At 41.0% G+C, this 144,179-nt stretch overlaps 4 protein-coding genes and 1 pseudogene across 11 annotated transcripts in view; 1 reads left to right on the top strand and 4 right to left on the bottom strand.

Moving 5' to 3' along the window:
* RNF123 (ring finger protein 123) overlaps positions 1-6,491 on the top strand; it is a 92,953-nt gene extending 86,462 nt beyond the window's left edge. For all 3 annotated transcript variants that reach the window (XM_063426545.1, XM_063426546.1, XM_063426544.1), the window contains exons 37-39: positions 579-673; positions 3,167-3,252; positions 5,829-6,491. In XM_063426545.1, the coding sequence (XP_063282615.1) occupies positions 579-673; positions 3,167-3,252; positions 5,829-5,928 (281 nt within the window). In that variant the 3' untranslated portion in view covers positions 5,929-6,491. The remainder of the gene's footprint in view (positions 1-578; positions 674-3,166; positions 3,253-5,828) is intronic.
* Positions 6,492-6,756: 265 nt separating this feature from the next.
* GMPPB (GDP-mannose pyrophosphorylase B) lies at positions 6,757-27,197 on the bottom strand. Of its 3 annotated transcripts, none has more exons than XM_063426550.1 (10): positions 26,958-27,197; positions 18,436-18,566; positions 16,536-16,616; positions 14,546-14,594; positions 13,841-13,983; positions 13,369-13,527; positions 11,197-11,275; positions 8,252-8,379; positions 7,713-7,895; positions 6,757-7,545 (listed from the first exon to the last, which is right to left on the bottom strand). In XM_063426550.1, the coding sequence occupies exons 1-10, from the start codon at positions 27,004-27,006 to the stop codon at positions 7,414-7,416; spliced, it is 1,134 nt and encodes a 377-aa protein (XP_063282620.1). In that variant the 5' UTR covers positions 27,007-27,197; the 3' UTR covers positions 6,757-7,413. The 3 variants fall into 3 exon arrangements, with proteins under 3 accessions (XP_063282620.1, XP_063282621.1, XP_063282622.1); XM_063426551.1 differs by lacking the exon at positions 26,958-27,197 and adding an exon at positions 21,524-21,540 and having other exon boundaries at positions 6,758-7,545; XM_063426552.1 differs by having other exon boundaries at positions 6,759-7,545; positions 18,436-18,570; positions 26,958-27,195.
* Positions 27,198-52,608: 25,411 nt separating this feature from the next.
* IP6K1 (inositol hexakisphosphate kinase 1) lies at positions 52,609-73,247 on the bottom strand. 4 transcript variants are annotated; one of them, XM_063426530.1, is made up of 7 exons: positions 73,052-73,247; positions 61,649-61,738; positions 58,983-59,330; positions 58,185-58,404; positions 55,767-55,948; positions 54,735-54,910; positions 52,609-53,262 (listed from the first exon to the last, which is right to left on the bottom strand). In XM_063426530.1, the coding sequence occupies exons 3-7, from the start codon at positions 59,203-59,205 to the stop codon at positions 52,831-52,833; spliced, it is 1,233 nt and encodes a 410-aa protein (XP_063282600.1). In that variant the 5' UTR covers positions 59,206-59,330; positions 61,649-61,738; positions 73,052-73,247; the 3' UTR covers positions 52,609-52,830. The 4 variants fall into 4 exon arrangements, with proteins under 4 accessions (XP_063282600.1, XP_063282601.1, XP_063282602.1 ...); XM_063426531.1 differs by lacking the exon at positions 61,649-61,738; XM_063426532.1 differs by lacking the exon at positions 61,649-61,738 and having other exon boundaries at positions 73,189-73,227.
* Positions 73,248-79,512: 6,265 nt separating this feature from the next.
* Positions 79,513-138,453, bottom strand: CDHR4 (cadherin related family member 4). The gene is made up of 20 exons (XM_063427458.1): positions 138,368-138,453; positions 133,082-133,223; positions 117,248-117,435; positions 112,888-113,050; positions 111,806-111,897; positions 111,444-111,536; positions 99,879-99,982; positions 98,311-98,441; positions 97,621-97,804; positions 96,280-96,430; positions 93,565-93,667; positions 91,348-91,560; positions 90,899-91,044; positions 90,400-90,544; positions 88,544-88,758; positions 87,614-87,753; positions 84,989-85,045; positions 82,255-82,357; positions 81,390-81,417; positions 79,513-79,754 (listed from the first exon to the last, which is right to left on the bottom strand). Exons 2-20 carry the CDS (start codon positions 133,155-133,157, stop codon positions 79,699-79,701), a joined length of 2,388 nt encoding a protein of 795 aa, XP_063283528.1. The 5' UTR covers positions 133,158-133,223; positions 138,368-138,453; the 3' UTR covers positions 79,513-79,698.
* LOC134568612 (uncharacterized) lies at positions 105,079-108,322 on the bottom strand (annotated as a pseudogene).
* Positions 138,454-144,179: the final 5,726 nt, after the last annotated feature.

Raw genomic sequence — 144,179 nt, 5'->3', positions numbered from 1 at the left:
GGGGCCTCTGGAAGTAGGGGTGATAGGTATGTCCAATTAATGGAGGATCCGCTCTCGAGTTGAAATTTTGCCATCTTTGTGTACCAGTAGTTTGACTGTGTGCCCCAGCGGTATGCCAGATGGTGGTCCCTCAATTGCTTCATAATGACTTGAAAGGCTTTTCTCCTTTTGAGCATTAAGGTGAAACATCCGCAAATAGCTGAAGGGATTTGTATTTTTCATTCAAGTCCTTCTGGTTTGGGTGTGCTTTAAGAATTGCCTCTTTGGTGTGAAGGTAATGCATCCAGAGGCCTGGATTAACCCTCAATAGGTTAAAACTAGGGGGACCTGCCTATAGTGGTCCTTTAAGTATGAATTTGTAGGTGTCCATTGAAATGGTGACTTTCTATATGAAGCCAAAATTCTTATCCAGCACTGCCAACCACCGGATGAGGTTGAATAGAGTCATATTCCACAGAAGCTGTTTAGTACATTGTTGCCTGACTATTTCATTACATTATAGGTTTACTTAAACGAACAACAGGGGCCAATTGCAATAACAAAATGCTAACATGTTTTGTACAATTATCAATACTCAGATACAGAATATATCAACTCTGAAGAACTGAGTAAAGTGGGAAAGATGCTGGGTCATCTGAGTGAAGAATCCAAACAGGCAGCAGCCTCTACACAGGTAAATAAAATTACACAAAACATTCAGTTAATCAGATTCATTATGAAAGAACGTTATTGTTTCACCATTAAAACCATTAAAGGGACACTATATTGTCACCAGAACAACTACAGCTTATTGTATTTGTTCTGGTGAGTAGAATCATTGTCGTCAGGCTTTTTGCAGAAAACAATGTTTGTTTTTTTGAGAGAAAATGCAGTGTTTACATTACAGCCTATGGATACCTCCACTGGCCACTCCTCAGATGACTACTAGAGGTGCTTCCTGGGGAAGTGCTGCACAGTATGCAGCACTGACATTCAGTGTCTCCACCCTCTGCATGAAGACACTGAACATTCCTCACAGAGATGCATTGATTTGATGCATTTCTATGAGGAGATGCTGATTGGCCAGGGCTTGTTCTGGCTCTGCCCCTGATCCGTCTCATTGACAAGCTCAGCCAATCCAATGCTGTCCTATGGCTCAGAACACCACTTCAGATGATGTCAGCAATGCAGGCAGATCAGGGGCAGAGCCATCAGCAGCAGACTGAATAATAAAGATTAGGTTTTGCTATATTTAGGCAGGCAAGATGGTTGCATTAACACTATAGGGTCAGAAATGATGATGACGGTGTCAGTAATATAGATCTGTCGGAGGAGAAAAACACTATGCAGGTGTTATAGTCAGGATATACCCATCATTGTTCGCGTTATGCATGTAGGTTTGGTTTAGTCGTTATGCTTATGATATTCGTGTTAGTTGTGTTTTTTTTTTTGTTTTTTTTTTGCCTGCCCTAAGTATTGTGGTCTGTGTTCTTTGTATGTTCTATTGCCTTCAGAGACAGGTTGACCTTTAGTCCTGATAAAGTGATCAGTTTACTGCAGATCTGCTCAAAAATAGTTTTCTGCACAGAATGTGATCCTCACAGGGGAAGCACAGCTCGGCCAGTGCTCTGCATTATTAATGCTGCCATGTCCTGTTCTTTCCCTGAGCTGAGACACTATCTGGGGCAGAGAAAGGGGGGAGGGGGGTTGGTAAAGTTCAGAAACCAAATGCTGTACTTTGGAGGAAGATCAAATTCTTTACAAATTCTTCTTTAATACTTGGCAGTTGTACGTTTGGCAGTCAAGGGTGTACCAATTTGTCTTGCTCCCAGATGCACATTTGTTAAAAGGGCAGTAAACATATTTAGTTCTCTTCAGCAATGAGTTAAAGGACCACTACAGTGCCAGGAAAACAAACTCGTTTTCCTGGCACTATAGAGTCTTTAGGTCCCCCCAATCCTCAGGGTCCCCCTCCCGCTCGGCTCAAGAGGGGTTAAAGGGTTAAACTCTTAACTTTCTCCAGCGCTGGGGAACTCTCCTCCCTCTTCCAACGTCGGCGGCGAATGCGCATGCGCGTTCAATCAGTCCATAGGAAAGCATTTCTCAATGCTTTCCTATGGACGTCAGCGTCTTCTCACTGTGATTTTCAAAGTGAGAAGCGCGGAATGCTTTCCTATGGATTGATGGAACGCGCATGCACATTCGCCGCTGACTTTGGAAGAGTTTCTAAACTGCTATGTTTACTTTTGGGTTAATCCAACCTCTTGTGGCTGTCTCATTGACAGCCGCTAGAGGCGCTTCCGCGCTTCTCACTGTAATTTTCACAGTGAGAAGACGCCAGCGTCCATAGGAAAGCATTAAAAATGCTTTCCTATGGACTGGCTGAATGCACGCGCGGCTCTTGCCGCGCATGCGCATTGAGCCGATGATGGCCAAAGGAGGAGTAGAGTCCCCAGCGCCGAGGGAGCCCGGCGCTGGAGAAAGGTGAGTTTTTAACCCCCATCCTCTCCATTCAGCCCGGCGGGAGTGGGACCCTCAGGGCACGAGTTTATTTTCCTGGCACTGTAGTGGTCCTTTAAGTAAATCCTAATTTGTTTCACTTCCCAGTTGCTAATGAGAAACTACTATGCCTGATCGGCACTCAGAGTTGTTACTATGTATATCAAGCTACTTGCATTGTTCCATACAGTTACACAGGCCGACTGCTGTCTGGGAACACAGACGCTCACAGTGGAGGGAAGGGTATTAACCAAAGCCCTTTAGTTTTAAAGCTATTCAAGATTTCATACTGGTTATTACAACTCTGCAAAGTAGGATTAATGTATGTTACAACAATTTTAAAGTACATTTTTCATGGTAGCAACATAAAAAAATGACAAATGTTTTTACAGAAACCATGATACTCTCCTGCCCCATGTATGCCCTAGTTCAGCAAATGGGCCCAGTGAGTTTGGAGCCTCCTTGCATGAACAGAGGTATCTCAAGAACATGTGATCACATTAATTATGGTAAATGGGGTTTGCTCTGATGGATAGGTTTCAAAATAGCATTCAACACTTTGATTAAAAAGAAATTGTGTGTTGACTGTAATGCTAAGATATTTTAGAGTATGTATGAAGCTGTGCAACATAAATAATGTTTTATAGAGATTAGATAAGATCAGGTAAGGACACTCTCTATCTTTCAGCCTACAAGCGAGGAGGATCTGTGTCCGATCTGCTATGCTCACCCGATATCTGCAGTCTTCAAACCCTGCTCACACAAGTCCTGCAAGTGAGTAAAAGTGTCTGTTTTATATCACAAATCAAGTTTTTCCTTCTAGCCAGAAGACTGGCATTAATGTACCTTACCAGACACCAGAAAGTCACTTAACCTCTTAGGAGCAAACAATGAATTAATTGTTATTGTTTAGGTCTGTAAATGGTTAGTAAGCAGCAGGGCTGGACTGGGGACACGAAGCAGCCCTGGGAAAAAAAATCTATGCCAGCCCCATAAGTCATTTGCTATGTAGTGTGTGATATATATATATATATATATATATATAATTTTTCTAATTCAAAATATTAGTCCTTTTAGGGTAATTAAATTATACATTAAAGCAGACACAGACAATCACACTGATGCACACAAATGGGCTCAATGACACACACAGACAAGGTTACTGGTACACACATAAATTTAGTACAGACAAACTCTGATACACACACAAGCTTACTACAAACAAGCTCACTGTCACATACACGCTCAATACAGAAAAGCTCACTGATGCGCACACACCCTCCCTACAGACAAGCCCATTGACACACACATGCTCCCTACAGAAGAGCTCACTAACACACAGATTCACTACAGACAAGTTCACTGACACACACATGCTTATTACAGACAAGCTCACTGACACACATATGGTCACTACAGACAAGCTCATGATCACACACATGCTTACTTCAGACAAGCTCACTGTACACACCTGCTCACCACAGACAGGCTCAGACACACCCAGCTCCCTACAGACAAGCTCACTGTACACACACACACACGATCCCTACAGACAAGCTCACTCACTAACAGGCACACACACAGAAGCTCACTCACTAGTAGATGCGCGCACACACACACACACACACACACACACACACAAGAGCTCACTCACTCACTCATTAGCAGATGCACACACACGTAGGCAGGCAGGCAGGCAGGCTCTCACACACCTGCTTCTTACCTCCACATCCCTTGGAGCTCCTGGAGACTGGTTGTTGGGGAAGCAGTGACTTCTTCCTGCTTCCCATGCTGCAGTTACCAGGTCCCACGTCGCACGCTAAGATCCACCCCCCGCCGCTATATATCTATATATATATATATATATATATATATATATATATATATATATATATATATATATATATATATATATATATATATATATTTTCTTTTTTTTAATAATCCCGGCCGGCCATGTATGAGCTGTGCCGGACGCCTGGCTCCCCCTGCTCTCATGGGGTCCTGTGCAGCCGCACATCTCACACATGGCTGGCCGGGATTACAGGAGCCTGACCAGTGATGAATAGGGCTGTCAGCCCAGCCCCAGGTGCTGCGGCCCACCGGGAAATTTCCCGGTATCCCGGTGGGCCAGTCTGGTCCTGGTAAGCAGCCCATTGGCTCTTAGGGGGTTAACTTTAGTTATTCAGTACAAACTTTACCACATCATTGTATGCGGCAAATGACACAATATAAAGTACATTACCTAATGTTTGTTACACATATTGTAGAGTATTGTGTTAATATTCTGATCTACAACATCACACATGAACACTGGTCTCGTGATTTTATGCCCAATCACTAAATTTTTGCTGGGGTAAAGTACTGATAAATCAGGTCCAAAATGTGGCTACTGGCTACTTTTCTTGAATTTACAGGTTAGTTGACTTGATACAGATATGAGCCACATATATACATGGAGATAAAAACAGTATAGGCTGATGATGGACAGAAAAATCCACACATGAAATGTGACATATTATTGGTACTGTCACTTGTGCAAGGTGTCTGTCCCTGTATAGGTGGAAATGTGAATGTGCTACTCGAACAGAGATAAAAAAATGACTTCTTAGTAATAATGTATATGGAAGGCACTTCTAGCATTACTTCCCCTCCCACGCTTTGGAAATCTAGATATGGTGTTGAGTATGTGAGGATCTCTCCCTTATCCACCCTACATGTTCTCCTCATTTAACCCCTTAAGGACACATGACGTGTGTGACATGTCATGATTCCCTTTTATTCCAGAAGTTTGGTCCTTAAGGGGTTAAGGAGGGAGCACCAGTGTTCTCTAGCCATATTTAAATAAAGATATAACAAGCCCTGTATAATGTGAACAAAGACATAAAAAGGAAACCTTAAACCCATTAGGGTTTTTTGTACTGAAACTCTAGCATGAAGTGACTTCTAGTACCCACCTTTTAAGTTATGGCATTGAATTAAAATATCTTACAAGGTGTGCTGGTGGAGCAACACCCAAGTCTAATGGGCATGGGCTATCTTGTGTGTCTTAGGTACACCGTGTTATGAAGAGGAATCGTGGGGCCACCTAAAAACAAAGCCATCACTCTATTCAGTAAAATGCAGTTTTGCCATCGTCAGATTTAACTACACTTGAATGTTCGTTCATAGTGCATATTCTTTAGGGATATCAAAGTTCTGAAAGCTGCATGAATAAAACCGAGGCTCTTATGATACCAGTGTATTACTGTTAAATTATTTCATTTGCAACTTGGCAAGCACTAACGTGTAGATAGGATTTAGTCCGTTTTGCCATCACTGTCTCTAATGTGTCTGTCTTTCTCTTACAGAGCCTGCATCAATCAGCATCTCATGAACAACAAAGATTGTTTTTTCTGTAAAGCTACAATCATGGGAGTGGAAGATTACGAAAAACCAGCAGGCAACTAGCTCCTCCAACCACTTGGACCAGACAGTCTTCACACAAAGTCCTCACTTTCCGATGAGATGTAGGCTTTGGGCGTAGCGAATTGAAGGCGATTACAGCTTTAAATGTAAATGTTATTTAACATGCTGGTTTTAAACTCCCAGCCCCTGTGGACTATTGGAAAGAGCCATTTTATTATTGGTTTACAGTTAGTGGATTGGCAGCTGGTAGGGAGGGCAGGTGGTTGTGTATGTTTGTGTGTAATTATTAACCCTCACACTGCTGCACTGTTTTTTGAAAGCACTCACAGAGCTATGCCGGGTAGGTTCTCCAAACTATCCGTAAGACTGTTGTGGTGCCTACTCTTTCACGGTCTTACTGAGAAACGGTCTTACTGTCAGTATCCTGTTCAGGAGCCGGTCACACTGCACTTTGTCAACCTATCGCCTTGTGCAGTGCAGTCAGTTCTAGCACTGGAGGAGAATGCTAAACGGAAGAGCCTTGTTTACAACCGAGCTGCATTTTTATCATTTATACTGTGTTAAGTGAGATGGCACAGAATTAAATTATTTATGCATCTATATAATCATTTGTATTTCTGTTTTGTTGCAAAAGCTATTCCTATACCGAAGGACAATATGTAAGCAAACTTAGGTGCAGACTGAGATTCTTGCCTGTTGCGAGTCTCCCCCCTAGGTTCACTTTGGTTTGTCTACAAATTAAGTACGGTTTTATTTCCCTCTCGTCAAGTCTTGAAAGTCATTAAAACAGATCAGTGTCAGGAAATGAGCAATAAACATAGAGTTGAATAATCTCATTAATTTATAAGAAAATGTCCATTGTAAAACATAAAATAGATTATCAGACAGATTTGCCTGGCTGTAATAAAGTCAGCTGGCTTCCTTACTGCCACCCTAAATTCTAGGGTGTTTCATAGACTGCACCTTGTATTTTACTATTAATCCTTGAGAACTAAACAGTGACCCCAGCTGTTTTACTACAACTCCCTTGATGCTTAGCAAGAAATCTACGAATCTAAAAGGAGCTGTATTATTACAGCAATTAAAGGGCTAACATCATAGTTTTGTTAGATGTGCACAACAAGCCTTTGTGCCAGAGCAGGGTTAAAGCCGATCAAGAGAAGCAAGAACACTTATCATTCCGTCCTTCTTCTAAAAGGAGTTATACAACATCTTCCAATGTACTCTTGCATATTAAAATGACTGTAATAGGGAAGAAGTACAGGGCTCCAATATATTATCCCTCTTCACCCTCGATAAAAGGCACAGCTCTTTTTTTTTTTCTTTCTTACAAGGGTGTACCCTCACATGGCAGTAAATTCCCTGTGACATCTATGAGCAACATTAACTGTGCCTGCAAGAGTAGTCTTAGCCTAGGGAAATACCTCCTGCAGTAGAGGTAAAAAATAAAATCAATGTTCTTGTTAGCAGCACAGAATGGTGTTCACAGGTCCCAGTGTAAGTGCTCTGGGCAGCCAATGTACAAATCTACATGATAATCCTTGGTTCCGGCACAGACTCAGAGATGCATTTGTGTGGCAAAACATTAGCTCCATTTAGATAAAGCTCATCATTGACTATTACATCTTCTCCCAGCACAGTCACATTCTCCATGCGAACCTGCAAAACAAACAGGAAAAATCTGTGAATATTGCTGGCCAAGCCCAAAAGGTGTCTTGCTTCAACATTCTAGAATTCTAAGTTATCTTCATTTTATTATTTCTATCTTAAAGATATATATAAATTTAAATTACATCCACATTACAGTTCCAACTGAATGAACTCACCCACTGTCCAACTGAAGAGCTCCAGCCAACAATGGAAGACTCCAGCCAAGAGTGAGAGTGAAGTCTGGAGCCTTTCATAATTGTACACCGCTTTATACGTACACCATCCTCCACTGTTACGTCAGGACCAATAGTAACGTTTGGACCTATGCTGCAGTTATTGCCAATTTTTGCTGTGGGGTCCTAGGAAGAAATATTGGAAAAAGTTAGAATGCTTGGGCCATTCTGATAGGACAATACCATATGTTAACTGATCCTGATAGGCATCATTACACCCTTTCAGATGGAGAAGTGATTACACAACTCAAACTGTCATCATTTTTTTTATTTATTTTTTGGTAAGTGAAAAGGATAAAACAAACTATGCTTCAACAAATTTTAGAATTAATAAAAAATTGTTAGGGACTGAGGGGAGATCCCTTTAAACAGTATCCATAATTGAGAGTGGCATGTAATCGATTAGGAAGTGGTATGTAAACACAGTACATTACAATATAATTGCAATGACGGCTAAGTAGGTTCTTAAACAAATCACTCACCACAAGAACGTTTCCAACAAAGCCTGGTCCAGAATGGAGACATTCTGGATGTTTGTGTCTCACAGACTGCAGGTACATGCACATGCCGGTCAGGAAATCCTTAGGCTGTCCTATGTCCATCCAAAATCCTTGAAGGATAAAACAAATTCAACTGTTGGACACACTGTAAATCTTTCACATGCTGAATGTTCTACAAATACCATGATCACATGTTCTAGTGCTTTAGTGCAGTCTGAACTTAATCCTGCAGATCTTGCTCTGTGTGGTGTATTATAACCTCATTTTATTTAAACTCTTAACTATGCTCTGACTTATCAAATAGCTTAATCCTGTAAAGGCTGGTTAGTTATGACATTTACATCAGGGCTCAAAATCCCAGGTCGCCATGGCAACTAGGAATTATGAACTAGCGACTGGGTGTTTGTCAGGCGGCTGTGAGCAATGGAGGCAGATGGCAGTGCGCATCGGAGCCGGGTGACTATCTTCTTGCTCTCTCACGTGCGAAGTAGTGATGACGGGAGCAGGAACATGACCTCATTCTAACCTTGGCTCACTAAATGGCCATGCTACGAGCAGAGCAAGTAGATGACATGATCAGAGCAGCCCCCAGGGAAAGGATCCACTCAAGCTCTCCCAAAGGTAGGGAGTCTGTGTGTGTTTAGATAACTTCTCCCTACCCCGATTGCATGTGAAAGGTGCTTCTCAAATTTTCCCCATGCTGTGCCAGGATGGCCCCACCTCCATGGTTTAGATAATCTCATCCAATCCAATGCTTTCCAATGAAAAGGCAGTGTTTACATTGAAAAGCCTGCAGGCACATGCTATACTCACCAGAACTACATTATGCTGTAGTGGTGATCTCTAAAGTGTCACTAAGCACCACAACCACTTCATCTTAGTATAGCGGTAATAGTGTTAAACCTCTGTCCTGGCAGCATTTTTAATAAATATATATTTATTAAAAATAGTTCTAGGGATAACACACACAAAAAAGTTATTCTGTGTGTAGGGCAGCCTCCATGGACTGTCAATCAGCCAGATGATGCATTCGCTTTCTGGCCAGCAATATAAAATAGTGGGCAGGCAGCACAGTTGATCCCTATACCTGTCGCACAGCCAGCAGTAGCTCATTGCTAACACTAGCAGCACATTTAGATGTATGCAGTAGTGGGAGAATGCAAGGATTTTCTTCCCATTCACTGGCAACTTAATAATCTTTCTGGATGAAGTGCAGACCAAAGAGGCAATTTTTAAGTTGCCAAACTTCCTTGTAGCCAGACATCTTCAAGAGGTAGTTGTCAATGCAGAATAGAGACTAATGCATTGTTGCCACAATGTCAGGCAATTTAAGTCTCTGATCTGCTTTTTTTTTTTTAAAGAAAAAATAAATAAAAATTAATAACTCCAGAAACTTTTTTTCAGAGGAAGAAAAAAAAAACACACAAAAAAACAGAAAACTATACAAGCCAGTTTGTTGGGAATTTATATGCCATCAATTTGATGGCAAGAGGCTTGCAAGTTCCTATCATGCGCAGTTAGATTCTGGCTGGGAGTTAACATATACATCTGAGATAAAGACATTGTCAGATAATCACTCACTTGTGGAATAAAACTCAAACTTTATCCAGTGAGTGGCTGTCTGATAAGAATACGTTTACAATAGCTTTATGGAGCAAGTCACCATTTTAATGGACACACAAAAATATCTAAAGGGACACTATAGTCACCAGGACAACTACAGCTTACTGAATTTGTTCTGGTGAGTAGAATCATTCCCTTCAGGCTTTTTGCTGTAAACATGGTCTTTTCAGAGAAAATGCAGTGTTTACATTACAGCCTAGTGATAACTTCACTGGCCACTCCTCAGATGGCTGTTAGAGATCCTTCCTGGGTCATGGCTGCCTAAAATGCATCCAAACATTCAGTATCTCCTCCATCTGCATGTAGACACTGAACTTTTCTCATTGATTCAATTCATCTCTATGAGGAGATGCCGATTGGCCAGGGCTGTGTTTGAATCATGCTGGCTCTGCCCCTGATCTGCCTCCTTGTCAGTCTCAGCCAATCCTATGGGGAAGCACGGTGACTGGATCAGGCTACCACTTCTGATGATGTTAGCAGACTGCTTGTTTTTCTGAGACAAACATGCAGAGTTACAGCTTCAGGCTTGAATACAGTAAGATTTTGCTATATTTATGGAGGCATGAGGGGCCCAGGGGGGCTAGATGGTGGTGTTAACACTATAGGGTTAGGAATACATGTTTGTGTTCCTGACTCTATAGTGATCATTTTATTGTTATGGTCAGTATAAATCAGTCCCTTTTTTTATGTAAACACTGCCTTTTCAGGGCAAAGCAGTGTTTACGTTAGGACCTAGGAACACCTCTAGTAGCAGTCACTCACTAGAGGTGCTTCCTGGGTCAGTTCAGAGTCGACACGCATTGCATGGAGGCGCTGAACGTTCCTCATAGACATGCATTGATCCAAGGCATCTCTATGAAGAGATGCCTTTTGGCACACCGGCCAGTACGTTTTTAGAGCTTAGGAAAGATTTCGGCAAATTGTAGTAAATGCACAGAACAGATACTCCTTTTCAGGCAAAAACATAAACCCCAAGAAGCTATTCTATTAAAAAAGAAAAAGCAAAAATGATCCATACAGACGTGATGGCATGCATCTCAAAAAGTTGGAAAACCAAGATTATTCTTTTAACCTGGGAATGTTGGAGAACGGACCAGGCATTTGCCAAAACATTTCTCCACTATTTCCCCCTGTGTAACAGGTGGAAATGCTTAAAGGGTCAGGCTAAGAGTCAAGCCATGATGGGTGGGATATTCTCTTAAGATTTGGTATTGCTCCCTGGTTAGCTAGAAGATCTAATGTAATAAATCTCATGTGTTTGTCTACGATATGTTGATGTCCCATGTTTCTTCAATCATTCTCACCTTGCAATTCCATAGCAAATAACTGCCCCTCCTGAGCCATGGCTGGAAAAATCTCCTTTTCTATAGAGGTTGGGCGTAGCTAGAATGAAGACAGAGAAAGCTATTTTTAATATTCATTCAATATGAATAGTTCATGAGCTTGTGTAATTTAATGATGGCTGACCTTTGCACAGCAGATTTGTATTTTATTTGTAAACTACATTTCCCATGATGCTCAGCCAGCCCAAATGTATGTCAACAGACATCTGTAGTGCTAAAGTTACCCATCACTGGTCCAACAAATCAGTCTATTTCTTAAAATGTACCAGAGTAAAAACAGGATGGATATTGATGGAAACAGTGGCTCTGCTGGGGTTTGTCAGTTACATTAGCTAACATTATATTGTCATGTCCATCTTTGGAAAATGAAAAACATCTATCATATGACTGCAACTGGCTAAAGCTGTAGGACACCTAAACCCTCAGTAGAGCTAATAGAAGATTCAAAAAAGAAAACATCATGCTTACTGTCGGCTGTAGTGGAGAGAGGTAGCTAGTGGAAGCCAGGTAAATAAGTTAAACCAGGGAACTTGTGAATCAAGAATGGTTCGTGTAGTGTTCCGTCCGTTAATGTTAATAGAGTCAGAATGAACAAGACAAATTAATTGAAAAGCACTAAAATGTAAGAATGTGTTTAAAGGGACACTGTAAGCACCATAACCATATCGGTTCAGTGTAGTGGTTGCAGAGCAATGAGTCTACATGCAGTCCTTGTTATTTGATAGGGAGGTTTAGTCCAGAATTTATAGCCCATCATTAATGACCAAACTTGGACAGATTTGCATGGATAATGCAAAAAGTGAAATCCCATTATCTCTTTGCCAGCATAATGGCTGGAATTTTGGGCTTTAGAGCTTTACCCATATCCTCTTGCACTATAACCCCTACAGTAAGCTGTAGTGGGGTTTGATGTTTAGCATGTTCTTTGAAAGTTTGCCCAATACTTGTAAGGCTTATAAGAGGTACTCCTCAGACCACGAGTGTGTGTTTTTCTGGCATAGAAGGACACTTGAAAACAGAAGCCAGACGTATATTTCAAAAGGTGTATTATTGTACTCTTAGTATGTGGTACTATTAATCCCTTAAACAGAGCGTGAATTACTCGGAATTTAAAGCAAATTTCATATTTTAGACTTAAATAGCAGAACTTTCTCCAAGCTAGATATAGATTTCCAGCCCAGCTACTCTGACTTACAATGTTTCACTTTGAATTCCCGACAATTCTCATTTTATTTAACAACCCTGTAAATGTGTTGATGTATTTTGATATTCACTTTTATAGAGAAGTTTTTTTTAGATAGATATCAATCTGATTATTTTGGTTATGGTAAGGTATTGAACAGTGGTTTTTAACACTTTCTTTAGAGCCACAGTAATGGAGGATTTATTTTTGCTTCTAAAGCAGAACAGAAATAATGATGTTGACGTCCATCAGCGCAAGCAATCTTAGCAGCCAGCTGTTAATATCAGAACACATGCAATTGTGGGAAAAATTACCGTTAAATTCAACAGGAACTGGTGATAAAATGGCCTAGTGAAACACTCAAAAATGCCCTATTTAAATAGCCCATGTGGCCTTCTTTTACAAAAGGTAAGCCACGCTGGGCATAAAGTGAAGTGAAGTTGGGGGCGAGGGTCTTTGCAGCTGCGGGATACACAAGGTCTGGGAATTTCCCCATGAAAATGTGTGACAAAATGGTTAAATTAAAAGTATTAGTGTAATATACTAAGGGGTGAACGTTCAATAACTTGTGACAAAAATAAAACTTTTTAATATATTTTGTTGATATGTAATGAAGTGCTATGAATATATATTCCAGGTATTACAAAATTAAAAAAAAAAAAAAGTGTGTGAGATAAGAGGTGTGTATTTATATATATATATAAAAATTCTAATCAAGAAAACATTCTTGACAAAATGTTTTTATTATTCACACTTAAAGAGAGTAATCGTTTATTAAAGGAATACTATAGGGTCAGGAACCAAACATGTATTCCTGACCCTATATACTATCACCAGAACAACTACATTAAGTTGTTGTGGATAATATAGGGTCATTTAAGCTATATATTATGTACCTCATTTAAATTGAGAAAAAAAAAAAAGTTAACCACTGGTCTAGAGAAAAATACCTGTATACGATCCAGTATAGAGGGACAGAACATGTATAGTCCTGAGTTGATCTTGTTGGACACAAAGACCTGAGGTTTCTCCACAAAGCGCTGAATCTGTCCAGTCTCTGCTTCATATACAACAACCCCATACTTGGATGGTTCCTCCACCTTAGTTACCTGCAGGAAAGATAAAGAAGATAAAGAGACATCAGCTTCTTTGTTCACTTGAAACAAAATTTATATTGTGTCCTGCAAGATTGTCAAATTCTACCGGGAGAATATAATTTATCATGATTATTCGGTAAACTGCGAATTCTTAGGAAATTGAAGTGAATTTCAATTGAGGCCAAAGCAGTTAAACTAAAAATATATCTGACTTGGAGAACTTTTTTTTAGCCTAAAATGTGAAATTTACTTTGAATTCTCAACAACCTTTAGTGAATAACCCTACTTAAGCTGCTACTGTCACTTAGATTGTGCATATACCCACCACAATGGTGCCTTCCTTTCCATGGTGCTTGTGAAAGCGGACCATGTCATCAAATGGAAAGTCGCAGATCACATCGCTGTTGAGCACGAAGAAAGGCTCCATGTTTTCAGTCAGTAGGTCTCGAGCTAAGGCTAGTGGACCAGCTGTGTTCAAAATGCAAAGGTTCACATAGAACTGAATATGAAATCAAGATGTTCAAAAAGAAAACAGCTCAAGACAGAAAGGGGCCATTAAAAAGCTATATCTCCATTGCAGTATTATTGCATCTTTGAATGACAAGAACACACTTTTTGTGGTGTGATGCTAGTTTAAAATATACACTGTCCTGCAAGGTGTGAACATTAAATAGCCAAAACAATTGCCATATTTATACACCTCTGCAATCAATTTTCAACATGTTTATCATTTACATATGGTTTGTGGTTTTTGTATTGAGCATCAGGTGTTGCTAACTCTGTTTTATTTATTTCTTTAAATGTTATTTATTTTTTGAAATGATATTTAATTTTTTGCTAATCCTGGAACTGTACTGAAGAGACAAGGGAATTTGAAGAACAAACCGTCATAAAAGGATGAATATGACTTCTGTGCAATTATGTTGACAATTCTCTATAGGCTCCAAGCTTAGCAAATAAATGCAAATGTGTTTAGGGATATACCACATGAAAAGAAAGCAGAAAAAAAAAAAAAAAAAAATCTACTCACCTGTTCCTAGAGGCTCCTTTTCATGTGACATGGATATGCGGATTCCCAGCTGTGATCAAATAATAGCGGAAGTTAGTTTGCTTCGATCAATATCCTTTACAGTGAGCAGTATCCCCATCTATCCAAGCTATTGTAAGGAGAGCTATAATTGCTACTGAAAGATCTGACAGTCTGCCAGCATGGATTTAGCTGTCCAGGAATTGTGTAATCATTTTTTAAAAACAGTGACAGTTACAAAACTGCCCAAAAACTTTTTTTTGAAATGTTATATAAAAATGCCAATATATTTTAAAGAGTGCATTTGCCATAGAATAATTTCCCTTTAAAGAGCATAACCATTCAATTTGGGGAGATGGTTGTGGGTGTGTCTGGGGGGTCCCATAATGCTTTAGCATTTAGGAATTGAGCCATATGTATTAGGAAATTATGAGAACATGTTTGTACAATCTGGAGTTAATTTAAACATGTTCTCTCTTTGCTGGTACCATGTATCTGTTTTATTATACCATTTACCAATAACAGGTCCACATAAAGATATATTAATTTTCGGTCATTTCGTCATAAACGGTTATCTATTCCTAGCAGGAGAAAACATTTGTTCTCATGGACAAATAAACAGAAACAACACAATGTATTTCCCGTTTCTGCTGCCAGATCACTTGTAGAATGCAGGATCAGGTTCCATGTCAATATGCAATGAGAAAGAATCACATTGACATGTGTTTTACCTGGTAAGGCTTTACCGAGAATCGGCATTTCTGTGTTTGTGCTGTTTAGAACTTGTCTCTCACATATTAAATTCTCCCAATTTTTTGATTATGCATTCCATATGTCATCATATGGAGATGAATAAACCACAGAACATTCTATCCTCTAACAGGAACCCCACAAGAATATCAGTAAGAATGAATAATGTCATCAGGATGATTATTTAAACTATGTGTGTAATTCTATCCACAATTGTTCAGTCTCCTTATAGTACACAATAAAAATGGTGTTATTTACATAACTGGTAACCATCAAGGATATGTACGATTTTAGACGATACAGCAAACTCCCATACGTCTAGCCCCCAAACCATTTAGTAACCAGTTTTAAAGAATATTCTATGTTCTTTAAAGATCTACATGCACACCGTTGCTGAAATGTGTAAGAATTTTCCACTATACACATGTAATTCCCCTTTGGAAGTGTTTTTAACCCCTTAAGGACACGTCATGTGTGACATGTCATGATCCCCTTTTATTCCAGAAGTTTGGTCCTTAAGGGGTTAAAAGAAGATGGAATAAAATGGCGTTTATTAGGGCTACTGGTCAGTGCTACTAAAAATGTATGTTAGGACTAGTGCTGGAGCTTACTTTGCTGTCTATTCCATAGGTTAAACAGAAAAAAAAATATTTGCTCACAAAATTGTGCCTTGAGCGAGACCAGTTTCTTCTCACATACATTAAGTTTATTTAAAAGTTGCCAAGATGGAAATGTATTAAAATCGTAGAATATTTCAAATTTGTTTATTTTAGCCACAAAGTTGAATTTTTTTTTTTTTTTTTTAAATACCTGTTTACCGGATAATAGGAAAGCATTGGAATGCTACGGAGCATGTGTGACAAAACCCCATGCTGCGCCAATCAGCATCTCCTCATAGAGATGCATTAAACTTAATGCAATTCTATATGGAGCATTTAGTGTCTCCATGCAGAGCGTGGAGACGCTGAACATCATTGCAGCGTTGACCAGGAAGTGACTGTTACTAGAGATGTAACTAGCCAGCCTACATAAAAAGGTAGTGTCTATAGCCTGTCCTTCAGGCTTTTCAATATAGACACCAGAAACACTACATTGAGCTGTAGTTGTTTTGGTGACTATAGTGTCCCTTTAAGGCTCAACAGATTCATGTGTAAAGACCTGCAGCGTTAGCGATAGAGAAGCAATAGGTGAAACATGACATAAACATAAATAAATGCATTTATCTTTTTCAGATATTACTTACCCTCTTCTCCTGCTCCTTCATCTCCTTCTCCAACATGTCAGACATGTAGCTAACTGCCAGGATGACATGATTAACACCAGCCTGTCCAAGAAACATAACAGACAGTCGTTGATTAGAATTTGTTATGTAAACGTATTGACAAAATCATACTGAAATACACACAAAAAAGAAAAAACACACACACAGGTATTGGTTTTCCAATTTTCCTTTTTTTTTTGCTATGCACACATTATTTATAGAATATATAAAAGATAAATAATCCAGGCGCACACAAAAAAGATCAGATGACAAAATGCAATCAAGCTACAGAAGGACAAAGATATATAATTACCTTTAATATCCATTCTATTTATAAAAATACCCAATAATATGAATGATATTTAGACTTACAACGAAGAATCAGAGAAAGAAACTGTACACCACAAAGCAAATCTATAAAATTCTGAGACAGATTTGTAGAATCAGCAGGATAAAATTGCTTGGCAGTAAAAAAATTTTTTTTTTTTTTTTAAATAGTCTTCTAGATCACTATATCTTAAGTAGCCTGCTTAAAAATAATAATAATAATACAAAATGATTGTACAATAAAATATATAATATATACACTCACATACATACATACACACACTATTTGACAGGTTTTTAGTATGTAAGTTAAGAATGTTTCTTGGGATACAGAGATTATTACTTAACTGAATAGATTTATTGGCCTTAGAATGATGAAAGGCCAAGCTGAGAATTTGATCTGGGCTTTGAATACATACTGAAATATTTCTGCTGGAGTACGAACCACCAACTAACTCAGACCAACTCACATATTAAAAGATATTAAAACATTGCTTTGTGAGAACAAGACTTGCAAAGTGCTCTATAAATGGGAAGGCAGAGATGGCCTATCTATAACCCCAAGGAATCGTTTTAACTTGGGCTGTTTATTGAATGCACCACTAGGGGGTACTCCAAGGCGGTTTATTGAATAGAGTCCCAAGGGCTAATTACAGGCAGTTTATTGAGTTTATTCCCTAGGGATTCGTTTAATTTTAGTGTTTTACTTTTTTAATTGTTATAATATGAGTCTTCTGTATGCAGGTGCGCATAAAAATAATATTTGGTATGCACACTGAAAATATTCAGTAGAATCACTATTATAGTTTGGATCAAATTAATGTACATAATGTATACATCTATTCTATATACGTATGTTCCGAATAAAGTGTTTTGTAAAGTATAAGCAAAGTATTTTTGCTCTAAATCAAAGAGGATAAATAAGCATGGGTTACATTCAAAATAAAACCATTCTTTTAAAATCAGGTTTCACAATGATTTTCTGTAGCTTTGTGACACGGTTATTTTGCCTTATATGTTTACAATATATTGCGTACCCATCTGTAGGTAAATTAGGTTCATTATAAAAGATAGGTCTTCTAGGTTAGCATCCACAGGAGCCCTGAATGCTAGAGCGTAGCTTCAATTACCAGATTTAATGGGACAGTCCTGTGTGTGATCTCTAGTGTCCCCCAATAAGTGCAATGTGAGTGCATAATTAGATATGTTTACAATGTGCAAACAGAGGTCAGGTCATTCAGCCCATGAGAGCATTTGCCAATGCCCTGGGAATAGACTACCCTGAATGGGACTGGGCCACTATGAACACAGGAAGGACTGAACGCCAGGACATTCCTGGTACCAAAACCACAACATAGCACTGTAGTTGTTATGGTTCTTGGAGTGTTCTGTAAACTGTTTTTTCAGCCATTTTCTTAATGTGTTCTATATATTTTATCACTATAGGATTTATTCAGTGTCTTGTGAAAGAGTTGTTACTTCACAACTGAAATGGCATATATGAAATGCAGTGTGTCACAATTAACCATACATCAATATAGCCATAGAGTCTTACCTTCACGAGAGCCTCCACCTGGTGCAGTAGGATGGGCTTGTTGCAGAAATCCACCAATGGCTTTGGCACACTGAGGGTGAGTGGGCGTAATCTGGTGCCATAGCCACCCACTAAGATTAAAGCCTTCATGTCTATCTGCAGAAAAGCAGAAATTCTTATTGCAGACACACAGCATTATATAGCAAGTACTGATAACGTGATCTAACAAGTGCCATACTCTGAGACTCTCACATGTATGACAGCACATCCAATGCAGAGTAGAGGACAAAATATTGCAGCTATGTATGTTGTGTTTATTTGAAAGCTAATGTTAAATAAGAATATCCTTTCTATTAAATGAATAAATAAATATATGGGTCCTGTTATGTGTTTATCTGACTAACCTTGTATTTTTTTATATTTTTTTTAAATTCTTTATTTATTCCAAGGCAATACACCACATGAAATCAAATATTACAACACAGTTAGAAGCAGAATCCTGAAGATATATCCAAGTTTGCACGAGGTGAACAAACGTGCGTTTTTATAAAATCAAACTTCAAGTGCATTAGACTGTTGTGTGTCAACTGCAGTGATTGTACTTCAGTGGTGCCCCACCAGGTTTTTAGATAAAAGGTAAAACAGTGAGAATCTAACCAACCATCATGTGCAGGACCCTGACATCCAGCGCCCATGTTTGATGACCTATATAGTGCTCAGGTGGGTTTGTAGCACTTGAGAGAACTAGCACAGCTTATGTTGTCTCCAGTACAGTGTTACCAGTTTCCTGTTATTACCTCCTGTGGACCATCATATGAAAGGTAATGCCCTCATAGTCGTTACAGTCGAGATGTAAGTGTCGGTCAGAACAGAGAGGAAAGTAATGTTAGGAATGATAGAAATAGACAAAACAATAAAGAGGTAAAGAGGAGAGAGAGGGAGAAGGGTTAGGAGGGATGGGGAAAGGGAAGCACAGGAGGGAGAGGTACAGGGAGTTACTGGCCATGGCTATTGTAGGTCTATGCGACCTAATTACAAAGGGATTCCATAATTTTTTGCAACAGCGCAGCGTTAGTGTATAGGGCCAACTTGTGAGGGACTGCCCGCGGGTTCCGATTGCCCCCCTGCGGGAGTGCAGGCTGGGTGAGTCAAAAGTTAGAAGCTTGTATTTTTTTATTGCATACTGCAGAGAAGTGACCTAGAGATTTTTTTTTTTTTTTTATAAAATTACCCTGGAAGGGTTGAAAACACAACTAACTTGTAAACACCACAGTTGTAGGTTTTACACAAAACCAAATGTAGATTAAGTCTGGCTTTTCGTGCATACATGAATTATTTAGTGCATTTTATATAAAATGCGTAGTGTATGCATGTGCATTTTATTATTCTAAACTACCACACTGTGTATTAAATACTGCAATAAATAAGAACAGGTGTTCAGTCAATCAGCATAGATGCAATCAATTCATAATATAAAACCACTCTAGTTTTTTTTTTGGTCATTTTGGCCAGTTACAGCGGTGTTCTATAGTAACTGGTTTTCTCAGGTAAATGTGTGATCTGTTACAAAAGAATGCCATTCTTCCATATAAACCTCAAAAAAGTATGTATCAGTGTCTCTAAGTGACAAACTGGATCAGGGAAGAAACAAATGTAGGCATAATAGACATGTAGGCATAATAAAATACCAGCTCATTCAAGCAGCATGGTATATGTATTTATATTCTCACAAACTTATATCACTTTTTCTAATTTATTCATTACATAGCATTTAAAACCTCCCACAATGCTGTGCGTTTCCAAAGGTAATTCTGTATGTATTGCAGTGATGTATGTGGTATTCATGTGCTTTTACTCTATTACTTTAACTTATCATTGTATTACGATAATAAGTACTGTTTGCAGCATCAATAATTCCTCAGTTTAAAACGTGACAAAAAGGGGATTTTTTTTTGCCAAGCCTCAAGACTGACCTGTCATTACCTGTTAAGGATAAATGTTACCAGGTTAGTCTTAAGGCAGAATAAACCTCAAATGTGTAACTTTCTGGACTGAGGATATATGATTATGGTTTAATTTGGGGTTCAAGAGGTGGGTGGGGGTCTTCGAATAGATAATATTGTTGAAATGCCCCTACTGTGTGCTCATATTTTAAAATCACTGTTTGGATTTCAGAATGACATACAGTAAGTTGAAGGCTGTCTGATTAATAGAAATTGTGTGGTCTACTGTTTTTTGTTGTTTTTTTTTTTAATCTAAGTGACAACGTTTCTGTGAAATTCCTTCTTCAGAATCATGCTACAAATGATCATAAAAAAATAAAAATGCTGATTTCAGTGGTTACATGAGGATTAAAGAGATAGAATTGGATTCTACATTTATGCGCAAAATTACATTTAAAAATGTCTAATAAGGGATATTTAAGATTATTCAACAAATGGGGTAATGTGTATAATTTACCAGAGAATTGCAAATATTAGGACAGAATTGCAAAACTGCTCAATATTGGCCTAAATTGTCATTTACCTTGTCATCTCTCCACATTTCCCTGTTAGGATTACTCCAATCATTATAACCAACTAAAGCCCGCTGTAATGCCTATGATGCCAGAAGTAACCTGGCCAGTTCTCCGATAATGGAGCAAGCCATTTAGCCAAGGTTTGCCCCATTACATGGGTCCCTGCTGAAATCCGAGGATCCGTTGTCCGGTGACACACTTCTGGCTTCTGCTGAGCCACAGAAGCTGTGGCTATTCAGCATTCTTTGGCTGAGAGTGTCAGCTGACCACTCTCAACCAATGACATTCTGGTGCATTCAATGACATTCTGGGCTGGCAGATGACAATGCTGGAGGTGGCATTACACTGCTGGCAGAAGAGGGGTTAAACTCCCTATGTGTAGCATTTCATAGCAAATGCTGCACTTACAGACTCCAAACGCCATGATCACTTCACATCACTGAGGTGGTCATGGTGCGTGGAGTCATATTTTATGAATTTCCATAAAAATAGACAACACTCCATAGTGGCATATAGGAACGGGACATGACTAATGGCTATAAATGGAATATATGCACTCAATTCAATAAATGAAACTAGATGACTGTAAACCCATGCAGAGGTGTGGCTGTCCCTCCCAACACTGCTCAAACAGGTTCCCTTCACATTCCTACATAAGATAACAAAAGAAACGCATTTCCTGGTTTTCAAATTGTGCTTCTATGTGAATGAAAGTCAAAAACTGGACAATACCAATGTGACGGAGTGGAGTAAAATTTCCTTTTGCTGTTCATTCAATACATTTTCTGACTAGAGAGGTTGTTTAGCAGGTTTTTGAGACAAAGGAGTTTTATTCCAAGTAGCTATTTTCTTTTTCTGCAGCACAATCGCTTCATATGGGTTGTTTCTATAATACAGTGTAACTGTTTGACTAACAATTAAAATACTGATCTTTTGTGGTAACAGTGAAAACTAGGGATTGACGGATGTTAATTTTTAAGGGCTGATACAGATTGTTTTTGGCCTATGGGCTGAAAACTGGTAGCGATATTCTTCCCCCCTCCCTGCCTCTTACCTGTGGCCAGGAAGGGGGCCCATTTATACTCCTTGATGGTCCAGTGGCTTTGTGCAGGCTGCCAGGGGCTTTCACATTGTGGAGGGGGTGGCTGGAACCCAGCACACGCTATCCTCTGTTTCCGGCAAGTTCTCATTCCAGGTCCCACGAGACGATGCGCAAAGATTTGGCGATGTTCTGTTGTGTCTAAAGTGTTTTTTTATTTTTAAAAACACCTTGGACGCAACTGGGTAATCCCTAAATACTTGACTGTAAGGAGCTACTTGAGGACTGGGTTGAGAACCACTGATTTAAACCGATACTTGCCAAAATGCCGGATATCGGCTGATATTATCGGCCAAACCGATAACCAGTCGATCCATACTGTACTGTAAGGATTACTTAGCTATACATAATGGCACCTGTGCTCACCAACACCCATTAACAAGCCATGCCATTACCATTATGCAGAAGAGAATTCTGTACCCACCAACTGCCTTTCACGGCAGCAAGCCATTACCATCATGCCACAGAGCCTTCTGTGCCAACCAAGAATAAGTTACATCATTAGAAATAGAGGCATACAGTGTCGTTTTCAGCACCGACAACCCAACTATAGGTTGGTTAGTTAGTTAAAATTATATTTTGTATTGTCTTGCAATTTATGGTCTAGACTCTAGACTTATTTGATATAGAGGTTTTAATTGCTGCTGAACTGAACCCTGACTCTTTATCACACACCAAACTAATAAATAGGAACTATTAGACTTGGAGATCAGTTTGGTCTGAATTGCAATTTGCCTGGATTGGTGCATTTTCAAATTTCTGAAATTCCAACCATAATTTATCTAAATTTAGAATAAACTGAGTAGCGCAATAGCCTGTCCGATTCAGCTCATATGGAATTCGGAATTAGTGATTGAATGTTGGTGCTAAGTGGCCACTTTACACCAACATTCAATCACTAATTTAGAGTTTTTATAGGAGAATATGCACATTTTTTCCTTCATTGTAGAGCTTCTCAGACAATTTAAGGTTTTAAAATTAAATTTCAAATCAACATTTTTTTAAACAATTTTTTTGGAAATCCAAAGCAATTCAATTCAGAAGTATCACACATTTTTGCAATGCACACGTCTAGAAACTAGGCAACCTAATCCTACATAAAAATACAGAAATAATCATACCAGAACATTAAGACTTGCATTCTAGTGAACCTTGGAGAATTGAAAATATTATCCAATTTAGTTTGTCATATACATCTACCTTACATACCTGTATCTTGCTCTCTCCTAAAGGGCAGCACTCTACTCTCTCCTCCAGCTCTGACTCACTCCTACCTTATTTAATTGCAAATTCCTGTCCTATTGTGTTTTACACCCCACCTCCTATAGAATGTAAGCTCATTTGAGCAGGGTCCTCTTCAACCTATCATTCCTGTACGTTTTCTGTAATTGTCCTATTTATAGTTAAATCCCCCCTCTCATAATATTGTAAAGCGCTACGGAATCTGTTGGCGCTATATAAATGGCAATAATAATAATAATATATTCTACATTCAGAGATCTAATGTATACAGATTTACTTCCTGGCCAAAAAAATAAAAAGTCTAGTATGATTCTTGCAAATAATACCAATATAAAAGTAGTTTAAAGGACAACTGTCACATCAAAAATAGTTTTTATATAATAATTGTTTCCTCAAGTGTTGAAAGGAAATATATGTCCTTTTAATGTTTGATAGACAGATTTTTAAAGGATCACTATAAGGTCAGGAACACAAACATGTATTCCTGACCCTATAGTGTTAAACCCACCATCTAGCCCCCCCTGGGCACATCATGCCTCCAAGTTCAGTGTCTGCATGCAGAGGGAGGAGATACTGAATGTTTGGATGCATTTTAGGCAGCCATGACCCAGGAAGGATCTCTAACAGCCATCTGAGGAGTGGCCAGTGAAGTTATCAATAGGCTGTAATGTAAACACTGCATTTTCTCTGAAAAGACAGTGTTTACAGCAAAAAGCCTGAAGGTAATGATTCTACTCACCAGAACAAATTCAATAAGCTGTAGTTGTTCTGGTGACTATAGTGTCCTTTTAAATATATTTATATATTTTTGAGCTGTCCTTTAGTTTTGAATATATGTGTGTTATTAACCAGTCATTAATATATATGAAATGTACAATACTTGCACATACAAATACTCGTTGATTTTACTTCCTGCTAGTGAAAGAATTCTCAGTGATCTCCAACACTTACCAGGATACAGTTGGTGGCTGCTCACCTTCTGTTAAGTGATTCAGCTTAGTTTTGTCTGTTTGGAATCCAAGCACTGTATGGCAGGAGTATAATTACTGTGTACACAAAACAGACCTATACAACACCCGTAAAAACTAATTTTCCACACATAATGCTGCCCTGTGGGATGGCTAACATTCCACATGCTTTCCACCAGTAGAAAAAATGAAGACACGGAAAGTAGCCATCTTAGTAGTAAAAGGAATTACTTAAAAGAGAACTGTAACTCGCCAGAATATAATTCAACAAATATTTATTTGTGTGGTGTGAAAAATGAAGTGAAGATAACAAAACAGCTATGTCATCATCAGAATCATCATGTAACAGAGTGCCTCCATCGTTTAAAGGGACACTGTAGGCACCCAGACCACTTCTGCTCAATGGAGTGGTCTGGGTGCCAACTCCCACTACCCTTAACCCTGCAAGTGTAATTATTGCAGTTTTTCATAAACCGCAATATTTACATTGCAGGGTTAACTCCACCTCTAGTGGCTGTCTATTAGACAGCCACTAGAGGTCACTTCCTGAGTTCTAGCACAGGTTTCCTGTGCTAGAGCGTCGCTGGACGTCCTCACGCTGTGTGAGGACCTCCAGCGTCGCTCAAAACCCCATAGGAAAGCATTGAAATGATTTTTCAATGCTTTCCTATGGGGAGACGTAATGCGCATGCGCGGAATTTCCGCGCATGCGCATTAGGTCTCCTCGGCCGGTGAGCGAGATCAGTCTCGCCCACCGGCCGACGTAATCACTAGGAGGAGCGTCGCGGAGGCGGAGACAGCGGCGAGGGACATCGCCGCTGTCCCAGGTAAGTCACTGAAGGGGTTTTCACCCCTTCAGTAACCGGGGATTGGTGGGTGGGAGGGACCCTCCAGTGCCAGAAAAACGGATCGTTTTTCTGGCACTGGAGTTTCCCTTTAACCTCCTGTCAGTTATCCTATATGCTGTGTCCCGTGCACCTTGCAGTCAGCAGACAAAGTATGCAGAAAAAAAAAGATAAATTAAACAATGATTCTTATTCTCATTTGAATTTCAATCCATGCCTCGTCTGTGCCCAGACTGAACTGGATTGTGATGTAATTGGCTAAATCTTTAATATGAATGTAAAAGGAAGCATCACATGAAAAACAAAAAAGAAGGTTAAAAGGACACTAGAGTAACCAGAACAACTACTTAATGTAGTTGTTCTGGTGAGTATAATCATTGCCTTCAGGCATTTTTATGCAAACACTGGCTTTTCAGTGAAAAGGCAGTGTTTACACTGGCCCTAGGGACACCTCCAAGTGGCCACTGGAGGTGCTTCCTGGCTCAGTACTGCACAGTAAGCAGCACTGATGTTCAGTGTCTCCCAGCTCTGCATGGGGACATTGAATTTTCTTCATAGAGATGCATTGATTCAATTCATCCATTTGAGGAGGTGCTGATTGGCCAAAATGGTGTTTCGCCCCACCCCCTTGCCAATCCAATGCTTTACCAATTGGGTAAAAATCGGCAATTCGGGGCCAGCACCGGCTGACTTGCGCGGCGCTGTAAATAAGATACATTTTATTAACTTTTAAAGGGGCTCAAGGGGAGGGGAAGGAACAAGCCACTTTAATGGGGGGAGTTAAACAGTATAGGGTCAGGAATACATGTTTGTGTTCCTGACCCTATAGTGATCCTTTAACTCAAGCTACAAGTAATATTCAATGGTGATATTTACCAACAAGTGATAGTTTCAATAAACAGTTTTGATAAAGTACTTCATCACCCACCAAAAGAAATCCATAGTAATCACATACTGACAACCACTAGAGGCAATTCTGCTGTAACAACCACATTTGACGCCTAACACAATCAAATAAATAGTATTTTATTGGATACGCAGGCTCTGAGCTCCAGGTACTAAGTGCACTTCTCTAAGAAGCACTGGACTGGACCAGTGACAAGGATATGGCACCTTCTCATGGACATTGTGGGAGATGGATTAGACAGCAGCGCTGAGGGAGTATCGGCGCTGGGAAAAGGTAAGTAAAAACCTTTATTTTCTTCATTTTTGTGTGGCACTGAGGTCAATCAATGACACTAGAACATCCCGCTGCAGAAGTTATGTTGGGCCTGGTACCCTCCAGGGGAAAGTATTGAAACCGTATGAGAACGGTCGAGGAAGGCATTCGTTGGCTGAGATTGAGACGTTCACCGCAGGCTTCGCTCAGTGGAGCTAACTGGAGGTCCTTGAAGAAGGTCCTGTCTCCAGAGTGGCAGCGTCCCAGCAGACCTCAGGCAGGTTGTCAAACAGTTTGATTACTTACACCGGGAGAGCGCCAGGACACTCCGGGCACAATAACCACTACAGCCTACTATAGTGGTTATGGTGGTTTGGTTTTTCCTTTAAACAGTAATACTACAAATACAGCAATATCTTCAAACACAGAGCTATTCAATGGAGCTGTGTAAGAGACATTAAGGATATAAGCAGCGCTGTGTTATAACCAATAAAATAAAATGTACATTGTATAGAATTATATATATCTTATAATAATAATAACTAGGTTACCAATAAGCAGACCCCCAGCTGTTGCAGAACTACAACTCCCATGACACCTCAAGGCCTGCAAAGCATCATGGGAATTGTAGTTCTCCACCAGCTGAGGGGTGTTTCCTCCCGACTCCCCCAGTGTCAGTGCAATAATCAGAGCCCCGGTTAGCAGCACTCACCGCCCGGGCTCCCACTTGTCACCAGACGCCTCTTCCAGCTCAGCACCATTCAAACACATGACGTCACCGGGTCACAAGTCACGGGGCGGGGCTTCCCATCCATTTCCGTTTCGGAGTGCAGCTCACACACCGGCTCGGTATTTCCACGAGAAGGCTGCCCTCTTCCCACCTGTCTGGCCGGGGGCACTCCTCCGCTGCGGGTAACCAGCTTACCAGGGCTACTCACACACTTCAGAAAGGTCGAAAAAGCCAATGCGCTTCGCCGTTGCTTGGTAACAATCTCCACCAATCCGCTGGCGCGCCGGCATTTGGCGCGTAGCTATTGGTCTAGAGGGATCTCCTAAGCAACAGTAACACCTCCTTGTTTACGACGCGCACCAATGAGCGTCTGACGCACCCGCCAGTTGGCGAGAGAGCTGATTGGAGAATTTGGCGGCCAATCGGAAGAGGAGGGTGACGTGCGGCGACGGTGACAGCTCCAGCAAGACGGAAATAGATGGGTATGGAAGGGGAGGGCGGGGCGGCCGAACGTGACGTCAGTTCAGGCACGTGATGTAATGATTGCATCTATAAAGCCGCGCCCATAGAGCCGTAGTAAAGGACCCATATTAATTGAATCCACTGCTCAAAACAAAGATGGCTGCCGCAGCTTCGCTATATTTCTCATTCATTGGTTGGTTGCTACTAGTTACCAACCCAAGCATTTCCGGGTTATCTGAAAGAATTGAAAAAAGCAGTTTGGATTGATACATTTGTTTGAAATCCAGGAGCCAGTTTAAAAAAAAAAAAAAAAAAGCTTGCAGCCAGTTTTTTTTTTTTTCTTTCTAGCAAAGCTTTATTTTCAACGACCAAAAAAACAGATCTTAAAGTGACACTACATTCACCAGAAACACTACAGATATGGCTAGGCTGAGATCATCAAGATTGATTACCTCAGCCATTATCCCTGCGCTGAGACCATCACAGCATGAAAAAAAACACACCTTACAGACACACGCTGATACGGACAGACACATTTTCTCACAAATTATCATTTTTTTATTTAAGTCCATGCAGACTCCCTACCTTTTGGGAGAGCTGGAGTGGATCCTTTCCCAGGGATCCAGTGGGGATGCGGTAAACTTCAAGCTTTTCTTGCTCTGCCATGGCGACTAGAAATTTTGCCCTGGTAATTGGGTGTGAGACAGCCGGACAGGGCAGCATGGAGGTGGTGAGGGAGTAGTACTCTTTTTGCAGTTCTTGCTCTGCTCCCTCGCATGCTGTTTAATGATCTGGAATAAGACACTCCAGGCCCAGCGTCACTAAGCAGCACGCGAGCAGAGCAAGAACTGCAAGAGGAGTACTGCTCCCTCGGCCACACGCCTCTACTGAATGGGCTGACTTGTTTCCTCAATTCCAACTTTCTTCTTGACCCCCTTGAGTCTGGCTTCTGCCCCCTCCACTCTACTGAGACTGCTCCTATTAAAGTCACTAACGACCTAATCGCAGCTAAATCCAAAGGGCACTACTCTATACTAATTCTTCTTGGCCTCTCTGCTGCCTTTGACACTGTTGACCATATTCTCCTTCTCCAAACTCTTCAATCACTTGGTCTCTGTGACACTGTCCTCTCTTGGTTTTCCTCCTATCTCTCCCAATGCTCATTCAGTGTCTCCTTTTCTAATGATATCTCCTCCATTCGTCCTGTCTCTGTTGGAGTCCCCCAAGGCTCTGTACTTGGTCCATTTCTATTTTCTCTTTATACTGCCTCTCTTGGCAAACTTATTACCTCATTTGGATTCCAATACCACCTGTACGTTGATGACACTCAGATACCTCTCCGTCCTGCAACGTGTCACTGCTTGCCTTTCTTCCATCTCTGATTAGATGTCCTCCTGTTTTTTGAAACTCAATCTCTCTAAAACTGAACTCCTTGTCTTTCCTCCTCCTGATACTGATCCCCTCTTTAGTCCTCCCTTCAAGTAAGTAGTACCCACATCAGTCCATCCTTGCAAGCACGCTGTCTTAGCGTTCTACTTGATTCTGGCCTCACATCCAGTCGGTTACCAAATCCTGTAGATTCCACCTAAAAAACATAGCCCGCATCTGCCCCTTTCTTAAACAAGATGCTACTAAAGAGCTTGTCCATGCTCTAGTAATCTCTTGCATGGATTATTGTAACTCTCTCCTAATAGGTCTTCCCACAAGTCGTATTGCTCCGCTACAGTCTGTAATCAATGCTGCAGCTAGACTGATTTTCCTCTCCTGTCGCTCCTATCACACCTCACCCCTCTGTCAGTCCTTCATTGGCTTCCTGTATCCTATAGGAGTCAATTCAAGGTACTAATCCACACCTATGAAGTACTGACCAATTCTAGCCCCTCCTATATCTCTTCACTGATCCATAGGTATGCCCCCTTCTCGGTCTCTTCCTGTGACCTTCTCCTGTCTGCTGCTCGCACCCGTACAGCCAACTCATGCTTGCAGGACTTCTTGCGGGTGGCTCCTTTCCTTTGGAATAGCCTAGCTAAATACAGAAATGTCCAGATACACCAGAGCGTGGATAAGAAAAGACACACACTTAGTGGGTAAATAGATAGAGAAAAACTCTAAAAACAATTACCCTTGTACTGAAGTATTGTAGATAAGGACTCCTCACAGTCCTCAGATTAACATGGAAAATAGAAAATCTACAATACAATAACAACAGAAAAACATGCAATAATGCTATAACACTTTAAAATGGTGAGTAAAAGCAAAATGGTCACACTCACAAACAAAAATTGATTGTAGGCGTTATCATAAACCTCAGGACTTGCGAAGCATCATAGCAGATATAGAGGAGAAAAAATATATAAAAATAATAGTGCAGAGTATCTTTGATAAAAATGAACACTTTAATATACAAACACACTTACAAAATTGAAGTGGAAAACAGGCACATCAATAAATCCAATCTCGGAATCCCTGGAATCAGGAACATCAAAATGACCAATGTCCAGAAAAAAGATGTGAAAATAAAATACAAAATAAAACTGTGGTGGAATCTCGGTAAAAATAAATTTAGTAGGCCGAGATTACCACGTGGCATGTGTACGTGCATATGCTGACGTATCGATCAGTTGGTTGCACGAGGTAAGATACGATCAGTAGTGTACGGAGCATGTGCAAGAATACAGGATATAGTATTCCCCTCCTCCATTGTGCTGGACAAGCCATGCGGTCAAGCAGGAAGTTAATTCTTATTTGTATTGATTGGTCAAGAGAATGTGCGGGTGGAGCTTAATATGGGAGGAGTTATGTGCCTATATAAGGAGCCTGCACTATTGTCCGGGGCTCAGAACTTGCTGTATTTTGGTGACATTAGTCCCTCTGAGTCCCGATCGGTGATCCAATAAAGAATCTCTTCCTTCCTGAAGAAACCTGTGTCCATCTCTCTGTGCTTGGCTTCCGTCAGTTTCTCCGGTATCATTTGGTGCATTGGCCGGGAAGCTCATCGTTCAACGGTAGCTGAGAGGCAGAGGCGTGAGACGGTCTATCTTTGCCCACGTTCTCTACGGCTGCACCCCTGAACTTCTGCGTGGACCTCCCTTCGTCTCGGCGCCACTGGTCTGTTGTCCAGGAGATCATCGGCCTCTACGTAAGAAGTGCTGGGGTGTCCCCGTCGATGAGTGTGAACTCAGGTTCAGGAACGAGGAGGTAAGACAACTGCTGTTTTAGACGGCAGACCCACTAGGGGTATACCGATTGTGCGGTAGGCCCATAAGGGGTTATTTGTGTATGGAATCTGCCCCCTCTGTCGGAGGGAAGGAGCGAAGGCGCACCGCTCAATCGAACGCTCTTTAGTCAGACCGTTTGATTTGGTTAGTCAGGCGGGGTTCTGGTGTAAATAGCCCTAGCCGGACACCGGTGTCTTGTCTAGACTAGCGTTCTAGGGTGTATATTTTGTTCGCTAGGTCGGAGGGACCGGGAGACTAAGCGGCGTCTGTGTAAATTCGGTTCGCTAGCTCTCAACCTATCTTGGCTAAGTGGGAAGGCGTGTAAATTTGGAACCCACTAGATTTTTGATAGTAATCGACTAAGAGGCGTCTGTGTAAGTTCGGTCCTCTAGCTCGCTATATGTGGTGCTTGGGCAGTGTGTCTAACCAAAACGGATGTAGATAGTTTTAGGTAGTCCATTCAAGGTACTGGCCAATAGTTTAGTTGGGATTGTATATGTGTTAAAGATTGTTAGTAAAGTGTATATCTTGTTAGATAGCGCGAGCTCAGCCGTCTAGCGAGAGTGTTAATAGTGTGTTGCTGTATCATAGTGCACGGTACCATAACCCTGTATATTTACTGACACTGTATATAAGTACTAATCACTGTCGTCTATTGCATGTTTAACACCATAACCACTAATAATTGTATTGTGACCTTAAATTGTGCTTTGACCTATGCTAACCGTACTGTAACCGCTATTTGTAAAAGACGATGTTACTGGGGTGTGTTATAGACGGGTAATTCATATATAGAGAATTATAGCGTGGGTGACTGTATAGTTTCGCCAAAGGGCATAATATTGATTATCTAGTGACTGGTGTAACAGCTGTGTGTGTACGGGAATTCCCTGAGTGTTTATTGTGTACGTTTCACTTGGTAACCGTACCACGTGGTGCTGTTGCCAGAGGAAACGGGTGTGACTGTTGAATAGTACGCGTGCATAGTATTCGTTGTCAACGACGTTCCATTGATAAGTATGGGCGCGTCGGAGTCAACGATTCCGGATCCCTTAGGTTGTATGGTAAAGAATTTTAAAAAGGGATTCAAAACATGTGATTTTGGGGTTAAAATGTCTCCTGTACGTTTGGTCACTTTGTGTACTAGGGAGTGGCCTACTTTGGTTGCGGCATGGCCACCACGTGGCAGTTTGGATCCAACTCTGGTACAGCGCGTACACGTGGCTGTATCGGGTAGGCCTGAACTTTACGGGCAGTTTCCTTATATTGATTGTTGGAGACAGGCCGTAAATGACTCGCCAAAATGGATTCAGACATGCCACGAGGAGCAATGTCGCCTCATGGTGGCTAGGACTTGTTTGTCCACTAGGACTGGTGTTAGGCCCATTTGGACACGCCCCCTGAGTCCGAGATCCCTTTGCCGCCCCCTTACTTTCCTTTAAGAGGAAGTGACGCGAATGCAGGAAGTCCTGCACCCCTTCCCCCATTACCCCCATCCACTTCCGCTTCCTCCTCCAGTACAGAATCCACCCCCTCTCGTACTAAACCTCCCCTTCCGGAACCAGAACCAACCCCCATTAGATCTGAATATCCTGATTTGGCGCCACTTCAGACTTCCGGTCAAGCTTCTTCTAGCTCGGCTCGAAGTGTTCTATTTACTAACTTTTCCCAAAACCAAGCTCCCACATCCTCATGCTATTACCCCCCGACCGGAACCTCTAACTGACGCCCCTCTACGTAGCCCCATACTAACCCGACAACTGACCGGTACCCAACAATTAAAACATTATCAGATGCCTCTTCGTCTGAATCCTGGGTCAGCCTATATCGATGCCGCAGGTCAAATGGCACATGCTGACCCAGTCTTCGTATATGTCCCGTTCACGACTACCGATCTCTTGAATTGGAAGACCCACAATTCCTCGTACACTGAAAAACCACAAGCTATGACCGATCTGTTCACCTCGATAGTTCAGACACATAACCCGACATGGGCTGATTGCCAGCAGTTATTAATGACTTTGTTCAATAATGAGGAAAGGACAAGGATTAATCAAGCGGCCATTAAAGCGCTAGAGGATAGAGCCCGTGCTTTGAATCAAGCCAATCCAGCAGCATGGGCCGCAACACATTACCCTAATACCGATCCCGACTGGAATGTAAATGGCGCAGATATGGTTCAACTCAGAGCCTATAGAGACGCTATAATTGCTGGCATGAAAGCCGGAGGGAAGAAAGCCATTAATATGTCGAAGACAGTTGAGGTGATTCAGAAAAGTGATGAAGCGCCCAGTGTCTTTTATGACCGATTATTGGAGGCATACCGCTTGTATACCCCCTTTAATCCGGAAGACGCAGATAATTCCCGAATGGTGAACTCCGCCTTTGTCAGCCAAGCTTACGGAGATATTAAGCGCAAGCTACAGAAGTTAGAAGGGTTTGCAGGTATGTCTATCACCCAACTAATGGAGGTAGCGAATAAAGTGTATATGAATAGGGAAACAGAAAGTAAGAAAGAGGAAGAGCGCAAGATGCGTAGAAAGGCAGATATGCTAGCGGTAGCGATCGCAGGCGTAGATAGACGGGGCCCAGATAGAGGCGATAGTAAGTGGAATGAGGAACCTCTGAGTAGAAATCAGTGCGCATACTGTAGAGAAGAAGGGCATTGGAGAAATGAGTGTCCGCGAAGAGAACAGTATGAGAGAGACCGACCTAGGACAGGTTATGGAAACTTTAGAGGCAGAGCGAGAGGTAGAGGAGGCCCCGGAGGGAGTAATGGTAATAGAGGGAGCAATGGGAACAGAGGAAGTGTTAGGGAAGATAGGTATTTTCCAGCAGCGCAAAGGTCCCGCGATAGAGAAGGTAGGGACTTTGTAGGATTGGCTGACACGGTCATGGAGGACTATTGATACCGACCGGGCTCCATCCCCCTTGGTCGAGCGGAGCCTATGGTCGATGTATCAATAGGGGGAAAAAAGGAGTGCGTTCATGATCGACACTGGTGCTGAACATTCGGTGGTGACTAATCTAGTTGCTCCTCCATCTGGAAGAACTATTACTGTAATAGGAGCAACTGGAAGAAGTGCTGAAAAACCGGTTCTTAAAAGTCGACTCTGTACATTGGGAGGCCACGTAGTAAAACATCAATTCCTTTATATGCCTGAATGTCCAGTCCAATTGCTGGGACGTGATATGCTATCTAAACTACAAGCGCAGATTACGTTCCTACCAAATGGAACAACATCCTTAAAGTTTAATGGACCTTCAGGTATTATGACATTATCCGTACCAAAGGAAGAAGAGTGGCGACTTTATACAGCGTTGACTAGCCAAAACCCTAGGAGTGATGAGTCCTTATTCAACATACCAGGAGTTTGGGCAGAGAACAACCCACCAGGACTGGCCCGCAATATTCCACCTATTAAAATCGAACTAAAACTTGGGGTTTATCCAGTAAGCCTAAGACAATATCACATCCCGCAGAAGGCTAAGAAGAACATCCAATCTTATCTGGATAAGTTCATACGGTATGGTATCCTAAAATTCTGTACTTCCCCCTGGAACACCCCATTGCTGCCTGTTCAAAAGCCCGGTACAGATGAGTATCGACCTGTGCAGGACTTGAGAGCAGTCAATGATGCGGTTGTTAGTATACATCCAGTTGTACCCAATCCATATAACCTGCTTGCTTTAATTCCGGGCGGGGCTACTTACTTTACAGTCTTAGACCTCAAAGATGCCTTCTTTTTCCTCCGAATTGCCGCAGAAAGTCAATGTATCTTCGCTTTCCAATGGGAAAACGCTGTAACGGGCTCAAAACGCCAAATGACCTGGACAAGACTGCCCCAAGGGTTTAAAAATTCACCTGCCCTATTTGGTTCAGCTCTAAGTCAAGATCTACTGGATTTCGAGTCCATCCCAGGAGAGTGTGTATTGTTACAGTATGTAGATGACTTGTTGATAGCAGCAGTTACAAAGGAAATATGTCAGCAAGCAACGCACGATCTACTACACATTCTCTGGAAGGCAGGATACAAGGTGTCTAGAAAGAAGGCTCAGTTGTGTTTGCCAACTGTCAAATATCTGGGATTCCATATCTCTGAAGGTCAAAGAATTATGGGGCCAGAGAGAAAAGAAGCTGTGTGCCAAATACCGATACCCAAGAATAGAAGACAAGTGCGAGAATTCTTGGGGGCAGCAGGCTTCTGTAGGATATGGATTCCCAGCTACGCGATACTGGCAAAACCTCTGTATGCAGCTATCAAAGGTACAGAGCACGACCCCTTCTTATGGACTCAAGAACAGCAAACGGCATTTGAAGATGTGAAGAAGGCTTTGATGAGTGCCCCAGCATTAGGTCTACCTGATCACACACGACCATTCTACCTGTATGTACATGAGCAAAGAAGAATGGCTGTGGGAGTATTGACACAGTACTTGGGATCATGGCAAAGACCTGTCGCCTACATGTCTAAGCAACTGGATGCAGTGGCCAGCGGACTTCCACCTTGTCTAAGAGCCGTAGCTGCAGCCGCCCTGCTAGTAGCTGAAGCCGATAAACTCACTCTGGGTCAAGAACTTTATGTACGAGTCCCACATGCAGTACAGACGTTGTTGGATTACAAAGGAAATCATTGGTTTAGTAATAGCCGTATGACCAAGTATCAAGCAATGTTGTGTGAAAACCCAAGAGTGCATTTAGAGACTGTAAACACCTTAAATCCAGCTACCCTTTTGCCACAACCTACTGAAAGTCAACATGATTGTTTGGAAGTAATGGATGAAGTATTTTCAAGTAGACCTGATCTTCGTGATTTTCCCATCCAGAACCCCGATGTTCAATATTACACCGACGGCAGTAGTTATGTGAAAGAAGGGATCCGCTATGCAGGATATGCAGTAACAACAATAGACAAGGTGATAGAAGCTCGGCCACTGGCGAAAGGAACATCAGCACAAAAGGCAGAATTGATAGCACTGACACGAGCGTTACAATTGGCTGAAGGTTTAAGAGTGAACATCTACACGGACTCCAAGTATGCGTTTTTAACCACTCATGCCCACGGAGCTTTGTATAAAGAAAGAGGACTATTGAATTCAGAAGGCAAAGAAATCAAGTACGCAGCTGAAATCCTACAACTATTGGAAGCAGTGTGGGAGCCGAAAGAAGTCGGTATCATACATTGTCGAGCGCATATGAGAGGAGATGGTGATGTAACCAAAGGAAATCGGATGGCAGATAGTGCAGCTAAGCATGCCGCTGAATCGGGAAGACAGGAGTATGTGGGGCATATAGCTGCTCTTATACCAACTCCACTGTCTCAATGGACTCCAGTTTATACAGCTATAGAAGAGGAGTGGTTAAAGACTGAACCTGGAAAGTATTTGGAGAACAAATGGTATCAGTTAGAAGATGGAAGAATAGTCATTCCAGCATCACTAGCAGTAGAAATTGTCCAAAACTATCACAACGGGACACATTCTGGGAGAGACAGCACAGAAGAATCTCTCAGAAAACATTTCTACATACCAAGATTGTCCAACTTGACTCAGGCCATTGTACGAAGATGTGTAACGTGTGCTAAAAATAATGCAAGGCAAGGACCAGTAAAGCCACCAGGAGTCCAGTTTATGGGGGGACTCCCCATGTCCGATTTACAAATTGACTATACAGTGATGCCTAAATCGGGTGGACATCGTTACCTGCTGGTAATTGTGTGTACCTATTCAGGCTGGGTAGAAGCATGTCCTACTCGTACAGAGAAAGCAGGAGAAGTTGTGAGATTCCTGTTACGAGAAATAATACCCCGATATGGACTACCCTGCTCTATAGGATCGGACAATGGTCCAGCTTTTGTTCATCAGTGCCTACAACAACTGACTCATATGCTTGGTATAAAGTTGAGGCTTCATACGGCATATAGACCCCAGAGTTCTGGTAAGGTAGAGAGAATGAATAGAACTATTAAGAATCAGTTGGCTAAAATGTGTCAGGAAACCCAACTTAAGTGGAACGTTCTCTTGCCCATAGCTCTATTGCGAATCCGCAGTACACCTACCAGAAGGATGGGCCTCTCTCCTTTTGAAATCATGTATGGGCGACCACCTCCCGTACTTGGTAACTTAAGGGGGGACTTGAGTCAGTTGGGAGAAGGAATTACCCGGCAGCAGGTTGTAGAGTTGGGTAAGACTATGGAGGAGGTACAGAAATGGGTACAAGATAGATTACCTGTGAATATTTATCCCCCAGTTCATAGTTACCACCCAGGAGACCAAGTGTGGATTAAAGAGTGGAATAATGTACCGTTAGGGCCCAAGTGGAGAGGTCCTTATGTTGTTCTTTTGTCTACCCCTACAGCGATAAAAGTAGCCGAAGTGACTCCGTGGATACATCACTCCAGGGTTAAACCAGCAGCAGTCGATTCTTGGCAAGTTACAGCAGATCCAGAGAATCCCTGCAAGATCCGGTTAAAACGCACGACTCAGTCGGAGTGATGAGGAACTTTGTGGATTACAAAATGTTATTGTTTCAGAGATTTGGTAAGTGAGTGAGAGGGCCATAATAAAGCCTGTCCGCTCACCGACGTATAGTATATAAGCCAGGAAAAGTCTCGAAGGGACTCCTGTGAAGACGAGCAGAACTCCATTCCCTGCAGCCCTTACATCCTGGAAGCTGAGGTGCCTTCGCACGGACGAAGACTGAGGATGACGACGAAAGATGTGTTCTTAATAATGTTTTCATATGTGTATTTTTATATTCAGGAAGGTAGAGGTACCGACACTCCTAGCTGTGAGGTATGCATTAAGACTACAAGAACAGGTAACCATATTTCCCAAACCCTAATTTGGCATTCACAATACGAGTGTAAAGGAGATGTATCAAGATGTAGATACCTAAATATAGAATATAGTGTGTGCCATTTAGGAGTAGGAGAACCTAAGTGCTTCAGTCCAGAGTATCAACCTCGTACAATTTGGTTGACTCTCAGGAATGGAGATCCTCAGGGGACCCTAATTAATAAGACGGTGTTAGAATCCGTACATTCTTCGGGTGTTCTGCTATTTGATGCGTGTAAGGTGATATCAAGTGGTAGAAAGCCGTGGAATGTATGTGGGGATCTTAGATGGGAGAGGACGTATGGGTCTAACGATAAATATATTTGTCCCAGTAGTAAAAATAAGTATGTGAGTCCTAGATGCCCAAATAGAGATTATAATTTTTGCCCATATTGGTCTTGTGTGGGGTGGGCAACTTGGGGACAGACAGTAGACAAGGACATGATTGTGACTAAGTTACCTACCAGCCCATATTGTAAGTCTATGGAATGCAATCCAGTCCATATACTTATAAATAACCCCGACAAGTTCTTAGATACATATGGTAATTTATTTGGGTTTCAAATATATGGGACGGGTTTAGATCCTGGGACAGTATTGTTTATAGGGATAGAGACTGCTACGGTATCCTCCCAGACTCATCAAGTATACCATTCCTTTTATGAAGAGATGAGCATAGATAATAAGATCCCCCATAATGCTAAAAACCTGTTTATTGATTTAGGCGAAAGTATTGCCGGTAGTCTTAATGTTACCAACTGCTATGTGTGTGGAGGTACTAACATGGGAGACCAATGGCCTTGGGAAGCAAAGGAGGTAATGTCCGGTTCTGAGGCAGTTGACCAATTAATATCTACGCAAGCCGATTATCATATGAGTGTTAGAGGTAAATCTGAGTGGAGATTAAAGACCTCCATCATAGGTTATGTTTGCATAGCAAGGAAAGGAATGATGTATAATACTTCTGTAGGAGAATTAACTTGTCTAGGGCAAAAAGCTTATGATGATGATACAAAGAATACAACTTGGTGGTCGGCTTCAAATGTCTCAGAACCATCTAACCCGTTTGCTAGATACGCCAATTTAAAGGATGTGTGGTTTGATCTATCCATCACATCTACCTGGAGAGCCCCAGCAAATTTGTACTGGATCTGTGGTAAGAAAGCCTATTCGGAGTTGCCACAGGACTGGGAAGGGGCATGTGTGTTGGGTATGCTCAAACCATCCTTCTTCTTGTTACCTATTGAAACAGGTGAGACTTTAGGTGTTAAAGTGTATGATGTGAATCATAGGAAGAAAAGGGGACCCATAGAGATAGGCGCCTGGGAAGATAATGAATGGCCTCCCCAGCGTATTATAGATTATTATGGGCCAGCCACGTGGGCAGAAGATGGTACCTTTGGTTATAGAACACCTATTTATATGCTCAACCGTATTATAAGATTACAGGCGGTGGTTGAGGTTATTACTAACGAGACATCACAAGCGCTCAATCTTCTAGCGAAGCATAATACCAGGATGAGGACAGCAGTATACCAAAATAGATTAGCCTTGGATTACCTTTTGGCAGTAGAGGGAGGTGTATGTGGGAAGTTTAACCTGAGCAATTGCTGTCTTCAAATAGATGACGAAGGGCAAGCAATAGCTGAGCTTACTAGCCATATGGTTAAACTAGCGCATGTGCCTACTCAGGTATGGAAAGGGTACAATCCAAGCAGTTGGTTTGGTATCTGGTATGAGTGGTTTGGAGGGCTTAAGGCAGTGGTAGGTGGAGTCCTACTGATTTTAATGTTGTGTCTTCTCCTGCCGTGTCTTATACCCTTAGTAGTTAGGTCTGTGCAAAGCCTGATAGAAAATATAGCAGAGAGGAAGGCTGCTGCACAGATAATGGCAATTTATAAATATAAGGCTCTAGTTCAGGGAGAACCAATGCAGGAAGATGAGTGTTGAAGATTCACATCATACGTTAAGTCTGGTCTGGTTCAAGGTAACTTGCGGTGTATGCAAACTAAGGTTAAGTGATGCCTCAAGTAATTGTGAAATATCAAGAGGCATCAAAGGGGGGAATGTGGTGGAATCTCGGTAAAAATAAATTTAGTAGGCCGAGATTACCACGTGGCATGTGTACGTGCATATGCTGACGTATCGATCAGTTGGTTGCACGAGGTAAGATACGATCAGTAGTGTACGGAGCATGTGCAAGAATACAGGATATAGTATTCCCCTCCTCCATTGTGCTGGACAAGCCATGCGGTCAAACAGGAAGTTAATTCTTATTTGTGTTGATTGGTCAAGAGAATGTGCGGGTGGAGCTTAATATGGGAGGAGTTATGTGCCTATATAAGGAGCCTGCACTATTGTCCGGGGCTCAGAACTTGCTGTATTTTGGTGACATTAGTCCCTCTGAGTCCCGATCGGTGATCCAATAAAGAATCTCTTCCTTCCTGAAGAAACCTGTGTCCATCTCTCTGTGCTTGGCTTCCGTCAGTTTCTCCGGTATCAAAACCAAAATCAGAAATTCTGCACTAAAATAGAAAGCCCTACGCGTTTCGTTCAGTAACCTGAACTTCCTCAGGGGCAAGTGAATCTCCTAGTCTGCATGCCGACTAGGAGATTCACTTGCCCCTGAGGAAGTTCAGGTTACTGAACGAAACGCGTAGGGCTTTCTATTTTAGTGCAGAATTTCTGATTTTGGTTTTATTTTGTATTTTATTTTCACATCTTTTTTCTGGACATTGGTCATTTTGATGTTCCTGATTCCAGGGATTCCGAGATTGGATTTATTGATGTGCCTGTTTTCCACTTCAATTTTGTAAGTGTGTTTGTATATTAAAGTGTTCATTTTTATCAAAGATACTCTGCACTATTATTTTTATATATTTTTTCTCCTCTATATCTGCTATGATGCTTCGCAAGTCCTGAGGTTTATGATAACGCCTACAATCAATTTTTGTTTGTGAGTGTGACCATTTTGCATTTACTCACCATTTTAAAGTGTTATAGCATTATTGCACTATGTTTTTCTGTTGTTATTGTATTGTAGATTTTCTATTTTCTTTGGAATAGCCTGCCTACGACCATCAAGCTCTCCCCTAATCTTCATTCATTTAAAAAGTGCCTCAAAACCCATCTCATTAGGAAAGCGTATGGCCTTCCAGAGTATCCTCTACCTCACGTACCTGTCCCTTGCGCTCTCCTAAAGGGCAGCACTCTACTCTTTCCTCCAGCTCTGCTTCACTCCCATCTTATTTGATTGCTACCTCCTGTCCTGTTGTGTTTTACGCCCCCACCTTCTATAGACTGTAAGCTCGTTTGAGCAGGGCCCTCTTCAACCTATTGTTCCTGTAAGTTTTTGTAATTGTCTCAGTTATTGTTAAATTTTCCCCTTTGATAATATTGTAAAGCGCTACAGAACATGCTGGCGCTATATAAATGGTGATAATATTAATAATAGTCACCATGGGGACCTGGGATTTGGCATGCCCTGGATTATATGATGGGCCTGGTTCAAGGAAAATGTATACATGTGGGGTATCATTGTATTCCACAGTAGCAGCCTAAAAATATGTGGTGTTTGCAGTAGAGGGGCACAGGAGTGGTTTGTGAATTTCTCCAAAATAAAGCATGTCGAAGAAAAATTCAAACACAAAAATAACTAATTTGACTTTTTTTAAATAAAATGGTTACATGCAGGTTGTATGTTCTACAAATGTTATCACATGACAGGAAGCTTTATATTTTGCAGAACTTTCTTTAGTTATGCAAAATATTCGCCTCCTGTCATTATTAAAATTAAGATTATAGGTACACTACATTAGCATAATCTACAATTGTATGCTTTTGTGAAGCAGTTTTGGATTCTGTGACTACCATTCAAATTGTAATCTCAGCATTCCAAATTTTACAAAGTTATAGCTTTAAAACCGTAATTCACTCCTTACAGAATTTATTTTTTAACTTCTAAAAATTCAAATCATAGACATATTGGGCATTTAAACAATCAGGACTAATTAGTGAATTTATTTTGAGTTAGTTTTCTTTACTTTCACGTGGTGTGTAGAAATTATTGCATGTCAAATCGATTTTTTTTTATTTTTTTTTTACTTACAGTTTTTCCCACATTTAATATTTTCTTCATGTTTCATTTTGCATTACATATAGGGTATCAAAAGAAAGCTCTATTTCTCCTTTTAAATCATATAGACTATGTGTGGGTGCATTTAACCCCTTAAGGACCAAACTTCTGGAATAAAAGGGAATCATGACGTGTCAGACATGTCATGTGTCCTTAAGGGGTTAAACAGAAAAGGGGAAAGTGCGATAGAATGAATGCAGGGCACTTACATAAAGCCTTGTTCCTTAAGGGGTTAACATTGTTTTGTTTGTTTATGCTTTACAAATAGTTTTCTTTTTTTGAATGGAGGGTGTTAAAGTTTATCTTACAGGTTACATGGTACATAGTACAGTAAGTAGTCAATCTACTCGACAACTTACTTAGGGGCCTCCCTATATGGTTGAGAATCACCTGAACGCTCTCAGCCTAGTGTATCCTTGCAAGGCCAGGTTTATTTCAGAACAGAAGCTTCTGAATTAAGAGGAGGAGGCCACAGGCAGCAGGTAGACCTCAAATAAGTTGTCAAACCGTTCTCAAATTACTAGTCTACTTAATGTGGGAGGGGGCTAGGCATTCTTGCTACCAGGGCCACCACCAGGGAGTGACAATGATAGGTGTCACAGGCCCACCCGTCCTTTGCAACTGTGCACATATTACAGTGGCAGAACTACCACCGGTGCAACCACACCGAGGCCTGCACACTAGAGTGGCCCATTCACTTAAGACTACCCAATAGGTACTGATTCCTGGTCAGGCAACGGGGCACGTTAAAAGCTGGGCTGGGCACCTGTAATATTGGCCTGCAGGGAGGAAGTGACAGCCGGTCACTTCCTCCCAGAGAGCGAGGAAGCACCGTGCAGGAGTGAGGACGAACAGCATGGGGGAGGGGGGTGAAAGGAGTGAGCTGCTGCAGGGCCCACACACATCAGCCTCAGCCAGCAGCACCCCAAGCAAGTCACGCTCCTGCAGAAAAAAAATATACTAATAGGAGGGCGGCTGCAAATATAAAAATGATGACACTTGTGTCTGCTCGTGTGTATGAGCCAGTGTATTTGTGTGTATGTGTGTCAATGTATACACTACATACAAATGCATGCCAACATTCACACACCTAGTCCATATTAAGACAAGCTTGCATTCAAACACTGCTCAGTGCCAAGTACAACCCTACAAGGAAGGGTAAATTGTAGATCCCCAGTTGGCAAAGCATTGTGGGGCTTGAACGACTTATAGGGTTCTACATTTTTGCCACCCTTGTGTAAGAGGAGGGCTCATAAAAAATATTTTTTGCACCAGGGCTCTCTCTACGTTAGTTCCAGCACTGCTCCTGTGGGCCCTCGGCAACTTGTATAGTGAAGAGAGGGCTGAGCACTCATGATTTTCATCTTCCAGAAGCTCTATCCAACTCTTGTGAGTCCCTGGACGTCAGTGTTGCTGTGGGTTACCATTGCAACGCACGTCACACAGACCATACTCACAAGAGTTGGAGAAGAGCTTATGGAAGGTAAAGATCATGTTGGCTGGGCGGCCTCCTCACTACAGAGCATATGGCAGCCTACACAATGCCATTGGATCACCAGGGAATGTAGTGTACCTTCTCCCTGACCACATGCAAGAGGTATGGAGGGGGAATAAAATATATTAAGAATACATTTTAAAATAAATATATATAAATATATATACATTTTTCTCATAGAAAAAAGCCCCAACCCTACCCCACATATATACTCACACACTAACTGCATCTTTGTGAGCAGACTCGGGGGAAGGCAGTGTAAGATGAATATAGGGGCAGGAACTGTGGGCAGACTCGGGGGCCAAGAACTTGAGCTGTGTTATGTCTACCTAGCTTGCCAGAGTAGCTTACTAAATACATGTTTTTGACATGAAAAGTATGCCTAGCTTGCCAGAGTAGCTTAATACCTAAACGATTTATATGAATGCCTAGCCTGACAGAGGAAACCTTCGACTGAAGGCTCCAAAGGCGACTCCTAAATAGTCTCAGAGCACACTAAGGCACACGCGGACAAGCAGCACACTTGGGGCTCGCTCTCAACACTTTCACCAGAGCACAGGGCTAGGAAAGCACCTCAGGCCTAGCATTTACGGAAACTAGCATAACATAACCACACAGCAACACAACTCACAACGTCAAATAGCTAATGCTAGGACAAATGCACATGAACTACTCTCCCTCTTTGTCACTCCTCTGCTTTCTACTCTCTGACATGTCCATACAGATAATCAACTAAGCAAGGACCAAAACTATAGTAATACTGACTGAAGTACAAACGCCTCCCTCCTGTGGGGTAATGCTGTAGACCCTACCATCACCTTAAACGTAACTGTCTTTGTCAGATGAGCATTTAGCCAGGTATGTCTGGCGCAAACTACTGTTTTCACAAAGCCTGTTATTTTCATGTTGTACAAAGTAAAAAATGTGCTGTTTAAACTGTTACACTATGTAATGCCTTGAAGTTGCTGTTGTGGCTCTGCACGCCTTTGTCAAGCTATGCACAAATAAAATAAAGAATAAAAAAAAAAAAAAAAGCTAAGAAAGTTTTCTGTGTTATTTTCTATGTATGGCAGGACATGCGCGATCCTCGCTTCTCAGCATCACATTTGTGATTTTGTTTTAAGGCGGTATCGTTACGCATGCGCGCAGATTTCTATTTAAGTTTTGCGTTTCACAGTGGTAGCGCATGTGCGCCTGGCTCTCCTGGACGTTACAATGTGTGACATCAGTGGAAAGAAGAGCTGATACGTACGGGTGTAGTTTATTTTTGACAATGAATACTGGGGCATTTAAAGAAGTCAGGAGATGGCAACAGATCAGACATCTCCTGAAAAATCCCAGATGGACCCGGGATGAAACTAGTCGAGTGAGCAGAGCACTGGATGTTCCCCCTCAAGTGAACACTTGATCTACAGTCAGAATACTGGAAACCAAGATAATTGTGACCTCTGGGTTTCCAAGATTTTACCAGACTTGTCAGCCTGTGTGATGGTGGGATTCCAGCCCAGCTTATTTATTCTGAATTTGGGCCATCAACGGTGTGCTTATTTATTTTATTGTTGTCTAATAAATTATACATACTACTCTGTTCTCCCTTGTTTTATATCAGATTTTTTAGAGCTGCAATATGGACAACTGCAAATTATTTCTATTTTAGTCACTGTCCGGCGCCCTGTAGTGTATCTGGTATTTACATATTGTGGTTGTTTAATAAAACAAAACTGTTTTGAGTTGAGTTGTAGAACGCTCTTTGATTCTGCTCAGCCAGATATTCCAGGGGTGCTGTAGCATTGTCATGGGTTTAACATAGTATGGCCATATGGTAGAAGTGAATCCCCATATTTATTTGCAGAGATATGAAATTTTACGTAGCCTTGTAAAATGAAAGAAAAAAAATGTGTGTGCAGTTCCTTAATCTGTATGTTGCATAAACTTTTGGTCTTTATCGCAGCATCACTGCTGAGAAATGCATGTTCCAGGCGTGCCCCCCCATATACCCATTTCCCCCCAGGGATACAGGGTTTAGCTCTTTGAATAATATAGATTAACTGATTCTCCCAGGTAACATGTTGACTAAGAAAAGTCAAGGAATTGGGCTGGTAGACTCTAGGCAAGAAGTCAAATCGCGGAGGGAGAGATGTAGTAAAAAGGGGGTCAGCCCGCTCCAGGTGCCCAGGCCGCTATGGCAACCCCCCCCCCCCCCCCAAACAAACTGCACCTCCTTCCTTCAGTACTTTTCTTACACAACAGACACTGTATCCACTACACACAGATTGCATGCACTACACCCGCTACACAAAAAACATACACCATGCTTTACACAAACATGCACTACATGCACTACACACAGTGCATCCAGTATAAAAACACACCGTGTGTGTACACATTTCAGCATCTTGCCAACACTACACACAAGTATGTATTCAAACCTCAACACTAAAAACACACACTTAAGTATTAAAACACCACATATATGTGTGTGTGTGTCTATATATATATATATATATACACACACACACACACACACACACACACATTCAAATGCCAACACTACATACAAACACACTCCTACGTTCACTCACATACTCCATACAAAACATGCTTACATTCAAACACAAGCACTGCTCAATACATTAAAAACATTGTGTGTTTTTTTTTCCCCCTTTACATTTTAAAGTTGGGGAGGGGGTGCCAAATGCTACGCGCCCCTGAAGAGATGATGAACATTAACTGAAGCTATGCAAGAAAAATTGGGGATACGCAAACAATCAATAAATATAGATAATTAAATGTACACTCCAAGCACCATAACTAAAACAATCTGCTGTAGTGGTTATGCTTCAGAAGTACCTTGGTACCCTGCCAGAGTAAGTAGTCAAACCATTTAAAGCGCACTGTCACCTCCTAAATCCCTTCCACAAAATGAGTGTTTCATTTCAAAAAATTAAATCTACGAATTTCACTGAAATTCCAACCCAATCAATAGATATACTGAGATAATGAATGGACTACTTTGTCTCAGTATATTTCTATGCTTGACAGGGCTTCAGAGAGTTGGCTCTACTATGGAAGATCCCGTGGACCCTCCATAGCACTGACCTCAATGCTGTACTCTTGTTCATGGTGGCGCTTCCTAGGGATAGGTTCAGATTAGTAAAACACATCTTTGCATCCACCCCCTGGAGTCCCAGCTTAGAAATCACCAGGAGTCCTTGCAAATTATGCAATGTCACCAGATGATGACAGTTCCATTTTAAGAACAGTTGGACAACTTACATTGGTTGCACTTTGACATAAAACGTGCATGGTGTTAAAAGGAACAGAAAGTAATGCTAAGTTTTTTGTATTTCAACTAATATCAACTGAAGGGTGAATACTTAACCATCTTCATAGAGATTTAAGCAAAAAAAAAAAAAGAACACGGTCACAAGTAAGGAGTAACCATGGGTTGTGCCAATTATTTAAACCGTTCGATATTTCTAATTTTTTTTTTTTGTGCTAGGCCACTCACATAATGCTGTTTGTGCATGGGCCTGTTCATATCCAAAACTATCAAGTCCTTTGTAATCAGATATCTGAACATACCCTGTTCGTCATGGAAATACATTGGCATGAGATTGAGTGTTTTATGCTTAGCCATGATGTACCGCATGGTTGGTGCTTCAACAGTGCAGTTAAAATTTCCTGTTTATAGTAGTACAACAATGATCATAAATAGTCTATGTACCACAACATTTCATTTAACTCACAACACCCCCCCATCAAAACCTTCAAACATAAAACGTTAATTATATTTATAAACTTTATTATTTCCCCCCATCATATAATGGGCGTGTTCCCAAACAGTAGAAAGACAAGTTTGTGTTTAACCATCGGTAATGGAGGGTTTTAACATTATGATGGATTTTCAAGGTGGTTGCTCATTTGTAAGTGTTAAATAGACATTGACATCTCATTGAAGTGGCCAGGGTACTATGTTCTGTCCTCTTAGCTCAGTGGTTTCAGCAATGTGAACATTGCAGGGTTAAGACTGCCTACTAGACACCACTAGAGGCTCTAACTGCAGTTTCACAAAGCTTAACGCTTTGCATGAGAATGTCCACCATCTTCAAATCCCCCCACAGGAAGGCATTGATTCAATGCTTTCCTATGGGGAAGACCTAATGCACAAGCGGTGGAGGAGAAGCCCGACCCAGTGCTCAGGGACATCTGTGATGGAATCAGGTAAATGGGGAAAAGACGGGGATTTATATAAAAGAGAGGAGGGATATTTTGATATAGCTTTTTGTCACTATGGAGATCTTACAATGTGTTTTGACATTTAGTACATAATGAAATCCTTTCTGGACTGTTGCACTATTTAAATGCCGTTCTTAAAAGGAATTCTCAGAGAGGGTGAATTAAAGTGCAGTTCCACCACCTGTGTCTGTCCAGTCACCTGGAACAACACAGTTGCAAATAGAAGCACCAGGGAAAATGTAGGGTAGTCAAGAAAGATTGTTCAGAACTTGTGGCAGACAAAACATTACCACTGCATTTGCACAATGCACTCAGTCTCCACTTTCACTCTTAATAAAAGGGCCAATTTCAAGAAAGATTGGCACTTAAAAAATGTAATAAAAAGATTCCAAGTTGCCACTTTCCAGCTGTTGATCAGGCTCTTCTCTGTTGCTTTGTGCCCCAGCAAAAAAGTGTAATAGAATGCTTTTTATAGAGACATTAGTTTCAACGGTTTCTTGGTAAGTTAATCCTTTATTTTACTGCTGGGAGTGGGCAGGAAACTTCAACTCTCCATCGTTTTTAAATGCGTTTATTAATAAAGTTGGAGCATTTTTCTTTTTTTTTTTTAAACTTTCTGAAGATGCTGAATATCATTGATGCCATTAACAAAGTCACATGAGCTATACATTTTTTTAATTTAATTTTACTTACCAGATAGGGGAATTAATAAAGTATTATGTAGGGACATAATGCCAAGTTTATGTGCATGGCCCTAACAACCCACCCATTCTTCAATTGTAAAGTAAGCTCAGTGACATATCTATAATACATAACATTCTACATCAGACCATTTCTAGTGGGTCAAAGGAATTCCCATTTTTATAGGGTTTTTAACCTTTGATCAGGTCTGGTCAATATGCGTCATTGAATTATAGTTCCCAGAATATACAATCAGCTCATCCGTGGGAGTTCATTTATGAAGCTTAGAGAAAAAAAAAAAAAAAAAAAAAAAAAAGTGTATATATATTTTTTATTTTAATATAGGTCATTAGAGAAGAAGATGGTTACTATGTTGCATGAGAGATGATCCAAAAAAAAAAAAACCCCAGAAAAACTGAAAATATAGTAACAGTTTATAAAACATAGGGAGGGGAAAAGAGATGATCCAAAAATAAAAAAAATAGGAGACAAATCTAATTTCAAACATGAGTTAGAGCGGTAAATCCTGCACAATTTTGAAACAATTATCCTTTTAAGTATAGGTTTACGGAATGTTACCATACAGACATATCCAGAAATACATTTTGGGATGTCTACATGGAAACACAGAAGAGAGATTTTTTGGGGGGGATTTTTAAAGACCTCTTTTCCTTGTGAAAAAGAGAAAAAATGACTAGTAAGGATCTACTTGCAGAGATGTTCACATCTAGTCTGGTTATAAAAACAACTAAAGCAAAGCAGATATAGCAACGTATACATATTGCATAGCTCACCTGCAAGACTGCAACTTGCTTATAAAAAGTTACAGACTTCTAGGAAAGAAAAAACAAAAAAAAAAAACAAAAAAAAAAAAACAAGAATGTCAGGAGTACTGTTTAATAAAAAAAGATGGACAAAAAAAAAAAAAAAAAACACAAAACAGTAACATTTACAAATGCAATAAACACTTCCAGTAACATTGTTTAAACAGTGGGATCCAAGTGACCTGTTCATGCCAGAAAGCTGAAGCATTCCACTCATGTAGACCTAGTGCTCCCAGACCATTATTTAAAAAAAAACAAAAACAAAAACGCATCATGGATAATTGACAAGGGAATTACACAATGCAACCGAGCTAGAAGTTCTCCAACTATACTAGATTTCCAGCTTGGTTACTTTACTCGGGATTGGACAATTCCCTTGTTAAATCTCCAAAACTCTGTTGAGTAAACATAGATGCCATTCTTTAATCATTCATATAAAAGAAGCCATAGTAACAGCTGTGGATTTGGAAACTAATAAGAGGTACAATGAAAGCACGTGGAGCACTAGCTGAATCCGGTTTACAGTAATATCTCTGGCTCTAGAGGGATGCTATATATATATATTAATTATATGTTTCATTCCCTTAAAAAAAAATAAAAATAGTAGTGGACTGAATATCAACATTTAGGTGTAAATAGTCAGGCTGTGACTATAGTGAAGTTTTGAGAATTTACAAATCAGAAGTTAGTTTCAATTTTCTAAAATTTGTATTTAGTGAATAATCATTCCATTAACTGAAAACCCTTTACGATGGAAATAAATACAATTAAATGAATGCTCATTCATACAAATTTAAAGTCTGTCAAATACTGCATGTGAAGGCCTAGGGGTTATTTTAGTGACGTTGTGGTGTTTCCCAGGGATTTGGGGTAGAGAAGACAGGCAGCTGGAACAAGAGTGACAAAAAGGGGTTGTAAATATTATCAAGGACATATTCTTGTTTTCAATTGCTTCTGGCACAACAATCCAAGCACCATAATCACTACATTGCCCATAGTCCCTTCTCGCAATTTAAGCAAGTCAAGCCATTTGCCAACGCCTTTGTTTATACCTGTGCGCTGCTCCTTGCAACCTAAGAAAGTCAGATTGCCAATGCTGTGGTTCTTACCTGTACTCTGCCTAAACTACAGCCTACACTCGCCAGAAGCTCTGTGTGAGCTAAGCCTAGCAGTGTAGTGAGTTTCTGGCTCTCCAGGCAGTTGAGACGAGATAGGGAGCAGCACCCAGCAGACCCAAGAAAGGCTATCAAGCCATTCTAAAAATGGATTGGCATGCCAGGACATTGCTTGCATAGTCGCCAGTCTAGAGGCCATGGTGTTTGGAGTGTTCTTTAAAAAGTTAAGGTAACCATACCTCAATTTTCCACCATCTGCACTTACTGAAATGTATGGTTTAAAAATGAAACAAACTAATGCTGCATAGCTGGTTGGATCCTTTATGAACCCCACTCTAAATGCAAAGGACTGGTATAGTGGTCATCAGGACACCTTCACTAGGGACAAAAAAAAAAAAAAAAGGTGCACATTTTAAGCTAGAATGGCACAATTTCTAAACAGGAAAGGTATTTTAGCCTGAAATGTGCAATTCCCTTGTCAATTCTCCACAACATCCCTTTAGTGCGGGGGTAGGCAACCATCGTCACTCTAGATGTTGTGGACTACAACTCCACAGATGCTCTGCCAGCATTATGGATGATGTGGTGCACAGCTTTTGGAGTACTGAAGGTTGCCTACACCTGCTATACTGAATAACCTCCAAAAGAAAACAATTAGATCAATTCAACATTTTCATATGTCACTTTAGAACAAAAAAGGTATGCAGGAGAAAATGCAGTTTTACAGCTTCAAAATCATACATTGGATCATTCACCCATGTAGACATTATTCCTCAAATGTTCAGTAAACATCACACTGTAAAAATTCCCATGTTTGTTCCTCTGGAATCAAAAATAAAACCCCAAAACAAGTTTACCATGTACATATGGTCAGAACTGTAAAACACAGAGTGACAAAAGCAACACAGTATTCTAGGGAGTATTCTGCACTATATAAAATTCTACACACAGGCACGATTTCTACTTTGGTATGAAAACTTGATACCCTAGAATACCACCCTGCAGACTGCAGTGCATTTTTAATACATAGATACAGAATTCTGCTGGAACCAATTAAACACGAGTGTTATATGCAAGTCAAAAAAAAAATAAAAAAATATTATTTAATGCTGGACAATGTTTTGATTTTTTTTTACCTTGGCACCTGATATTCCTGATCTAAACTTCTCATTATGCTCAGCTAGCATGGCATCATGGAATACATGTTCAGGACCATCTGGGATGCCAAACCATCACCCAATTGGAACCTAATGGCCACAAACTCTTCTCTTGCAGAGTAATGCACACAGTTGTGCTTCAGTACACGGTAACTCTTTCTTCCCTGAGAACGGACACCCAAATGCACTACTGGGCTGATTTTCGGGACAATTTAATAGCATTTGCGATTAACATGGACGGAGAGCAAGGAGGAAATCTATATAATACATTTTGTATCTGCTCACGGTTCTCCTCTGAGAATAATGCAACTTTTTTTGTGTGTTAAATTTAAAATCATCCCTTTTCTTTCTAAAGGAAAAAAAAAAAAAAAAAAACCATTCAAGTCCTACAACAAAGTTTAAAGTTGAATGTTAAGCAAAAATGTAATAAATACATTTGTTATCTTGATATTGTGGGACAGAAATTCTTAAATGTCATTTTATGATTAAGATTTAGGCCTAACTGCATTCTCCATTTCTTTATACTAACCAAATCTAAGAAAACCAAAGATTTTGTGCCCCCCCTATGACAAATGAAATTAAAGGGAGGTGAGAAGAGGGGGGAATTAAAAAGGCACACCTGTGCTATTAGCATTTTAAACTCTATGACTCCGCTGTCATCTGATCTGTCACTCTTGCGATTTACATTGAATAGCTGAGGTCTAGCATGTTTGACCACCGTTCGCATTGTAATTTAGGTCACAAGTTTCTTAATGCATTAGGAAATTAACATTTAGACCCCAACCTCTCCTGAGCAGGGAAGACAGGCATCATACAATGGTAAGCGTGAATAATAGAGCTCTATATATAGATTTTATCTGAGATATATATATATGTGCGTGTTATATATATATATATTTGTATATTTATATAGCAATATAAATATATACAATTCTGTGGATGCATAACAGGTCCACAAGTCCAGACTTCTTTTTAAGGAGGGTAAAGGGGCTACAAAGTGATGGAGGCATACAATTTGATTGCATTGATAAGTTTCCTCTGTGCATTTACAGCTATGGAAAGTTTGGTGGGGAAAAGGGTACCACAGTATTCCTTCTCCTGCCATAACTGTGGTGGAACAAGCACAAGCAGAGCCTGAGTAGGGTCAAGTTTTGTCCACAAAAGCAGCCATTTGCTGACGTAAAGAAAAATATTTGTGGAGAGCTTAGCTCCAACACACAAACCTTGGTAGCGTTTTACATCAGAAGTCCCCCAATCTGTCATATTGAAGTTTCGTTGTTTTTCTCGGTTGAGGGTCAATACTATTGTCTGGTTTTCGGCACAAGACTCTATAAGTGCAGATTTACTGTGCTAAATTTTAAAAGGCCAGATGTCTTCCTGCCTTGTCCTCTCAGGCAAGCAGGTAACAGACAGTTGTACGTTGACAATAAACAGGGAGATATTTTCATGAAAGGAAAGTAGAACACAGCCTGGAGATTAAATAGGAAAACTTAATTTGGTTTACTATGAAAATGAAAAGTGCAAACAGTTAATGTACATCCACTGTGGCACTCTTGTCATTGTGCGCATGAATTACCTCTCCAAGCCCTTACATCATCTTGAAAATCACCATTAAAAAAGGTACAGGAGTGCAAGGAGCAGGAACCGTGGACGAGCATAGAGGCCTCATGGACAAGTGGTCCTTTGTAGACATTATTGGTTCTCATCTCGAATGAGCTCCAGGATGCTAATGAGACTACGCAGGCCCAAAACATACCCTTTGTCTGGTCCATCATGCACTGTGAGATCATCACGAAAGCCTTTGTAGGTGCTATGGGCAAAATCTATCATACGCACATCCACTTTTGGTACTGGTTCCTGAACCATGGAGTCAGTTGACCTTGGGTGGTCCCTGCCATCATATATAATCAGAAGGGAACTTGAGTAGAAGCGATAAGAAGCCTGGATCTCCAGCACAGACGTAAGGCGTTTCAGCTTGCTCAGGATGGGTTCAAACAGGTCCCTACGCAAATTGACACCGTTGTGAAGGTACTGATAGAGCGCCTGTCTGAAACCCTCTGCACTCAGTCCACGCCCATAGTACTTGTTCAAACACAGATAATGCCCTGTGTCCATCTGGAAAACCTAGAAATAATAAAAACAAAACAGTCTACATAAATAGTACAACAGCTAATTATATATACATATATATATATAAAAATATATACTGTACCTTGCACTCAAGCTATCACTGTTTGCAAAAAAACGGGTGCATTACCTGGGCTAAAGCATCATACATTCAAATTGTGTGGCTGCACTCACGGAAGTTTCCTTTAAAATGTAACTTTTATTGGGTTTCCATAAAATAAAAAAAAATATCGACGTTTCAGTCCACATGCTGGACTGAAACGTCGATTTTTTTATGGAAACCCAATAAAAGTTACATTTTAAAGGAAACTTCCGTGAGTGCAGCCACACAATATATATATATATAGACTTGGCGCGCTAACCACTAGTTCTTGTCTTATGTTAATGTATAACCCGTGTTATCCTACAGAATCTGGTCAGATGGAAAGTGAAGTTAGATGCAAGCCCCAGCTCTAGATAGTGTATGATTCCAAATGTAATGGGGAAATAAAAATAGTGTGTGTGTATATATATATATATATATATATATATATATATATACACACACACACACACACACACACTTTTTTTATTTCCCCATTACATTTGGAATCATACACTATCTACAGCTGGGGCTTGCATCTAACTTCACTTTCCATCTGACCAGATTCTGTAGGATAACACGGGTTATACATTACCATAAGACAAGAACTAGTGGTTAGCGCGCCAAGTCTACACTTTCCTCTTACTTTTCTAGAAAACACACTAGAATCTCAGATCTCTTGTGATGTGCTATTGATTAGCTGCAATTACATTATCCTAAGAAGAGCTTGAAGAAAGTACAGGGGAACCATGTATTATAAGTTTTATATTCTGTTTACATATCCCACAAATTCTACAAATATAGGTTTGTCAGGGCTACATAAAATAGTTCATAAATGTAGATATCCCCACTGCACCAAACCTGTACGTGTGTGCTTCCACATCTTGGCACCCTCTAATTTTTCTTTAGTGCTGTTGTAATGCATCTAGCAGTCAGCATTGTGCTAAATGGAGATTTATCAAAGTGGTATGCTATGAAAATGTAAAAAGGAGTCATCAATGAAATCTGATTTCCATGACTCATTGTCTCACTGTTAGTAGTTTTTTTCTTTTTTTTATATATACACACACACACACACACACACACACATTTCAATTTAGCCTGAATTTAAAAGTGATAGTATACAAAACTTGAAAGGTATAGAGAGATATTGTACAGTGCATCATATTTAATAGCACAATACTTTAATAAGTCTCTCTCCCCCCCCATGTGTTCCCGGGCAGTTTGTCATTTTTAAAGTTTATTTACATTTAACATGCAATATAGTTTTCACCTTCATGTCTAGAAAATCACTTGAACTTTATATTAATGTGTCCCTGCCCATAACAGAAGCGTTAAGACTAGGCAGTTAAGACTAGAGTCAATCTAGGGTGACTAAATTTGGTACCTGCATGCCACACACCCTCACACCAAGCGTGGCTGATGTACTTTGCTCACACTTCTTCATTTGCCGCGCTGCTTTCTCTTCAGAAGCATCATCCCCATGCTGTCTTGTGCCCATCTTAAGGTCCAGCACACATGGGAACTTGAAATGGTGTACCACATTTTCTAAGAGAAGAAACTCTGGTAGAGCAGTGGAGTTAAGGATCTGAAAACATCTTGTGACAAAGTAGAATATTAAAATAAATATATATTCCATCTGGGGCGCTCTGCAGTACAAGGTTAAATAGAGCCATGGAATGAGGCACCTGTGACAGAGAGAGGTGGAAAGCCAAGGCCTAGACTACCAAATATATTTATATATGAAAACCAGTGGGCTTCATCAACTGAACATCTATAAAAGTGCTGTTTTTTTTTATCAATATATATAAAAAATTCCTTAGAAGCCTGCACGCCAGAGTAAAGTTGCAGTTCGTTGCCCGGGGCTAATCATAATTACACAAAAGCATATTGTTCTCCATGACAGCACTCCAAGGACTTCTTGAGGTAGTAGACAGAATTCCTGACAAAAGATTAGTGTTTAAACGGAAAAGTCGATTTTATTTATTTTTGTATAATGTAAATAAAAGCAAAGTTTTATTTTTGTACTACCTCAAGAAGTCCTTGGAGTGCGGTCATGGAAGAAAAACAATAAAATTAAAATATCTATACATATTCAAATGATATGATGCCCAAATCAGTGAAATTAAAAGGATTAAAGGTGCACGACGGCTGAAGTTGACTGCTATTAAAGCTCTCCCACAGAACGCTATGTGAGAACCTGCACCAGTCTCTTTTGTTATATCGCATAAAGACAGTACAGGATCTAATACCAAGGGGTAGGTGCTGTAAAGGTTGATCTGGTAAATGCAATGTTTGCAAATCACTGCAGCTATGATATCTTGGGAGAAGGGAGTGCCTGATATAATAAAATTCAGCTCTCAAAGTAAAATGGATTAAAAGAGGTTTATGTTAATTTCAGATCATTCAAGAAAGATACTATACAGTTTCCTCTCTTTGGATTCAGAACGCATGCGGTTCAGTTGCTGCTTGTGGCAGCGGAGGCTCCAAGGGTTGTAACTAATTCTTTCGGAGCTCATCTCACTGTTGCCATCCAGCATTTGAAAGGGAACTTCTGAGTGCATCACTAACTCCAGTTTTGGGCTCTTCATCTCCTGGGCACTGCAAGATTAAAGAAGACCAAGTAAACAGTCATTAGATCCCATGAATTTTAATACATGTTGCCTCTCTCATCCACCAATGTGGTCTACAGTGATAAATGTCAGGCAAGTAAGTATTTGAGACTTAAAGCTTTAAGTGCATAGCTAAATGGACACCATGAAAATCTACTTAAAAACTAATAAACTCACACTACAGACATTTCTAACACTGATGTCAACAGACATCAGGTAATAAAGTGCATTGCAACAAGGTAGGATTTGCCCACCCAAAAGTTAAAGGACCACTGTAGGCACCCAGACCACTTCAGCTTAATGAAGTGGTCTGGGTGCCAGGTCCCTCTAGGATTAACCCCCCCCACTTTTTTTTTTTTTAAATAAACATAGCAGTTTCAGAGATAGTTAATCCAGCCTCCAAATCCTCTAGTGGCTGTCTCACTGACAGCCGCTAGAGGCGCTTGCGTGATTCTCACTGTGAAAATCAGTGAGAGCACGCAAGCGTCCATAGGAAAGCATTGTAAATGCTTTCCTATGAGACCGGCTGAATGCGCGCGCGCAGCTCTTGCCGCGCATGCGCATTCAGCCGAAAGGGAGGATCGGAGGCGGCGAGGAGGAGGAGAGCTCCCCACCCGGTGCTGGAATAAAGGTAAGTTTTAACCCTTTACTCTCCCCAGAGCCCTGCGGGAGGGGGTCCCTGAGGGTGGGGGCACCCTCAGGGCACTATAGTGCCAGGAAAACGAGTGTTTTCCTGGCACTATAGTGGTCCTTTAAGCTTAAAATTTGTGAGATTATGCCACCTGACCAAATTGCCAGCTTTCTATTTTCTTTCAATTAGATAACATGTGCATGCCATAAGACTCAAGACTCTTTATTGCGATTGCATCTAAGAACTGTTCAACATTTTGTTATGTACCCAGACTAACTGCATTTGCACCTTAAGGAAACTTCTCCTATGCAATTGCTGGTTGAAATAAATAACTGCAAACAAACGTGATCCTCCATTATATGAGTGGTAATCAAGCTGGTCCAAACACATTCCCACTCGTATAATGGGGGATCACAATTTGTTTACAGAATATATATATATATATATATATATATATATATATATATATATATATATATATATATACACACACATACATATATACACATACATATACATATACATATATATATATACACATATATACATATATACATACACATATATACATATATACATACACATATATACATATATACATACACACACACACACACACACAGGACTGCACTCACCTGAACATGTATGTATATCTATATAAACACACTCACACAAACCAAGAAAGTAATGGTGGCGAAAAATGTGACTGAAATCCCCTTCCACCTGAAGTCAGTGATATTGCTACTGCAAGGAATTCTGGGTGGGCATATGCAAATTAGTACAGCAAATAATTACCTTTTTGCCTCTAAACAATGAAACAGCTGTCCATGAGGGTTTACTGGCTTTGCATCTCTTGTGTTTCAAAGCTGTTGTACACAGCAAACATACTCCAAGGAATCCATGTTTAAAATTGAATAATTAGGCAAAGAGGTGAATCTTTGTTGAACTAATTTGCATATGCCAACCAAGAATCCCTTGCAGTAGAAACCACTGAAATTTGAGATTTCTGTGGGAAAAGCAAGTCTAGTGGCTTGGCTGGTGTGCAGATCTGTGTTTAACAATGTACTGACCAAAGGTGGAAGGGATTTTCAATCACATTTTCACCACCATACCGGTTTGTGTGTGTGTGTACCAAATAGACACTTGCTAAATAATAAAAAATACATATTAAAGCAAACATTTGGTTTGTTACACATACATAAACACGTGTTAAATATGCATTATGTCAATAACAGTTCTGTGGTGCATTAGACATAATGAAAAAAAAAATTACATGGAAAACCCCACTCTGACATTAAAAATGCATTCTCAAAATATATATGCAAGCCATTTTGTGCATATATACTATGCAAGGATACACTGGGGTAAAATGTTTGTGTCAGTGTGTATGGTTTTTTATTTATTTATTTTATAGTTTACTAGTAATGAGACATTTACTCAAATTTCTGAGATGGGAGCACACTAGAATCTCCACTTACATTAGAATCACTGGCAAATCCATAAAGAAAAAACACATCATAGCAAAGGTTACATGACATCCCCTGTAGTTCCATTTAGTTTTCTGAAGTGAAAGAACATAAAATATGTCTAATACCTTTCAGAGTTCTCCCCAGTTAATAGTGACCAATCATCCTTATGTTCAGTGCTTGCAGCATTGCTATTCGTGCGATGGAGTCCACGGCGGGAGTGCTTGCGCCTTGAGTGGTCCCTTTCAGGGGTTTCTTCTTGATCCATGGACTCACTCTCCACAAAAGGGTATGCCACAAGGTTAATGTAACCATCACTGTCACCTTCAAAGCAGACAGACACCACACCTGAAAGGACAAGAGATTACTTTGAACCTGTAACTTAAGTTACATAAGATATATAAAAATAAATAAAAAGGGTTGTGTGACAATACCATTTCCTACATAGCATAAAACACAGGACTGTAGGATTGCTGTAACATTGTATGTTCTATTTCATCAAACAAGGTTATTGAAAAAGATTAAACCACAGATATGCAATATTCATTACTCTCCAGTAAACCAATTCTTGCCAATGACTAATACAGGCTGTGATAGTAATAAATAATGGTGGCCAAATACATTTCCCAGTTTTATGAAATTAATGTACTATGGGTACAGACAGTTTAAAAAGATTCTATTTATGTCAAACACATGACCAGTTGTATCATAGTTACATCAAGATAAATCTTTCAAAATCTAGATTGAAGTAAGAAAAGAAGTAGTCAGCAGAACACATTTTTATTGCAACAGAACATATTTGAGCATAATAATAAACAAAACAAATGGCTGAAAGCTTTGCATAGTAACACCTTATGGAGTTCATGAATAAAGAATATAAAATGTATGCAGTCTTAAGGGTACCAATTTCCAGATGAGTCCTTCACCTTTGTACTCGGGGGTAAATTCTTTCATCTCAGGTGGAAGAGATTCGTAGAAGCGCTGTTCCCTGGCTATAAGTGGTTTGCACACAGTATGGTCATCGTAACGCATCATGCTGCTGTGCCCTCCCACCTGATGAATGAACGGTTCCAGGAGAACCCCTCGGCCCCTGTCGCATACTGCGCTCTTAACGCACTGCCCCACTTCCATGGTTTGACAAACACACATTGCGTTGGATGCCCGACGCTTGGCGGGGGCATGGAGAGGGGCACGGGGCCTGGCAGCAGCACTGAAGAACAAAAGGTTGTGGGTTGCAGGACCTTCACACTCTTGTCTTGACTCACTCAAGGGATCTGAAAGAAAAAGAAAAACATGAACCATTAGAGAAAAACAAAAAAAAAAAGAAAAAAAAGAAAATTCAAGGCCTGTACTCAAAAGTTTCTTCAGAAGATCACTTCACAAAAAAAAAAAAAATTAACACCTAAACAACCTCCACGTAGAATTAAATTGAGAATATATAAAATTACCAACCTGAAATTTTAACTGTAAAAAGTTACAAAGATGCAGATATTCATATTTATTAATTTAAATTAAAAAAAAACAATATAACACACAATGATCCGAACCATTACTATTTTTCCAATATTATTGACATTAAAAAAAATTACATTATTACTATAAAAGGCTGCAGACATAGCTCACCCATCCAACACATTAAGAAGTTACAGTTTGCACCATAAAATGAGCACATTTATTCCATAATTCAAATACTGAAACAGACCTACACTTTCCCTCTCATGAACTTGTATGTCTGGATTTTAATTTTTGACTTCTGCAATATACTAGTACTCAATGATAAACTAGAGTGAAAAAAGTAATAATGAAAGATACTACCTTTCTGTGTCTGGTAGGTCCCAATCACACAGCTATTATCAGCCTTAAGTAAAGTCCATTCTGTTTATGTTCACTGACCGATTAAGCCAGTGCTTTAGCCATTCACAAGAAGTATGCTCAAGCCATCTATCGCTTTAGCACTGTTTGGGCAAGTGAGCATGTAGATATAACTTGCACCATCTAGATTGTGCTCTGTTGGATCCCCTTCCAGCCTTATCAAATTCCAGATTAAATTACCTAATCCACCACTGATGAACTCTGCAAATCGCATACCTGAAACCTTCAAGGTTACGTTTAATAGGGGCTCAGGTTCCTTTACTCTGCTGACTCGATTCTCACTCCAGCTACATTCTTAGGATCCTACTCAACCATGCTCGTGTAATATCAAGTGCCCAATCAGAGCAAACTTGAGCTCTGAATTTTTTTTTCCTGCTTAGAAGCAATGAGTTCAGGTTTAAAGAAAGTTTTTTTTTTTTCCCCACCCCTGCTAGGGCTTTTAGATTTCACACACAAAGCTAAAAATTTCCAGTTGCCACTAGAGAGTGAAAGGTTAGCCCTAGCACATTGAAATCCACCCCGGAGCCTTTAGATTTTCTGTGGCAACCACTTCACCTTATTAAAGTGGTCTGGGTACAGTGTTAGTGCTGCACCTAGAGGCGCTTCCCAGACCCTTGATCTAGTAACTGACGCTGACGTCCTCACGCTCTGCATGAGGAAATCCAGTGTCCGCTATTTCCCCACATGTAAGCATTGATTCAATGCTTTCCTACGGGGAGGTCTAATGCGAGTGGCATTTGCTGAGCATGCGCTTTAGTGCTTCGCGGGACGTCGTAGGTAGAACTGCGAGAGACATCTGCGCTGGGATCAGGATAGTTAAAAAAAAAAAAAAAAAAAGGGTTCTAAAACTTTATTGGCAGCAGGGGGGTCAGCTACAGTGCCCGGAATGCAGCTTTGTATTCCTGGCACTTATAGTATCCTTTTAACAAAAACAGCACTGATGTGAGCAGTAAGACTTCAGAGACATGATCTAAACACCTAAAATACTTCATTAGGTTAAAGTTGTTTTGGGGACTAGTATGTCCCTTTAAAGTAAAAATCCTTTTCTTGCACGTCTTTCTGCATATCCATTTTAAAAGTAGACAGACAGTGCTACCCAACACACAATCTTGTAAATAACTGGCCACAAAGGTTGCAAACTCAAAATAAGCTGGGGAAGGATCAAATCTTCGCTATTCCTGGTTTAGTAAATATAATAGAAAGGTTGAACTTTCATGCAGACCCTTTGCCCCAGACATTAGATTAACTCAACACCTCAAAAAGGAATTCACAGCAGGCCCCGATGTAAACTATGAGTTAGCAACATAGGGCACTGAGTCATAAACAAGATAACCACATACTACACACTGTCAATGCAAGCAGTCGACAAAGTGGATCATGGAAATTGTCCTCATATGACTCCCAGCCTCAAACTGTGTGACCCCTGTGATTGATCTTTCAGCTTTTGCTTCCACATGGCAGATGCTCTTAACACATGCATGAACTTGAAAATGTCCCCTAAAGCTACATTATCTCACTCAAGGCTTAGTCAGGCAGATTAGAAGCAAGCGTTTACTTTATCACATGAACAATAAAACAGTATTGAACACCCTCCCCCACCCCCCAAATAAATAAATCAATAAACTGGCAACACACTGAAGCAAAACAGAATAGAAATAAAAGACATTATGACGCATTAAATGTGAAATAAATATAAATATTGTGCTAAATATATGCTCACCCTGACAGAATATGAATGAACCTCTGCAGTATTCAGGACAAAGCACAGATATGAGCTTTCTTAGCCAATTCTAATTTTCCCATAGAAAACCTGTCAATTGACAAAAGGAAAAGAGTTAGTGCAAACACTACGGTTTGCTCTCCCGTGGAAAGTATCCTCAATGCTTTCTTGAGAGGGTTGCTTCCTCTTTCTTTCATGTGGAGCTGAAGTGCAATAGTGTGGTTATTGGAGGGAGAGGATGAGTGTAAAATGTAAGTTTAAAAAAAAAAACTAATAAAAAAAGGATGAAACCTGTACTGACAGCACACATTGATCTAAACTGGGACTCAAGAGTTAGTCGTAATTCCATAATTTTAATATAAAATCTTTATATTTTAAACGGTTCTAAAATAATTAAAAAGCATGGAGTCCCCAGAAGCTACAATTTGTAGTTTTAGTCCCCCGATTGCTTACCTACTTTCAGTCACTAGGCCTCTTCATCTCCTACACTTTTGTCCCACAATTGGTCCCACCTACTACCTTCCAGACCCTTTTCCATTGCCCACCATTTCGCTTCCATGCTCTGTATTGAGCTTTCCATTCCTTTACTTCTATAGTCTCCAAATTCTATTACTGTCCCAAGCTTTCTTTAATGCTTTAACCCATCCCTTTTCATGTAATTATTCATTTTCCTTTACTTGGTCACTGACCAACATCATTAATCTTATCCAGCCAACTGTACAAATCTAGGGTGAATATGAGAAACGGGAGAGTTGCAAAACACTGCATCCATAACCAATATAATGAGGGTGACAAGGAGTTCCTTAACCCCTTAAGGACACGACATGTGTGACATGTCATAATTCCCTTTTATTCCAGAAGTTTGGTCCTTAAGGGGTTAAAGTATGGTGCACAGTTAGCTATGGTACTTTGAGAATCCATTTAAACTTTTTTCTTGCCACAGAACGAAGTTTGTGCCACCCCCTGTATGGCGAGTTAGCAGTCTCTGCATTCTTCAGAAGCAGAGACTGCTTTAGGTGCTTACTAACCAAATCAGAGAAGCACTGTATGTTAGCATCAGGAACACTAGCTCATTATACCACATGGAACAGACAACAGTTCCTTCCACTTGGGGAAAAAGTTACAAATAAATCACTGGAATAAACAGTATGTCTAAGAAGGTTTAACCTTTTCACTGTACTTACAGAGAATACAATGTTAGAATCTAGAATCACTGAGGTTTCAGAAACAACCATTGGCAAACTAATATAGATCAACTCAAAGCTGGTGGATAAGAGGAAAGACTTCGGAAATCGAATAGGGCTCCCAACATACAGGCCCTGATATGGCAGGTCACAACGAACTTCGATTACGAAGCAATGTTCCAGAAACCGTTGACTCCCAGGAAACATATCTTAGAGGCATGGGAGCATTGGGAGGACAACCTTAAGACCCTCACGCCAGATTGATCGGGGTTCTGGCCCCTAGTTCTAACTCCCCACACACACACACACACACACTAACACGCACACACACACAGCCACACTAGTAGGTAATGGAATCACCACACTAGCTGCTACCAGTCCACAAAAATTCCAGATACCGCGCCACTGGGCTGCTGTGTAATTGGTTCTCAGAAAAGGGCCCAGAGCAAGATCTGGGATGCCGGACGGAAAAGCCCCCAAGTTGTAACACAAACTAGGATAAAAGGCCAAACCAGAGGCATTAACTTAACACCCCTTAGCTGGGCGAGGAAATAAGAATTAAAAAAAAAAAAAAAAAAAAAAAAAAAAAAAACCACTCCAAGCCTACGCGAGCCGAACCAACCGCAACCCACCCTTTCCCCCCCCACACCTAAAATAGCACAATAAAAACAGAATGCCTGCCTCTATCACCAACCCAAATGAACAACAATAACAGCTCGAGGGAGGAATTGGGGATATCACGGGAGAACGATAGGAATGTACAGCGGCCCTAAAAGGGGCTAGGAGCAGTACCGCCTGTCCCGTGAGGGGGAGGAGAGCAAATTGGAAACATAAGAGAATGACTTACAATGACCTTGTGAATAAACGGTCTCACCAATGTAATGGACAAAGTACAAAGATGTTTTCCTCCCACCCAGACTTTACTCCAAACATTACAGCTGTACTCATCAGCATTGCAGCTAATCAAAGTCAGAAGGATGTAGTATGACTATGGAATGGCCAAACTATTTAAAAAGGGCCACATTAGGAGCCCCAATTACTGTGACCTACATGTACGTTCTATGTAATGATGCTTGTGTGTACACACAGACTGGCACCAAGATGCATAGCGACATAACGCTCTTCACAGAAACAAGATCTCCTGACATAGAACAGAGTGCATACCAGAGTCCTGAAACAGTTGCCTAATAATAGAGCCAGCCTGATAAAAAGACAGCATTCCTTGCCCATCACCCTCAACATTCTTACCAATACGCAAGCATGGTATTAGATTAATGCATCCTACAGCTACCCTGCAATGCAATCTTTCACTTAATGTTGCTCATGCTAAAAAAGACAGATTAGGTCAAGTGACAATGATCACTCAAGGCAAGATTCAGTCAGAGAATTGACAACATACCCCTGAAATAGCACTATTAAAGCTTGTTTGTGAAATGCTTACATATTGGTACACAAAAGGACTATGATAAATCTGAAATCCTCCGCACTCCCAACTGCAAAGGAGGTTTTTACTTAGCCATCAAAACTACAGGTGTCGACGTTCTGGCGCAGTCAGTAAGTTTCCAAAGCCACGTTTATTTTTAATTAGTAGCTTTCTTTAGTAGAAGAGACAGGAAGGCAAGTACTGTAATAGGGAAATCTTTTACACAGGAAAAGGAAGTGGGTTCAAACAGCCTGCCATGGAGAGAATACCGCAAAATATGATCTAATGTTATAATGGAGGAAACCATCCAACAGGGAACCCAAGACCTTCTAATCATACACAAATCTATTTTTTCTTAATCTGCTAAGGATGAACATTCAGGGCAAAGAGGTATACAGATAATTGGTCAAAGTGCATGTACAAAAGATATGGAAAAAGGAACCCGAGTCAGAACACCTGGAAAGTGAGGCCGGTTGAATTATTTATTAGTGGGTACAAATTACCAGGTGAAAAGGAGCAAGTGCTTCTCAGGTGTGCACAGCATTTAAACTTGTCTACAGAGGACAAAGTGTCAATATTAGTCCACCCTTTAATAAGCTGCTAATACAACTGAGAAAACACCACAAGCATAGTAAAAGTGATCCTGCTGTATGCCAAACATTTCCCAGCATATAGCTAAAGCCTCTACATGTATGAGCATATATTAGGAGAGATAAGACAGGATTAAATGAGCACACCAATTAGACCTGGCAAGCAGCAAATACACTGAGCAGTCGTCGCTCCCCTCCCCCAAATAACCTTTCAATTTTGATACAGCAAACTCATGGTGTATGCCGTACTAAAATCATTCTTCTCTTATGGTTCAAGTGGATCTGTCAGGAACATGACAGCTATACACTGTACTAGTAAATACATGGAAAAATAGTTGTCCTTTGCAATATAGGTGTATTCACTAAATTCAGAGATGATCCTAGTAAACACTAGATTTAATAATGCTCTGCTGGAACCAAGATAATCACCAATTTAGGTATTAAAACAAAACATTGTTTCCTCAACAACTGTGACTATTATAAACACAGTCCATAAAATGGTCCTCTAGAAGGTTAGACTTAAGTTACTAAACAGAATTCCTTTGACTACTGAAATATCTGAAGTGTTTCAGATGGTCACCAATGATCACCCCCCCCACACACACTTTTTCCATCTACCCAATCCAAATTATAAACCTTGTTAAATAAGCAGCGTAAGATATTTCCTACTCCTAGGATGCGTGATGTCAACTGTGCTTTGGATCAAAGCATAATTTCAATGAGAAATGTTGCTTGTGTAATCACTGATGCTGCTTTCATTCTATGAATGAGCTACATTTAAAGGAAAGCTCTTTGGTATAAAGCTGCGTGTGATTTAAATTTCTCGGATGATTGGGTTGAGCATCTACCAATGTAGGATGGCATGAACACCTACTGCATAGATATGATGCTGCCATATAGAATGCACAAAAAATAAAAATTCAAACAAGCGCCATCAGAATTAAGGGATACATTTTAATGAAGGACACAAACATTTCGGGTTTACAAACCTTTTTTTTAATGTGCAATGCCCTCCAGTTATTGCTTCCCATATGCCTGCAATTTTCTCTTTACTCCTCAATCTTTGCCAGCATGGGACTCTTCTCTTTAAATCTGGCAATCACTGCCTACCATTGCTACAGTAACATGGTGATCGAGTTAGACGTGATCATGTTATCATTCACCGTGATCGGTGCAATTTGAGGGAGGACTACATGAATTTTGGTGGGCTTGGGCACTACAAACCTCTCTCTGTTGCTTCCTGGGCTTATTCTATTTGATTTATGTGGTAGGAGAATAACTTTTTCAAAATGCAGCACTTAGATGTACTGCTTAAGTCTGCTTTTAATTTTTTGTGACTTATATTATACCACAAGAGGAGTCATGGTGGTTTTATGAGTCAGCTGCACAGTACTTATTCATTTATTTATTGATTTTATAAGCTTTCTTCATATTGTTATTTTTTTTTGGTACTGCAGTCTCTTTTTTTTTTAACTCTTTGACCTATTTTGCCATTTAGAATGGCAACCATTAACTGTGCATGTAGGTCTTTAAAAATATACAGTATGTTTCTATTATTAACTGAGAAATGTAGGAAACTAAAACCCAAATTGCACAATTAAGGCAAAAATAGCAGATTTATATAAAAAAAAAATCTTCAACTTTGCTATATAGTCACTTGTGGCAATTGTAACCTATATTTTGCAATTCCGATTTTAAAACAAGCACCATAACCATTATATCCCACTATAGTGGTTAAGATGACAAGAGTGCCCTAGCATTGTGAATCTCGAGTTTAAAGGAACTACACTACAGCATTAGGGATACAAACATGTCTCCTGGCATTGTCCCTCCGTTCAGTGCTTAACAATTTTAGAGCAATTTAACACTGAATGACGGTCAATGGATTCCCATAGCTCAGCCTCCACTGATAGCGTGGCTAAGTCAGAGCTTACTCTTTTGTAACCTTACCGATTCATACCTGCAATGGCACCGTGATACAATCAGCTACCTCATTAGCCCAAGCATCACAGAAGATATGGGTGACTTTGTTTGGCATTAAAAGATTAAAAACAAGTTAATGCTGAATGGAAGGACAGCGCCAAGGGACTCCAGACACTATAATCACTTCAATGAAATGAAGCAGTTATGGTGTTTATGTCCCTATAAATGTAAATTTTAGCCTTTGTATATTAACATTGGGATGTAGATGACCTCAAATCAAGATTAGATTTGCCAAACCCAGTATGCTTCCCTTCGCAAATTATCTGTTCATGCTGATGGGTAGTATTTGAAAAGTACTGCCCTGAAGTATGGACAACAATTTTGGGGAGAGGATATCCAATTACTGAATTTGCCTAAAGTAGCATGTCCCAAAAAAACTTGACGGTTCCAATGAATATTGGTAAATACAAAATGATGCCTCAAAATAATTAGTTCCAGAATTCTCCCTTCTGCTTCTAAGGCTGTCAGAACTACTACAATTAAAATTTCCAGAAATAAATCATGTAAATTCCGTAATAAGTAGTTATGTCATCACAGTCATACATATTTATTGGACTTCTAACACTTGATGTTTAATTCAAGGGATGGTAAAAGATAAAGCCTCTCCCCATTTTAGAACCATAGCTCCCATAACATGCTGCTTTCTGAGCTGGCAAAGCATCATGGAAGTAGTACTACAGGGGGCTTCAGTTTTGGCTCTCTCTAATGCGTATCATGGTTTTTTTTTGTTTTTTTTTAATTCTTTATTTTTGTAAATCTTTATTTTTGCAGTGCTTATGGTAGTTACATGCTTACATATGGTACCCCAACGGCATTCCATACGTAGGTTTCAAAACATTTGTTACATTGGGTAATAGAGAAACAGAGCACATTTTTTTTTGATTAGGTAATACAAAAGGATATCGATCGATTAAGAATATTACTTTAACATTTACGTTGAGTGTCCTCGCTTTAAAGTGTAAACGATTCTTTGTTTGTTTGGTAGGCAGGATAAGTATCAAGATGGTTGCAAAATATTGAACAAGCTAATTCAAGCTAACTTGGAGTGTGTCTGCTGTTCCAACATATATAATAGTGATTAAACATTGGTTGACAATTACTGCGACGTAGTTAATATGTGGGTGAAATACAGCAGACATGTCAGGTGGTAATTAAGTAGATTAGGCAGATAAGTGAACAGTCAGCAAGACTAAATAGGCAGTATACTGAACCCCCTAGGCTTTCAAAACATAAAGGGCATGCCAAACTGAGTGTGCATACAGATTAGTGTGTCATGCATAGAGAAGTAGACAACATGCATATACTATTAACTGACGCTAATGAGTGCTAGGTATCCCCCCCTCGCCCCCCAATTACTCGTACAGTCCAGGGTTATAGACTAACTTTGTGTGGCAATGAGACTTGCTTTCAAAGTGTTCTCTCGTGTATCTCAATAGTCTCTGCTTGGTTTGGACTCAGCGTGTTCCCGCCGCAGGTCGGCTGCCTGAGTGTGGCGTGTCTCCGTCAGGGTCGCTCGGCAGGGTACCTCTGGATCGCGTTATCAGAGTAGTGACCATTTGCAGTTCAGGGTCCTGCTGTCTGTTCTGTGTGGCCGATGTTTGTCTGTTTAGCCTCCTTCCCCGCTGCCTGTCGCGGTCTTTTCCCTCATCCCTGTTCATATCTCAGTTTCGAGGTCTGTGTGGCTCGTTTAAACACAGGGGTGTCCGTGGGTGGCTGCAGTAGTGGACTGTGTTGCAAGTGCCTTCAATCCCTCCTGGTTGTTGCCGCTCCAGGTAAGCAGGTAGATGTTAGTTTCAGTACCCGCACACGTGGCCTCCGCCATCTTAGTTTCGGAGTTTCCATTGCGGGTCGGGGGCGCCTTTGCCGCGGCATCTTGGGTGCTGTGTGTTGGTCAGGGCTCAAGGGTGAGGACCGGGATCACCCCCCCGGTCCAAAGGGGGGGGAACGGAGCCGGTTCCTCGCGGGTCTGGCTCTTGGCGGAGCACCGATAGGCGGGATAGCTGGGCAGCGGCCGTCTGCCTCACTCACCGCCGGAGTAGGCCTCTGTGTGCCAGTGAGGTTTCTTCCTCCAGGGGACTAAAACCCTTCGGGTCAGCCTCGCCCTGGTTCTGGTGCTCTCCACCCGGTAAGGGCCTCCGTCGCTGAACGTTTTTCACGCTGGAAATCTTAATTTTGTAGCTTAATTAGGCTGCAGTTGCTGGAGCTGGTCTTGCGTGCGACCATCCAGGTCGGCGGTCCGGCCCCGCCCCCTTAATTCTTTATTTTTGAGTGCATGGAAATACAGGACAGCTTACTCTGCCACGATAGCGGTCGTAAGCATGAACATATCACAGTGTTATTACAAAGGTGACATCTGAGCGGTGCACATTTTTAGATTAATGTAAAAAAATTAAACATGTGGTAACAGTTGTTGCTCAGTACAGGTAACTTTTGTAGCTTAATCCACGCTATATTGCCAGCTAGGTGAAATACTGAGATCACCAATAAAGAGAGAAGGAAAACAGGCAGCAATGCCGATCAGTGCTAAGCTAGCCAAATTAACTAAGTCAGTACCCCTGCCTTGTGGTAGTGCGCTTTGCGGTGTAATCATTGCTGGCTATTATAATAGGTTGCGGGGAGACTCAAACTTTGTACTACGCGTCAGGGTCATGTATTCCGCTTTGAGGGGTAGTCCTTACTTCCAATAGACGGTACTGGGTTTTTGTGCAAATTGGACTAGAGTGTCAGCGCTCTGTGTACTATGGGTCAGTGGCTATAGTAATGATTGTGTACGTCTGTGCCGTGTAAGCAGTTGTGTGTAGGTCTTGTCACCTACGCTGCTGCTTTACATAAGTAGTTGTGCGTCGTTTTGCTGTTCCCTCGCGTGTCTCCCCGTGGGTCCCCCTAACCGACAGGGGGGGGGTCTGAGTGTGTCATAATGTGGTAGCTAAGAGTAGTGGGAGCGGAGAGGTGTCCTAGTGTGCGGTCGCCAAGGTAAAGTATAACATATTCCGACTGAACGGTAATGGATAACAAAAACAATATAAGTTTGACTGGTAGAGGGCTAGAGAGAGGGTAAGTCAAGGTGCCAAGGAGTTGTGGCTAAATAGTAAATTGTGCACTGTCCCAGTAGAATCAGGATACGGTTCGTGGGTCTGTCCAGGTCTCTAGGTACCGGCTCCTTCAGAGGGTTCCTGCCTGGGTCGTCGCGGCACAAAAGTTGTTACCCGTTCAGGGTCCCAGCCGTGTGGAAGCCTTGCAGTCGTCTGGGGCGCCGTGCGGTGCATGGTGTCCTGGGGTAGACCCAAAACATGAAGTAAGTCCCATGCTCCCTGGAGGTCGTGTACCACGTGTTTGTCTTCGCCCCTCAGGATGAGAAGGGAGCGGTCGGGGCGCCATCTATATGGTATGTCCCTTTGTCTGAGAAGTATGGTAAAGGGTTTTAACGACCCTCTCCAGGCCAAAGTGCCGCCCGTTAGATCCACAAAGAAAGATAAGGCGTGGCCCTCAAATATGAGTTGTGCCCGGTCTCTAACCGCTGCCAGGGTTGCGGCCCTGTCTTTTCTGTGCTGGAAGCGAATTATTAAGTCGCGAGAGGCCGTTGCTGGGGCTCTGGCCGGCTTCGGGACCCTGAATATGGAGGGATTCTGCATTGTAAGAAACTTTCCAAAGTTTCATAGAATTCTTATCCTACTTTGGACACTTCACGCAAGATCCTTTGCCTTATTACCAATCTGCCACAGTGGTTACGAAATCACTGTCCTGAGTCTACCCTCCATCCCTTATTTCAAGCATTTATCTTTCTTGACCCAACTTTGCCTTCTTCTGAACCCAATTTAACAAGCCCTCTTACTTGTCCCTAATCTACCTTACTCACAACGGTCAGAACGTGTGTGTGTGTGTGTATATATATATATATATATATATATATATATATATATATATATATATATATATATATATATATATATATATATATATATACACACACACACACATATACATACATATACATACACACACATATATATATATATATATACACACACACACACACACACACACACACACACCAAAAATGGCTTTACATAACCAGGCCTTTGCACACTTACTAACAGAAATCAGTTGCCATAACTTGGTGATATGCATTTCCAGCAGGATGTGAAATCCATTAGAAAGCCTTTTTGGCAACCTAGGTTTTTTTTGAGTATTTCTTCATTTTTTGACAGTCTTTTAAACTTAAGGCCATAATAGCTGAACTGTAAGCATAGCGAAGTAGGAGATTATTTCCGGTTTGTGTATTTTGTCCTTAAACCTGAAATTCATTTTGAATTCCCATAAATTCTTACATTAGTAAATAGCCCTAAGAGACTCAACTTATTATGTATATTGTATTCACTTGGTGGGGCATTCTTCAATTGGAAAAAATGCTCAGTGTCTCCTCTTTAAAGTGGCATTGTCATCCTCTGGGAAAATTAGCATTTATGAAGAAAATCTTTATGAAATACTTATACGGACTGTGTTTTAATTACTTTGTCTCGGTATATCTCCTCTGCCTGACACTAGGCAATTACCGCTGTCAAGAAGTGTCAATCAGCAGTGAGAACTGCAGGAAACCCCATAGACCTTAATGTTTTACTGTGCACGAAAGTACAGAAGTTGACTGCGAAGAAGACAGGCCGGAATAGGATGGCAGCACCTGCAATTGACAGGTTCAGGTAAGTTAATATCACCTTTCTCTGCTCCCAGCGGTGATGTCACCGCCATCATACAAAGTATAATATCATGAACATTTAAATACATTTTGCAAAATCTCTCTTTTGTTCTGAATAAAACTGGAAAGTGGTAAACAAAGCAAAGAGTACAGTTGCCTATAATCTAATCAGTATGATGTGCTGGTTCATATAAAACTAAACAGGGGCACATTTTTGGGAACTCCCCCACGGGGTTAAGAATTACTGACTTACTGGATATAAAAGGTTAAAACTATTTGTCATGAACAAGTTGGCTCCATTAATCAGTGCTGTTGCTTCCTCCTTTGTTAGCCCCAACTATCATCATGCCCGAGTATGTAAAAATATACAATATAAATCTTGTCTCATAGCCCTACTTTCTCTTTTTGATAACATGCTTTATCGGGTCTCTCTCTGCTAGGGCAGAGGTTTTTAACCAGTCTTGAAATCCAGACTTGGGTCCCAATGTTAGGGACAATCATTTCAAGTTGATCCAGGATTTAAGCAAATGCTCACAAGATGTTTTTACTGTATCACTTGTGCATTTCTTAAAGCAAGGAGACCTCTTTCACAATTGTAAGAGTGTAATGAAGGCACGTAGTTTAAATCTTGAAGAATGTGTAGTGAAGATAATGACATCATTTGAATCCTTGTTAAAAAAAACACTGATCTAACCCCCACCCTTACATAAAGGCACTGCATCTGGTCCTTTGACTCTAGTTAAATGCTCTAAATTCTATATCCAATTATAAAGCCACCAAATGTAGTCCTTCACGGTTTAATGCCAGTGCATCTGGTCCTTCACCCCCTATTATAAAGCCACTGCATCAGGCCTTATTTTAAAAGGATGTACCATGTGGCTCTTAGCTCAGTTAGAAAGCAACCACATTTGGTCCTTTACTATTTTATAGTGCCAGAGCATGTGGCCTTTCACCCCCTTTAATAAAACTACTGCATCAGCTCCTTCGCATTTTAATTTTTTTTAAAACACTGTACCAGGTGGCTCTTTATCCAGCCACCACATTTGGCCCCTCAGTATTTTATAAAGCCAGTGCATCAAATCCTTTGTCCCCTATAATAAAGACACTGAGGCTGGTCCTTCACTCATTTCTCCTCCTTATTTTATAGGGCCAGTGCATCTAGTCCTTTCCTCTATCACCTATCCAGTCCACACACTCTTCTGACCATACAGCCCACGTTACCTGATCCTTCAGCAGGTCTTGTAAAACTACTCACCTGTCCCTCACCTTCATCTTCGCTGTACCCACTGAGCCCCTGAAACTATTAGCCATTCATAGCTGGTCGAGAGCCCATGGAGGGCCAGTGACTGCATGATGTCAGGCACAGCCAGGCTGGGATAGCCAAGAGCTGTAACCCCCCTTCCCCCCAGGTCTCTGGCAAAGCATCATGGGAGTTGTAGTTCAGTGGTTGCCCTCCCATTGTAAAATGCTTTGATTGACGCCTGGTTGAGCTTCACCCCCTCCATCCCCCAGCTCCAGCATTAAACATACACTATTCAGTAATGGCCGCTCCCAGCTCGCCCTCGCCGGCTTCTCCTCCTCTCACCGCCTCCCCAGGCGCTGCTCCCAGCTGGGATAGGGGGGCGGTCACCCGCAATGGTCTCCTCCCGTGTCCCGGCTCCTCTCACCCGCTCTGAACCCGTTCAAATCAACAACAAGATGGCGGACCAGCCGGGAAGGAGGCGGCACGGGGTCTCCTCGTCATGGCAACAGTCTAAGCTCAGCCGTCCCTGCACAGAGCCTCCACCAATCAGGAGGAAGCACTCCTCGACCGCTTGCCAGAGCCTTCTTCCTATTTGCTAAATTTGCTGTCAGTCATTTCCTCAGTCCCCACCCATTTCGGCTTGCTGTCAGTTATGACAGATTCCACCGTCTTAAAGACGCTTGTCATGTGACCGTGGGCAACTTTACGATTGGATAGTGTAAAGACTGCAGGATTATACTGCCACGCCCCCAATTGATCATCGGCTTGTAGTTTACTGGTTCCTTCAGAGCCCCCTAGTGGACAGTCTTAATAACGACAAGGATGGAAAAAAAATATCTAATTTTTTTTGGAATGCATCATCGTAGAGCCATGGTCTGATGGAGCTGAAGCAAGCCCATGTCCATGAGCAAAGGCCCATTGCTATTATTAAACTACTTTTCACACGCACTTCCTTTGTGCAGATGGAATTAAGTATGGAAAATTAAGAGGGATGTAGGGGAACAAACTTTGTGTGGACTGGGTGGCAGTGATTAGAAGTGGTTGTGGTGCCTGCATTCTGTATCTGCAGCATTTGTCTATGAAAAGCTGCACATACGAAGTTTAACTCTTCTGCTGCCGGAAGTGTTACACAGCAGCATTGGGGTGTCCTTACTGATACTTATGTCCGTCTCTTTGCTAATGGCTGAAAATCTTGGAAACCTGCCCTGTTATGAATGCCTTCCCCATCATTTTTATAAGTTTATGCACACAAACTCAGTTCTGGTTGCTTTAGCATTGAGCAGGTTCTAGGGCAGGGGTAGGCAACCTTTTAGCAGCACTGTGCCGATATAGGATTGTGATGTCCCGTAGCGTGCCGATCCTATTTTTTTAAATTGTGTGTATGCTGCCGTATTCTGCTTGTGTTATTTTTACTGTTATTGCTTTGTATCGTTGTATTTGTGCGTATATGAGCTTTTATATTGTATATGTTCATTATTAGTTTATGGTATCGTGTATGATACATATGAATGTGGGTTGTGTATGAGGGCTGCTTGTGGAATTGTGTGTGGATGGATGTCTCATTGTGTGTTTGGTAGTGTGTGGGGGCTGTTTGGGGTATTGCACATGAGAGGCTGCATGTGGGGTTGTGTGATTGTTAGTGGTGTTGCGTTTGTGGGGATTGTGTGGTGTGTGTGTGTGTGGGGGGGGCTCTGTTCATATTATTTGTATGAGGGGAGGCTTATTCTGCAGGTCTGTGTATATCTAGCAGTGTGGGTGGGTTCCAGTGGGGACCAGGCTGGCCAGCTACAGGTCAATGACAGGAGCTGCGATAGCTGTCGAGGGCTGCTCTACTACAGTGTGGATTCCCATTCACAAGTGCTGGGAGGAAGTGATCTGAGATCACTTCCTCTATGTGCTGCAATGCATAAATTGAGGATTGTCCTTCACCACCTCTTCATATTAGCAGATATCTGAAGTTTTACTGGGACTCCTGATAGGCCAGAGTGCGTTTGGCTCTAGCAGCCTTGAGTGCCGTGCAAAGACACCTCGAGTGCCGTGCATGGCACTAGTGCCGTAGGTTGCCTACCCCTGTTCTAGGGAATGCAAAAAAACAAACAAACAAAAAAAACAAAAACCATAGATAAACAATGTGTTGAACTTCATAGTAAACAGGGACAATTTCTGCAAAATACTTTGATATTCTAAGTTATTCTAAGTGGTTATGCCAAGCCTTTTTCTGAAATCTTGTTGCATTCCCAAATGGGCATTAATACCCTCCTTGTAAACCTAAAAATAAAGAGTTAAACTTACCTGGAATCCAGCACTGGGCAACGCTCCCAGTAAGTTTTCCATGCCCTGTCTGGCTCCCAGTAAGTTTTCCATGCCCGATCATAGTCTAATTGAATGCTTCTCATGGAGAAGCATTTGATGGGACCATTTCACCGACTCAGAGTGTGTCACAAACTTACCTGCTTCAGTTGCCCATGCTGCCCCCCTTGATGGGCCACATGAGCCGAAAGCTTTACATACCCGCGCTGCTCCCCTCCTCAGGTTTCTCAGCCCAAATCTCTCTACTCAGCCATGCAACCTGAACAGAGAATATTACACTTTCCATTCGTGCGGGCCGAAATCAAGTTATCCGTTTCTTCCCAACTGTCTGCTTGGATGGCGCTTCTTTTATGTATTAAAGAATTTGACATCGCGCCTGCCAGAAAAAAAAGGGACGTCGCGCCATATTCATAAAATTAATTTGGGCCAATGTTCATTGCCCTATCATGGTTTCTGCCTTGATACATTATTATTATTTATATAGCACCATCAGATTCCGTAGCGCTGTACAATGGGGATAATAATGATTATAGTAAGTCTCTATTGATATCCTGATATTGGCCATGGCTTGTATTTGACTCAGTGTATTTCTCACACTCTGAACTGGATAGGGGAGGACGAAGGGAAGGGGTAGACAGGAGAGGGAGTAGATAAAAAAAAAACAAAAAACAACAACAACAAACAAACCCCTTCCCAAAGAAAAGGCAATGCAGGGAGGCGGAGGGAGGGGAGAGATAGGCTTTCACTTGAAATCAGGATGGGAGCACTGCTTGCAAGGGAAATACCTGATAACAAAAGTAAATTCTGCACACCAAAGTCATATATGTTGGGGGTGCAACTAGTCTATAAACTAGCCAATAAAAGAGCAAATTTTTGAAGCAGAAATGTTGCACATACTAAAAGCAGAAGTGGTCATGGTGGTTGCAGTAACTCTTTAAGTACAAAATCATACACAGGAAGTATACATGAGCGTTCCAGTAAGAATACACTAAAATGTGCTTCCTACCAAAAAAAGATCAACCTCTAGAATGTTTTCAAAGTTTCCAAAAACCACAGTCACACTATAAAGCTCTGTATCTGCCAGAAGATCAACCCTTTTAGGCCTCCCAATGTTCATTGTGTCATGAGGCACAACCCCAAAGACGTTAGTAGACTGTGCTATACTTAACCCCTTACGGACCAAACTCCTGGAATAAAAGGGAATCATGACATGTCACACGTCATGTGTCCTTAAGGGGTTAAACACATATAGCATAAATAAAAATATCAGCTGCAAACTGGGTTTATTCACTTATCTGTAAATTGGGGAGAATTGACAATGGAACATTTTCAGCCGAAAGAGCTGAACTTGAAAAAATATCTAACTTGGCTCTTCTGATCTAAAATTCCCAGTTCCATGGTAGATTGGCAACATTACCCAGTGGAATAATCTCTGAAGACAGAGTTCAAAAGAAACTCTTAATAACAATCAGTATCTATTTTCTATATGAAGTTCTGTTCTAGTCAAACTCTTCCCATAGTCCCCTACCTGAAATTGATGTATACAGTCAAGATATGAAACAGGTAACTAGGAATTTGTTCTAATTGGTTCCAGAATAAAGCACACAACCCATAGAGCCCAGCATTAAAGGAATTGTGATTGTGAGTTTTAGTACTGGTTGGACTGGGTATCTCTATGGCATTATAGTTTATGGCGGGAGCAAAATAGCAAACTACTTCTGAAGAATTTGATATGCAAATTCCTGGGAATGCATTTAGTGTAGGGAGTACCAGAAATGGGAGGTTTATTTACCTCATTCATCGGTTATCTTGTTTAGTGAAATCCATTTGGCATAAAATTTAGACTATAGAGAATGACAATCTTTCATGTTATTCACTTATAATGGGAATTCTGGACAATAAGAGTATTAAACACTGTAGCGGAGCTGCAATATTAAATCCCAATATCTCCACTGGTAGAATAAAGTAATCCAAGAAAAGCGCTGAATGAAGGCAATATCCCAAATCCCCCAGTAACCGGACGAAACACAGTTATGAGAGTCAACTGAGGTTTTTATTCACAGGTCACAGTATTTATGTGGTTTCCCATGCAAGGGGTTTCCTTAATCACTTTACAGGGGTTGTACAGTAGGGGACTACATGGGGAACGGAACATACAGGACCATTTTCCCACCATGCACTGCTGTACGAGAGGGATACTCCCATAAGAATATCCTGTTAAGTGGATTATCCCTCTGTACAGTAGAACCGGTCTTTTTACTTAAAAATGTATAACTTGCACGTTATTCGTGCTATTTAACCAAATGAAATATAGGTAGATAGCTGGGATCTGAGCGCATACTTCAGGAAACTACCGCTCAGATCCCAGCACAATTAGCCGAATACCACACGAAATACACTTTAATATGAACTCATAAGAAAATACACGGATGCACAGTTTGAAGGAAAGTACCGAAAGACCGGTGGTCCCGAACGGTCTGGAAGTCCAGGGGTGATCGTGCCGTCGAGTAGCCGATTTTAGTTCCAGGCACTCGACGACCAAACACCGCTGGGCTAAAAGGGAATCCAAGATGGCCGCCGCCGCATGGTCGGTATCCAAACAGTGGCCACCCTGCGAATCAATTAACCAAGGAGCGATACATTGTTGCAATCTGTTAATGGGAGCCACATGACCTCCTGTGTGTGGTCTCCCATTCGGTACTTTGTTCGTTTCACGAACAGTGTTGAAAGTCACTGTTCGTGAAACTGCCATAGGAATGCTAGCGGCTTTTGCGCCACTAGCATACGAATGCCCCTATAACCTCTTTAAGCGAACACATAAAATAACATAGATTAAACAGTCTTTCCAGGACAACCATTATAAATACAGGAACAGTCTTAAGTGGCTAGGTTTGCCACAAACGCTCAAGCTGGAAAAAACGTTGAGTTCGAAATTTTTATTTCCAGATAGATTATTTTGGCCCAGCTCTTACATTCCTTGATGAGCTTCCTGAGATTCCCAGCTCATTTGATAAACCTGTTAGAGATCCATTGTACATTTCAATATTTTACCATTTTACCACTGGTACCTAAATTTGAGACTCTCTGAAAGGATAGGTCTGCACTGAGTAAGTGTGAGAGACGTATGAATGTCTTCTAAAAATTATTGGAAAAAATGAATGAAACGCGCCTGCTAATTCCATTAGTTTCCACTTTTTTTTTTTTCCTTCACTTTTTAGACAAGAACACTGTAATAAATTCCATCCATTTTGCTGGGAATCCAAATATAACATGGCGACCGTCACCAGCAGGTGAAAATTAACCATTGAGATTTGTTCTCTGTTCTCCAACTCAGCTATTTTGGCCTTGATTCTACCAGTTAGTCGTTGATTCATCACAACTCAATGTTAACTAAATAAATGCCATAATTATTTGAAATAAAAATAAAAAGTATGATCCAACTAAAATGATGCTGAGTAAGTTTTATATAGAACAGTACACAGTATACAGAAAAGGCACCAAACATAATTAGCATGCTCAGTTATTAGTCAGCGTCCACTTATACATATGAACGATCCCTGTACTGAAAATACAGTCCTTTTTTTAGTGTGAAACTCAGCTGTTTTACAGCTCCCCTATGTTTGGTTAAAATTTGCAATTCCCTTGTCTTACACTTTATGTGGCTGTCCAATCATTGACAGTGCAAGGCACGTGCTCTGAGCAAATTGCCTGCCTCTTCAGTTTAGTTCCATGACTGCTGACTCCTTTGATCACCAAATCCCGTTACCCTTCCATTCCCAATAAGTAACGCAACACCATGTTAAGTGGATAAGGGCAAGGGCCACAGCTTTATTTAAACCAGAATAACCAAATACTGTCAGCTGCTGGTTTTACCCAGCAGACAGGTACACTTTAAACTTCTTCCCCAAGCCCGTCTGGGCATTATTCATTTACCAAACTTGCTGGCGCAGGAAACCCGCAGCTGTGACAAAATGAGAACAAAGAAAACACAACACAAAACAACAATTCCAGAACAGAACAGTTGTGGAGGGTGGGTGGGGAAAGACACTGCCAGGCTCCCTCAGCATTGTTCACCAGTAGTCTGGTAATTTTTCCCAGAATTCCATGCTTTCAACTGTAAAACCAACTGTATCCTTCTGGTTGCTATGCCAACTCCTCAGGGCAGCAGTCATGCTCCCCCCTCCCTATTCGCTCCGGGGGTTGGCCTGAAAATACATGATTGGTTGTCTAATTGACAGCTAGGTGGTTAAAGCAAGGTTTATTTATAAAAGTGCCAATTTCTATTGAAATCTTCACTTTTTGTAAAAGTAAAAAAGAGGACACACTCTTCACACATAAAACATTTCAGCAAGCTAAAGTGCTTTATAGGTCTGGAGTGTCCCTTTAACATAATTTGCAACAGTCTCAGATATCCTTTTATCCGTAAAATCATAAAACATTGCTTTTATCACACAATTTTATTAGAAATCTGTTATAAAATATATTTATATGATACAAAATGATTACGTTTGCAACAAAATGTGCACATTTGTCTAATATGATTTGTCAGAGTTTCAAAACAAGAAGCAGAATGAATCACAAACACTGGAACAAAAATGGCTGCCATTTTGTCCTCTTGTTTTCTTCATAGCCAGCGTCTCTCTCCAGTGTGGCTGTTAAACAGGTACTCGCGCCCGGTGACTAGAAATAAAGACATAATAGTTAATATAGCAGGTCGTTATGGAGAAAATCTGACTTATCATAACCTGCTGTTTGCACACTTTTTATTTTAAATCAGTAAATGGCTCGGATATATCTATTAAACAACAAAAGAACAAAAATAAAAACATATACTTATCAATAAACAGAAACAGCTTCCCACCGAACACCTCCCAAATAGTGTTGCGTCCAAACAAGCCAAAAAATACAATACATGTGGCGTGGGATTCAGCTGATATACCTAATTATTATTTATTATTTTTTAGGTATATCAGCTGAATCCCATGTGTATTGTATTTTTCGGATATATCTATATTGTGAACTCTGATTTTGCCAACAGTTCTGTAGATCTAGGGGCAGTTCAGATGAAAAATATGGAGATAGCTTACTAGATTATTTAAGCTTTGTGATTTCAGAGATGACCTCTTAAATGATCCAGATGATATTTCATTTGGACTCCATCAAAATCAGCATGACTGGCCACAAAAGATATCTTAAGAATCTCACAAAAAATAATTTCTGAATAATTCCTGAGCAATTCTGGCTGGCTGTACAAGCACCCAAAGGTCAAATAGTTATAGCATAGTACGCCAAAAACAGGAGTGTAAGCCTCAATTAGAGAGCATTTGCCGTTGTCAAACAACACTCTCCTTCACAGACCGTGCAGCCAAGATTGCGGAGGATGTGGAATCAGACAGCGCCAGCCTCTCCTCAAGGCCCTATACCCCAGGCCAAATCTGTGCTCCTGACATGGAGCCCCAGGCAGAATTGGAGCTGGGAACCTGGAAAAATACCCTGGTGGCAAAATCATTATACATCACAACACTTTAAATAAATAAAACTTAACTGAGTGGTACAGAAACCCACATCAGTCAATATAGTGGACGCTCTAAATAGTCTTGCACTTACCCCTATAACAACGGGATCTACACATGGATCCCAAGAAACCCATGTATACAAGCAGGTGGCCTAGAACTGCCTCATAGTAATCATGTCTTAATCATCCATATAACAGCAGCGATAATTGCCGAGCACCTTATATTGCCAGGGGACTCTCAGTACTCGTGATATGGTCCCTTCTACTTCCTTACATCATAATAGAGATGGTAGGAAACTCCTCCTGCCTATCCTCTCTTTCCTCAATTTGTGGTGGCGTGGGGTTAAAATAAAACTGGGGACCAGTTAATATATATTCTACCAAAAGGGATCTGCAGCCCAATGATATGCAGAAGATGAGGGGTTTAAAAATTTAATAGGTGGCCACAGGAGAAGCGTAATGTAAGTAGCTGTATAACATAGGCCTTTTACATCAATTTACCACAGCGATACGTGAAAGCCCAAGGTGTAGCGGTGTTCATTTTTCAAGCATTTTCAAGCCAGCCACTGGGATTGCTGAATCTGTCTCTTTGTTCTGTCACTTTAGTTGTGTAAGATTGTGTAACATAGCAAAGACTTGTACGCATGTTTAATAGACCAATGTGAAATTTACTGGTGTTAGCTACATTAAATAATCTGTGTTATAGTAACCCAACATAATGCTCTTTTATTGCTTAGTTAGGTACAATGACACCATTTTGTGTGAAAAAAAAGTTATATCTCAAGGTTACTGATTATTACCTGGATCCTGAGCTCTGCCATCAAACTGCTGTAGGAGGAAACACAGGAGTTATAAAATATTAATGTTAGATTTGAACAAACTAAAAACAATAACAAACATGTGTTTTCATTTGGGTAAGCTAATTAGAATACCTAGAAAAACCAAAGTGACCAGTAGAAATAAAATGAGAACCTAACTTTTATTGTTCACATAAGTAACCTAATTAAAAAGTAAGCGTGGTTGAGAATAAATTGGGTAATTATCTAACTAAAATAATAATCCCTTAGAAAAAAGGGTAATAGAGCTACCACACGACAAGTGAGTATTTAAAGCTAACCTCACACATAACAAAGTGGTATGCTACATGCTAATGCTGCCTAAAATAAGTCTTTCTAAGCGCTCTGTGTATAATCACTCTGAGATTTACAAGAAAATCTATGCCATGATTGGTACGAAGCAAAATAACCACCGAGTTGTGCAATCCTTCGGGGAATAAAGAGATACTGTTGCCATTAAAAATAAATAAATAGATATTAGTGGTGCTTCCCTTTATAAGTAGTCACATATACTGATTTGATAGTCAAGTACACTTTTAGAAAGGCCCAAGCCCCTAACGTGCACGTTTTTTTTAAAGCGGTTTATTCATTAGAAGCTAATGAAAAATAATACTGGTATCACTAGTAGCGATGTTAAAGTCCTATTGTTTCATCATACTGTTTTTATATTTAGCATGTACAGAACTCAGGTCATATATTACCTAGATTTAAGTGTACGATTTTATTTGTTTAGGACAATGTATGCATAGCGCCTTTATTAGGCAGAATATGAACTATTTTGTTTAGATTGTTGTATAACTAAGCCCAACAGGGTATAAATTATCCATACCAAGCTCAGAGGACTGACTGGAGCAATATCCTTCTTATCCTTGCTTGGTGGTGGAGGCTGTTCTTTTGCCGCATCCACAGGATTCTCTACATTTGCCACAGATCTAGGAACAAGGATAGATAATGATAAATGATTATCTGCACATGTGTTACATATAATTATATCAATGGGTTACAATAAAAACAAGACACAAGGCATCCAGAGGTGACTTCAGCTTTCCTATGCTTCAGAAAATGTATCTTACATGCAGGTCAGTTGTTTCTTCCTGATAAACCGTCACTTCTCTGGATATTATCAAATAAAACACTGAATATCACCTGTAACTTGTGATAACCTTTCTTTTCGTGTGATGCTCCAAATTCTTTTAAATATAAATTAAATATCTGGCAACTGACATAACACTCCATATTAGTCCAATCACAACTAGGGCATATGTTGCCTTATGTGTAGGTGGCAGCATAGCATTGTGGGAAACAAAGGCTCCAATGTGGGTACACATTCGTGTCATGCAATCCATCCTTATTTTAAAACACCAAGGACTTATTTATACCTTGTTCGCATATATAGTTGCATGGTGTAGGGCTGTTAATAAAAGCCAGTATTAGTAGTAACTGCTAGATACTGAGTGGTTTCCAACCTTGAAGCTTTGCTTTTACCATCTGACCTCCAAAAACAACGCCTCAGAAAGAAACTGACCACTCGCAGGCTAGCCACTTGCTGATAAAGCACAGAAAAACAAGCTGTAATGGCAACCACACAGTTCTGGTAAACATGGCTCCCACTTAGCATGCATATCTCACAGTGTGATCGATGTTAGCAGGAAGTAGCAACAGTGAATACAATGTATTTAACTGGCTTTTATGCTATGTCAAAAACATATCTATGTAACTCAAGAGCTGAATTTTATGCAATGTGAATGAACTGTAAACAACACCAGAGAGAGTGTTGGGAAGTATTTAGACACCAGACACTATGTAGACGTTTGCAGCTCTTATAGAGAATAATGGGAGTTGTTAGCAACTGCTTAGCCGCTGGCTTTGTGGTCTGAAATTTCCTGATTCTACTGTTGAGATTTTGAGGTTGGTAAACAGACGCTACACGCAACATTATCAAAGGCAGCAGAAAGGTCTAGAAGAATTAGTATGGAGTAGTGGCCTTGGGATTTAGCCGCAATTAGATAATTAGTTACTTTAATCAGAGCGGTCTCAGGAGAATGGAGGGGGAGGAAGCCAGATTGAAGAGGATCAAAGAGAGAGTTGGAATCGGGAAAGCATGCCAGACGGGTAAAGGCAAGTCGTTCCAGAAGTTTTGAGGAGAAATTTAGTAGAAATGCGGGATGGTAGTTAGAAGGAGAAGACGAGTCAAGAGATGGCTTTTTTAAGAAGGGCACTATAGGAGCATGTTTAAGGGGAGAAGGGACCATATCAGAGTAAAGAGAGTCATTGAAGATATGCATTAAGGGTGGCATATCAAGGGGAGAGATATCTGAAAAGGTGAGATGAGATGAGACCAAGCAGACAAGTGGTGGGGCGAGGGGATAGGAGATACACAGCCACCTCAAGTTTAGTAGCCGGGTAGAAGGTCTGAAAAGTAGAAAAGGGATGGTCCAAGAACAGTTGAGATACAGAGGAGCGAAGGGGGTGTGAATTCTGTCCTTAACTGGCTAAACTTCTCAGTGAAATAGTATGAAAAACAACTGAAAGGTAAATTTGGGGTGTGGCCACAGCAGGTGAGTGTTGAAGGTGTCAAAGAGACGCCTGGGGTTGTAGAAGTATTAACTAATGAGTAAGGAAAAGTACAATTGTTAAGCAAGGGCGAGGACTGCACTTTACGAGCAGAAGTTGAATTTGTAATAGAGAAAGTCTGACATGGTGCAAGAATTCCTGCAAAAGCGTTCAGCTGAATGGGAGCATCTCTGCAGGTAGCATGTTGATTTAGTGTGCCACGTTTGAAGGCATATCCTCGTTAAGGGGGAAAGTTTGGAGCAGGGCTCCAGTGTACAGGGCGAGGGTAGCATTGTGTGAGGAAAAAGCCAGAAGAGAGAAAGGAGAAGGTAGGGATGGAAGAGAGATGAGAATGGACAACAGCTGACAGTTGCTGGAGATCAAGAGAATGCCTGTTTCTCCTGAGTGGAGGAAGGTAAGACTGAAAATGTTGGGTGAGGGGGCTCTCAAGAAGAAAAGAAAGGCGGTGGTTATATGAGAAGGGAAATAGAATGTTAAAGAGATTAGAGACTGCATGCATCTGCAAAAATATGATCAAGGCTATTGCCAGCTAAATGTGTGGGTGAATTATCCCACTAGGATAGGCCATGGAAGGAAGTAATTGAAAAACTTTTGAGGCTATTGAGGTCAAGAGTGGGTTAATTGACATGCTGAAATCCTTCAAAATTATAGATGGAATATTACTTGAAAGAAAGTAGAGAAGCCAGGCAGCGAAATGGTCAAGGAAAAGAAAATGGGGAACCAGGGGGTTGGTAAATAACAGCAATGTTTGCAAAGATGGGTTTGAAAAGGCTAATTGAATGAACTTCAAATGAGGAGAAAGAGAAGGAAAGGGGATGTTTAGAGGTTTGATACTGTCATATTGGCAGTCTTTGTTTTACTTACACCCCAATACAAAGGATAAAGAGGCAGTGGTAGCAGTGTCAGAGCGAGAGAGACATGTTTCTGTTAATGCCTATATATATAATATATCTCTATTCCACAAAACACAGGTACTCTATAACACTTACTTGTTCTGTAGAAGTGGCTGGGTTGCCTCTGTTGCGGTGTTTCCGCAGATCGGGTACCTAAGAAGCCAAATATATAGTTTAGTTATGTTTTTGTACTGTACTTTTACTCACAGTTGAAGTACTCCATATATAGATTATAGTATTGAGCTCTGACATGTTTGGTGGCGTTACACAATCTAATTACATATTTGCTTACTTTAAATTTTACATTTTCATGGCTTTTTCTCTTCTGGAATAAATATATAAAAGGTATTACGTGAGATCAAATCATTAACTTATACTGAAAAAATAATAATAAATACGTATTTCATCACAAACTGCCCAAGGTTTTAAAGGAACACTGTGATTTAATCTTTTTGATTAAATCACTAAAAGTCAGGTGCAGGAGAAGCTTTATCGCAGTGTTCTGAAAAGTGTTTTTTATTTATTTTATTTTACTCCATTATAATTATTGTATTTACTTTTCTTTTGGCTCTCTAAAATGTATTTATTAAATTATTCTACAAATGGTCTAAAACGTTTCAATGTTTTGCTTAGTAAATTCTGCTATTTTTCACAGAAATTCCACAAAAGACCACCAAATTTAAAGTGGCGGAAAAAAGCAAAGTGAAACAAAACACTTTTCTGGTGAAAAAAGATGACATAAAGATTGATAAAATCTGTTGCTGAAAAAATATCAAAGATTCCAAATGACTGTTATTTTGCAAAAGAAGCAACAGACATACAAATTCAACACATTTTATAAATTGTTTCAACAAAATGCCAGAATTAGTACAAACCTATATGCATCACTCTCATAAATCTTTGCTAAATCTCCCCAATATTATGTGCCACTAAAACATTCACTATATATCTATCCCACTAGTAACTGGTAAACCAGGGGTGCCCAAAAGGTAGATATTCAGATGTTGTAGAACTACAACTCCCATGATGCTTTGCAGGACTTTGGAATGCCTTTCGAAAGGCAAAGCATCATGGAAGCTGTAGTTTTAAAACATCTGGGGATCTACCTTTTGGGCACCCCTTGTGGTAGATGAATATCAAAGGAAAAGAACCAGTGGCTACAAGTACACTAAGCTCTCAGCAGACAAGCCTCTCTCATACAAATACTAACTACAATAAAAATTGATGATGCTGCCATATTATGAATGAAGGCCCACAACTGGTCTCCTGTTTGATTAAATAAATTAAACAAAAAAACAGGAGTTCCTGGGTAACTCTAGAACCCCTTTTTAATTTTTTTCATTGTGGTAATTTTGTTTTTTATTCTATTTCCCCCCCCCCCCCCATATGTTTAGTGCTGCAGAGGAAAGCCATGGTTTGCCTCCCTCTTATTGTGCCACTAAATGAGTTTGTTTAGTTCTAGCTAGACATGATCAGAGAGGGTTTAAGGTTTGGGGAACATTGTTTAGGCATGTAGAGCAGTTTAGTATGGATTTGATGCATTATTATTGAAATAGCATAATTCTAGTTGAGGCACAAGTTAGCAATTTGAGGTTTTATAGTTCTATGGAGTGACATTTTTAGTGTTCAGCATGATTTCCACCAGAAGTAAGTTTTAAAAATGATAATTAAAAATGGCAGCACTTACAGGGTTACTGATTGAAGTGAGAATTGCCCAAAATCTAAAGTGATTCAAAGTCTGTGCCAAAATAGTCATACTGAAAGAATTCTCCTAGGAAGTAGTTTGAATACTTCCATCTATCCATCCATAAAGTGGATCAGTCAGTTTTTTGTTGTTTATATTTGTATATTTTACCGCGGGGTGCAGGGGAGGTGAGTTTTACTTACCTCCAGCTGTCCTGCATGGCCGCTGCCAAATTTATGATGAAGACCCTCTTTGGCTCCTGGTGTTTCAGCTGCCAGGAGCCATGTCTGTGGTGTACACAGTCTTGTGCATGTGAGTACAACACTGAGGTCTATGGAGGATCCAGCGAGAATGCAGGATCATCTATAGACAAAGCCTGTATCCCACATTTGTGACAGCTGCTGTGATTAGCCAAAAGTTGACAGACCAGCTCCGTCTTTTGTCAATTTTTGTCAACTTTAGACTTGACCATAAAGATTATAATTTTTTCATGAAATACTAAAAAGTGAGAAATTCACTTTAACCCCTTAACCCCTTAAGGACCAAACTTCTGGAATAAAAGGGAATCATGACGTGTCAGACATGTCATGTGTCCTTAAGGGGTTAAGGACACATGACATGTGTGACATGTCATGATTCCCTTTTATTCCAGAAGTTTGGTCCTTAAGGGGTTAAACATGAAATTCACTTTGAATTCTCGACAATTCTCACAAAAAAATAGACTCCATAATGTTTCTAAATACTTTCTGTTTTTTGCTGAAATAACCACAATTTCTGTGTAAATCATTCTTTTTTTTCCTGAATACTAAGTTCCTCAACTTATTTGAGACTTTTTTATTTGCCCCCACATTTGATATCATAATAGCAGATGACATAAAAGAACCTCTTGTAATTCCAAAGAATTAGAAATCAATAGAGGGGCTAAACAGTGTTTGCCTGCAGCCAGAATTTGTCTTTTTGCATTCTGGAATAAGCTTGTTTCTTAGCCCCAACACATTACAACTGATATGGAGAAATCTATAAAAAAAATAATATACCCTGTAGCCAATTTCCATGCCAACAATGAAAGGGCAAGCAGAAGCAATGCTGCAGTGATTGTCAGTACCACCATAAACCAAATATCAGGCTGCCAATATGTGGATGTTTCATTGACAATCTTGGTTTTCTTTTCTGGAGTCTGGGAAGAAAGCAATCAATTTAGTGAATTTCTGTTACAAGTTGCAAACTGAATAATAAAAAGACCTTATAAGGCCATAAAACATGCTCAGGTGATTCAAAATAAGAGTAATTAATTAGTAAGTCCAAGTATTCTCAATTTAAATTACCGTAGTAAAATATGTCAGATAGTAACTCCCTTAAATTGTAGTATATATTTGGCACCAGTAGAGGTCTCTGCCACACTCTTGGCTATTCAAAAGTTGAATATATTAAAAGAAAAATGACATTGCTAGCCAAATAAGTAGTAACCCTGTGTAAATTGCAAGGGGCCTACTGAATACCAAATTATCAAATTAAGGAGCTATCTACGAAACAACTGAATTACCATAATTAAGAAAATAAAGTTTCAATAATTTTTCTGCTAAGTAAATAGTTCCCTAATTTGGCTTTCTTACATGGGATTCCAATATTTAAGGATACCAAAATAGGGAATTATCTACTAGACACAGGTCTCTCCATAATTTGGTACCCTTAAGTATGGCAATCCTACATACAGGGTACCAAATTATGGACTCATCTACTAAACTAATCCCCTAAATGGTGGAAATCCATCGATCTGATTAAAATACTGAAATAAAAATATCAGACAAATTCTTGTCGAACAAAAAAAAATCGACCAAAATTCGGTTCAGCCAAAACAAAATTCTATTGTGTCCGACTGTAATCACAGAAACAGAAATTTTTCACCTTGCCAAAGTCAAAAAATGTATTTATTATTGTTATCGGCCATGCCCATGTTAAGCACTCACTGTGGTGGTAGTTGTAGTAGTAGGCTGTGTGGTGGTCCATGGAACAACATCGATATTAACGATTGCGGTGGTGCTGAACTGAGGGCTGGAGGTGCTGTCGGTCACCTTGACAAGTAGTGTAAAGGATACAGGGTTGTACACACCATCAGGATTATAGGAGAAGGGGTTATGTCTGATACTGTTTCCGTTCATTAAAAAAAGATTGTCGACATTTCCTGCAGACATAGCAGAAGAATTTTCATTTATAAATTGTATATAGCTAAGAGGTAATTGTTTAAATGCTGTGCAATACCTGCTTATCTGAAGCAAAACAGTGTTTGGCTTTATAGAGTTTTTGTTTTTTTGACAGCCTATTGCAGTAAGTTGAAGATGTACACAAGGTCATATTGTATCAAGAAGATAACTGCATATTTTACTTTATTTTATTATGCACTGATTTTGCTTTAACTGGAAAGAAAAAAAATGTGTTTTACTTTTATTTGGGGAAAGGTTTTTGTACATTTTGCCGAGGACCTTTATTGAAAGGAGAACTTAGATTGGGGACTCGTCATAACCTAGTAGGTTTATGATAGTAGGCTCTTAGGTATTTGGATCCAAGCCATTCTCAAAGTCGTCTTTTTTTTCAGGGGTGAGGGAGTAGTGGAAGAATCTTCTTCAATCCTGTATTAATAATTATTGCTGCTTACAGCCCAGAAAACTGGGGAATAATTTGGGTGAGCTTGCCAGCCTCTGCTTGATATATTAAACCCCCGTTCTTCACACATATACAGTTGTCATCAAAATTATTCAAACCCCGTTTTTCAGCTGTTTGCAATGACCTGATCAAACAATTGAATTGAACAACACATGTTTCAAGGAGTTTACCCAAATTCAACTGAAACTTATAAAAACAAAATGATTTACATTTTTATAATGCTATAAAAATATACAATATAATTAATTTCCTCTAATTGTAGCACTGCTAACCAAGGGAGCAGCCAGGGACAATTTATTCCAATTTGGCACATGCTTGATTGGGGGCACTATTAAATGTGTTGCAATTCTGGGAGATATTTCTTTCTCCCCCATCTGCATCACAGCAGGCAGAGCTCCAGGCTGCAGGCATTGTCATAATTGTTGACATGCTGATAGTTCTGTCACTAATAATGGATGCAGAAGTGATGAAAATTAAGTGAGGTTTGTTACTCATGTCTCCATGTCAACTTGTGTTGATAAATTATCTCTTATATGCCATGTTAACATTAATAAAAATAGACAGAAAAACATTAACAGCACAGTCTTTAAATAACAGTCGTACTTACCTACATGCATTTTCTATTTGCCTTTTCCCCCCCAACACAAGCTATAGAGCATTGGACCACATATGAAAAAAGATGAAACAAACTACACCACCACTAGTGTAATGAACCAAAGCATCGTTATATGTAGCCCTAGAATTTACCATTATTAAAGTTGACCAACTCGTTATAACTACAACTACCAGCAATGCTTGTTTCAGCCAAGACTCTATATTGACATGTTCATTGTTAAGTCTCATACATATGCTGTTGTGGCATATCCAAAGTGTCTGTACCACTGTTATTAAACTGAAAATAAAGAATTACAATTATTATTTTTTTTTTATTAGAAGCGGTCAGAGGCATGCACACTGATGTACCAGAAATACAAGTATCCTAACATCTCTTGAATAATTTAACTGCTGTTAATAACGTGGAATTTGCACTTTCTGTAGATTAGTAGTATTGAAGGGTTATGAGATCTAGCCAAGTTGAATGTATATTTTTGCCTGGTTTTATCCAAATTAACATTTATCAACAAGAACTTTATTTTGTGCTCTAATACTTTTTGTCATTTACCCCCTACGATGGAATAGGTCAACGTGCTGGTGGGATCCACATCAGAGCATTGCAACGATAAGATATCGGATGTTGTTGCAAGGGTAGAATAAATTGTGGTGCTGTAATATGGTGGATTGCAGACTGGGGGGTTATCATTATAATCCTGGAAAAAAAAAAAAAAGATGCTTAAGGTATCGATGCAGGGATTTTTGTTGAGGGCCATAGCAACACATACGTTCAGGGTTTTTATTGAAGTGAATGCCAAAAAATAAAGGAAAAGCAAAAGACATTTAAACTTGTTTCTAAAGTGTCTGTTACTCCAAAACATATTTATATATATTCACATCATATAAATAACTAAATATTGCATGTCTGCCTCTTCTGGAGCAACATCATGATAAGAGAATGTTGCTGATTTATGTGAGTGTTAGACAACAACAATAGAATGATATGAAGAGATACATTATATGTACCTCTTGTATGTAATGACATTAAGAGGAACAGTTCTGTTACTTACCTGTACATTGATGGTAATGGTGCAGTATGTAGACTTTTGATTAACAGGATCAGGCATAATGTCGTTGTTGAGATCCACCACTTTAATTCTCAGTGAGTAACTGGATCTTGTCTCAAAATCCAGAGGTCCAAGGACATGAATCTCTCCTAGATAAAGCCACGAGTATTACTTGAAAGAGATATTGGCAATATTATTTAGATTTTCCCCTATGCCAAATATTTAAGCAATTTACCTTTCTTAAAACGGTTACCTGCTAAAACATTAAAAGCTTGGTAACTAATTCTGTATTTGAAACCAACAAATAGACCAACATGAGATATTCCTTAACTATACCATTCTTTAAACTATGGAGAATACACAATTACTTTCAACCCCGTTGAAAGTTTTCTTAAACTCGATTAACCCATCTGCCCATCTACCCAGCCACAATACTTCTGTTTGGATCATACCACTTTTGGGGTCCATGTAGAAAACGGGTGGATTTTGACCGCCTTCTATAGTGAATTCAACATTGTTGAACTTGTAGTCCGCATCAGTGGCATTCAGTTGGCCTACCACAGTCCCAAATGGAGCATTTTCATTTACTGAGTAGGTAAGGGGTCCAATGCATTGTGGCGCGTAATTATTTACAGGGGTGACAGTGATAAATACTGGAATATTAGCTAAAAGACAAAAACATTGGGACTTTTTTAGTAAATATATAGAGGCAACTTTCTTAAGAAAAGTAGAATCAACTGGTACATGAAGTTAAATAAGATATATTTAGGACTGTATACCAACTGTAATCAAAAGACAAAATCTGGGCACACTCAGTACTCCAAACGTGCAGTCTTTATTGGATCCAAAAAAGTAGTATTTCACCCCTACATTAGGGCCTTTATCAAACATTATAAAGGTCATAATGTAAGGCTGAAATGCTACTTTTCTCTTTTGATTACTGCTTGTGATGTTTGGCACCTTTGAGAGCACGAATCACTATTTCTGTGTATACTAATTGTAAACTTGTGCATGGTATAAACATTTTGGTACAACATAAAAGATTTAGGAAACCGGATCAGAATAATCAAAAGAGTGTGAAAATGGGCCAATCAGTGTGCAAAATAATATAGAAATATAGATATATTTTTAATGCTTCTTTTATTTCCCTCTATTGGCTATTTCTCACTTGATGTGTGAATAAAATAAACATTTTGTGGCCATTAATAATCTTTATTCCCATCAATCATCGGGCTGAGCTCTGATTCACAAGTAAAACAATCACGCTCTTCCATTGCGCACGTTGTTTGCTTCATGATTAGACTATTAGCAGTTAAAAAATCGATTGGAATTTGGATTGATGAGATCATCAATCTCAATAATCTCAGCCAAGGAGGTTGGACAGCAACCTGGACACCAGCACTGCAAGGGAGAAAAAGTAAGTAAACTACCCTTTTTACTCCCTAAAGGTGGAGGACTTACACAGTCAACAGGGCACAAACAGTGTTAGGCAGGGCCGGACTGGGATAAAAATTCGGCCCGGGCATTTTTTTATCAGAGCGGCCCACTAAGAAGGGGCGGGGCAGAGAGGGTGTGTTTTGTCGCCATGGCAACGCGCCGGATCTCGCGAGAGGAACCCGGCGGAGCTGCAAGATAGAGCTCCGCCGGGTCCTCTCCCTCCCTCCCCAGCCGCATGTCTTTCCAAGTGGGCCGGTGAGGGAGATCATTGATCTCCTCACCGGCCCTTCATTGAAAACAGCGGGGCCGGCGCTCAGATAGTGCCAGCCCTGCATAGACCGGCAGGGGAGATCCTGGGACCTTCCCCTGCCGGCCTCGGCCCATGGCCACCGCGGCCCACCGGGCATTTGCCGGTGTGCCCGATGGCCAGTCCGGGCCTGGTGTTAGGAATACACAATTGTGTTCCTAACGCTACAGTGTTCCTTTAAGCATTCTCCAACTCTGTGCAACATAGCAATTATATACTTAAAATTATTATTGGGGTATTCTCTTACCATTAATCAGCATTAAAGGTGTATTCATGGAAAATATACACATTACAATTGTATTATATATTTATATTAAAGGGACACTATAGACAGGCATCAAGTCAACTTTAGTTTAATGAAGCATTTTTGGTGTATAGATCATGCTCCTGCAGTAACACTGCTCAATTCTCTGCCATTTAGGAGTTAAATCACTTTGTTTATACTAGTCATACCTCCCTGCATGTGACTTACACAACCTTCCTAAACACTTCTTGTAAAGAGAGATCTTATGTCTTTTTAATTTAGAATTTCTTATCTTCCGTTAGCCTTCTAGAGGATAGAGAAGCCTCCTGTGTGTGATTAAAGTTCCATTTAGAGAGCAAATGATAAAAACTTATAACGCAAGTTAACATCTGATTGAATATTAAACCATTTTTTTATGCAGGCTGTGTGTGAGTCACAGCCAGCAATGGAAGAGAATTTAGCAGTAAGCTGCAGGTGCATGATGTATATAGTAAAACTGTTTCATTAAGCTAAAGTAGTTGATTTAGTGCTTATAGTGTCCCTCTAACCCCACAGTGTTCACATAGAGTAAGATGTATGTTACTTTAGAAAGGAATGTTTATACTGCATTATATCGATTAATTTAAAGGCAGTGTTCCATATGTATGTATATTAAACAATCATCCAGGTTACTATACTCACTGGTGAGCTGAGGTGTGCCGCTGTCTGTTACTACTATTGTGGCTGAATACTGGAAATTTACGCTGGCTATTTCTGCAGAGTCATAATTCAAGGTGTTGTTAACCTAAAGGGGAGGAAGTAAAAACATAACTAATAAAAAAAAAAACGTTAAGACAGATAAATATCTGAAAGGTGATTAAGTAAATAATTCTGTATTGTTATTATATCATCCAAAAAAGCAATCGAGCCCTAGAATTAAATTTAGAAAAATTATGATTACAAAATCAAGTATTACTAATTTTATAAAAAGAAAAACAAACCAAAAACAAAGAAACACAAAGCAGATAGGTTAATTTAAAAGTGTCCATCTGAGTATGTCCGACCTTAGGTTTGGGCATTTTCTAGTACAGTGGCGGTACAAATGTCCAAAGTGCCACAACCTCACCAATTTATCATTTGCCCCCCCCTACTGCCGGAAGGTTGTGGGCTTACTGGCTGCGGCTGTCAGGCTGTGGGCTTGCTGGCTGCGGCTGGCAGGCTATGGGCTTGCTGGCTGCGGCTGGCAGGCTGTGGCTTGCTGGCTACGGGTGGCAGGCTGTGGGCTTGCTGGCTGTAAGCCTCTGGCTTGCTGTAGGCCTGTGGGCTGGCTGCTTGCCTGTGGCTGGCTGCTGGCCTGTGGGCTGGCTGGCTGCTGGCCTGTGGGCTAGCTGGCTGGCTACTGGCCTGTGGGCTGGCTGGTGGCCTCTAAAGATGGCTGACAAAGGTGTGGCCGAGCCCAGTTTTTTGGGCTTTGTAAGGCAGTGTGCCTTACAATGAAATCTGGATTGTGCGGGCGGCATGACGTCGACACGCCTCTGCGTACAGGACTCCATGGAAGCCCAGGACCGGGCCCCTCCTTCTATGCTGAGGTAAGTAGCGCTGGCCGCCGGGCCCCGATAGCCGGGTGAAAATAACTCTGTAGTCAGTGCACATTCTGTTATGTGCAGGGCTGCACGCACAGTGCACTGGCGCAGCGGGCAGGGCAGCCACCAGAAATGTTGGGGCCCCTGACGCAGCTCAAGGTCTGGGCCTCCGGGGCCTGCCCACATGGCCCGCCCCCAAGTCAGCCCACATGACCCATCTTGAGTCCACCCACAAGGATGAAGTGTGTGTGTGTGTACTGAATTTGGTTTTGTGTGTATAGTGGCTGTAGAATGTGTGTAGTGGATGCAAAATGCATGAGCAAAGTGGATACAGTGTTTATAGTGGATTCAGATTGAATGTTTGTGTAGTGGATAGAGAGTGTGTGTAGAATGGATGAATCGTGTGTATAGTGAATGCAGAGTGTGTGTTTGTGTAGTGGATGTAGGGTGTAGTGAATTATGTGTGTGTGTTTGTGTAGTGGATACTGTGTGTGTGTTTGTAGTGGATACTGTGTGTGTGTTTGTGTAGTGAATGCTGTGTGTTTGTCTAGTTGATGATGTGTGTGTGTAGTGGATGATGTGTGTTTGTGTAGTGAATGCTGCGTGTGTGTTTGTGTGGTGGATGCAGTGTGTGTGTATTTTTTGGCTGTTAAATTTTTATAATTTTTTTTCTTTAAATGTATTTCGCCCTCCCTGCCTCTTACCTGTAGCCAGGGATGGGGGACACTGTAGTGTTCGGTTGTGTAGTGGATGCAGTTTGTGTGTTTATGTGGTGGATGATGTATGTGGTTGTGTAGTGGATTATGTGTATTTGTGTGGTGGATGATGTATGTGTATTTGTGTGGTGGATGATGTATGTGGTTGTGTAGTGGATGATGTGTATTTGTGTAGTGGATCATGTGTGGTTGTGTAGTGGATGATGTATGTGGTTGTGTAGTGGATGATGTGTATGGTTGTGTAGTGGATGATGTGTGTGGTTGTGTAGTGGATGATGTATGTGGTTGTGTAGTGGATGATGTATGTGGTTGTGTAGTGGATGATGTGTGTGGTTGTGTAGTGGATGATGTGTATTTGTGTAGTGGATGCATTTTGTATGTTTGATGTATATGTGTGGTGGATGTGTGACATATGCTGCTGGGGGGTATTTTTTAGCGGTTTAATTTTTATATATTTAAAAAATATATATATATATTTCCCCCTCACTGCCTTTTACCTATAGCCAGCGAGGGGGACAGTGGATTCCCTGGTGGTCCGGTGGCTCAGCTTTATGGGCCAGCATAGAGGGGCCCAGTAGACATCTTCCCCCTCCTGCAGCCAGTGCTTTATCTTTAACGAGCCCAGCATGCATTGCGTGCCGCGGAGCGTTGTCACGGCAACGCTTTATTGGAGGGGAGGGGGACGGTCAGTGTGTCCTGGGCCCTGCTTGGAAGCAGTCCAGGCCCCCTGGCGGCGGGCCCCCCTCCCGGCCGGGCCCTCGGACCATGTCCGAAGTGCCCGACCGGTCAGTCCGCCCCTGCACACGCCTTTGCAACTGTCATTCTTCTTTATGCACTCAAAAATAGAGAATTTAAAAAAATATATATTTGTGACACTTTGATAAATCTCCCCCAGTGATACTGTCTTACCTTCATTTTCTTGCCAATTCATCTTGATACTTTGTATTAAAAACAAGAAAAAAAGACGAGGACCTGTCCAGGACATTGCATCACCAACTGCACCTTTCAGATAATTTCTCACAGGGGCAATACGTATCACTGATCCCTCATTGCATGCTGCTATCCTTCCTTTATATGCCTGGCACTCAGATTTACCCTAAACCTTTGATCCAACTCACCACTAAATTGTTTGATTGCATTCGGAACGAGTACAGGGAATTGGCGTTGGAAGTGACACTGTAGGAAAGTGCTGTACTGTTCGCATCTGGGTCAGTACATGTCAACGTCGCAAGAATATTACTGATAGGTGTGCTCTGAGGGACCTGGTTCCTAATGATATAGAAATATAAAAAAAATATTAGAATCGCAAAACTATATTATATGTATTCTTCTTACTGCAACCTATTATTCGATTACTGTAGACTAATGTTCTACTGGCATGTACTAGAGCTACAATGCTTTATTTTTTAATATTAAATACATGACAACTATTATATTAGGGATGTCTAAATAAAGTATCTGCACATTACCAGTGAGTCTTATTAAGCAAGGTTAGTAGCATGATAGACTATATCTAAACATCGAGTGTTGACTCGAGGAAACACAATCTGGCTCTTTAGATATGTTTTACTCATATAACTGTGCCAATGCTTAGCTATGAGTATTTTGTCTCTATTTGTTTTAAGTCACGTTGACTCTTTAGTCATGAAGTGGAAGGAAAATCTATGTTTTCTCATGGACTACGGATTCCTGTGAATGTGGTTGCTGCTGTGCACAGGTCAGTGGCATATCGTGGGTTCCCAGCACCCATGGAAAGTACTGTCCCCTGTCCCCTAACCCATGGACCATTAGCACTCCCGAGTCTAGATAAATGTGCTCCTTTTTCCCTACCCACCTGTCTCCATGATGTGTGAGACACTGATAGTTGTGTTGCATAATTTTTAAAGTCCACATCACGCTTAAAGGAATGTGTGTAGTCTACACACAATATTTAAGTCATGAGGTGGATTTAAAAAAATAACACAACTGTAAGTGTCACACACACATCACCGAGATGAAGTGGGTAGAAAGGAGAAGTTAGGCTATCTAGGAGCCCGTTACTGGCGTACTGGTATGATACCATTTAACAGACATTTTACATAATCCCTGTTAATAGCGTGATGTCCCATTTGAAGATACTCTATTAATAGGCATTATATAATTCCCCAATACGGATTATATAAGGACAGTATGACTGTAATTAGCAAGAAATCCTGTAAAATCTGGCAATGTTTATTTGCCCCTTCACGTTGAAAAACTGTGTCGAATGTTTGAACATTGTTAGATTTTCTGTGTGAGCGGAGGGCATGCTGTTTTTGAGAAATGTATTATCAATACTTTCTTTTTTTTCCTTTTGAAATTTTGTACCCCTAAGAATTTTGCACCCAGAGCCAACCGCCACCCCTCACCCCCAGACACACTACGCCACTGGCACAGGTTGCTATGGTATCACACTTTAAAAGGGATGAGCTATTTCATACACAATAACAGCTGGAGTACATAAGGGTGCCATATCATTGACATCAAGCACGGTGATATTGACGGTGGCTATTGCACTACTGCTGCGCAGGTTCTTGTCATAGGCTCTAATTTGCAGAGTAGTGAAAGCCAGACTTGGAATCCTTTCCAGATCCAGGTTAAAAGTTGTACGAATGATTCCTGTATCTGTAAGAAAGAGAGAAAAAAAAACGGATCAATGGACCGTTTCTGCAGATTTCTCGTTAGAAGGAGGGGGCTGAGATTTTCATCAAAACCCTGCACATTGAGACTCTTCCATGAAACAACTGTATTTAAAATCACCTCAACGTGAGTAAGTTTAAGAGCCATTCTAGTCAAACTAGGATTACAGGACCTTATAGAGTTAGAACAGCAGGTGAATACATTGATCAGGCTCCAGATGAACATATGTTTCTCAGTGTTTTCCAGGATAATATAAAAAAAAATAAAAAACTATTATTAACAATATAGGTGCAGTGCTGTAAAGGTGGAGCAATTACCAATAGTTTTTTTCCTGCTGAGTTGTTTTTTATGGTGATTGTCCTACTTTGACATTACGCCACTTTTGTAGTAACGTTTTGATAAATATCCTTCATGGAGAGCAAGCATGAGATTTGATTAAGGTGGAATTACAATACAGTTTTATGTTCTGGGAGATGTTAATGAAATGATACCTGCATTGATGTAATAGGCAGAGTTGGGACTTATCATTTCATATTGAACATTGTTCCCTTGCGCAGTTATTGTTGTCACATATGCTCCTGGCCCAGTATTCTCTCTGATTGTTACTGCTGTGGATTGCACTCTGAAAACAAAGTGGCATAAAGGTTAATGTTCCATAGAAAGGACCATGTCCAGATCTCTATTGATATTCCAAAGTCTTATAGCATGCACTGGAAATGGAGCAGTACTATCTACTAGCTTACGCTGCTCTCTCCAATGAATCAAAGTAGAGAAGAAATATCTCCTGCTCACTTTCACCATTCTTCTAGAGTTTTATAAGAGACATAGTTGGCAAGCATTGTGGCACCTAGAGTACACTCTCTTGTTACAATGTTGCTCAGTTGAGGAACCTACTAGCTGTACCAGAAGGTTGAATTTGGATTCAAGACATTTCTAAAGTGCCCAGAGTTCATATATATCAGACACCCACTCACATACAAACACACACTGTTATTTGTTACATCTCATATTCCAATGAAGGACAACTGAAAAAAAAAAAATCAATCACTAGTTTTGTAACAACCTTACTTTTTCCATCTAACTTTAAAATTGTATGATTATTATTATTATTCTGTTTTAAACAAAAAAGCAAAAATACATATAAACATATATATGCAAAAACTTATAAATTTACATATAATTCAGCACTGTAACAGTGTCCTCACAGTTACCGCACCTGGTCTTTTGAAATCATCAGTACTTAGGATCTAGGCCCAATCAAATGATTCTTGTTGAGAAACATTGTGGACTTACAATGCATGCTCTGCAATTGCCATGCTTCACCAATCCAGTGTTTCTCTGTTGGTGATGATGCAGAAGACAAAACCACCAAAGATTCTTCATTAAAGAGGCACATCTAGGTGTCTCTTTCTGACAACCAATAGAGGCTTGCTTTCAGCAAGATGTATAACTCACCTTCGCTGCACCCCTCGGCCACCACACTGTCAGTGGCAAATCACCTTCAGGGGTCTTTGCAAATCATGCAAAGATCCCAGATGGCAATAGAGCCACTTAAAGTGGTTTTTGAGCTTAGAGTGCCTCTTTAATATTTGTATCTGTCTTTTCTAATCACTTCATAATCTCCTTCTGAATGGTGGTAAAGATGGTGTCCGTAAAAGGTTTTATTTTTTTTTGAGAGCTGTTTATTTTTCAATTTAACATAGGTTTATGTTGGACTTGCATGTTCATATTTGCTCATTCTGATCAGCTGTATCACAGTATAGTGTGAATTGTATTCATTCACTAAGCTGGTAATTGAGGAGAAATAACAAGGAAATAGAAAATGTTAAGCCCAAATAGCTAAATTGAGAGTGGGAGAATTTTTCTAAAATGGCAAGTTTGTCCTAAAATGTTCAATCCCATTGAACATTTCCTGGATTAGGGAATAATCGCCAATGCCAGAAAAAGGTACAGTTTGCAAAGTTACTGTCACTGTTTATCCAAACAGCAGCAGCAACACGCTAAAACGTTCATGTAGGTATCTGACGATATCATCTTGGTAGCCCTGTATGGAACTCACGTGAAATTGATGGGATTCTGATACACAGGAAGCACTTCCACGGTCAGGGTTCCATTGCAACTGTTCCCCAATGAATCTGTCACCTTGATCTGGAGCTGGTACGTCTGGGAAACAAGATAATAATTGCAATTAAAAACACCAAACAATGCTGGACCTTCACTCTTTCCAAAAGCATATACACAGTAGTTTTTTTTCCACTCAATTGGGACTTGTGGAGTATTAAAGGAACACTATAGCATTAAGAATACAAATGTATTCCTAACGCTATAATGCTCTAATAACTATGTGAATGTCCAGACCACCCTGGGTGCAATAAAAAAGTCGTTTTTATTTACCTTTCAGTCCTTGCTTCTCCTCCCTGGCTCAGACCATCAGTCTTGATTATCTCAATCAATTCAAGGCTTTCCAATAGGAATGCATTGGGAGGCTAGCATTGTTGCATGGCAGATCACCATGATGCATCTCCTCATAAGATGCATTTTGTTAATCAATCTCTGTTGCAAGTGTTCATGCCCCATGTAGAGCATATAGACATTGCCTGTAGGTCCTGCAAAGAGTGCAGGACCTCATTCAGGAAGCACCACTAGTGGCTGTGTGAGTAACAGCCACTAGAGATGGACTTGAGCAACATTTTACAAGGCTCAGCCTGCAGGGACAGGCTATATGCCCCAGAAAAACTAAATTAAATTGTAGTGCTTCTGGGGACAATACTGTCTCTTTAAGAAAGGAATTTGGCACATTTAACAATAAAATCACCAAACAGGAATAATTCACCAATGCACATATTTTTTCAGTTTGGCTATTAAGCTTTAAAATTGCAATTTCCTTGTTAATTTTCCACTAATCACTTAGTTAGTGATTAAACTCCATAGTGTGCAAATAAGTATAGACCAGAGTACAACAAGTAGCTGGCTTGTTTAAGAAGCATGCCACATCAGCGATAAATGAGCGATAAAAGAAGCTTTATTAGCAGTTCTCTGATAGGCATGCAAGCAGCATACAATGTAGTAGCCATAGAGAACCTAACACATTTTGGATCTACTATTGTTTTGATACCGGAGAAACTGACGGAAGCCAAGCACAGAGAGATGGACACAGGTTTCTTCAGGAAGGAAGAGATTCTTTATTGGATCACCGATCGGGACTCAGAGGGACTAGCGTCACCAAAATACAGCAAATTCTGAGCCCCGGACAATAGTGCAGGCTCCTTATATAGGCATATAACTCCTCCCATATTAAGCTCCACCCGCACATTCTCTTAACCAATCAACACAAATAAGAACTAACTTCCTGTTTGACCGCATGGCTTGTCCAGCACAATGGAGGAGGGGAATACTATATCCTGTATTCTTGCACATGCTCCGTACACTACTGATCGTATCTTGCCTCGTGCAACCAACTGATCGATACGTCAGCATATGCACGTACACATGCCACGTGGTAATCTCGGCCTACTAAATTTATTTTTACCGAGATTCCACCACATTCCCCCCTTTGATGCCTCTTGATATTTTACAATTACTTGAGGCATCACATAACCTTAGTTTTGCTTACACCGCAAGTTACCTTGAACCAGACCAGACTTATCTTATGATGTGAATCTTTTAACACTCATTTTCCTGCATTGGTTCTCCTTGATCTAGAGCCTTATACTTATATATCGCCATTATCTGTGCAGCAGCCTTCCTCTCTGCTATACTTCCTATCAGGCTTTGCACAGACCTAACTACTAAGGGTATAAGACACGGTAGGAGTAGACACAACAGTAAAATCAGTAGGACTCCACCTACCACTGCCTTAAGCCCTCCAAACCACTCATACCAGCTACCAAACCAACTACTTGGATTGTACCCTTTCCATACCTGAGTAGGCACATGCGCTAGTTTAACCATATGGCTAGTAAGCTCAGCTATTGCTTGCCCTTCGTCATCTATTTGAAGACAGCAATTGCTTAGGTTAAACTTCCCACATACACCTCCCTCTACTGCCAAAAGGTAATCCAAGGCTAATCTATTCTGGTATACTGCTGTCCTCATCCTGGTATTATGTTTCACTAGGAGATTGAGCGCTTGTGATGTTTCATTAGTGATAATCTCAACCACCGCCTGTAATCTTATAATGCGGTTGAGCATATAAATAGGGGTTCTATAACCAAAGGTACCATCTTCTGCCCACGTGGCTGGCCCATAATAATCTATGATACGCTGGGGAGGCCATTCATTATCTTCCCAGGTGCCTATCTCTAAGGGTCCCCTTTTCTTCCTATGATTCACATCATACACTTTAACACCTAAAGTCTCACCTGTTTCAATCGGTAACAAGAAGAAGGATGGTTTGAGCATACCCAACACACATGCCCCTTCCCAGTCCTGTGGCAACTCCGAATAGGCTTTCTTACCACAGATCCAGTACAAATTTGCTGGGGCTCTCCAGGTAGATGTGATGGATAAGTCAAACCACACATCCTTTAAACTGGCATATCTAGCAAACGGGTTAGATGGTTCTGAGACATTTGAAGCCGACCACCAAGTTGTATTTTTAGTATCATCATCATAAGCTTTTTGCCCTAGACAAGTTAATTCTCCTACAGAAGTATTATACATTATTCCTTTCCTTGCTATGCAAACATAACCTATGATGGAGGTCTTTAATCTCCACTCAGATTTACCTCTAACACTCAAATGATAATCGGCTTGTGTAGATATTAGTTGGTCAACTGCCTCAGAACCGGACATTACCTCCTTTGCTTCCCAAGGCCATTGGTCTCCCATGTTAGTACCTCCACACACATAGCAGTTGGTAACATTAAGACTACCGGCAATACTTTCAGCTAGGTCAATGAACAGGTTTTTAGCGTTATGGGGGATCTTATTATCTATACTCATCTCTTCATAAAAGGAATGGTATACTTGATGAGTCTGGGAGGATACCGTATCAGTCTCTATTCCTATAAACAATAATGTCCCAGGATCTAAACCCGTCCCGTATATCTGAAACCCAAATAAATTTCCATACTTATCTAGGAACTTGTCGGGGTTATTAATAAGTATATGGACTGGGTTGCATTCCATAGACTTACAATAAGGGCTAGTCGGCAACTTAGTCACTATCATGTCTTTATCTACTGTCTGTCCCCAAGTCGCCCACCCCACACAAGACCAATATGGGCAAAAGTTATAGTCTTTATTTGGGCATCTAGGACTTACATATTTATTTTTACTACTGGGACAAATATATTTATCATTAGACCCATACGTCCTCTCCCATCTAAGATCCCCACATACATTCCACGGCTTTCTACCACTTGATATCGCTTTACACGCATCAAATAGCAGAACACCCGAAGAATATACGGATTCTAACACCGTCTTATTAATTAGGGTCCCCTGAGGATCTCCATTCCTGAGAGTCAACCAAATTGTACGAGGTTGATACTCTGGACTGAAGCACTTAGGTTCTCCTACTCCTAAATGGCACACACTATAGTCTATATTTAGGTATCTACATCTTGATACCTCTCCTTTACATTCGTATTGTGAATGCCAAATTAGGGTTTGGGAAATATGGTTACCTGTTCTCGTAGTCTTAATGCATACCTCACAGCTAGGAGTGTCGGTACCTCTACCTTCCTGAATATAAAAACACATATAAATAAACACAATCAAAAGCACATCTTTCGCCGTCATCCTCAGTCTTCGACCGTGCGATGGAACCTCAGCTTCCAGGATGTGAGGGCTGCAGGGAATGGAGTTCTGCTCGTCTTCACAGGTGTCCCTTCGAGACTTTCCTGGCTTATACACTATGTGTTGGTAAGCGGACAGGCTTTATTATGGCCTTCTCACTCACACCTGTAACAATAAAATTTGTAATCCACAATAATTCCTCGTTACTCCGACTGAGTAGTGCGTTTCAACCGGATCTTGCAGGGATTCTCTGGATCTGTTGTAACTTGCCAAGAATCGACTGCTGCTGGTTTAACCCTGGAGTGATGTATCCACGGAGTTACTTCGGCTACTTTTATCGCTGTAGGGGTAGACAAAAGAACAACATAAGGACCTCTCCACTTGGGCCCTAACGGTACATTATTCCACTCTTTAATCCACACTTGGTCTCCTGGATGATAACTATGAACAGGGGGATGAATATTCACAGGTAATCTATCTTGTACCCATTTCTGTACCTCCTCCATAGTCTTACCCAACTCTACAACCTGCTGCCGGGTAATTCCTTCTCCCAACTGACTCAAATCCCCCCTTAAGTTACCAAGTACGGGAGGTGGTCGCCCATACATGATTTCAAAAGGAGAGAGGCCCATCCTTCTGGTAGGAGTACTGCGGATTCGCAATAGAGCTATGGGTAAGAGAACGTTCCACTTAAGTTGGGTTTCCTGACACATTTTAGCCAACTGGTTCTTAATAGTTCTATTCATTCTCTCTACCTTACCAGAACTCTGGGGTCTATATGCAGTATGAAGCCTCCACTTTATACCAAGCATATGAGTCAGTTGTTGTAGGCACTGGTGAACAAAAGCTGGACCATTGTCCGATCCTATAGAACAGGGTAGTCCATATCGGGGTATTATTTCTCGTAGCAGGAATCTTACAACTTCTCCTGCTTTCTCTGTACGAGTAGGACATGCTTCTACCCAGCCTGAATAGGTGCACACAATTACCAACAGGTAACGATGTCCACCCGATTTAGGCATTACTGTAAAGTCTATTTGTAGATCGGACATGGGGAGTCCCCCCATAAACTGGACTCCTGGTGGCTTTACTGGTCCTTGTCTTGCATTATTCTTAGCACACGTTACACATCTGCGTACAATGGCCTGAGTCAAGTTGGACAATCTTGGTATGTAGAAATGTTTCCTGAGAGATTCTTCAGTACTGTCTCTCCCAGAATGTGTCCCGTTGTGATAATTTTGGACAATTTCTACCGCTAGTGATGCTGGTATGACTATTCTTCCATCTTCTAGCTGATACCACTTGTTCTCCAAATACTTTCCCGGTTCAGTCTTTAACCACTCCTCTTCTTGAGCTGTATAAACTGGAGTCCATTGGGACAGTGGAGTTGGTATAAGAGCAGCTATATGCCCCACATACTCCTGTCTTCCTGATTCAGCAGCACGCTTAGCTGCACTATCTGCCATCCGATTTCCCTTGGTTACATCACCATCTCCTCTCAGATGCGCTCGACAATGTATGATACCGACTTCTTTCGGCTCCCACACTGCTTCCAATAGTTGTAGGATTTCGGCTGCGTATTTGATTTCTTTGCCTTCTGAATTCAGTAGTCCTCTTTCTTTATACAAAGCTCCGTGGGCATGAGTGGTTAAGAACGCATACTTAGAGTCCGTATAGATATTCACTCTTAAACCTTCAGCCAATTGTAACGCTCGTGTTAGTGCTATTAATTCTGCCTTTTGTGCTGATGTTCCTTTCGCCAGTGGCCGAGCTTCTATCACCTTGTCTATTGTTGTTACTGCATATCCTGCATAGCGGATCCCTTCTTTCACATAACTACTGCCGTCGGTATAATATTGAACATCGGGGTTCTGGATGGGAAAATCACGAAGATCTGGTCTACTTGAGAATACTTCATCCATTACTTCCAAACAATCATGTTGACTTTCAGTAGGTTGCGGCAAAAGGGTAGCTGGATTTAAGGTGTTTACAGTCTCTAAATGCACTCTTGGGTTTTCACACAACATTGCTTGATACTTGGTCATACGGCTGTTACTAAACCAATGATTTCCTTTGTAATCCAACAACGTCTGTACTGCATGTGGGACTCGTACATAAAGTTCTTGACCCAGAGTGAGTTTATCGGCTTCAGCTACTAGCAGGGCGGCTGCAGCTACGGCTCTTAGACAAGGTGGAAGTCCGCTGGCCACTGCATCCAATTGCTTAGACATGTAGGCAACAGGTCTTTGCCATGATCCCAAGTACTGTGTCAATACTCCCACAGCCATTCTTCTTTGCTCGTGTACATACAGGTAGAATGGTCGTGTGTGATCAGGTAGACCTAATGCTGGGGCACTCATCAAAGCCTTCTTCACATCTTCAAATGCCGTTTGCTGTTCTTGGGTCCATAAGAAGGGGTCGTGCTCTGTACCTTTGATAGCTGCGTACAGAGGTTTTGCCAGTATCGCATAGCTGGGAATCCATATCCTACAGAAGCCTGCTGCCCCCAAGAATTCTCGCACTTGTCTTCTATTCTTGGGTATTGGTATTTGGCAGACAGCTTCTTTTCTCTCTGGTCCCATAATCCTTTGACCTTCAGAGATATGGAATCCCAGATACTTGACAGTTGGCAAACACAACTGAGCCTTCTTCCTGGACACCTTGTATCCTGCCTTCCAGAGAATATGTAGTAGATCGTGCGTTGCTTGCTGACATTTTTCTTTTGTAACTGCTGCTATCAACAAGTCATCTACATATTGTAACAATACACATTCTCCTGGGATAGACTCGAAATCCAGTAGATCTTGACTTAGAGCTGAACCAAATAGGGTAGGTGAATTTTTAAACCCTTGGGGCAGTCTTGTCCAAGTCATTTGGCGTTTTGAGCCCGTTACAGCGTTCTCCCATTGGAAAGCGAAAATACATTGACTTTCTGCGGCAATTCGGAGGCAAAAGAAGGCATCTTTGAGATCTAAGACTGTGAAGTAAGTAGCCCCGCCCGGAATTAAAGCAAGCAGGTTATATGGATTGGGTACAACTGGATGTATACTAACAACCGCATCATTGACTGCTCTCAAGTCCTGCACAGGTCGATACTCATCTGTACCGGGCTTTTGAACAGGCAGCAATGGGGTGTTCCAGGGGGAAGTACAGAATTTTAGGATACCATACCGTATGAACTTATCCAGATAGGATTGGATGTTCTTCTTAGCCTTCTGTGGGATGTGGTATTGTCTTAGGCTTACTGGATAAACCCCAAGTTTCAGTTCAATTTTTATAGGTGGAATATTGCGGGCCAGTCCTGGTGGGTTGTTCTCTGCCCAAACTCCTGGTATGTTAAACAATGTCTCATCACTCCTAGGGTTTTGGCTAGTCAACACTGTATAAAGTCGCCACTCTTCTTCCTTTGGTACGGATAAAGTCATAATACCTGAAGGTCCATTAAACTTTAAGGATGTTGTTCCATTTGGTAGGAACGTAATCTGCGCTTGTAATTTTGATAGCATATCACGTCCCAGCAATTGGACTGGACATTCAGGCATATAAAGGAATTGGTGTTTTACTACGTGGCCTCCCAATGTACAGAGTCGACTTTTAAGAACCGGTTTTTCAGCACTTCTTCCAGTTGCTCCTATCACAGTAATAGTCCTTCCAGATGGAGGAGCAACTAGATTAGTCACCACTGAATGTTCAGCACCAGTGTCGATCATGAACGCACTCCTTTTTCCCCCTATTGATACATCGACCATAGGCTCCGCTCGACCAAGGGGGATGGAGCCCGGTCGGTATCAATAGTCCTCCATGACCGTGTCAGCCAATCCTACAAAGTCCCTACCTTCTCTATCGCGGGACCTTTGCGCTGCTGGAATATACCTGTCTTCCCTAACACTTCCTCTGTTCCCATAGCCTAAAGTTTCCGTAGCCTGCCCTGGGTTGGTCTCTCTCGTACTGCTCTCTTTGCGGACATTCGTTCCTCCAATGCCCTTCTTCCTTGCAATACGCGCATTGATCCCTACTCAAAGGCTCCCTACTCCATCTATTATTGCCTCTATCTGGGCCCCGTTTATCTACGCCTGCGATCGCTACCGCTAGCATATCAGCCTTTTTACGCATCTTGCGCTCTTCCTCTTTCTTACTTTCTGTATCCCTGTTCATATAGACCTTATTTGCTACCTCCATTAGTTGGGTGATGGACATACCTGCAAACCCTTCTAACTTTTGTAGCTTGCGCTTAATATCTCCGTATGCTTGGCTGACAAAGGCGGAGTTAACCATTCGGGAATTGTCTGCGTCTTCCGGATTAAAGGGGGTATACAAGCGGTATGCCTCCAATAATCAGTCATAAAAGACACTGGGCGCTTCATCGCTTTTCTGAATCACCTCAACTGTCTTCGACATGTTAATGGCTTTCTTTCCTCCTGCTTTCATGCCAGCAATTATAGCGTCTCTATAGGCTCTGAGTTGAACCATATCAGCACCATTTACGTTCCAATCGGGATCAGTGTTGGGATAATGTGTTGCGGCCCATGCTGCTGGATTAGCTTGGTTCAAAACACGGGCTCTATCCTCTAGTGCTTTTATGGCTGCTTGATTTATTCTTGTCCTTTCCTCATTGTTAAATAAAGTCATTAGTAACTGCTGGCAATCAGCCCATGTCGGATTATGCGTCTGTACTATTGAGGTGAACAGATCAGTCATAGCTTGTGGTTTCTCAGTATACGAGGAATTATGGGTCTTCCAGTTTAAAAGATCGGTTGTGGTAAATGGGACATATACGAAGACTGGGTCAGCGTGTGCCATTTGACCTGCGGCATCGATATAAGCTGACCCGGGATTCAGACGAAGAGGCATCTGATAGTGCTTTAATTGTTGGGCACCAGTCAACTGTCGGGTTTGGATGGGGCTACGTAGAGAGGCGTCAGTCATGGGTTCCGGTCGGGGAGAGATAGGGTATGGGGATGTGGGAGGTTGGTTTTGGGAAAAGGTCGTAAATAAAACACTTCGAGCCGAGCTAGATGAAGCTTGACCGGAAGTCTGAAGTGGCGCCAAATCAGGATATTCGTTTCTAATGGGGGTGGGTTCTGGTTCCGGAAGGGGAGATTTAGTACGAGGGGGGGTGGATCCTGTACTGGAGGAGGAAGCGGAAGTGGATGGGGGTAATGAGGGGAGGGCTGCAGGACTTCCTGCGTTTGTGTCACTTCCTCTTAACGGAAAGTAAGGGGGCGGCAAAGGGATCTCGGACTCAGGAGGCGTGTCCAAAATGGGCCTAACACCAGTCCTAGTGGACGAACAAGTCCTAGCTACCATGAGGCGACACTGCTCCTCGTGGCATGTCTGGAGCCATTTTGGCGAGTCATTTACGGCCTGTCTCCAACAGTCAATATAAGGAAACTGGCCGTAAAGTTCAGGCCTACCTGATACAGCCACGTGTAAGCGCTGTACCAGAGTTAGATCCAAACTGCCACGTGGCGGCCATGCCGCAACCAAAGTAGGCCACTCCCTAGTGCACAAAGTAACTAAACGCACAGGAGACATCTTAACCCCAAAATCACAAGTTTTGAATCCCTTTTTAAAATTCTTCACCATACAACCTAAGGGATCCGGAATCGTTGACTGCGACGCACCCATACTTAACAACGGAACGTCGTCGACAACGAATACTATACACGCGTACTATTCAACAGTCACACCCGTTTCCTCTGGCAACAGCACCACGTGGTACGGTTACCAAGTGAAACGTACACAATAACAATAAACACTCAGGGAATTCCCGTACACACACAGCTGTTACACCAGTCACTATATAATCAATATTATGCCCTTTGGCGTAACTATACAGTCACCCACGCTATAATTCTCTATATACGAATTACCCGTCTATAACACACCCCAGTAACATCGTCTTTTACAAATAGCGGTTACAGTACGGTTAGCATAGGTCAAAGCACAAGTTAAGGTCACAATACAATTATTAGTGGTTATGGTGTTAAACATGCAATGGACAACAATGATTAGTACTTATATACAGTGTCAGTAAATATACAGGGTTATGGTACCGTGCACTATAATACAGCAACACACTATTAACACTCTCGCTAGACGGCTGAGCTCGCGCTATCTAACAAGATATACACTTTACTAAAACAATCGTTAACACATTTACAATTCCCAACTAAACTATTGGCCAGTACCTTGAATGGACTACCTAAAACTATATACACCCGTTTTGGTTAGCCACACTGCCCAATCACCACATATATAGCGAGCTAGAGAACCGAATTTACACAGGCGCCTCTTAGTCGCACTATCAAAAGTCTAGTGGGTTCCAAATTTACACGCCTTCCCACTTAGCCCAGATAGGATGAGAACTAGCGAACCGAATTTACACAGGCGCCGCTTAGTCTCCCGGTCCCTCCGACCTAGCGAACGTAATATACACCCTAGAACGCTAGTCTAGACAAGACACCGGTGTCCGGCTAGGGCTATTTACACCAGAACCCCGCCTGACTAACCAAATCAAACGGTCTGACTAAAGAGCGTTCGATCGAGCGGTGCGCCTTCGCTCCTTCCCTCCGACAGAGGGGGCAGATACACAGATTCAAAACCCCTTTGGGCCTACCGCACAATCGGTATACCCCTAGTGGGTCCTGCCGTCTAAAACAGCAGTTGTCTTACCTCCTCGTTCCTGAACCTGAGTTCACACTCATCGACGGGGACACCCCAGCACTTCTCACGTAGAGGCCGATGATCTCCTGGACAACAGACCAGTGGCGCCGAGACGAAGGGAGGTCCACGCAGAAGTTCAGGGGTGCAGCCGTAGAGAACGTGGGCAAAGATAGACCGTCTCACGCCTCTGCCTCTCAGCTACCGTTGAACGATGAGTTTCCCGGCCAATGCACCAAATGATACCGGAGAAACTGACGGAAGCCAAGCACAGAGAGATGGACACAGGTTTCTTCAGGAAGGAAGAGATTCTTTATTGGATCACCGATCGGGACTCAGAGGGACTAGCGTCACCAAAATACAGCAAATTCTGAGCCCCGGACAATAGTGCAGGCTCCTTATATAGGCATATAACTCCTCCCATATTAAGCTCCACCCGCACATTCTCTTAACCAATCAACACAAATAAGAACTAACTTCCTGTTTGACCGCATGGCTTGTCCAGCACAATGGAGGAGGGGAATACTATATCCTGTATTCTTGCACATGCTCCGTACACTACTGATCGTATCTTGCCTCGTGCAACCAACTGATCGATACGTCAGCATATGCACGTACACATGCCACGTGGTAATCTCGGCCTACTAAATTTATTTTTACCGAGATTCCACCACAGTTTCCTATGTGCAAGGACCATTGGATCTGAAATTCCATGGCTGCCAATCTGTATGCTACTTGCTTGTCTGTTTAAGAAGTGCCAATAAAGCTTATTTGAAAAGCCTGCCTCTTTGTTGTACTTCAGTGTATGATTTAGAGTTTATTCTTTGCTGCCCAACAGCTCTGAGCTCAGTAAGCTGTCCAGAAGAAAGATGACTAGAAGACAAGGAGAGACATGCAAGGTAATGATCTTGGGGAGAACCAGAGGACTAGCTTGGTACTTTAATTGCAATGGAATTATGGTCTGTGTATTAACTGTGGAAACATAGGAAGATCTCCTTTCAAATGGGAAAGACATGGGATATCAGTTACTGTATTCAGAAGAGTGGGCACAGAGGACAATATGTTATAATGGGTGTGGAAGGTGCTTTGCATTCAGGGTAGTGATTTTAGAAAGCAGGGTGAGAGCAACATTTTGTTCTTGGACCCAGACAATGCTGTTCCTGCTATAATTTAATTCACACATTTAAGAAAACCTGCATCTCTATCCAAAGACACTCACTTTGGCTGCATTAGTGAAGCCAGAAGTTGGCGAAAGAACACTTCCACTGGTAGAAATCGCGAAAACAGAAGGACTGGGCTGTATTATGCTGTACTGTATAGAGAAAGCAGAATAAAGGAGTTAATGTAATTTAGAATATTGTTGCCAAAAACGTTATGGTGCCAACATGTAATCATTCTTCCTATATAATCATCAATGCATTTTTTTACGTTCTTTGCATTTTACTATTTTATATAATGCCATTGCGGCATTTATTACAGACAGACAAACAGACAGACATAAAAATACATTGACCATCAGACAGACAGATACTCCGACAGACAGATAGCTACACATACAAATATTTTCTATCTCACACTCACCGTCACCGGGGCATTATTGGGCTGCCGTAATACAACTTTGTATATAGGACTGGAAGCAGGAATGTTTGAGTAAACCGTCACTGTATCTCCAGCTGCATGGGAAAATCAAATCATACATATAAATATCTAGTATTTTTACTGACTTCATTGATGTTGTTCATACTGGTAACATTGCACTGATCAAAACCAGGACCTTTCTTTTGTTGATTCACGACATACCTCACATATTCTCATACAGAGAATGACACTTCTTCACCCACAGACAACAGTTCCACATGATATCGCAGTATATAAAAGTCACAAGCAATCTACAAACCAATCAAGATGGCTCATATGGGGCCACAGTTGTAATACATTCATGGATTTTCTCTGACCAGTTATGAATTTTGCACCACCCCGGGCTGTATTATTCATGTACCTCCCAAGAGACTGTGAAACCCATAGCTTTATATTATCATTGTGCATGTTACATTGTAATTAGTAGAAGCAGTTTATTATTCAGAGTCCGTACAGATGTTTCAACAGAAACTAGGTGCATACTTTCAAAAACATAATATTCAATTATATAATTTTTCAGCTGTAGGGTAATAGCTTCTTGATCCAATGGTCCATCTGACGGTTATTCTGGGGTCAAGAAGGAATATTTTCCTAGTTTGTTGCAAAATTTGAAGTACTTCAAATGGTTTTTATTTGCCTGCTTTTGTATCAACAGCAAAAAACAGATGTAAGGAAGGCTGAACTTGATGGACACAACTATGTAACTATGCAATGTTGACCAATATAGACTGTATTACTATAGTCCACCATTTGTACCTCTTGAGCTTCCTCTGTATTTCCTTTAATCCCCTCTCATCTGTCGATACGTTACAAAACATGAACATACAATGGAGATTTATTAAAGTTTTCTGCTTTAAAAAGTGGCCAAAGTGGCTAAAGTAAAACAATTCAGCAAAAGTCAACAATTACCCTGGAAAATGGGACCAGCATGCACATTCCATTGATGGCTCCTCTGTTTTCACAGTTTTGCACCATTTTTAAAAACACAACACTTTGATAAATCTTTCCCGCGTGTCTCTGCTCACCTTGACTTGAAAACTTTGGTTCACACTGAGGTTCGACAATATCGTTTTTGATCATCACAAACAGTTGATTGAAGACTGTTTCGTTATCACAGGTTGCTGTAATGGTCAGAATGTACTGGTTGACGACATCTGCATTCAGGGCCACGGTGCTGCTCAGGGTGATCTATACGAGACATGGAGAGAGTTTTATACACAGAGTTCTAAACAAATTGTCCGTTCTGTTTAACTGCGTCTTGCACTGCCATAAATCTAGATACCATGTTTGTCATGCATGCATACACTACATAATACAGATTTTCCCTCTGACTTCTGTTACTCAGACAAAAAGCATGTCAATTGTAAAGTATATAGAAGGAACATTTAGAGCTCATACATACAGTATTTATTGTTTTATTATGAAGAATACCTCACATTATTTGAATGTGTAGTGCCTTTTGACCACTCATTGTGAAGATAATAATAATGTTGTCCTACCAAATAGACAGATTTGAAAGACTGGTACTGGTCCATTAAAGTCCCACCACTTACAGTGGAATTGATTCACTAAAACAGGAATTGTAGAGAATCCACAGGTGAACTGCACATTATAGACCAAAGTAGATGAATTCTTGAATTGCAAACATTGTCATTTACAGGTCTTCTCAGGCTTAGCTATTTTGGACAAAATTGTGCGTTTTCCTTGTCATTTCTGCATTCAGGGCCTGTTTAGTGAATAACTTCTCGTTAGAGTTTTTTACCAAACCATTAATATTTGCGATATCATCCTGGAATTGCAAACTGAAGGCAAAATTATTAAAGTACTTGAAACAAATGTTGCCAATTCGTCTATTTTTGCCTAAAACTTGCAAATTCACTGGTGAATTCCAGACAAATTGTAGCTTAGTCAATAATCCTATATCTCCTACAGACTGCTAACACAGAAAGGGCTATATACAATATACACTACACAGTATAACCAGTGTTTAATATGTATACACTGTTTATTGTGAAACGCATATAAAACACTGAAGATACAACGCAAGACACTTTCGGGGTTTTTCACTGAAGTAAAATTTGCTCAGTATTCAAAGAGATTTAAAAGTTTTAGGACAAAACATACACATTTGAAAAATTCACCAAGTCAAGGCTTTTTCAGTTTGGCTGTTCTGTCCTTAAACTTTAACTTCACTTTTCAATTCACTTTGAATGCCCTGCAATTTTCACTTTAGTAGATAATCCTGATGGTGTTTAATAGATTTTGTAATGACCAGTAGCAAAGTTTTTAATAAAAATGCATTCAGTAACGCCTCAAAATTATCTACTTACCATAAACAGAAGAAAATATATTTCACATCCACTTGATATAAACAATGGCATACATATTCATACAACTAAGATGTGTATTCAAAACCACATTAAACATCTTTGTGGCCAGGGATGAGACATATATGTGTGGACTCCCCATGTACAAATAAACACAAACATGATTAGTCACACACAGTACTATAAACTAGCCAGAGACTTGTCAATTATTTGTCAAAATGATTTATTCTTAAGAGCGTAATTTAGATTTTTGTCATTACGCAACACTTTTTATTCAACTTAATTCCTGGGACTGTTTTAAGAAAAAAATATCTTTGGATATATCAACGTCGAGTATATATAATCTTGATTTGAGCGTGCAGTTGGCACTGGTATAAACAATTAGTCAAAGAGCCAGTCAGAGTTAGTGGTGATAATTTTAGCACAGGCATAGAAGTACTTTGATGCTTTTTGAGCAGTATTCTGATTGTATTATAAAAGCGTCTCAGCCATAAAAAATAAGCTTCATCTAATCTGTTTCTATATAGCTCTCTATATCTGAATCTGTTTTTTTCCCCTCAGTGCTCTAGTTTTAATTAAATAAATAAAGTTGGGACTACTTTTCCTTGTGTATAGCAGACACGTTCACAAAACTTGACAATGGGTGAGACCAGCGGCGTACATACCACGGTCGCAGGGGTCGCAGCTGTGACCGGGTATCAACCGCCATCATCTTCTGCGGCCCCGGCCTGCGCGGCAAACCGCTGGGGCCGCTGGCCAAGGGGTCCATCGGGTGGCCCTGACAGCATAGATGTGGATTGTCAGGGGGCCGGGTCAGCGCTGGCAGCTATAACAGCGTGACTGGGCCCCCTGTGATGACATCACAAGCTGGGAGGAAGTGACTGCACGTCACTCCTCCCAGCTAACACTGAGAGCCGCACGGGAGGATGCAGAGGGAGTCAGAGTGGGAACTCTGACTCCCATCCACCTGAGCCACCACTGGACCCCAGTGGAAGTCACCTTCCTGCACCTTAAAGGTAGGAAACAGGAGGGTGATTAAAATATTTTGTGTGTGTGTCTGTCTGTATGTATGTGTGTGTGTGTGCCTGTCTTTGTATGTATGTATGTGTGTCTGTCTGTGTGTGTGTCTGCCTGTATGTGTGTGTGCTTGTCTATTTGTATGTATGTATGTGTGTCTTGTGTGTGTGTGTGTCTGTCTGTCTGTATGTGTGTGTGTGTATGTATGTGTGCCTGTCTGTTTGTATGTATGTGTCTGTGTGCCTGTCTGTGTGTCAGTCTGTATGTATGTGTATGTCTGTGTGTCGGTCTGTATGTATGTCTGTGTGTGTCTGTATGTATATATGTGTGCCTGCCTGTTTGTATGTGTGTGTGGGTGTCTTATGTATGTGTGTGTGTGTGTGTGTGTCGGGGGGGAATAGGGAGGGGGGCACAGATCATTTTCGCACCGGGGCCCCATGGTTTGTGTGTACGCCACTGGGTGATACTTAAAGCAAGGTTCTGTTTCAGTTGCCAATCAAATGTACACACAATCACACATCAGTTAAATCAATCCCACACAAGGGGGACTGCAGCTATCTGTCAGCAGGCCCGGACTGGCCATCAGACTAACTAGGCAAATGGGCAGTGATGTCCATGGGCCGTGGCTGGCAAGGGAGATCAAAGGATCTCCCCCGCTGTCCCATGCAGAGCCGGCACCCTCCATGCAATCTGCACCTCAGCCAGGTACAAACTATTTGTTGTGTGAGTGACACAGTTCAGTATGTTGCCGCGGTTAAACACTGAACAGTGTCAGAGCTCACGAGAAGAGTGATCTGGACCTGCACCCGATTGAGGTTCAGTTCTAGAGACCCCACCGGACCACCAGGGTTTTCAATGTCATCTCCCCTGTCTAGAGGGGAGAAGAAAGGAGGGGAAATATCACTTATTTCTCAATAACTAAAAATATATATATATATATATATACACATACATATTTAGTCATGTAAACACTATGGATCGTTTACGCACACTAGATCCCCTACAGACACACACTGCAAAACCTTTACACACACACACACAAACACACCATCCTTGACACACAGTGCATCCCTGACTTACACAGAGCATCGAATATTCCCATGCACACACTATGAATCCTTTACGCACACAACACAAGATTACCTACAGACACACTGCACAACCTTCACACAAACACACTTCCCTAACATACACAGTGCATCCCATATACACATAATATAGATCATTGTCCACCCATGTCAGTGGGTGGGGGCTGCAATAATCCAAACAATACTCCAATACTTATGCTATTCAGATCCATAAGGTGAGCATGCTGGTGATTCTGCTTTAAATATTTTTAACAAGTGGTTGCCATGGCAATTTGTTTTAATGTCTTTAATACAAAAACATTTGGATGACAGAGTGGTGACAACCCCTCAGTTAGCCACTGCTGCCTGTCAGACATATATTCCTCTGGCATCTCCAGGGGAGCATGCACACTATTGCTCCACCTGGATCCACCACACTTATGGCTTGCACATAGATGATTATATATGCATGATGGGCAGAGTTATATGATAATGCGCATACATAGATCAGGATTGGAGGAAAGACGAGACCGGTGGCGATAGGATAGAAACATCAACACAGTAAAGGAGGAGACTATATTTAAAAGAAGAAAAACTACCACAACAAGAGGACATAGTCTTAAATTAGAGGTGCAAAGGTTTAAAAATAATATCAGGAAGTATTACTTTACTGAGAGGGTAGTGGATGCATGGAATAGCCTTCCAGCTGAAGTGGTAGAGGTAAACACAGTGAAGGAGTTTAAGCATGCGTGGGATAGGCATAAGGCTATCCTAACTATAAGATAAGGCCAGGGACTAATGAAAATATCTAGAAAACTGGGCAGACTAGATGGGTCGAATGGTGCATGTTTCTATGACTAGATTATGTTGTACGATATAAAATATTAGCTACATATCCACAGCATTGTGTATTTGTAAAATATATTTTATCTACCAACAGAACTGCTATTCTCCTTCGTTGCCCTAAACCTCACCTCTATATTGTAATCCAAACCAGCAATGGATAGAGATGGTGTGTTAAAAAAGTTGGTAGTTGGGCTCGCATCCATGGTTACTGTAGGGTTTGTGCTGTTGCAGTTCTCCATGGGGAATGTGTAAACAACGGTTCCTTGAGTTGAGCTCTGTAATAGGGTTACTGTGTCCGGGAGACCCACAAAACTTACTGTACAAGAAAAAGAAATATAATATACTGTTTAATCCCTGTGATCATTATTTATATTACAACACTGTATAAGAAAATGAGAAAATCAAGAAAATGAGCCGCACACTGAGCTGATCATCCCGGACCAATTGAGTAGCATTTGACTACTCCAAGCTTGTGTGTGTCCCTCAACTATACAACAGACTCACGTTTGGCGTATTTAAAACCTGCATTACATTTTAATTTATTTTTTTGTAGATACATGGATTGTTGCATGTTTTGAATATAATTGGTAGGCAAGATTAGTAACTGAAGGGTTTAGAGTCCAAGCAATTCACACAGAAAACTTCTTAACTTTTAAATGAGGTTGTGGTAATTACCAACCAAATTTAATAACAACTAACATAACATAATTTATTAACGTTTTAACTTAACTTTAATAACCCAAACACAATGCCAGTCATAATTAACCTGATAATATTTAAAGCCATTATTCATTAAGTCCATCCTGTAATATTAACCCTTTGCCTAACAAAAACCATACGATAATAATACTTAAAGGATAAGGAGGGTGGGGGTGCGGCAGCGCAGCTCGCTTTTACAAATGTCCTGTAGCAGTGATAGGATTGCGCTTGTACCAGATACATTTAAAATCATTTAGGGCTCACAAAGCCCTTGACAAATCCTTGAAGAGTCTGCCCAGAGACCAGCCAGCCTACCTGTAAATAAAACTCCAAATTAACTCTTTCTTGCCAACATCCATACCCTGTGACTGTGCTCAGTGCCTGTGGCATTCTAGAATATTAATATACAGTGAGGGAAAAAAGTATTTGATCACCTGCTGATTTTGAACGTTTGCCCAATGACAAAGAAATGATCAGTCTATAATGTTAATGATAGGTGTATTTTAACAGTGAGAGACAGAATAACAACAACAACAAAAATCCAGAAAAATGCATGTCAAAATAGTTATAAATTGATTTGCATATCAATGAGGGAAATGAGTATTTGACCCCTTCGACTTAGTACTTGGTGGCAAAGCCCTTGTTGGCAGACGTCAGGTGTTTCTTGTAATTGGCCACAAGGTTTGCACACATCTCAGGAGGGATTTTTTTCCCACTCCTCTTTGCAGATCCTCTCCAAGTCATTAAGATTTCAAGGCTTACGTTTGGCAACTCGAGCCTTCAGCTCCCTTCACAGATTTTCTCTGGTATTACGGTCTGGAGACTGGCTAGGCCACTCGAGGACCTTAATGTGCTTCTTCTTGAGCCACTCATTGTTGCCTTGGCTATGTGTTTTGGGTCATCGTCATGCTGCAATACCCATCCACGACCCATTTTCAATGCCCTGGCTGAGGGAAAAAGGTTCTCACCCAAGATTTGACAGTAAATGGCCCCGTCCCTTTGATGTAGTGCAGTTGTCCTGTCCACCTAGCAGAAAAACACCCCGAAAGCATAATGTTTCCACCTCCATGTTTGACGGTGGGGACAGGGCCAGATTAAGAGCCCAGTGGGCCTGGTGCTGACAATTATGATGGGCCTATTTACAGAATCTTATAGACCAAAAACACTAAAACAATCATACCTCCCAAGCATCATATATCTGATAGAGATGGTATTGGAGGGAAACTCAAAGGATGCAGCTATACGAAAACACATACTCTATGCTAATCTCTCTCTAATTTATGCTTTCATCTTTCAAGTAAATCCATACCCCCTAACAGCAGTGTCCAGTGAAGCAGGATGTCAATGGGCGGGGTAAAAGGGTGTGCCACTGGCATGCGAATCACATGGCCAGAACTGCCAAAAGGGGCGAAGATGCTCAAAAAGGGGACATGTCTGTCCAAAGAATTGGAAGGACAGCCTGGCATGAATGCATGTCCGGCTGCCCACCAATTATGCAGGCTGTCCAACTAAGGGCATACAATGCAGGCAGCACCCTGAGCTCTGAGCTTTACATAAATGCGTCTAATGATGTGTTCGCTCCACGCTTTCTAAGGACTGTCCCGTAGCACTCACATGTCCACTTGTCTCCTTACCTTCTTACTAGCAGGCAGAAGCTCCTGGTATAAAGTCTGGGACAGAGAAAAGGTGTATGTAGTGAGTGTAGAAGAAAGGGGACATGCCACAATGTTAGAGAGACAAAAGTCTGCATTATCTAAACTAATTTTATTGTCAGCCTGTCCACACAAGTCTTGTTCCCATGCATCTATCTTAAGCTTCCAAACTTAAACACTGTCTTTTCAGAGAACATAACTCCAATAGCCACTCCTTAGATGGCTGCTAGAGGTGCTTCCTGGGAAAGTACTGCCTAGTGTGCAGCACTGCCATTCAGTGTCTCCACCCTCTGCATGCAGACACTGAACTTTCCTCATAAAGATGCATTGAATCAATGTTTCTTTATGAGGAGATGTTGCCTAGTTGACAGTCTCAGTCAATCCTATGGGGAAGCATTGTCATTTGCTCAGACCTCCACTTCTGATGATGTCAGCAGACAGTGTCAGTTCAGAGGCAGAGCCTGCAGCTGCAGACTTGAATACAAGTAAGATTTTACTATATTTAGGGAGGCAAAAGAGGGTGAGGGGGGCTAGAGGTTGGTTTAAACATAATACATAATTGTGTTCCTGACCCTATAGTGTTCCTTTAAGCAAGAGTATGTGAAGAGTAGTTAGGGTTGCCACCTTTCTTGGAAAAAAATACCAGCCTTAATCATTTGTATAATTAATTAGTTATGTGTGACATCACATGATGTAAATCACAAGGAGTGACACAAGAGAAAATTCTGTAAAATCACCAACAAACTACTTACAGTTTGATTCTGCTGTATAGATGGATTGCTCCCAGTGTCTCCCTGTCTCCCAGTGTCTCAGTCTCGCAAGTCACACAGTCTCTCAGTGTCCCTATGTATCACAGTGTCAGTGTCCTTACGTCGCCCAGTCCCCCAGTCTCCCAGTGTTCCCATGTCTCAGTGTGTCCCCATGTCACTAGGATACTAGGGGACACAGTAAGACATGGGTACACTGAGAGACCCAGGTTCACTGAGACACTTGGGGACACTGGGAGACATGGGGCGCTGAGACACTTGGGGACACTGGGAGACATGGGGACACTGAGTCACTAGGGACACTGAGACATGGGGACACAGACACTGGGAGACACAGTAAGACATGGGTACACTGAGAGACCCGGGGACACTGAGACACTTGGGGACACTGGGAGCCATGGGGACACTGAGACACTAGGGACACAGGCTGGGGGACATGGGGACACTGGGAACATGGGGACACAGCACTGTGTCCCTAGTTTCTCCATTTCCCAATGTCTCAGTGTCTCCCAAGTCCCCATGTCTCACAGTGTCCCCTAGTGTCTCAGTGTCCCCATGTTTTCCAGTGTCCCCAAGTGTCTGTGTCCCCAGGTCTCGTGGTATCTGTGTCCCCACGTGTCATCCAGTGTCCCCATGTGTCCCCTAGTGCCTCAGTGTCCCCATGTCTCCCTGCTGCCTTTCCCCCCATCCCTCACTTACCTGAGCTGTAGATCTGCTGTCTGGATTCTCTGTGCTGTGTAGCTGCTCCCCCACAGATTAGTGAGTAATAGAGAGAGGCAGGGAGCGATATGCTGTAACTTCCTATTACTGCCTCTCTCCACACACAGTGACCCCTACTGGCCGGTGCTGGTATTGCAGAATAATCTCTGTTTATATTGAGAAAAATACCTGCATTTGTATTGCCGGTATTACTGCAATACTGGCACGGCCAGGCAGCCTCAAATACCGGCTGTGCCAGTAAAATACCAGTCAGGTGGCAAACCTAAGAGTAGTGTGTAAAAAAAAATAAAAAAAATAAAAATCTTTAATTTTTTTTTTTAAATGGGCCTATTCCATGGGCCTGGGCCTGGAGCTGCAGCTCCATCAGCCCCTATGTTAATCCGGCCCTGGGTGGGGATGGTGTACTTGGGGTCATAGGCTCAATTTTGGTCTCTTCTGACCACAACACTTTGACCCAGTTCTCCTCTGAATCATTCAGATGTACATTGACAAACTTCAGACGGGCCTGCATATGTGCTTTCTTGAGCAGCTGGACCTTGTGGGTGCTACAGGATTTTAGTCCTTCACGGCGTAGTGTGCTACCAATTGTTTTCTTGGTGCCTATGGTCCTAGCTGCCTTGAGATCATTAACAAGATCCTCCATTGTAGTTCTGGGCTGATTCCTCACCGCTCTAATGATCATTGAAACTCCAGGGTAAGATCTTGCATGGAGCACCAGACCGAGGGAGACTGACAGTTATTTTGTGTTTCTTCCATTTGCAATTAATCGCACCAACTGTTTTCACTTTCTCACCAAGCTGCTTGGCGATGGTCTTGTAGCCCATCCTAGCCTTATGTAGCCTTGTGTAGGTCTAAAATCTTGTCCATGACATCCTTGGATAGCTCTTTGGTCTTGGCCATGGTGGAGAGTTTGGAATCTGATTGATTGCTTCTGTGGACTGGTGTCTTTTATACAAGTAACGAGCTGAGATTAGGAGCACTCCCTTTAAGAGATTGCTCCTAATCTCAGCTCGTTACCTCTATAAAAGACACCTGGGAGGCAGAAATCTTGCTGATTGATAGGGGATCAAATACTTATTTCACTCATTGACATGCAAATCAATTTATAACTTTCTTGACGTGTTTTTCTGGATTTTTTGTTATTCTCTCTCACTGTTAAAATACACCTACCATTAAAATTGTAGACTGATAATTTCTTTGTCAGTGGGCAAACATTCAAAATCAGCAGGGGATCAACTACTATTTCCCCTCATTGTAGGCATTCTCTGTATATTTGTATATTTTGTGCTTGCACTCTTTTGTTTCTTTTTTTTTTTACACTGTGTTTTAAATATATTTATCTAGAACGTCAAACATTGCTGGTTGCTGTACTTGATTAAAGTCAAAGTGTCACTTTACTTTAGCACCAAGTTTATTCCCATTGGCTTATAAAGATCCATACTACAACACTACTGCAATTCTGCAATACATGCATTAGACTTATTCACTAAATTGGAATTTGTGAAGTATTACCCACATTACTGAATTGGAAATAGAAACTAAATCAGCTGTCTTCTAGGCTATTCTGATATAAAATTTATAATTCTGTTGTCTCTTCCTTGTTTAACCCCTTCAGGACGGAGTCAATAGTGCACGTTCTGATCAAAACAAAACGTAAACAAAAACTAGAATTTACGCTATATGTCTGTTCACCTGTAGTTCCCCTCTTTCAAATTATATGCACCCACACTTATTATATATCATTTTGTTCAGGAGAAACAGGACTTTAATCTATCATTAACTATTCATATATGGAACATCATTTATTATGAATAAAATTTAAAAAAATGTGAGAAAATAAGATTTTTTTTAAAAATTTGCATTTCCGTCTGACATTTTAACTGTGAATGTCATAATACTGTTAGGTTTTACTGCAAAAAAATGCACATATTTGTAATCAGCGATGTCTCACGAGTACAACAGTACCCCCCATTAACAGGTTCTATGTTGTTTTGGAAAGTTACAGGGTCAAATATAGAACATTCCATTTTTAAATTGAATTTTCCAGATTAGTAATGTTACCTTTGAGACGGTGTGGTAGCCCAGGAATGAGAATTACCCCCATAATGGCATAGCATTTAAAAAAAGTAGACAAGCCAAGGTATTGAAAGTGGGGTATGTTTAGTCTTTTTTAGTAGCCACTTAGTCACAAACACTGGCCAAAGTTAGCGTTCATATTTGTTTTTGTGTGAAAAAAGCAAAAAATGAATATTTGGCCAGTGTTTGTGACTAAGTGGCTAGTCACAAACACTGGCCAAAGTTAGCGTTCATATTTGTTTTTGCGTGAAAAAAGCAAAAAACGAATATTTGGCCAGTGTTTGTGACTAAGTGGCTACTAAGAAAGACTGGGCATACCCCACTTGCAATACCTCGGGTTGTCTACTTTTGCAAATGGTATGCCATCATAGGGGTAATTCTCATTCCTGGGCTGCCATACGCTCTCAAAGGCAACATAACCAATCTGGCAAATTTCAATGTCAAAAAAATGAAATGCAAGCCTTATATGTGACTCTCTAACTTTCCAAAACACCATAAAACCTTTACATGGGGGGTACTGTTATTCTCGGGAGACTTCACTAGACACAAATATTAGTGTTTTAAAACAGTAAAACATATTACAACAATAATATAGACCATAAAAGTGCCGTTCGCTTGTAAAAAATACGAAAAACGTAACTTTTACATAAAACATCATCGTTGTAATACAATTTACCAGTTTGAAACACTAATATTTGAGTTCAGCGAAGTCTCCCGAGTAAAACAGTACCCCCCAGGTTTTATGGTGTCTTGGAGAGTTACAGGGTCAAATATAGTGCTTGCGAATTAAATTCTCAGCACTTTCTCCCTGTGTTGTCAGGCATGTCAATCAAATTTTAATTAATCAAATCACATAATTACGTTAAAAGATTATTTAAATATACACGTAGAATTTTAATATATATGCATTTATAGGTATTTAAATTCTACGTGTATACTAATGTAATCTTTTATATAATTATATGTATTTATCTATATATATATATTTGCGGTTATTTGTATTTTATATATAGATAGATATATATAGAATGTCATTCTAAGTGTATTTTGTTACCGATATATATATTAATAACAAAATACAGTTAGAATGAAATTACATATGCATATTTATTTAATTATTTTATTTATTATTTTAATTATACGTATTTATATGTATTAAGGCCTTTTGGCCTGTAATTGTGGGAGGGGCGTATGACACACCTCTTCCCTACTTAAGGGACACCCCTTACCTGGCTCCATATCGTTCGAGGTCAGCGCTGCATCATTTCCACTTCCGGGTCATCCAGACGCCATTTTACCTGATTACTCCATGAGGTTTTTTAAGCAGAGCTGTGAGAGGAATCCAGCCACAGGCTTTTCTGGCCTACCACCTTCTTTCTTCAATCCATTGCTGTGGATGGTGTCCAAGTGACTCACAAACTGTAAGTCAACCTACCCGTTATGCCAGGCATCAGTCCCACGGCACCATGCACGGGTCAGGTCCTCACTTTACGGCTGCATTTTGTCTAAGTCTGTTCTAAAACCATTGCATGTTCATGCATATCATTCGTTTAAACCCCCTACCGGTTATTCGGTGTACTACAGGCTTCTCAGACATTATTGCATTTCATGTACAAACCATCGAACCACTGCATTTTCGCCTACACACTGACCCCTACCGGTCATTCAGTGTACTACAGGCTTCTCAGACATTATTGCATTTCATGTACAAACCATCGAACCACTGCATTTTCGCCTACACACTGACCCCTACCGGTCATTCAGTGTACTACAGGCTTCTCAGACATTATTGCATTTCATGTACAAACCATCGAACCACTGCATTTTCGCCTACACACTGACCCCTACCGGTCATTCAGTGTACTACAGGCTTCTCAGACATTATTGCATTTCATGTACAAACCATCGAACCACTGCATTTTCGCCTACACACTGACCCCTACCGGTCATTCAGTGTACTACAGGCTTCTCAGACATTATTGCATTTCATGTACAAACCATCGAACCACTGCATTTTCGCCTACACACTGACCCCTACCGGTCATTCAGTGTACTACAGGCTTCTCAGACATTATTGCATTTCATGTACAAACCATCGAACCACTGCATTTTCGCCTACACACTGACCCTTACCGGTCATTCAGTGTACTACAGGCTTCTCAGACATTATTGCATTTCATGTACAAACCATCGAACCACTGCATTTTCGCCTACACACTGACCCCTACCGGTCATTCAGTGTACTACAGGCTTCTCAGACATTATTGCATTTCATGTAAAAACCAACCTTGCTTCATTTAAACGATTGTCATTTCGGTTTGTGTTTTCTGGTCGGCACTTATTCATAGTATATTCTATGCACGATTGCTGTTTGCAATAAAATGCATACGGTTAAGCTATTCATGCTAACTTCTGTTTCCCTTCATACTAAGATTCGGTTATTCTGCTATGTATTCACATAGATCTTTTTCGTGAGTTACATTTCATCATTTCATGTATTTACATTTGGTTAAAAAGTTGCTTGGTTAAATAGACAGACCATTTTCATGCTATTTTTAAGGTATCACTTATAACATCAAGGGTATGAAACCAGCTAACATTTCTGTATAGACATTGGACTCCCACGCTTACTGGAGTTTTTTTTATAATTATCCATTTCATTACAATTAAATCAGCCTACGTTACAGGCCTCATTTCTTTGTTGTTAACCATGACACAAGGATTTAATTCCTTTTCATGCATACTTGGGTTGAATCACACGTACTGATCCAACCAATCATACGTTTCCTGCACAGTAATCGGTTAAACTTTCAAATACTTATTTTACACGATCTTAGGTTGTCTATTTTGTTTCAGTTTGCTTATTATATATATATATATGGTTTTAATAAGTTATTTTATTTTACAATGCAGATATTACATGTATATTACAGTTATGGTTAGCCTACATTACGGCTCCTTTTTCTGTCATGCTCGTACGACATACCACGAGTTCAAGGACACGGTCCTATTTTAAAGAGTATAATGGAGATATGATGTTATTACGATTACATGGCACTAACTATTCAGGCCATTTCTTATCATACTCATACGATATACCACGAGTATATAAGAACACGGTCCTACCTTCCACAGAGGGTTTCGGGTTGAATCACACGCATTGGTTCAACCACTCATACGTCACGTTACAACATTTTCTGCATAGATTGTCATTTCACATAATTTCACATGGCATTTACAAACTCAGGCCTTTTCTTGACACACTCAGACGACGTAACACGAGTATTCAAGAACACGGCATATACGTCTCACAAGACTTTCGGTTTTTGAATCACACGTTCTGGTTCATACATTCATACGTCACTTTACAGCAACATTTATGATTCTGCATATTGTCACTTCACATTAAAAAGTCCCTTGCATTCCCAGATCAGTTTAGTGACATGCATATCATCTGATCACCTTCCATATATACACATTACACGGCCAATCCCCTGCTGCCAGGTATCGGACTCAGCGTAACGCTTGTCACCAGGCATGGGCAGTCATGTCACTATCATACTCATAGATTTTACACCTCCCACACATACTGCTAGAAGCCCTAATCCCAGCCTATACAGATTACACAGGTCTCACAGGATCCATTCTCATACCTGTCGAATCTCAAAACTTCATACATACTACCAGGTACGTAAGCCTGCTCACGTTGTAGTTCACATACGTTTCATTCTTCTAGGCCATAGAGTACTGGCAAGTTAGGGGTATAGGCCCAAATAGGTACCTCCCTTCTTGGCATTTCTGCCTATCGTTTAGTGGTCCGCGAGGCCAACACCCCGCCTCAACGTTTCGGAGGCAAACGCCATCGGGCCACACGTGAGTTAGCCGCCTCGCAATATTATAGAGAGGGCCTCACCTGTCACTCCCTCCCCCTGTTTTCTTTTACTATCACCGAGAGGCCTACGATTCCTGCCACTACGACGGGTGGCCTCAATAACCCCTCGCGCCAACTCATAGACAGAGCCTCTCATAGCCACTTGGGAACTAGCAGGGCCTCACCTGTCACAAAACAAGATTAATTTTTCGCCTTTCAGGCCTAGTTAGCCTGCCAGTATCACCCCTGGGGAATCGGTCACTACACCCCTTACCATGGCTGGGTCGGCCGCTGCGACCCCTCCAGCACTGGTTGAGATGCAATCACTTTCTCCAGCCATCTGTTTCAGGGCACATGCTAAATCTGTGTCCAAATAAAATGTATCCCAAAACTATACTTAACATCAATAAACATTTCTGTACTTACGACATTACTGCCACATCATCCATCTAGATATTTGGTGGAATTCATTATCTCGGGTCTATCAGAAGGATTCACACAGGCCTCATACACATGCCTTCCGGAATCCTGGAATGTCCTAATTTACAATCCGCACAACAAACCCTACAGCGGTGGAGACACTCATAGCCAGGAAGTGGCAGAGGACTTCCTATGGGGGCCCTTCCAGTCCCCTCCGTTCACCACATGGCGGACAAACCCCATCGGTATTGTCACAGGGAAATCTTCTCACAAACAGACTTATCATTGATCTATCAACACCTCTGCCACTCCTAGTCTGAACTCCCTCATACCCTCTGAGGAATTTTCACTGCAATATTCCACCATAGATCACGCCATTACGGCTATCATGCAGGCAGGGGCCGGAGCATGGCTCAGTAAGACTGATATCACAATGCTTTCAAGTTACTGCCTATCCACCCTACACTGTGTCACCTGCATGGTATCAAGTGGGCAGGGAACTACTATTTTGCTCACGTTTAACATTTAGGTTCCAAAGTAGTCCGGCCATTTTCAACGTATTCGCCGAAACCCTATGCTGGTTTCACTAAATATAGCCAGATGCCCTACAGTTATACATTATCTGGATGATTTCTTACTGGTCGAGGAGAATATTTCCCCTCCCAGTAGTCTAAAAGAAACCATCAGTCTATTCGAACATGTGGGTGTCCCAGTCTCCTCCACCAAGACTGAAGGACCAGATACCTTCATCACATTCCTGGGTATCATACTAGACTCAGCCACCATGCAAGCTAGCCTGCCACGCCCAAGGTAGAAAACATTCTGATCAACATAATCTCTACATACAACTCGGTACTTGCAACCGCAAGAATTACAGTCTCTGCTTGGGTCACTGAATTTTGCCATTCGCATCATACCTCAAGGCCGGGCTTTCATCTCACAACTCCTTTACATGTTTCCCACTTTTAGACATGATGGACACAGGTCACCCCTGGATACCCAAGCCACGGCAGGCGTAATTATGTGGAGAAAATTTTTAACCACCTTGAATGGTAAAAGCATGTTCCTTCCAAAATTGTCTGACTCCTCACCTACCATTTGGTCAGACGCGGCGTCTACCACAGGCTTTGCAGCAATTTTTCAGGAACGAATGGCTTTGGGGCAGCTGGCCTTCAGAAGTTCAGGACCTGGAGGGTTTTTCCACTACCTCAGCTCTGTTTGAGATATATCCCATCGTGACGGTTGCCGTGGAATGGGTGCATTTATGGGCAGGTTCGTCTGTACGTTGCTACTCAGACAACCAAGTAACTTGTCACATTATAAACAAGGCCGATCCAAATCACTGACTATTATGAGATTCTTGAGGAAACTCACTTGGCTGGCTGCATGTCATAATTTTCTCTTGTTTTGTATTCATGTTCCAGGTGTATGTAACACTGCTGCTGACAATTTGTCTCGCTTTAATTTCCAGGCTTTTCGTCAAATACTCCCGTCAGCCGCACTCACAGCCACGAACACCCCACTATTCCACCATCTAGTAATGGACTAGATGCTATTATGCAACATAGCAGAACATTGTCCCAATTAGCACTGTCTACTAATACCCGGGAAACTTACGATAGAGCTTTCATTTGATTTAAAGATTCCTTTCTGAACACAACATCTTACAACCTTTCATCGTGACATTCTGGTTGGGCTTTGCTTCTTTTTGCCACCTCAAACTCAAACTATCATACAACACAATCAAACCATATCTGACAGGCATCCAACATCACATGCTAACTTTACAACCAGACAAATCAAGTGTCCTCCTACCAATTAAGAACATCCTTAGGGGTATTCAGAGATCCGAACCCCCATGTACGGCCCAGAGGCTACCCATAGATTTCCATATTTTTAAAGACTTATACAATTCACTAGATTTAAACCCTTTGCCAACAACACAAACCTCATCGTTAAAACCGCCATATACGTAGCCTTGTTTATGGTTTCTTGAGACCAAGAGAATTTACCGCCATCAGCACAACACAGTCCACTCACATCCTACTTCATTCACACTTAACAAAACACATGGACTATTATATCTTGACTCTGCCTCACTCCAAAACCAGTCAACATGCACTTTCAGTAGAGGTTAAGTACTATCCTACTCACAACAGGTGGAGCCCCGTCAAACTACTGGACTCGTATACCCAGCATAACAATGAACCACCATCTCAACCACTTTCAGTCTACAAGGTTCGGTACTCACTACCACCACCTTTATGACACACGTCAGGTCTTTACTTACACAGCTGGGCCTCAAATCAGCTAACTATTCGGGCCACTCCTTCCGCATAGGAGCGGCCTCCACAGCATCCAGTGCAAACATTCCAGTTCATGTTATCAAGTCACTAGGGTGCTGGAAATCATCGGCTTACTCTAGATACATACCTAACCCGGTACAAGAAGTAAGAAATGCCTTTCAAGACATGTCTGGTTAAAGTATGTATATTGCTGGTATGTAATAAATTTGATTTTCTACTTTTGCCCTCTTTATTTACAGGCCTACCTCATCGTCGGTTCCGGCACACCACAACTGACTTGCTCTTTTAATACCATCCTACACTTATCAGTGTTTGTATCTTCTGTACTATCATGAGCCCTTAACACAAGTATTAAGGCCTTTTGGCCTGTAATTGTGGGAGGGGCGTATGACACACCTCTTCCCTACTTAAGGGACACCCCTTACCTGGCTCCATATCGTTCGAGGTCAGCGCTGCATCACCCTCCCACCCACTCCTCATTATTAACTCCTTTTCTCTTTACATTTCTTCTTGGTGGGCCCTCTTTATTTACAGGCCTACCTCATCGTCGGTTCCGGCACACCACAACTGACTTGCTCTTTTAATACCATCCTACACTTATCAGTGTTTGTATCTTCTGTACTATCATGAGCCCTTAACACAAATAATATATATATATGTACATTATATATATAATATATATACATATTATATATATGTAACGTCATTCCAAGTGTATTTTAATATTAATATATATACTTATATTAATATTAAAATACACTTTGTATGACGTTACATATATATATAATATGTATATATATATATATTATATATATATATATAAATATATTTAATTCATTTTTACACATGTTTTATTTATTTATTTTTACTTTCCCACCAGCAGGGGGATTGTCTGATATTTCAAACAGTCCCCCTGCTGGCAGATCCATAGCCAGCTATAGGGGGCCATGTGATCGCTCTTTGAGAGCGATCACATGGCCCCCGGGGGCCTCATTTGCCGGAGAGGATCGCGGCGGAGGTGAGTACACCTCTGCTCCTGGGGCTAAAAGCCGTTACGACGTACCATGCTGCCGCAACGGCTTTAAAGCCCATTTAATGCGGGACGGCATGGTACGTCGTAACGGCGTTAAGGGGTTAATAAATAACATTGCAAACAAATTAAATGAATTTTATTCCTGTACCAGGGTTAGAGGATGCCAGTGAGTTGCACAGTGAGTAATACTTTCCTATGGGGAGGGCCTAATGCACTCGAGGCGCTTACTGTGCATGTGCATTAGGCCCCCCAATATATAGGCACTGGAATCAGGTATGTTTTTTATATTTAACCCTTCATGTGCGATGGGGGAGGGGGCAGGCCCTAAGAGAGGTACGGACCTGAGGGCACTATAGTCTTAGGAATACAGATTTGAATTACAGAATACAGAATACAGAACTTTAAGTTAAAGCTGACTTTGCACACTGTGCAGATGCTCTTGTTCTAACACTGTGGCATGTCCCCTTTCTCTTACATTCACTACATCCAGGGCCGGCCCGTCCATAGCCTGAGGTGGAGCTACAGCTCCAGCAGGCACTCTGACAGGGGCAGAATTTTGCCGCCGCTGTCAGTGGCGGGCCATCGGCTCTCTAATTAGGCGGCCGCCTAACTCGCCATAGGGCAGGCAGACTGTGTCAGGTCCTCGGTCCCTCACCGAGGACCCGACACCAGAAGGGGGCCGGACGGCTTGCCCGGAATGCCGCCGGGTGTGGGGCCCTTCCAGTCTGCCCTGAGAGGCAGAGAACCAGCACAGTCTGCAGCTCTGCCGGGTGTGAGCTGCAGACTGTGCTGTATCTCGCGATCTCTGGCCAATCAGAGCGTTGCTGCGAGTTACCACTCTGCCACCTCTTCCCTTACTGTGTCACCCCCTCCCTCCCTCAGTCAGTCTGCCAGCCCCTCCCTTACTGTGTCACCCCTCCCTTAATGTGTCACTCTACCACCTGTCACCCCCTCCCTCACTCTGCCACCCCCTCCATCACTCTGCCACCCCTTCCCTCCCTCAGTCACTCTGCCACCTGTCACCCACTCTGTCACCTGTTTCACTCCCTCCCTCCGTCACTCTGCCACCTGTCTCTCCCTCCCTCACTCTGCCACCCATTCCCTCCGTCACTCTGTCACTTGTCATACCTCCCTCCCTCAGTCACTCTGCCACCTGTCACCCACTCTGTCACCCTCTCAGTCACTCTGCCACCTGTCACCCCCTCCCTCACTGTGTCACCCCTCCCTCCTGCATCCACTAGACACAAACACACAGACTGCATCCACTATACACCCAGACTGCATCCACTATACACACACACATTGCATCCACTATACACACATACACTGCATCCAGATACACACACACATTGCATCCACTACACACACACACACACACACACACACACATTGCATCCACTATACACACACACTGCATCCACTATACACACACACACACACACGCTCTGCATCTGCTTTCCACACACTGCATCCATTACAAAATACACACAAGCTGCATCCACTATACAGACACACAACGCATTCACTACACACACTGCATAACATAATGGATGTGGGCGTTTTTTGCTTTGTGTGGTTTTGTTGGGGATGGGGGGGTGGGGGGGGGGAAGCATTTCACCCTTTGATCCAGGCAGCACAATGCCTTGGGCCGGCCCTGACTACATCCATCTTTTTCTGTCCCAGGCTGCATACCTGGGACTTCTGCATGCTAGTAAGAAGGTCATGAAAGGAGTGCACCAGTGAGTGCTAGGGGCAGTCCCCTGAAAATGTAGATCACGCGCAGCATTAGACGCATTTGCACCAAACTCAGGGCACTGTCTGCATAGTATGCCCTTAGTTGGCCATACTGCATTATTGGTGGACAGCCTGACATGCATTCACGCCAGGCTGACCTTTCAATTCTTCCTGGCATGTTTTCCCCTTTGAGTGATTCATATCAGTGACCCACCCTTTTACTTCTTCCACCAACATGCTGCTTCACCGGACGCTGTTGTTGGTGATTATAGATTTGCTAGCGAGATGAAAGCTAGAGATTTGCATAAAGTATGTGTTTTCTTATAGCAGCATCCTGTGAGCATCCCTCCAGTACCACCTCCACCAGATACATGACGCTTGGGAGGTAGGACTGTGTTAGTGGTTTCTGTCGATAAAATTCTGTAATTAGTCCCATCATAATTGTCAGCACCAGGCCCAATGTGCTACTTAACTGGCCCTGTGCATAGGTGAAATATTTCCAGTCAGAAATCAAGTATCTGTCAATGGGATTCCTGCAGCATTCTACATAGTGTAGGACAACACTGTTCATGTGCTGCCCACCAACATGAAGAAGTAATGTGTATCGAGATATAACACAAAATGTGTATATGGTATTCTTATCCTATAGGATCCTGTCTGTCAGATGCTGTATGTAGGTCTTACCTTGTCCGTTAGCCTGCATGATGCACAGGAGTGCTATACACAGCTTCAAAAGAGACTCTGAGGGGTGGAACCCCATGGCTGGTGCTTCCGTCACTCAGGCCAGTAAGTGACAATGTGTCTTTCCTCACAGAGTTTGCAGTTACTACAAAGAAGAAAAAACAAATGTTGTGAGTGTCTGTGTAGAGATCAAAAGATACATAGTAATGCCTAGCAGTTTCCAATAGCCAGAGGTTCTGCAACAGCTCCAGTTTGTTTTTTCTTGCCAGCCATCCTGGGTTTGTGGCACAATGGTTGCACATCAGCAAACTGAAGGCACAGAGCCATGTTAAAACACTTCCAAAGTACTCCCTTTCAAGTATCCCACCCATTCTCTCTCTGGGGTAGTCTGCCGCTCGACACTGATGTTGAAAGTTATCAGGATATATGAAACCTTGACAAACCTTGTCTGTCCAGTGTTCTGCTAAATGTGATTCTGTTTGCTGACGTTTTGGTAACCCACCAACTTACCGGCTGTAGAGGCTGCTTGGTTAGATTATACAGTACTGAAGTTCTAAAGTTAGTTGCACTACAGCAAATTTAGGATCAAGGTAATGGTTCCAATTAGTGTTAGACTTGGGGGCTGGCTTTAAAGATGGAGGCTCATAATATATGACACTATAGCTTAGTTGTCTCTGTTATTTTCATGGTATTGTCAAGTTTTACAAAGATCCATGAAATTGTCATGCTTGCTTGATGTATAGTGTCCTAGGGGACAAGTGAGCAGAGAAGTGAGAAGTTACCAGAAGCTTTCTCTTGTTGACATTGCCATCTCCAAAACAGGGTCCATTTTTAGTTCCTGGTGTTTCATCTACCAGAAGCCTTTGTCACTGCTGTACTCTCTCACATGAGCAAAAGTAGAAAAATAGAATTTTTTATGCAATGTGTGAGATGTATTTTCCCACAACTATGGCTAATGATGGATTCTGGACGTCTTATAACATATTTAGATAATGCTAGAAATGTCAAAGGAAAGTCAGCATGTGTAATTCATCAAGATTATTTCTTGATAAAATACTCATGAGAGCTGCTAAAAAGGAACACCCCAATCCCCATTACCACTATAGATTGCTTTGCAGTGTTACTTTAAGGTTAGAGTAAGAATTACATTTGATGTTAGGCTAAAGTAATCCTTTTAATCCTAAAACTGTTTTAACCCTCTCATTAAACCTAAATTTCCCTACCCACCGCATAAGCCTACTTTTTGTAGCCATTTGTAGCTTGGTTTCTAAGAGATCAGATAACCAATCTTTATGGACAACAAATTTGAGCATGCACTGCTTGGATTAGGGGCTAGTTAGGATTATGGTAAACTGACTTCAGGAAATGGCAGATGGTGTTTCACATAATTCTCATCCAGTCCACAGAAACATCTCCTGCATACATTAGTGTGCCTTACCCCTTCCTCTAGTGGCCAAGGATTGCAAGGGTAAAGCATGGGGCATACTGCTGTGCAATACATTTTACAAAGTATTTTATTAAAACAAGAAAACAATTCAACATCTAAAGGTATAAAAAAGTGGGTCTCAGAATGTACTGAAACTCCAATTCCCTGGAAATCTCTAATGTGTCCGACCGTGATTGCCAAAGGAACTCTGCCTCCACACAATGATGTTGCTTACAGCTGTGTTAAAAGGGACACCGGAGCAATTTTGTATCGCTTAGATATTTTGTGTCATTGTCATACAAAGTTGATGTATGAGTTCCCTTCTGTGGATTAACCGTGAACCAGACCCCTGCTTGTTACTCCATTGCTGCTGATCTCTCCACTCCTTGGATACCGAACTTGTAACCTGACTGTGCCTCTGTCTGCTAATTTAGACAAGTTACCTTTCCCACTTACTCATCAGCTGTACTTCACCTGTGAAGTTGTTACACAGGTATATTATAGAATTCCCTTTGTTATATGAGAAGGGGATTTCAAATAACATAACTCTCAAGTATTATTTTGACAACCAGACTTAAATAATGTATATTTTCAATGTATTTCTATTGATTTATAGTTATGGACTTTGCAATCTAATTCCACCAACACTGATTAAAAAATCTTACAGTTATATCCTTCGGCAATTTTCTAGTTGTTTTATCTGCAAAGTTATATCTAGAGTTCCAAATTAGTTATTGAATAAACAGCGTAACGAGTGCAACCACCCAAAATACAATGACCAGAACATTTTTAACAAAATCTAGATGTAAACAACCAAAAGGTATTCTTCACCCACAACAGAATGTCTCTTCTTTTCATTATCCTTTCTCAGCCATATCATTGGCTAAGGGCATCAGGTGATCCTCAGAAGAAACTTCTGGATCTGGAGAGATGGAGGGGGAGGTGAAGAGTGGTTCCTAAAGGACTCCATTCAAGAAGTCAAACTCAATAATACAAAAGTGATCCCAAATGGGAAAAACAATAAGTGTGCAAACCAAGCGCCTATAAAAAAATTGTGAAACAGCAGCTCAAAAATACTCGTGTAGGTTATCCTCCTTTTCCTACACCAAAACTAACCAAAAGAATTACAAACCTATTTTGGTGAAACATCCAAAATGCACATAGTGGAGCGCTGACAATGCCTGCCCTATATATATTGTATTTAACAGAAACGAGTAAGTCTCAGAATATATGTGAAAAAAGAAAATAAACATAAACATACAGTAGTTCAGCACTTAATGATGAGTAGTGAATTCAGATAATTATCAGGCAGCCCAATCACTTGTTACTGTGCCTACTAATGATGGGCTCAAATCCTATATAGTTGTGCTTTTCTAGGCAGCACCCCACCTCTCTACTGGAGAATGGGGATATCAATCCTCAAATAAAAAACACAGTGTGCCTCTGTGAGTGGTATGAAGCGACAAACAGCCAGATAAAAGAAATGCTCACCTTGTTCATAGCCTTGGAAAATACCTGGCTCTGACGTATATAGACCTTAGTAGACAATATAAGAAGTGTCCGATTGAAGAATCAGTCCAATTAAAGAAGCACTTTAGTGAAACGCGTCTTGGCACAGGAGCGGATCCATTCAGACTTTTATTGCTCCTGCATATTGTTTTATTTCATTGTTATTGTTAATATCTTTTAATTTGTAAATTCTGAAGGCATCTAGTCTGGGCGATCTCTCATAAGGCTCAGCGATCCAAGATTGCTTACTGAAGGTAGTGTCACCTATACAGACACTAAGGTCTACACATATCAAAGCCAGGTAATTTCCAAGGCTCGGAATAAGGTGAGCATTCTTTTTACATTGCTGATTGTTGCTTCATACCACTCACATAAACATACTGCACTTTTAGTCTCCCTATGTCTGGGTTTTTTTTATTTCAGGGTTGATATCACATTCTCCAGAAGAGATGTAGGGTCCTGCCTAGTTTTTATAAAACTATATATAAAAAGTCAAACTGTTTAAAAACTTTTTGACTCCTCATAATGGCAAGGGGTGCCAGGGCAAGCTGGAGTGGTTATGGTGACTGGACCTTAAACCAGTCACAAGGCAAAATATAGATAAACACAAAAGAATTCAGCGCTAGTAATCACAAAATTAGTCGGGGTAGGCAGCAACCCAAATGAAGGAAAACCCCTCAAGTCCTTCAGTGGATAAATACAGATGGAGAGAAAGATATGAAAGGGCTGTGCCAAATGGGGGTAGATAGTCCAGTAAAATATTGCTAGGGTACCAGTAGATGGTTTGAGATACTTGATAGAGTTTCTTTGTGGAGGTGGGTGCGTCTGGTGTTCACCGTTCCGTATATGCAAATACAAGAGAGGTAGAGGCGACCAATGGTATAGTATGTAAAGTTCAGGGTGCAATAAGTAACAAAAGTAGAGAACTCACATTCAGGAGAGCTATGGCCAGCTCTGGTGTGGATTGCGTATAGCGGTATAATCCCCGCTTATGGGATATGCAGGGTGGGGGTCTCCGTCAGCACCGTCTGGTAGTCCAAAACTCAAAAAAGAAAGTAGAAAGCAACAATAGTGCTCTCAATTTTGATGTGGTTCAATGTGCAATAGGTAGAGAAAGATAAAGAACTCACATTTGAGGGAGCTATGGCCATCTCTGGTGTGGATAGCATACAGCGGTATAATTGAGAGCACTATTGTTGCTTTCTACTTTCTTTTCCGAGTTTTGGACTACCAGACGCTGCTGACAGAGACCCCCTCCCTACATATCCCATAAGCGGGGATTATACCGCTGTACGCAATCCACACCAGAGCTGGCCATAGCTCTCCTGAATGTGAGTTCTCTACTTTTGTTACTTATTGCACCCTGAACTTTACATGCTATACCATTGGTCGCCTCTACCCCTCTTGTACTTGCATATACGGAACGGTCAACACCAGACGCACCCACCTCCACAAAGAAACTCTATCAAGTATCCCAGACCATCTACTGGTACCCTAGCAATATTTTACTGGACTATCTACCCCCATTTGACGCAGCCCTTTCAAGGCAAAATATAGCTGTATTTAAAAAAGTTGCAATTATGAACATTCCTTATTTTTCTTTTTTGTACTTTAACCACCTAAAATCATAATTGTGAAAAAAGTCAAAATATTAAATCAAAATATTGAAGACACTATATCACTTGCATAAGATATCAATTTAAAACACATTTCTGTGTGTCTTTAGAGTGAGATAAGCCAATGTGCAGCACTTTACCATTTTATAAAGCAATAAATAACTGACAAACAAGATACACTGCTTAAACACATACAACACCTGGTGCTTAATGTTAAAACTAAAGTAAAGCATTAAAACTAATAATTCTACAAAGATGATCTAAGATGAGAACGCTAATTGTGGAAAATCGGAGAAAATTGCAAATGTTAGGCCAAAAAAGGGTAATTGGAAAAATGTTCCAACTCAGATATTTTTCCAGCTCGGCTATGGCCTCGATTTAATATTTTTGGATACAATTTCTTAAATTATTAAATATTTTTTTTATAAAAAAAAATTAAATTAGATAATATTAGAACAATATTCTCTTTTTTAAAAAATTTTTTTTATATTTTCTGACATAATTTTTTTATACATGATATATTTTGGATATTTAAATATTTAGAAAAAAAATATTTTAAAAGTTTATCCAAAAATATTAAATCAAGGTAAATTTTAGCCTATAATTACCAATTCTCTGGTCTATTCCTGGTGTTACTGAATACCCCTGGGTTTCTTGGCTGTCTGACCATTTCTTAAAATCATTATATCAACTGAATTCAAATAAATTACTTAAAAAATCTGAAACATCAGTGCCTACCTGTGTAAGAGGCTGACTGCTCTCTGTTGCTGGTTACCAACAACACGGTAGTACCTTGAGTTCATGAGCACACCTTTCCCTTGTGTCACTAAGTTGTCGAGGGAACTATCAGACTAAACAGAGAAGCAGTTAAGAACTCAGTGAATCATTTTATAATAAAGGCTAAGATGGGACAATAACAAAGCAACCGCAATCACTAAACAAACCTGAAGTCTTTACCCAGGACTGGATTAACCATTCAGGTTGACGCTGCTATGTATTATAAGCAGGAAGCTCTAATGCAAATGTATAAAATAAAAACTGTTATAGTTAACTGTTGTTAACCCTTTGCTTATTTAATATGTTTTTTTTTTTTTTTTTAATACAGCCATATTATTAATTTATTTGCAAAACATATTAAGTTAAAGTAAAAAATTGGCATTTAACAGACTGCAAACATTAACCTTTTGATCTGTGTTTCCGTCACAAAGAGATTAAAGCAAAACCAGTTAGCCCACAGGTTTGGAGTGCCTGGGGCATACTAATCTTTTGTGCTCCTACTCTGTTTATTCCTGGCATGAGATTGCCATCCGGTGGCCTGGCACCGCAAGGTATTTACTGAGCAACAAAACTAAAAGTTTACTAGCCTAGCACTGCAAATATCTGAACCATATTTTTTTTAAACTACCTGAGCATGATGGGAAATTTTGAAAAGGCATGTGGAAAACAACAAAACATATTCTACTTGTTGGTTTTCATTTTTTTTTTTGCATTTATCACTAATGGTAATGTATTAATCAACATACGTTGTACTAAAATGAATACCTGAGCAAATATATTCACATAGTAAAATTATTTTAAAACGTTGACAGGCCGTACAATTAAAAAAGTGATATATATTCGTTTAACATGCTACACACATAAAAATGTTTGTTGGGTGGGCAACTGTATCGAAAACCCACAGTTGTACTAATCTGCCTTTAAAGGTAAGGCACCTATGTGTACTGCACCCCATAAACTCCTGCCCATCCTTAGCTAACCGCTGCCCCATCTGAAGATAACAAAAGTCTTTAATGGTCCTGTTACCCATCTTACCCAGTACAGCACATTTTATATGGGTGTATATCAGGGATTTATTTTAATAACGGTTAAATATATTTATAGAAAATTCAACCATCAGAAAGATTATTTCTATTTATCAAACAAGCTAAAACAATTTCTAGCTACAGACGGCATTTACAAAGATAATCTCCAATTTTGATCAAATAATTACGTAGCAATTTCTAATTGGCCCATAAGGGCAGATAGGGACTGGGTTCTGGGTTGCAGACTCTTGCCTGGTAACTTGCAGAAGTAGCCACACCACCATCCATGCTCTCACTAACAAAAATTGGATCTTTATGGCATTTTATTTGGTTTACATTGGTTAAAACATGAACATGATATTGGTTTGGTTCTAATCAACCCAGCCCACAATATATAGATTACACCTTTTCATTGGTGTAACAGAGAATCCTTTGACACCAAGAGTCTAATGAAGGAGTTTTGCAGAATTAATTTAATTATATATTATATAACAATTAAAGAATAGGTCTCTGTGTTAATGCCATGCTTTTCAGATGAGTTGGCTCCCTGCCCAAAAAGTTTAAAATCACTTTTTGGGCTAATAGAATGTGAATTTACATTTTAATTATTAAATAATGAGGACAGGCAGCATTTCGATTTCTAAAAAGAGTCAATGTTTAATGAATGAACCAGAGTTTAGTATAGGCATCTGTCTTTTTAATGATTCTTTATTTACAATAACTAATTAAGGATTAACATGCCAAGGACAGAAAAATATTTGATGAACTTGATGAACTATTTTACTATGACTATTTCAGGGCTATCCATCCTTAGGTAATCTAAAAAAAACAAGATTTATCAGAGGGCCGCATGCAAAGTTATGAATTAATTACATACCCTATTGTAATTGTTAATAAAAAAAAACTTTACATTAGTTATGAATAAACACTAACATAACTGGTGACAAATGTAAACATGTTTTGTGTGTTTGACTGTATGTATTTGTGTGTAGTTTTGGCATTTTAATGAAGCTGTATGTCTATACAGTTGATATTTTTTTTTTTTTTTTTAATTCTTTATTTTTGTTGTGCATGGTATAACAATAGGCTTGGTCAGCCACAATAGCAGTCACAAGCAGCAACGGAGCAAACAGTGAAAACATGGTGTGGCACATGAGAATACAGCACATTTTTGATTTTGTAAGAGAAAAAACATGAGAAACAAACTATTTCAATGGCGATGTCTATCTGGGTAGGCTGTTATAGGAGAAATATTAAATGATGCATTAGCTTAGGTGCATAGTATGTATTTACATTGCTAGGTCGTTGCAAAGGTTAGCCTAAGGTTACGGTATTATGCATGCTAATAAAGGTAGGCTCAGGCTTTAAGAACAAAAGAGAAAAGAAAATAAGAAAATAAAACCAACTAGTATTAAACTCTGCTGTTACTCATCTTGGGTTGGTGAGAGGCTATTATGAGGGCAGCAGCTTGTAAAAGTGTAACTTAGGATTGGCCGTCAGAGGGACCATAAGGTAAGTTATGTAGGGAGATACAGAGTGTTTAAGTAGTGTGTGATACAACTCCTGGTCGTTAATCTATGATATGCTGGGAGTCACTTGGAGTTGGGGGGGGGTTGGTTGGTATAATAGTATAATATAATATAATGGAGCCAGCTTCCCGGGTCAGACCTTGTGTCTGTATTGGAAGCCCATGAGCAAACGAACAAAACTGAAACATGTTATAAAACAAAGATATAGTGAACTTTTTGTCCATATTATACTGGAGGTGGTGGTTCGCGAGGTTGTCTTCTCCGGAGCGCCCCCTGATCTGGGATAAACGGGATGACGTTGGCTGGGTCCCAAGAAGTTGTAGATGGAGAGGGTGTAGTAAGGCCCAGTTTAGCAAGTACAGTGTCCATCTCTGCGATATCAGTCACTCGGTGTTCAGTGTCCTGGTGTTTTATCATAAGCGCATGGGCCGGTCCCCAGCGATATGTCACCCCCTTGGCCGCCAGTAAAGTCGTCAGTGGGCGAAGGGATTTCCGCCATTGCAGGGTAGTGCGGGATAGGTCTGAATAAAATGCTATGTCCATGTCCTCAAATCTATAGGGATTCTTCCCTTTGATGGCACTCATAAGTGCTGCTTTGTCTTGCCCGTTTTGTAGCTTGACCAAGAGGTCCCCAGTAGTGGTGCCAGTAAGCTGCGGTGGTGTGGGTAGGCGAAACATGCCATCTAGCTGAATCCCCTTTGCTTGTCTATGTGGCAGCAACGATGCAAAAAGCCTGCGGAGGAGATGGGGCCACTCTGCAGAAGTCACTGTGTCAGGTATACCTCTGATTTTGATATGTTTCCATCTGCGTTTATCCTCCATGGCAGCCAGTTGGTGGGACAGTGCAGTGTGGGCTGTGGTGAGTTCCCTCATCTGTGTCTGGATATCTGTCACCTGGGTTGCCTGTACTTGGGTAAGTTGCTCCACGGAGGTTAAGCGGGCTGTAAACTCCCTGACATCATCCCTCACTTGGGAGATCTCCGTTGAGAGTGACTGGCGTAGGCCTGTTAGGAGAGTAGTGAGTATCTCCGTGGTCACCGGGTGACCTGTTGTCGGCTGTACTTGCCTTGCCGGCACTTGAGATCCCAGAGTCTCCATGCAGTGCAGGTGGAAGTCGTTTGAGCTGTCTGAGTCTTCCTCAGTGTCGGCCGCCATCTTGGGCCCTGTTGCGCCATGTGTTCTCCTGAATAGATCGCCTATATCGGCGGATTGCCGTGGCCGATCCGGGCGTAGCTTTTTGTTTTTTTTCCCCATCGGTGTTGGGGTGTATTGGCGCTGTTACCGTGCAGTGGTTAGACGGTTTTATCCGTTTTGGCTGAGTTTTTGCTGTCGATCGACGGAGCGATGTAGGCATGCGACCGCTCGGGTTGAGTGCTGGCTCCGCCCCCCTACAGTTGATATTTTAAAGCAGTGTTGTACTTGTGTTTAGTGTTTAGTGTTTCTGTTTAAATGTTTTTATATGTAGAGTTGGCGTTTGATTACTGGGATGTATGCACATACGTTTCCCCGGCCATACACACTGAAACACACACAAATACACACCCACACTGATACACACTGACTGTGGGATGGGGGATGTTGTGGCATTGATCTTTGTGGGAGCGGGTGTTGTGCACTGTTTGTGGTGTATTGTGTGTGGCGATAGGGACTGTGTTCTGTGTTTGTGTGGATAGAGATTTTTTAAATATGCGTGTGGGGAAATAGAGGCTATAGTGTGTGTACATGTCAGGTGATTGAGGGTTGTTTGGGGGTAGGAGCTGCAGTGTGGGGCATTATACGGGTTGTATTGTTCTGGTGGACAATAGGGCATGTAGTGTAGACATGATAGAAGTTGTGTGTGTGTTTGTGGGGGTTTGGAGATGTAGTGTGTTTGTATTTGTGGGGGATAGAGTCTGTAGCTCATAAGAAGTAAATACAAGCTGTATTGTGGGGTTAGGTGTGATAGGGGCTAAATCATACAAAAATATATAATTATTTTAAATAAAAATAAGGTTTTCATCCTTCCCTCTCGTTTACTTTGCGCCAGTAATGGGGGCAAGCTGATTGATCTCTGGTGCTCTGATGGGCTTATTATCAGGTCTACTTTCCCAATGGGTGTAGATCAAGTATAGTGCTTCTTCCAGCAGCCATGGGATGAAGAATTAAAAAATAGCCATGGAAACAAACTGAAATAACTCCCAGGAGTCATGCACATTGTATGCACCTGCTGGAGGTGCAGTCCACTAGCTCCCTGTCCTCCCATAGCACTTGCTTCTACCAGACCTAACGGCAAGTACACCAACAGGGCGTCCAATTAGACCTGTGCCTGGTGGCAACTTCTTTTCTACCTACCTCTCTATATGCATTCTTTATGCAGAGTACCCTGAAATTCCTCTTTTTTCACACACACATTTCTGCAATGGATGTGTCTCTGTGTGTTTCTGCTGATGGGGATAAAACATGTATCTGTGTGCGTACTGGCAATAAGTGTGGGTCTAACTGTGTGCTGGGGATGATATGTGTCTGTGTGTTTGTGTAACGCTCAATTGTTGATAAGATGGAAACAACTGCAGATTTCTGAGTTTGATAATGTTTATTACTTTAAATAAAAAAAGATAATCAAATTGAACTGTCTCTTTAATTCCTGGCAGGTTATAACCAGCAGCGGTGTTTGAAGTTGTTTTAGGATAAGGTAAATTTAGCACACCCAGCGATAAGTTCCAAATTAGGATGCAGATAATTAATAAGTAGGTGTTGGAACCAAGATTATGAGTTGATGTGGAGCAGATAGCGAACCACTTAGATTTAGGATGGATATATATTAAGTTAGAGCCAATCAGGTTTACTTAACTTATGAAGGAGTGATAATCCAAATTGGTGATAGAGATTCCACAGAGAATCGAGGTTGCAGCAGGCAAGAGAATATCCAAAAACAGTCCGAGGTCGTAGGAGAGGAGAAGGAGGGTAAATGATTAAACAGTCCGGGTCCGATACACAGTAGAAGTAAATATTCAGTTTGAAGTTCGCGGGAGCTTTCGAGTTGATCCAGCACTGTGGTGTTGACGCGGACTCTCTATGAACCCTGGGAACGACCACGTCATAGGAGGGGGAGTGGCCGCGCTCCGAGAACACGGAAGTCCACGATTAGCGAATGCCGGAAGGTCTGACAGAACCCCCCTCATAAGAAGCAGCCACCGGATGCTGTCAACGAGGTCTGGACGGGTAGCGAGCATGGTACGC

This window comes from Pelobates fuscus, chromosome 7, assembly GCF_036172605.1.
Source record: "Pelobates fuscus isolate aPelFus1 chromosome 7, aPelFus1.pri, whole genome shotgun sequence".
NCBI lineage: Eukaryota > Metazoa > Chordata > Amphibia > Anura > Pelobatidae > Pelobates > Pelobates fuscus.
Note: the sequence above shows the minus strand (reverse complement) of the source record. Positions and strands in the feature narration are given on the sequence as shown.

What these genes read in the sequence shown, in the direction of transcription:
- GMPPB (XM_063426550.1), bottom strand. Translation starts at nt 27,006, where the DNA reads ATGGTGCTGAGCTGGAAGAGGCGTCTGGTGACAAGTGGGAGCCCGGGC. An exon ending in AGGTGGAGGCTCTCGTGAAG is followed by an intron (nt 16,617 to 18,435) that starts GTAAGACTCTAT and finishes TTTCTTGGACAG; the next exon opens with GCTGGTGTTAATCATGTCAT. An exon ending in TGAAGGAGCAGGAGAAGAGG is followed by an intron (nt 14,595 to 16,535) that starts GTAAGTAATATC and finishes ATTTGATCACAG; the next exon opens with CTGGGAATCCGCATATCCAT.
- IP6K1 (XM_063426530.1), bottom strand. Translation starts at nt 59,205, where the DNA reads ATGTGTGTTTGTCAAACCATGGAAGTGGGGCAGTGCGTTAAGAGCGCA. An exon ending in ATTTACCCCCGAGTACAAAG is followed by an intron (nt 58,405 to 58,982) that starts GTGAAGGACTCA and finishes TTGTCCTTTCAG; the next exon opens with GTGTGGTGTCTGTCTGCTTT. An exon ending in TGAGGGTGTGTGGCATGCAG is followed by an intron (nt 53,263 to 54,734) that starts GTACCAAATTTA and finishes TATTATTTCTAG; the next exon opens with GTTTTCCAGATGGACACAGG.
- CDHR4 (XM_063427458.1), bottom strand. Translation starts at nt 133,157, where the DNA reads ATGGGGTTCCACCCCTCAGAGTCTCTTTTGAAGCTGTGTATAGCACTC. An exon ending in CAGAATCCCATCAATTTCAC is followed by an intron (nt 98,442 to 99,878) that starts GTGAGTTCCATA and finishes CTTTGTTTTCAG; the next exon opens with AGTGCAATCCACAGCAGTAA. An exon ending in TGCAATCAAACAATTTAGTG is followed by an intron (nt 93,668 to 96,279) that starts GTGAGTTGGATC and finishes CCTCCCCTTTAG; the next exon opens with GTTAACAACACCTTGAATTA.